The following is a 141,326-nucleotide window of genomic DNA, read 5'->3' as shown; positions in this document are numbered from 1 at the left end:
CTCATTTTCATAGCCTACATAATCCTGTCCAAAGGCATTATTTGTCACAGGCCTCTTGTTACCATGCATCACAGTTGACACACCAACCCATAGGCCTTGTCTACTGCTCCTGAAAGCTATTTGAACATTGTTTTATCCACAATGTGCCCATATTACAGTAATATCCCCCTTTCTGCACAGTCAGTTCTCAATTTAAAGGTTATTTTTGGCGATTTTGGAACTATATATAATTTGTCTCTTCCATACCTGTAGTACTTGGACCTGCAGACTATTGACTCCTGAGTCAGCTGTCGGTTGAAACGGCAAGCTCCCGCTGCTAGGCCGCTTGCCGCTAACAATAGATATAAGATAGATATCATTTTATTTATGTGTCACTCCTCAACATACAGGTCAAACAGAGCAACAAACACAGTACCTCAATAAAAAAGGAGGTTGAGGACCACTTATTTAGAGTTATGAGACACAGGCTAAAAACATACACACAAATATACACACACATAAGTACATACATTCATACAGATACATTGATACACATACACACACACGAAAAATAGAGGTCACATTACACAGACACAAACAAAGAATATAAAACAATCTTAGTATTGCATTATAAAATTTGGACACTCATGAATGAACGTCTTCTGTTAAGGATGAGGTGGCAAGCTTTGGCACATTCGTTGACACAATATTTACCAGCTAAAACTACACACAATTTATTTAAATCATCGTACTCATTGAAATTTGCAACATGGTTTGAAAGTTGAAAAAATAATTCAGAACGAATGTCTGTATAGAGTTCACAGTGTAAGAGCACATGGGCTTCTGATGGTTCAATAGAACCATTATTACATACAGAACCATCTATCGGCTGGAGTATTTGTGTACCTACAAGTTTCTACAGCTAAATGAGTCCAATCAGTTTGTCAAAATATCTCCAAAAAAGCCAGTCTGTGAATACAATATGGCGACCAACCAATGTATTTATTTCACAGCCCGGAAACCAGCAGCACCACACCATTTCCACTCAGTGGGTAGTCTTATCCCAAACTCTATCTGCAATTGTTTACAAGCTGACCTGACCGTCCACAAAAATAGATCATGCCACCAGTAATGCACTTTCATTCCACAACAGTCTATTCTGCAGCACAGAAAAACAGTGACCCTCAGCACTTTTATTGCACTTGTATTGCATCCTTTATTGTCAAAATCAAAATTAAAACAGTCTCCCTCTGGCCATGGTGACCTCCGCTTGGTACTGGGTTTGTCCTTGGGCCTCCAGGATTTTGATGGTAATCTGAAAAACAGTTAGCAAATGATCCAATCATTCCTTGTGCTGTCCTAGATTTTTTCCAGAGGGGTAAAAGATTGACCACACCAACCCTATAATAACAAAAGTTTCCCGGACAGTGATTAAGCCAGGTCCTACACTACAGATGGTTAGTTGTGTTAATTGGCTAACGTCAACTGCGTGCTACACTGCATGCGCTAGGCATTAGCCAGACTGAGCATCGGAGCAGCTAACCCATTAGCAAGCTAATGTAACGTGATTCAAACAGTTTGTACTCAACCGTACGGTATCCATTTTAAACTCAATAAACGCATTTACACAAATTGCTAACGTTAAATGCTTGGAGCCACTTGGCATTTTCAAAATTATTTTCACCATATCAGTATACCTACACTCACTGGACTCTTCGATATATTAAAGTTTGATAGACAACATTGAATAAAACCTTAGAAAAACCAACAGACTTTTTAAAATGTTTTAAAATTAACTTTTTAATAGACTAAAGTAAAGTCCTCCCGCTTTTTCTGCCACATGTGGACAACGCTTACTGTTGAGGTCGCGTGATTTCCTGTCAACTGTGGAGGTGCCTCTTGGGTTAGGTCCAAGATGTCTGCCTCCAGGTCCGCCATCTTGTCTGGTAAAACATTCACTTTTAATTGCTGTTAGTGTTGGAGCTGGCCTTTCCGAGCTCCAATGAAACCACATGAGACACTCAGGAACATCCAATTCTGAGCGGCAGTGTACTGGATAGTACACTGGAGGGAAATACTAGTGTCGCACAGGAAGTGATGCGTTTTACGTAACGTCCGGGTACATTGACACTAGACACTAACGCTAATGCTAACTACCGCGTTAGCCCAGAGGTTCTCGTTAGCCGCGTGAGTACTGTTCTACAACACCAGGCACCTTGTTTTGTCCCAGGCATCTTACAGTACTGTGAGTGTTCATGTGTACAGTGTTATCCCAAGCAGCCTACAGTGTCATGAGTGAGTCAATAAGTACACACTGCGAATTCTGACCAGAGCCGCTGACGTGCTGAAGTTATCACATAGAGCTTTAAAGGTGCTACGCGTATCATTTTAAGATCAATAAATCATTACCACATTCATCTTGAGACACTAGTATAATTGCTGTAAATAAACAAGACTATCGCTGAGAAGACTGGCAGCACAAAGCAAGAAGAGGGTGCTGTTTTTCCAGTGCAAACAGAGCTAAAGCTTAAAGTCCCACTGAAACGGAAGTTAGAGCGTCTTTAGCTTCTGTACTGTGACGTATTTCCCAGTGAAACGGAATATTTGAGTGGTGTACAGTTACAAGAGGGATTTAAATCAAATCTTTCGCATTTGATTGGACCGTTAAACAGTGGGCGGGGCTTAGAGTTTAGCGCGATATGGAGCTACAGCGGACTGTTGGCTCCACACACACCAAGTTGAAGAATGATTGATGGGTGGATGTCATGATATTATTGGTTGAAATTGGTTGGTTCATGCTTACGTAAGCACACAGCATATTTTGTTTTACAGGAAGAAAACATGATTGGATTTTGATATAAGAATACAAAGAAATTGATTTTTTGTATTTTTTTTGCCATATATTGTTAAATAGGTGCACAATATGACCAGGGATGTGATCTAAAAGGGTTAAAAATGCATTTTTCATTTCATCTCTCTCGACTTTAAGAGTTTCTGCACAACATTGTGTGTGCATGATATGAAAAAAAACGTGCACTGACGCTGCATAAACAATGTGTGAATAGATATAAAATGTGTGCATGTAATAAGTTAATATCTAGAGCCCATGTCTGAGTCAGGATGTTGTAGTGTTGACCAATACAAATCCTTTATAAAGTCTATAACATCCCTCCAAACTCTATCTGCAATTGTTTACAATCTGATCTGACGGTCCACAAAACTAGATCATGCCACCGGTAATGCACCGACAGCTGACTCGAGAGTCAATATTCTCTTTGGGCCCAAGTACAACATGTAAGAGACAAATGATACATAGGTCTAAAATCACCGAACGTATCCTTTAAATAAATAAACTAAACAAATCAATGCAACTTATTATGGCACGTGGGTGAAATCGAATTCAGTTAAATCGAATACAAGCTTTAAAAACATATACACATTTCATGAAATTGTGGGCACGTTAACTGGTGAAGGATATGTATCTTGTTTTGAACTGATCAACATGAAAGAACAATATGTATCTCAGTCTGTAGTGTTGTGGTGTTCAGCAACTATCCTGTTAAGTGTCCGTCTATCCCTGTCAATGAGCTTGCCACCGCTATTCCTCTTTACCAATGCAATTTGTCAATTTTTGGCATATGTTATGATTTTCGTCTTCTTTGTAACTCTGTTAGTTGCTTCATGTTGCTTTGAAAACTCATAAAAGTGGTGGTTGTCAAAGCTCTTTTAAAGCTGACACACTGTTAATTGACATTCAACTTAATATGACTGTGTAGCTGTATTAGAATTGTGATGTAATTACTTGACAGTTAAAGGCCATTTTTCATGTGCTGTTATTTTGTCTACCCCTTGCATATTTTAGCTGCACATATCAGTGGTCATATTGGCATATTGTAAGATGACAGTCCTGATATGTAGCAGTCCTGATATGTAGCAGTTATGTTCACTGACATGTTAGAAGCTTACAGATTTCAGATTTTAAAAAAAAAGACTAATCTCTGCAGTAATAAGCAGCCTGGCCATTTAGTCAAGACATTGCTTTTTATATCCTTATATTTCCTTAAGCCATGCTGAACCTCTGCAATATTTTAATATGTTTTAATTGTAAATGTTGTAATAATTGAAGTTAGTGGTTCAAACAAAGCATTTAAATTGTGTTTGGCTGAGAGTATCGCAAGGCTTTAGCCTCTCAACCAGCCTGTTTGAACATTTTGTTTGTATGCATGTCTGTGCATGTTTTCATATGAGCAAGTGTGTGTGTGTGTGTGTGTGTGTGTGTGTGTGTGTGTGTGTGTGTGTGTGTGTGTGTGTATGTCGTTGGACTGGGCGGAACAGGAAATGGCCCTGCTATATTGCATTATTCTGTTTGTGCCCTCACTCTCAGGCCACACACACACACACACACACACACACACATACTTAATCTTTCTCTCTCCGTCTTTCCAACATACCCTGCTTTCACACTCAATGATGTGTGAGTGCAGTGATTCAGATCAGCTTGCAGGCAGCTCAGCCTGTTAGGCAAGACCGCAGAGCTGAAAGCTGAGACTGTGATGAAGAAAATGATCCTTCCACTTAATACTCTCAACACACACACACACACACACACACACACACACACACACACGTGCATACTCACACACACACACACACACACACATGCAGACACAAATGCAGACACACACACACACAGTATTCATGGGTGTCTATCACAGATAGACAAACACTCCCATTCATACCTATGGGCAATTTAGAGTCTCCAACTCCACACAGAAAGGACCGGAAAGTTAACCTGGAATTTTCTCGTTGTGAGGACACACTGCTATCCACTGAGCAAACGTGATGCCCCAAATCGAAATAGTACCATGAAAAATATGATGCTCACTGCAACTAAAATTGATTGAAATTGATCACAGCTATCCAAAGCTTACCAGTGCTTTATAATCTTTATTTGAAACAGAAAATATATGGAAAACTATTAGGGTTGAGGATTTTTAATGAATTTTAGTGAGTTTGTGTTCACTGGCAGGACAGCCAGCAAGGTAATGTGACATTTAATCAGGACTACTGTAGTGGAGACCACTTGAAATTGTAGCTTTCTGCTGGCAGTTGAGGATTAGACAGACTTGGAAGGCCCCTGGAAGGCCCCTGGAAGGCCCCTGGAAGGCCCCTGGAAGGAAGGCCCCTAATTATAATCCATACCACTGGATCGCATCCATTTTGCAACAGTCACTCGTCTCAGCACCATTGCCTCTTATGGTACATCTCACTAATGCAGAGTTTAGGTGACTGTTTAGACTATTGTTTTACCAGGAACTAGCCAAAATGAATGCAGCTGTTAAGCTGTACACACAATTTACATAATTATACCAGAGAGCTGACATTACTCACAGACACACAAATCTGTCACAAAAAGCAATATACTAGAGATGCACCGATATTAAATTTCAGGGCCGATAACAATAACTGATAATTATCTGTTAGATAGATAGATAGATAGATGGAAGGGTGGATGCATGATAGAAAGATAAATATCTAAAATAGTAAATTGTAAAACAAGGTAAAAGTAAATAGAAAACTGCGGTGTAGCTGTAACTATACAAAATGTGCACTGTAAATATACTGCATCTATTTACATATATACACTATATTACCGTAGCCATAAATACAACAGTACACAGAATAAAACAGATCTACACACATGTCAACAAAATATGACTTACGATCAATTACCTGCACTCTTGCTGGACCTGTGCCACAGTGTTGTTCTCCATAAGAATCTCATCGTACATATCCAGCAAGGAATTATTATTCCGATCTGTCCTGGTCTTCTTTTCTGGTGGCTGCTCTTCTCTGTCACCTGCCAAGTGATTGCCATGATCGGCTGTCTTTTCCACCTGTTGCCGCAACATTTCTACTGCTTCCTCTTTTGTGCCTGGGTCAAAGTAGCAGTCTTTGTATCTCGGATCAAGGATAGTAGCAAAACAATATAGGGGCTCTGTATTAATATGACAGAATCGCCGGTTAACAGCCTATGGAGCCCCCCAAGAGTCACAGCGAGAATTTTTTTTGCGTTCCCTCGCAATATGTTTTGCGTTACCTTGTAATATTTTGCATTATTTCGTAATATGTTTTGTGTTACCTCACAATATTTTACAATATTCCTTCTGAGCCATATGTCTATTTCCGCTCAGCTGCTCCCAGCGCAACGCCGCAGTATGGATCAGCTCATTGAATTTTACTTTGAACTTTGAACTAAGTATGCTGAATAGTACTACTGCTCAATAGGCATGGTTACGTAATTAGTGAAAGTAAACTTAAACGAATTCTTAGATCAAGAGGTCTCCAGAAGAAAGAGTGAGATGAAAGATGAAGAAAGATGAAATGGCGATGTTGCATGGGAACGCAAAACTATTGCAAGGGAATGCAAAGGTATTGTGAGGTAACGCAAAAGTATTGCAAGAGAACGCAAAATTTATTGCGAGAGAACGCAAAACATATTGCGAGGGAATGCAAAATATTGCGAGGTAACGCAAAACATATTGCGAGGGAACGCAAAAAAAAAATCTCGTTGTGACCCTTGGGGGGGGGTCCGTAATGGCCTCTAGTAGAGTGTCCTTCTATGTTTTGACACCGTGGTCAGATTGAGCTTTCTTTTTTAACAGCCGTTTTAAAGCTTCTATAGAGGGGATCACATCAGCTGTTGTGACTGTAGATGTGCACATATCTCTGGTCAGTTGTTCAAATGGCTCCAGAAGTGTCACAATGTTTTCTATTAGTGTCCATTGATTCACGGTGAGAGATGCGGGTAACCCGTGATCAACTCCATATGCTGCTGCTTTGGCTAAATACACCCTTGTTCACAATCAGCTGTAAAGTATGAGCCATGCAGCCCAAGCTTGCAACCCCACACTCCTGCATAGCCTTTGCTACATTATGTGCATTATCCCGAACCACGTGCACATTCTCCTCAGTCAAGTTCCACTGTCCAAGCATGTTTTCAAATGCGACCGAGATCGCTGCTGCCGTGTGGGATCCGGGAAATTCCTGTGCGTGTAGAATAACCTGTTTCAACTCGAACTCTTCATCTAGCCACTGAGCAGTCAAGCTTACCATACTGGTTGGGCTAACTTCAGACGTCCATATGTCAGTTGTAAAGCTGATGTCTCTCGTGTTCATTGTTACCATGCTGTGAATATTGGCGAATAGTGGCGACGACATCATATAGAGCCGGGAAACAAACATCCGAAAAGTAGCGGCGGCTTGGGAGAGTGTAGCGGGGTTCCAATCCTCGGTCCTCCACTACTTCAAAGGGCTGATCATAAAGTGCCATGAACTCCATTATTACCTCCGCCAAGGAGGTTATGTTTTTGGTGCCGTTTGTTTGTTTGTTTGTCTGTTTGTCAGCAGGATTAAGGAAAAATTACTGGCCCGATTTTCATGAAACTTCGTGGAAGGGTGTAGCATGGGCCAAGGAAGAACCCATTAAATTTTGGAGCGGATCCGGATCCGACTCACGAACAAGCAATAATAGCACGAACCTTGGTGGTCGTCTGCGCTCTCCGAGTGCCCTTCTAGTCTTGTCATTGATTACTTTAGCTTTAAGACTGTCATTGGTAAATTTTCTGCCCTTCTCAAATGCCTCCTTGATAGGCATGGCTGCACTTGCTACTGCTTTGGATTTCTTGCTAATGCTAGCGGCTTCAATATTCTTTAAATACAATGCTGCTGTGACGTGTTTTTAAATGACTGATTAGATTAGTAGTATTGTAACTCTTTACATTATTTCCTCCTCATGGTACATTCATTGCAAATCGCATTTCTCTGTCCTCTCCTGAACTGTGAAAAACATCTTCTGCCGACATTTTCTCTGTCGCATTTCTCTATCCTCTCCTGAACTGTGAAAAACATCTTCTGCCGACATTTTCATTCTGCTCTGGGTTGCGCTTGCTCCCCCGGCCCTCGCCACCTTGGCGCGACCCGAATGAGGGACGTGCATGACGCACCTTACGCCATGCACGTTCTTCACGTAAGGCTCTGCATTATCGGATTTATTTAGCGGCTTAAATTCCATTATCGGAACAATAACAATACAATTTTCTCATTTATCGGAGGATAATATATCGGCTACCGATATATATCATGCATCCCTACAAGAAGCAAGAATCACAAGTTTTACACTCTGCTAGTGTGTACGTAATGTGTTCATGTACAGTGCTTGCAACCAAAAGACACGTCAGTGAACTAAAGGAAAATGACAACCAAATTATATTAATGAACTTAACCCAATCAGGGCCACCTCCAGATATATGGTATACAGTTGCTCACAAAGAGAGGCTATGCATCTGAGGGTGGTAGGAGATGACTGACATCTGTGGCATCAACAGGAAGTTTTGCAAGGAGAATCAACCTGGCAGGTTGTCTGGTATAGACTTTGTCCTTAATCCTTATGTCAGTAGATCTGATGAGAGCATTGGAGCTGGGATGGACCCTAATAATGCGCCCAATGGGCCAAAGCGCCCTGGGCAACTATGGATCCACGATCATCACCATTAGCCTTTTCTTAAGTATTGAGAGGGACTCTGCAGATCGAATGGAGTTTGGTAACTCGTTCCACCACTGGGGAACCACAGAAGAGAAGAGTCTGGCTAGAGACTTAGGGCCTTGCTGTGGTGGCAGCATCAGGCGCTGCTCCTTGGCAGAGCGTAGTGAGCGGGAGGGAGCGTAGACCTGAATGAGGGAGTTCAGGTAGGTTGGAGCCATTTTGGTTATTGTTTTGTAGGCGAGCATCAAGGACTTGAACTTGATGCGGGCAGCAACTGGGAGCCAGTGGAGGGATATGAATAGCAGAGTGACATGTGCTCTTTTGGGCTGGTTGAAGATCAGATGCGCCGCCGCGTTCTGGATCATCTGCAGAGGTTTGAACGTACATGCCGGGAGCCCTGCCAGTAAGGAGTTGCAGTAGTCAAGGCGTGATATTACAAGAGCCTGTACCAGGAGTTGTGCTGCATGCTCAGACAGGTAAGGTCTGATCTTCCTGATATTGTACAGAGCAAATCGGCATGACCGAGCAACAGAAGCCACATGCTCCTTGAAGGTTAGTTGGTCATCAATCATGACACCCAAGTTTCTGGCAGACTTTGTGGGCATGAGCTGAGTTGATTCGAGCTGGATACTGATCTGTTGTTGTACAGAGGGACTGGCTGGGATGACAAGGAGCTCAGTCTTTGACAAGTTAAGCTGAAGGTGGCGTTCCTTCATCCAAGCCGAGATATCGACGAGGCATGCCGATATCCGCGCCAAGACTGTGGGGTCGTCTGGCGGGAACGATAGGAGGAGCTGGGTATTGTCAGCATATGAATGGTATGAGAAGCCATGTGAGCGGATCACCGCAGGTGGTGTATATTGAAAAGAGAAGGGGTCCAAGCACTGACCCTTGAGATACCCCTGTGGACAAGCAGTGGGATTTAGACCCTTCCCCTCTCCAAGACACTCTAAAGGATCTCCCTGAGAGGTAGGACTCAAACCAGCAGAGAGCAGATCCTGAGAAGCCAAGCTCAGCGAGTGTGGAGAGGAGGATTTGGTGGTTAACCGTGTCAAAGGCGGCCGATAGGTCAAGTAGCAGTAGGACAGAGGACTGACCGGCAGCTCTAGCTGATCGCAGTGTTTCCACTACAGACAAGAGCGCAGTCTTGGTAGAGTGTCCACGTTTGAAGCCAGACTGGTTAGGATCATACAGGTTGTTCTCAGAAAGGAATTCAGAGACTTGATTAAAGACCACACGCTCAAGTGTTTTGGAAAGGAAGGTGAGTAGTGAAACCGGCCTGTAATTATCAACCTGAGATGGGCTGAGTGTAGGTTTCGTGAGAAGTTGAGCTGTGGTCCCATAGACATGAATGGAGATGGGTGGGATTTAGCCGACCCTAGCGGACGTTAGAGGAACTGCAGCTTTCAGACAGCTTTCAGACACTTCCTTATTGGCTTCAAAATTCACCCGTGGTTTTTGCCGCTTGGTAGAGATCCATCAGGCTGCCCCATCAGGAGAATATTGGGGGTCACAGGGTCCAGGTCACTTGAGGAAACAATGGTCTAGTGGCTTCGAGTTGAGGATCCCTTCCATTCCTATGAGCAGGGTCAGGAGAACCTCCTGAAGTTGATAGTTACTGGTGCAGGTCAACCCACAATGCAGCAAAGTCCTCACAGAGTTCCATCTCTCACCTATGAAAGTTTGTTCCCTGGTCCAAGAACAACTCAGTGGGCTTACCTCTATGGCTGAGAAATCGCTGAAGGTCCAAGTGCATAACCCTGGTGGTAAAGCACTTTAAATTATACAGATTATACCCCAGTTTGTTTTGGTATGCCAACCCACTTTGACCTCAAATGGCCCAAAGCAGTCCATCCCCGTAGAATGGAAGGTGCAGACGTGCTGGTGGGTGGTGTGTCATCTTGGAGACAGCCAGTCTGTCCTTCCAATGCTGGCAGTCAGTGCAGGTATGCTGGTATCAGCAGACAGCTGCAAGCCCTTGCAGGATCCAGAAGCTGTGCTATATCTCTGCAATAACTCTCTCCAGGCCAGAATGGCATAGATGGCTATCAAAATCCTGGATAGAGTCCTGGTAGATGTATGACTGGGATCTAAGAAGATCGGGTGCATGGTATTCTGCTCCAGATTTTCTGATTAGCTGAGTCCTCCACCTATGTGGATGAGCCCATCAGATTACCTGAGCTGAGGAGACGGGGGAATCAGCTGCTAGAGGGGACAGGCCTACCAGCTGTCAAGAGCAGTAGGGCTTTCTATCGGAGACAAATTTGATAACACAGTGCCATCTTGTGCACAAATGCTGCGTGCACAATAGGGGGTCAGATGTGTTGAAAATTTTCAACTTCTCCGCCGTCCCCGCTCCATCAAGGTCTGTCAAAAGTTGTGTTTCATGGGCTAAATGAATGTTACTGTAATATTTATTTATTTATTTATTTTTTTTCAATTTTATTTATATATTTTAACATATGCATTTTCATTCTTAAAGGTGTTATTTACTTCAGTAGTACTTTAGTACTTTAGATATATATATTGATATATTTTTTTTATCATTATTTAGAATTGGATTACATGAGAGTAGAATTCTTTTGCTTTTTTAACCAATGGGTACCAAAGGAGCAGGATTGGAAAGCTATTGCCAAGGAGTTCTGTGAGAGGTGGAACTTTCCGAATTGCCTAGGCACTATTGATGGCGATCACATTGTCATCCAAGCTCCACCTGCCACAGTAGTTTCCAGTACTTCAATTACAAGCGGACCTTCTCCATTGTTCTGCTTGTCGTAGCTGATGTCACCTACCTCTTCCATGTCGTTGATGTTGGTGGCTATGGCAAGCCATCATAGCCCAAAAAGAGCAAATTAAGTGGCATGAATGAATCCATATTCCTGTCTCAGGTCTATCTCCTCTAGATGTACACTTAAAACATGCATTTTTTTATGCTTCCGCGCCGGCGACAGGCATTATGTTTTCGGGTTGTCCGTCCGTCCCATTCTCGTGAACGTGATATCTCAGGAATGCCTTGAAGGAATTTTTTCAAATTTGGCAAAAACATCCACTGAACTCAAGGATGAACTGATTAGATTTTGGTGGTCAAAAGTCAAAGGTCAAGGTCACTGTGACCTCACATCCGTCCCATTCTCATGAACGCAATATCTCAGGAACGCCTGGAGGGAATTTCGTTACATCTGGCACAAACGTCCACTTGGACTCTAGGATGAACTGATTAGAAATCGGTGGTCAAAGGTCAAGGTCACTGTGACCTCACAAAAGATGTTTTTGGCCATAACTCAAGAATTCATATGTTAATTATGACAAAATTTCACACAAATGGCTAATAGGATGAAATGATGAAGTGATGACATTTTATATCCAAAAGTTCAAAGGTCAACTTCAGTGTGACATCATAATGTTTTGCTTACCACTGTAGCTGAGAAAACGATCTTGGGTCATTCTACAAAAACAGTGGAAGTGCTGTCACTTACTTTTGCAGACACCAAAATCCTTTAAGTTGACCTAATAATCACATTAATTATACAGTATATATTTGATACATAAAGACTGTCCTTGCTATGCTAAAACAAAGTTTATTGGCGGAGGCATACAACCGCGAGGCGGTTATTTCTAGTTTTCCATAAATTCAGTTCTTTGCTTAATTCAGTAATAGAGTTGACCTGGCCTAATAAATCCTCATTGAAAAGTGTTAATCAGTTTCCCATCAAAATAAATGAAACTCTTGAGATGTTCAAAAAATGAAAATAAAAATTAATTTGATAGTGTGTTCAGGCTGACACATGGGGATAAATAATGTGTATAATATGTGTAATATAATGTGATAAATCACATTAATTTCAGAATTGATTTTAAGACTCAAGAATAAATCGGTCTGTATCCATCGTATATTTGTGAACAATTGACCACGCTTAGGTCTTAAGACTAAAGGCTTTTGTCTGTCCCCTGGTTCAGTCTTATCTTAATCAAGAGGGCACTGTGCATTTGCCGTGGTGGCTATGGAACAGCCTCCCTGAAGAGCTGCTGACACAGTTGAGTGTTTTAAACAGCGTCTCAAAACTAATCCGTTCATTACTCGCTTTCCTGTGAAAATAACGTTTCTCCACCATGAACTGCAATACATTCTCCCACCACCTACTGAAATGCGTTCCTCCGCCACAAATTTAAATATGTTCCTCCGCCACAAATTGAATTACATTACATTCAGGTTGGCTAATTGTTACGTTTACAGAAGTAGAACCACTCCTTACATAAAAGCAAGGCTAAAAAGGTGAGCTTTAAGATTCCCCATAGGTAGGCTATTGTAAAGATTTTATTTTTGGCATTTTATGCTTTATTCGAGAGATATAGTGAGAGAGAGACAGGAAGGTATGGGAGAAAGAGCGAGGGGAGGACATGCCTCAAAGGACCATGGGTCGGAGTCGAACCCGGGTCGCTACGGGAAGGCCTGAGCCAAATGGTACGCGCCCTACTCGGTGAGCCACCAGGGCGCCCCGGTAGGCTATTGTAAGGACTGAGTAGTTACTATGAAACTACTGGAAATGGTTTGCTTTAGTATACGTTGCTCACCTGGTGAAGGTACATGGTAGTTACAGTGAAATAACTGAAAATGATTTGACGTTTGAAAAACCATATGTTAAAGTCGTACTATTCTTAGGTCATTGGCTACTTTACAGAGACAAGAGCTGTCTCTGTGCTAAGGTGCAAAATTAGCTGATTAAAAACAAATTTCTCTAAGATTTTGCCTAAAAAGGGGAGGTTTGAGATTGGGCTGAAGCTATTCAGTTTTTTTAAGAGCGGTTTGACAATAGCAGTTTTCAGAGCTGAGGGGAAAACACTAATAAATAAGGCATGGTTCACAATGGCTAAGATTTCTTCTTCCATACAATAAAACACTGGTTTAAAAAAGGCAGTAGGGAGAGGATCAAGCGGGCAAATAAGCATAAGGTGCTTTTCCTCTGCCCTGAGCATCTTATAGTCAATTAAAGCAAAGGTGTTCATTATGGATTCGGGCGGTAGCAGGGGACGTTGCACATTGGGCATACGTGGATCAATGGAACGATGATTGCTTATACCTAGTGTGATGGATGTTATCTTGAAGTAATTAGCAAACTCCTCACATTTTGAAGCTGAGATGAGTTCGGAGTGATTTTTAGGGGCTGGATTTATGAGACTGTCATTAGTAGAAAAAAGAGTTCTAGGGTTATTTTGATTTTAAGCAATTAACTGAGAGAAATGAGCCCGTCTAGAATTTCTAATTGCTTTGTTAAGAATGATGCTGTCTGTAGGTTTCATAGTGGAACGTTAGTCTTTCTCCAGATCCTTTCAGCTTTTCTACATTGTCTTTTGTAACATAAAATATACTCATTTTTCCAAGGTGGTTTGCATTTTGACTTAACCTGTTTGATCTTGGCTGGCGCTACAGCATCAATGGATGTTACAAGTTTGTTGTACAGACATCACAGGAGGAGGGTAATGTAGGTACAAGCAAATTATTAAAATGGTTCACAAACTTCATAGCTACTTCAGAGGTAAGATAACACTTTGTGACAAATTGCTCAGTTGTGCAGTGTGCTTTAGACCACAATCACAGATCACAATCACAGAGCAGAAACCACAGAAGTGATCAGAGAGGGTTAGACTCCAATTGTCAGGCCCTTAGTAATGACTAAGTGAAGTGTATGGCCATGATTGTGAGTAGGGCTATTAGTTTTAAGTCAATTGAGTTAAGAAGCTGCATGAGTTCCTTGCTGCTTTAGGATCTGTCTCTATGTCAGCATGTACATTAAAATCATCAACAATGATAATGTGATCCAATTTTGTGCAGGCAATTGATAAAAGTTCCAAAAAGTCCTCAATAAAAGAGGTCCATGATAGCTTTGGTGGTCTATATACAGTGATAGCAAGTAAAATTACAATTTACAATTACAATTTCACATTTGGCAGACGCTTTTATCCAAAGCGACTTACACATGAGATTTTCATACAACACAAGCAAGGTTCTAGTTAGGAGAGAGCAACGAGAGTAAGTGCTATAAAGCTAAGTTCTGGTCCAACAGGACATAGGTGCTACGAGGCAGTGCTACAAGGCAGTGCTATGAGGCAATGCATAGAGTGCATAGAAGCACATTTTTATTTTTATTTTTTATTTTTTTGTATGGTTACCCGGGCCAGGTAATCGCTAAAGAGCTGGGTCTTTAGCCTTTTCTTAAGTATTGAGAGGGACTCTGCGGATCGAATGGAGTTTGGTAACTCGTTCCACCACCGGGGAACCACAGAAGAGAAGAGTCTGGCTAGAGACTTAGGGCCTTGCTGTAGTGGCAGCATCAGGCGCCGCTCCTTGGCAGAGCGTAGTGAGCGGGAGGGAGCGTAGACCTGAATGAGGGAGTTCAGGTAGGTCGGAGCCATTTTGGTTATTGTTTTGTAGGCGAGCATCAAGGACTTGAACTTGATGCGGGCAGCAACTGGGAGCCAGTGGAGGGATATGAATAGCGGAGTGACATGTGCTCTTTTGGGCTGGTTGAAGACCAGATGCGCCGCCGCGTTCTGGATCATCTGCAGAGGTTTGAGTGTACATGCCGGGAGCCCTGCCAGTAAGGAGTTGCAGTAGTCAAGGCGTGATATTACAAGAGCCTGTACCAGGAGTTGTGCTGCATGCTCAGACAGGTAGGGTCTGATCTTCCTGATATTGTACAGAGCAAATCGGCATGACCGAGCAACAGAAGCCACATGCTCCTTGAAGGTTAGTTGGTCATCAATCATGACACCCAAGTTTCTGGCAGACTTTGTGGGCATGAGCTGAGTTGATTCGAGCTGGATACTGATCTGTTGTCGTACAGAGGGACTGGCTGGGATGACAAGGAGCTCAGTCTTTGACAAGTTAAGCTGAAGGTGGTGTTCCTTCATCCGCGCCGAGATATCGCCGAGACTGTCGGGTCGTCTGGCGGGAATGATAGGAGGAGCTGGGTATCGTCAGCATATGAATGGTATGAGAAGCCATGTGAGCGGATCACTGCACCCAGTGAGGTGGTGTATATTGAAAAGAGAAGGGATCCAAGCACTGACCCTTGAGGTACCCCTGTGGACAAGCAGTGGGATTTAGACACTTCCCCTCTCCAAGACACTCTAAAGGATCTCCCTGACCGGTAGGACTCAAACCAGCAGAGAGCAGATCCTGAGAAGCCAAGCTTAGCGAGTGTGGAGAGGAGGATTTGGTGGTTAACCGTGTCAAAGGAGGCCGATAGGTCAAGTAGCAGTAGGACAGAGGACTGACCGGCAGCTCTAGCTGATCGCAGTGTTTCCACTACAGACAAGAGCGCAGTCTCGGTAGAGTGTCCGCGTTTGAAGCCAGACTGGTTAGGATCATACAGGCGGTTCTCAGAAAGGAATTCAGAGACTTGATTAAAGACCGCACGCACAAGTGTTTTGGAAAGGAAGGTGAGTAGTGAAACCGGCCTGTAATTATCAACCTGAGATGGGCTGAGTGTAGATTAAGTAAAATTAATTCACATTTTAAAATAAAGGCATGATGTTCAAAAGAGCTAAAATCACTGTGATGAATAAGCCATTGAATAAGACATTGTATTGGATTCCACCCCTACAGTAAAAATGTATTGACTTATTCCCAAAATACCTCAAATGCTGAACACCAAATTTACAGATTATTCGATTCATATCAACGGATACCAATATAGGGGTATTTCTTTAACAGTAATGGAATGCTTTAAGTCTTGAACCTTTTTAGAGAACGCTTCATGAACGCATAGTTACATTACCTAATACTATACAAAAACAAGCACAGATCCATAGGCACGGGAAAGGGGGTGCTGAGGGTGCTGCAGCACCCCTGTTGGCTGAGAGTGAAACGCAGTGGAAATAATACTGTACCTTTTAAATAATGTCTGATATATTATTTGAAGGACTTGTGTGAGCATTATTCTCTTGGGGTCCAAGTATGAAAAAAATGGTTTAGACTTTACAATAAGGGTACATTAAGTAAGGGTTAGTTAATGCTTAATACGCATTAACTAACCCTTAATTAACAGTTAACTAATGTGTCTGGTAATCATTTACTAATGGTGTTCATGTTAACTACGGTATTAATTTATACATTATTTAATAGTCATCTTTATAAACTATTAAATAATGTATAAATTAATACCTTAGTTAACATGAACACCATTAGTAAATTACACATTAGTTAATTGTTAATTAAGGGTTAGTTATTAAGCATTACCTAACCCTTATTAAGCATTAACTAACCCATAATTTAGTGACCCTTATTGTTACCAAAAAATGGATAGGAAAATTGTGTGAATTGCATTCTACCTCAGTGTCTGGATATGACTGCGTCAAGCCATTACGATTCATAGAGTTTCTCAAGTGATTGGCCTACGATCTTTGAGCAGATTTTTATTTGGTGGAGCAGTTTTGACTTTAAAGTAGTGGACAAACACTTGTACCATGTATTATTACAATACTGTAGAACACTCATAATCACAGAAGTAAAAAACAAAAGAAGAAGTTCATCCAGTGCGGGAGCGGTCGGAGAGTGTCCGCCATCACCGACGGTGGAGACAGCGACTCAGACTGGATCTATCAAACTACTCACCTCTGGAATTGAAGAGCATGTCCGCCCAACACAAACTTTCCAGGAAGGAGATTTGGAACGGAAACTTTTGAACGATCATTTCAGCCAAGTTGGTTTTCAAATGTTCAATGTTTCAGATAGAGACTGTGTTTTTTGATTTGTCTGCTGCGAAGAGCGAGAGAAAGGTTTCCACCACATCGATGGAAAGACCAGTTCCTTCATTACTTGAGGATTTTGCAATTTCCGTAAGGCGACCAGGTTAGAGTGCTTTCATCTCTTAGCAACAAACCTATTATGCCTTGCTCTCTGAACAGGTTGAGAAAGATCAGAAAATTGCCAGGACAGTTTTGGAACAGATTTTTTTTGGCTGGACCGCAACAGCGGGACCAGCCCTACAAACGCGAATGTCTGTCACTGACTGACTGACTGACTGACTGACTGAGTGACTGAGTGATCAAGTTACACCATTGGTCGGCCGTGGCACGTGGCACAGAGCCAGAAATTTAAGTTTCGTTTTCTCCGCCGTCTAGTTTCTCCGCTGAGCTCAGGAGCCCGTTTCTCCCACACAGTAAGCAGGCTGACCAATATCATGCATGTAAGCTGAAGCTAAAGTAGAATCTGTACAATTATATCATATCACCGTTTATGTCGATGCATATGCGCGAGCTCAGTCCACCTGAAGCTCCTCTGTTCTGTCGGGGGAGAGAGAGACACAAACAAGCATGGAGGTTTCATCACGCCGAGGGCTTATTTCCGACCTTCCCGAAGTTTCCCGGGGCCACGGTTCCGGCCGGTGCCGCTAGCCGGGCGCCGATTTGTTCCCGATGATCCGGCCGAGATTTCGGCCAGGGTCCCGACGACGACGCGCCCCCGGTGTCCGGCAAACAGCGTTTTTGGCACCGACGGGTAACAGAGCGCCTGACGCTTGGATCGGCAGGATCGATGCGGGCCGTGGGCGCGGTGGAGACGACAGCGGTAGAGAGAGAGACGGGACGCGCTGGAACGATCAGTATGGATGTATGGACTTTTATTCTGTATTAGCAGTCTACAGCCAGGGGTTAAAGTGGGCCGGAACGATCCGGAACGGCGTTCCGGCACCTTCGATCAATAAGTAAATAAATCTGATTGGCAGTTTCATACATAATAATGACAAGCGAGTTCACAGGGCTGCCAACTCTCACGCATTGACCGAGAGACTCACGCAATTGACATTTTTCATAAGCGCTCACGCCACAAGTCTATTTTCTCACGCAGTGAAAAACAAATTCATAACTGATAACGTCGCGACGTGAAAAAAGGAAACTGACAGCAGGACAGACGAGACAGAGCAGCACAGCGCAGCAGAGAGTTATTCAAGACCATCTGAATAGCGAGACATATACACAAATTATTATATTATATTATTATATATATTATATTATTATTATGTAATTATTACATTGTAATTTATTCCCATGCATGCTGCTCAGAGTAATCTCAGTCAGCGGCTCTTCTGCGTCTCTCTCTCTCCTCTCGCGCCATGCGCAGGCTGGCAGGAGTGAGAGTGAGTTGCTATGGTTACGGGGACGCTCTGTGTCTGTCGCTCTGAAACTTTCTCATGATTCCCAATAAAAGGTTTTTTAGGTTAGTATGCCTATGCAAGATCATGAATGTAAGCACCTCAATGCTGAAATCTAGTAATATAACATAATCTTTACATTTTTGGTTAACATTATACAGGGTTGCTGTTTCTTGACTTAATCCAAGAGGTTAGGTGGTGTAGAAATGCAGGAAATTTGTTTTAAATTACTATTTTTTTCTGACCCCCCCCCCTCCGAAACAGGGTTCCCCCACCTGCCAAATCCCACTTTAACCCCTGTCAACAGCGGAGTTAGTTACACCATTGGTCGGCCGTGGCACGTGGCACACTCATACACGGTCCAGCCATATACTAGGTTTTGACCTAGTCTTGTTTTTTTTACAAAATCTCTTGGCCACGAGGGCCTTACACTGAGAGGCCATAGACACCGGGATGGAGTTTTATGGCAACTAATGATGAAGTGGCTTCAGCGAAGAGACAACCGGATGTCCGACACCATTCAAAATGAAATACTGGAAATCTTCGCACATGCAATTCAGAGAGATATAGTGTCTGAGGCGAGAGAACTGCTGATGGAACCACCGATCTAAATGCATCTGGACAGTTTTCCTGTAGCCTGCAGTATGTGGATTCAAGCTTAGCAGTAGTAAATGCTTTCCTCAGGTTCTACAATGCCCCTAATACCACCGCCTTGCTACATCAAAGATATCTTTATGCTTCTGAACTTGCCCATGGATCACCTTCAGGGATTTTGTTTTGATGGCGCAAGTTGTAACCAGACTACATTTTGTTCGCTCCATTACCCCGCAGTTGAATCTTGTGCATCAACGCATTGATACGGGGCAGCCGCGTCTCCTAATGCATGTACGTCTATGGAGGCAGGAGGTCTATCCACAATTAAAATCATCCTAACTCTAACTAATTTTCGACCAGTTTTCAAGCAGTTTGGTTTGTTAGAAATGCCAGACGTGGATTTATGATAGGACAATTGGTTAAATTAAAATGCAGGTTTTCATACCAAAATACTTTATCTTTTGTAGATGGTAACAGTAATATTTCTATAATATAATATTTAAGATTAACTTACCCTTCGTAATTAGGTTCTAAGTGTATTATTTTTTTCTTACTGCATGTAAAATGGCTGCCACTATGTAATTTTGTTTATAATTTTGGAAATAAATGAAGACTTAATTCATAAAAAAAGACAAACACTATGTTAAAATATTAAGTAAGTTTGTGGCAGGCTTCATAGCGTTCTGGACTTTTACACATTGACAGCAAAACATTAGAGATCTGCTTCTTCGGGAAAACTAAATCTAATTAGGCATATATTAGCTTTAGTTCAGTTAATGGGTGTTGCTTCTCTCCTACTACTGTAAATAACCTGCAGGCTGTGTGTGTGTGTGTGTGTCTATTTGTCAGCCAACCAGGTCAGTTAAAATGGCAGAGAAAAGAAAAACAGACATCTGATCATTTTTCAGTGCACTGAAACGCCTAGTAAGTAGAAAGACCCCAGTAATATCAAAGGCAATTTGATAAAATCTTCATAAGAACGGAATGAAGTGCTTATGGAAATGTTTCATAATGGTGTCATTAGGCAAAGGCAACACAGAGAACAGAGCTGGGCACAGAGAGGCAGGGACAGTCAGACAGAAGCATAGAGTCTCAGGTAAGTTTGTTGAGCTTTTGTTTATCAGTGTTATGAAATAAAGAGCCCTCTCTTATTTAGACTTGTAAAAAAGTAAAGACAATAGTCTTGCTGTTGTGTTGAATTGTGTTTTGGGCAGTTATGAGTATGGAAAACACCTTATTTCTATTCTAGGAGACAGACTGTTCAGAGTCAGTGAGAGTGGTGGAAGGGTCAGAGCCAGAGAGAGAGCCTGAGACTTCAAATGACAGCACAGGGGACAGGGGCACAGCAGATCATGAGGACCCTATTGCCAGCACCAGCACAGGGGACAGGGGCACAGCATGTTTTAGTTCTACTAGAGGTCTTCACGGGTCTACCCGGACCCTAGGATCCGAGACCCGACCCGGGACCCGTACGGGGTCGGGTCCACGTTTTATTATGGTCAATCGGGTCTGGGTCGGGTCCCATTCTATTACCGCAGGTCCCGGGTCTGTTTATCATTATGTGTAATACCCGAGTGGAACCAGCGAAGACCCGTGATCAGCGCTGATCACGTGATGAGAAATGGAGAAATGGAGAGACGAGAAACGCATGGAAGTGCTGTGTAACTTGCGTGATGATTAGGCTGACCACTAGGGTCAGATTACAAGAGCGAAAATAAGGTGAAAAAACGAGCAGCGCCAGCGAGTTGGAGCGGAGGAAGGCGCAAGATGGATACCTTCTTCACTGAGGTGAAAAATAAGCTAAAAGAAAATGTATATAAAGAGAAGCAGCACCTCTTCTGTTGTAAGCTATTGTAGCCTATTGTAGGCTACGTAGTTGCTGGATTCCATTATGGAGACTCACTGTCATCTACTGGACAAACTGTAGAATGGCACAACTTGGCAAGTCTTTCTGTTCTTTTGATCTCCTTTTATTAGGCTACCATATGTTGTATCCGACATGATAAATGTTTTTAGCAGTAGAACAGCATTTTTAGTAGCAATTTTAATTAGCGGGTTTGTCTGGTCCATAAAATAGACCCGAGACAGACGGGTCTCGGGTCTCTCTCCTCTCGGACATGCACCGGGTCGGGTCTGTAATATCTCGGGCAAAAACGGGTCGGTATATAGGTTTGTTTGTTTTTTTAATTATCTGGTCTAATCGGATCTTGGAACAAATTTCCCGGGTCCATTAGGATTCGGGTCTGTCATTTTGGACCTGTGAAGGCCTCTAGTTCAGATCTCAGTGACTGCACAAAGCCATACCAACCACATCCCCAACGTATAGAAACACAAACTCTTGCGAACAAGTCGTTGACATTCCAAGAGAAATGGTTTCGAGATTTTCCATGGCTACATTACAGTCCATCAGTGAAAGGAGTCTTGTGTTTTTACTGCAGCAAAGGATTTTCAAACCAATCCTCTTTTGGACAAAGAGCTGATGCTGCTTTCATTAGTGCAGGCTTCAGAAATTGGAAAAAAAGCCATTGACAAATTCACAGCACACCAAAACTCCCAAGCCCACCGCCACTACGTGACTGTGAGTGCACATCAGCCAAATCCAATCAGTGCCCAGTTATCCAGCGCATGGGGTAAACAGCAGGAGATGGCAAGGCATTGCTTAAGGAAAATTGTTAGTTCTGTGTGGCATGTGGCAAGACAGGGACAAGCCTTAAGAGGCCACACTGATGAAAGTGGTAATCGATATCAGCTCTTGAAACTTAGGGCAGAAGAGGATGATCCCATTTTACTGAAGTGGTTAACAGAGCGTACTATAATTTACACAAACCCCAAATCACAGAATGAAATTCTGAACATCATAGCCAATACAGTAATTCGAGGCATCGCAACTGAAATTAGGTCTCTTCCCATTGTTCAATTTTCCGTCATTGTTGATGGTACTCAGGAAGTTTCTGGTGCTGAACAGGAGAGTATCTGTCTGCGCTATGTGGACCATGACCTTGTCCCACACAAGGAGTTTGTTGGGCTATACAGGGTGTCTGAGACAACAGGCCAGGGCATTGTAAAGGTGGCAGCTGATGTGTTGTTGAGGCTCAATCTGCCCATATCTGGCTTACGTGGGCAGACTTATGACGGTGCCTCAATCATGGCAGGAAAGTACACAGGTGCACAGGCAATACTGAGGAGGCAGCAGCCATTAGCCCTCTATGTGCATTGTGGTGCACACTGCGTCAGTCTGATTATACAGGCTGGCTGCTGATCCGGGACTGCCTTTCTTGGGTCCACCAGTTAGGCATCCTCTTTCAGGAAAGTTTAAGAGCATGTTTGAAACCATTGCTACATCCGCAAATACACCTCTGACCACCCTGAAACCACTATGCCCAACAAGGTGGACTGTGCGGAATTCTGCTATAATAGCTGTGCTAGGGCAGTATGAGCGGGTACTCAGCAGCCTAGAGGAGATAGCAAAAAGCACATCTAAGACAGCTGCAACTGCCAGTGGCTTATTTGAGCACTTCAGCAAAGGTAAGACTGTGTTGGGCCTCATACTTGCCTCTGCTGTTGTTGGAGAGCTCGAATGCTTGCCTGATATCAGACAGAATTGTCAACTGGTTACACTCCAGTCCATTTCCATCTTCAGTCTGACATTGCCTCCACTCTAACCGATTTCCGTGGGGGAGGGGGATTCGATTTTCCCTAACCAATCACTAGAGATCAACATATCCGCCTGAATGTAACGTCATTTTAAGTCGACACTGATGCGTAGCCATGACAACACCAGAGATGGTTCAGAAAGTATAGAGCATCTTTGACAACACAGAGCGAAGTAAAAAAGTATTTCGGATTTCAAAGTAATTGGTACTTTTAATCGATTTAGAACAGCCTCGATAGCAGCATCTATCTTGTCTATGGCAGTCGCCATTGTTGTTATTACTCCTACTTGGTTCCGGTGCACAGCTTGACAACACTTGACAACAGCTTGACAACGGCGTTAGTCCCGCCCGTGGCACTGATTGGCTAATCGTTAGTCCCCCCCAGTGCTCATTGGACCAATCATTTTTCAACCGAGAAACTGTTTCATGTCACGTTTCATGTCACGATGCCAGACCAGAATCAGTCAACTCGGTGGAGTGGGCGGATTCAAAGGTCTGGACCCAGGCAACTCGAATGCCTAAACATTTCACTGCAGAAGAAAACTCAGACTGTCTCTGGAATGCAGGCTGCAGTTGATTGTGTGCGGTCTTCTCTTCAGGGAAAGAGAAATGACAAGAGCTACCTTGCACTGTATGAGAAAGCTACAACATTGGTTGACTCCATTGAATCCATTGACTCCATTGAGATGACACATTCAAGGCGCCTTGCTGGCAAAGCAGTGGATCACTACAGGGCAGAGTTCTTCTAAGTGTTGGATAGTGTGGAGGTTCAGTTTGGTGACCGCTTTGACCAGGAGAGTCTAAAGGTTCTGCAAAAGTTAGAGAGTACGCTCCTCACTGGGGAGTTAGATGATTCTCTAGATCAGTACCCTTAGCTGCACAGAGGTTCTCTGTCCATGCAGTTGCCCCACTTTCGCAACAAATACCCCTGTAGCAGCAGTGGAGAGGCAGCAGAGGTCCTCAGGGGGCTGCCAGTGGAGGTGCGGGGGGTTGTTTGACCAAGTTGAGGTTCTCATCAGAATTTTGTTGGTGGTGCCAGTGTCTTCATGTGAAGCTGAGAGGAGTTTTAGAGCACTACGCAGGTTAAAGACTTGGCTACAGGCTAGTATGGCCCAAGACAGACTGAACAATATAATCGTCGGTAATGTACATACAGAGATCATCGGTAATGTACATACAGAGAGGCTGGACAGGCTGAACATGAAAATTATCTGCCAGGAATTTGTTGGATCCAGTGACACCCGAAGAAATACGTTTGGTTCTTTTGTTTAGTAACTCAGTGGTGCCTCCTCCTCCTATGAGGCAGAGAAAAGTTTTAGTGTGCTAGACATTGTGCTTTAGGTTTAGTGTGCTACACAGCTATAATAATAGAAGTTTTATTACACAATACAGTGCAGTTAATGTACAGTTAATTTATTTTTATTTATTTTATTTTATTTATACAGTTACAATTTATAATTTACATTTATAAAGTATTGCGCATATTTAAGTTGCCCTACGTTTGGTGGCATAATTGTCCATAGCTTGTTTTGAGAGACACTACAATAAATAAATATTTTTTAAGAATATTTTGTTTGATTTAGTTGGGTTATTCATTGAAGTATTTCTTCTGCTTTTAGAACTGTACTTATTTTGAGCTTTATGTTCTTGTAAAGCTACTGTAGCGGACTCAGATTAGACCAGTGACACATATTTAATGACTACATAAATGTATCAGAAAAATATGATTACAAGGCAAATTCACACTGAAACCATCTTCATGATGGTTCTCAATGGAGATTCTGTTAGATGAGATCACACCATACGTATTGTAATTAGGAAAACTACACCCATATATGGTGTACCATTGCCACCTACTGGCCATTCTTGGTATTGCTGGTTGAACATACAAAAACCTGTACATATAGGCTACTGGACTGATAAGGAACACTGCTATAACTATTATTATTATTGTTACTATTAATATAATTATTTAAAACATTTAAACATGCTGGTACAACCCTTAAGTTATTTACCTATCAATTATCCAGTATACTGTGTATAGTAGTAATAAGGGTTTCCTCTATATACATTTAATACAACAGTACTTTTGGTGGGAAGTGAGAGTCAATGGAGAATTTTTGGGCAAACCTCTAACCACAAGACACTGTAGTTATTGTCCAGTTGTTGGACTGTTGTACTGTTATTGCACTCATCACTGCACTACCACTGTGCCGTCAGTGTTGACTACTTATATCATATTACCACTTACCATATATCACTTATCATTTAGCATTTATATTATTCATAACACTCATGTTTGTTTTCGGGTTGTCTGTCCGTACGTCCGTACGTCCGTACGTCCGTCCGTACATCCGTACATCCCATTCTCGTGAACGCGATATCTCAGGAACACCTTGAGGGAATTTCTTCAAATTTGGCACAAATGTCCACTTGGATTCAAGGATTAACTGATTTGAATTTGGTGGTCAATGGTCAAAGGTCAAGGTCACTGTGCCCTCACAAAAGACGTTTTTGGCCATAACTCAAGAATCCATACGCTAATTATGACAAAAATAGGATAAAGTGATGACATTTTATATCCAAAAGTTCAAAGGTCAACTTCACTGTGACATCATAATGTTTTGCTTACCACTGTGGCTGAGAAAACTGGGTCATTCTACAAAAAATTCTACAACCCAGTGCCTAAGCCTATTTATCGAGATGGCATGATCAGTTGTATCAAAGTCAGCATGCATGTCATTCAGCACTCTCAGAAGAGCAGTCTCAGTGCTTTGCTGCTGCCGAAAACCAGACTGGAACTCCTCAAAAATGTTATTTGCTTCTAATACATCTCAGAGTTGAACTGAGACTACTTTTTTAAGATCTTTGAAATAAAAGGCAATTTAGAGATGGGTCTGAAATTATTACAATTTGTTGGATCAAGCCCTGTTTTTTAAGTAGAAGAGGGAACTCTGTTGACAAGGCAATCAATAGTGGAGAATAAAAACCTTGGATTTTGCTTATTGGCAGTAATTAGTTAATTAAAATAAGCAGCTCTCGCAACCTTGATCGTAGCATTAAAAGAACTTAACAAATCGTTCATGTGCAGGTGAACCTGCAGTCTGGACTGTTTCCACCTGCGCTCAGCCCTCCTACATTCTCTTTTTATTTGGAGAATTGACTCTTATCCAAGGGGAGGGATTTACAGAAGTTTTAGACCTGATCTTAAAAGGAGCAATATTGTCCAAAGTGGCTGAACATCAATTGTTAAAGCAGCTTGCCAAATCATTTACATGAGTATGCTGAGTCAAGCTTACACTCAGGCCAGAAAAGACAGATGAGAATTTGGCCGCTGAGTCGTTATTAAAAATGCAAGTGCATAGTTTGGGGGTTTAGAACAGCTTGGAGAACAGTGACAAAAATAATAAAAAATCAAATTTGTGGTCTGAAACAAAAGATGTCCTCTGCACACAGAGAATTAAGGCTTAGACCCAGGTAAAAACCCAAGTAAAAACTAAATCCAGAGTATGACCGCAGTTGTGTGTAGGCCCAGACACATGTTGTATAAAATTTAGAGACTCAGTGGAGCTTAAAAAGTCAGAAGTAACGGCATTTTTTGCCACCAAAGCACAGCTTGAACTGATACTGGCAGGCTCCATTATTGCAGCAAGACTTGTTTTGTGTAACTGGAAGAACGCAAGCAAGCCAGAAATCACTGAATGGATTAAGCTCATGATTGAAACTGCCTCCTTTGAATACTTAATAGCTAGAATGAACAATATGAAAGGGAAATTTAAGCAGGTCTGGGAGCATTACCTCCTGTACATTGAGGTGACTATATTAAAGGGTTATGAAAAAATTATAGGCTAGATATCATTACGGTTGGAACTGTTCTGTGTATTAATATAGTTGCTGTTCTAAATGACTGTATTTCAGTTACTGTTGTTTTTTGTTTTGTTTCATTATGAAATGTCTTATTGTATAATGTTTGCAACGTCATATTTACAAGTCATGCGTGTGTGTAATGTTAGAAAGAAAAATTAATAAATACTTAAATGACAAAAAAAAAGAAGTAACAGCATTTGACACATCATCAACCTGGATATTAAAATCACCCAACACACACACACGAAAGGGAAACAAAATCATTATCGGCAGGGTTTCCGGTTTTCTTGATTTAAAAAAAAAAAAGATAGAAATCTATTATTGAGATTATATAGACTTCTTATTCGACCAATAAGGCAAAAGCAAAGATGGGAAACTACTGTGTTTCACTTTCTCAGGAGTTGAGAAGTAAGAGGCGCCAGAGAAGAAAAAGAAGATCTGAAAGAAGAGCAGCAGTGGGAAAAAGTGAAGCATAAGGTACAATGATAATGTTCCTTTATTTTTGCTATAGACTCATCTATAGTATGATATACGTAGATTTCACATCAAAAGATGAAAATGTGGCAATAGAGCACACTGTCCGTTTTTGATGACGTCCCTATAGTCTCTGTTGACCTCCACCTGAAACAATTTTGCAACACCAGCAAAAAAGACAGCAACTCACTGACCCAGTAGCTATACTTTTGGCTACATATCTAACTGTAAGGGTCTTGATGAGCCATGTGGGCATCGACATACAGACAATTCTTATTTTGAGAAAGTATATGCCAGTCCCTCCAGGATCTCACAGTTATTTTGCGATTACTGTGACCAAAGCTGCTTCTAGGTGTACAATCAGTAAAACTGGGGAATTGGTAAAAATAGTTGTTGATTTATTTATTTATTTTTACAAACAGTACAAACTGCATTACAGTTCTCTACATTGTTTAGAGTTAACAACTATGTGTAACTGTTTGGAACCAGCTTTTATGAAATCTATGAAATGTTCTAAAAATGAATGACTTCTTGGACCCTTGGTAGCATCATGCTCTATAATTGTGAATGCATCTGTTGTGCACAGCCCAGTGGTACTAGCTTACTATATAGGCTTCACCTATAAATGGGTATATGGTCATTGTAAAATGATGTGTGTGTGTGTCTGTCTGTGTATGTGTGTGTGTGTGTGTGTGTGTGTCAGAGGTGGAAAGTAACTAAGTACATTTACTCTAATGCTGTACTTAAGTACAATTTTGAGGTACTTGTACTTTACTTGAGTATTACCATTTGATGCTACTTTATACTTCCACTCCACTACATTTCAGAGGGAAATATTGTACTTTTTACTCCACTACCTTTATTTGATAAGTTAAGTTACTAGTTACTTTGCAGATTCAGATTATTAATACAAAATATAATCAACTAATAAATTGTGATGTATTATTATAGATTACTGTAAGCTACCCACCAGTATATACAGTAGTGGAAATCAGCCCCACCTTTTCCAGCTGCAACATTAAAGTGATGCTTACACATTAATGCATCAATAATTATAATTCAATAATATAATATATATTGTATTATTCTGAAATGGGCCATTCTGCATAATCAGTACTTTTACTTTTGTTGCTTTAAGTACATTTTGATGCTAATACTTTTGTACTTTTACTTAAGTAACATTTTGAATGCAGGACTTTTACTTGTAACAGAGTATTTTTCTACTGTGGTATTTCTACTTTTACTTAAGCAAAAGATCTGAGTACTTCTTCCACCACTGGTGTGTGTGTGTGTGTGTGTGTGTGTGTGTGTGTGTGTGTGTGTGTGTGTGTGTGTGTGTGTGTGTGAAATGTTCCTCTCAGGAAATGACAACTACAAGAGACCTCTGTAGCCAGAAGGAAGTAAAGCAATACATGAGCTCAGAGTTTGTGGTTTTACGAGCGAGCGACAGAGAGATATGACAGAGAGATTATGTGATGGGAAACAGTGAGCATTAACAGAGCGTGTTTTGGTTGAGAGTATGCAGGAGAAAATGTTAAAACATCTACCATGATGTAGACGTGCCTTAAAAATAACATTTATGGGAGGAGATCATGCGGAGGAGGAGAAAGGCAGTAGTAGAAAAAACAATGGTAAGGAGTAGGAGGTGAGTGGGAGGGAGAGCTTGGCTTTTAGCTTTGACTATAACAGCATGTGTGTGTGGGTGTTTTGGGACAACAGATTTCAGTTATGTAAAACACTCATATCCTTGGAACATGTGGAGTGACACTTCACCGCTGAGGATGAACAGTAGAATTCACTGCAAAAAATCTCCGTATAAAGCATCATTGACTCTTAAAATCTCTTAAAATCTTTGTTCTGGTAATAATTTTGTGCAATAATTCAACTGTTACACTGTTGTATATATTGTAGTATGATGCACATATTTGTACATAATTCTTATTTCTCTTATTTCTATATTATTGTTTTATATTGTAGTATAATGCACATATTTTACATATTTCTTATTTTCTTATGTCTATTTTTCTTATAATTTCTCTATGCTTATATATATTTCTCTTCTAGAATGTGAACAACTGCAACGTAACACAATTTCAGCTCGGGGATCAATAAAGTATTTCTGATTCTGATTCTGATTATTTAACTGAAAACAAGTGAAAAAATCTGGCAATGGGTGAAATAATTCCACTTGTTCCCACGACAAGACATGGCAGGCGGCAATATCTTATATAAAAAAAACAGTCTGCCGTATTTCAAGTTCCTGTCATGTGGACACAGTTAGCAGCAGTGGAAACAAGTGATTCAAAATTCAATTCATCTCTGACAGCTGTGCCAAGACCATCTGTAAAAAATACAAATAAGCAGGCAGCAAAGAACATCGCAAAGGGCAAAAAAATACAAATGGGAGGACATCAAGCCTAATGATGTTGTATGTAATAAGTTGGGCTGTTGCTGTCCATGGCCATCCTGAAACTGCCAAAAATTCCTCAGGGCAAGGTCTCTCATATGAATCTGTCATGGCACTCATGAATAAAGACTATCTGGGGTCAGGCTACTACCTCTACTGTGGCAACTTCTACACCAATCCTAAGCTATTCAAGGACTTACACAGCAGTTTGGTGCGTGTGGCACTTACAGAGACCCTGGGAAACAAGTCAAGTCAAGTAGAACTTTATTTGTCCCCAGAGGGGCAATTGGTTGTGCAGCAGTAAAAACAATAATAACACACAATATCACAATACACACTCAATATCACACAATATCAAAAAGAAAAGTAAAAAACAGACTTTAATTTTAGAACTACTAAAATGAAAGCAATATTTACCAAGCGTGGTTGGGTGGTCGAGCTGATATTACTTTTTACTATTGGAGTTTAGCAGTGAAATGGCTGAGGGTATGAAAGAGTGTTTGTATCTGTTGGATTTGGCTAGTGGGTATTTTGAAGCAGGAACCCGAAGGCAAGGTGTGAAACTCTAGGTGCAGGGGGTGGGTGCTGTCAGACAAGATGGATTCTGCTTTCTTTAACAACTGTTTGTTATATAAATCAGACAGACTTTTCTGTTGAGTACCTGTGATACTGCTACAGACCTTGATCACCTTAGTTAATGCATTTTTCTGTTTAAGATTGTGAGAAGCATACCAACAGATAAAAGAAAAAAGAAAAATCGACTCAATAAAGGATCTGTAGAACAAAATCATCAGGGACCTATCAACACCAAACTTCGCCAGCTTCCTCAGACAAAAAAGGTGCTGCTGGCTTTTTTTTAACTCAACATATTGGTGTTACAATCAAAGCTCGTACATCCTGACTATTAATTTTAGTGTTGACAGGATTGGAGCGATGACGTCTAAAATCAATACACATATCCTTGGTCTTTGTCACATTTAATTCCAAAAAAGGCTTCTTGACACCTGAAACATGCTCCAACCACACGTGACAATGCTCTTACCAAGAAGAGCACCGGGGGCTCTTTTAGGTGGATACGCTGTTTGTGAAGTGGATGGATACAAGGGAGATATCAGTGAGTTCCACCATTCACGCTGCATACACTGGGGACAAAATGGCCAGAAATGGACAATGGCAAACCCAGTCAATCCCCAAAATGGCGCGATCTGTTCCGCAAGCAGCTAGAAAATTTGTAAACCCCGGCCGATTTTGCGCACTCCTCCGCAACTTCCCACATCATCTGGTCAGATCTGCGCTGAACCAAGCGGCGAGCAGCACAGCGCGCCTCTTGAAAAGTCCATGATTGAGTACACACTCTGCCAGAAGACCACAAGGTGGTACAGAAACATCCTGTACCACTTCATTGACTGCGTTTACATGAACAGCAATAATCAATCAATAATCAATAGTCAGCAATAATCCAACTCTCAAGACAATATTCCAATTAAGCTGTTTACATGGGTTGCTTATAGCAGTGGTTCTCAACCTTTTTCATATCAAAGACCCCGAATTTAGTCCACAGTAGTTGTCCCTCAGACCCAAATCTGAGAATATTTTTATTGTTAGATATGATTTTGTCCAGAACTCCATGACTATCTGTATTGTAGGGAGAGAGATAACAGTGAAACTATGATCAAAATAGTCAGTCTCCTACATTCTATAATTGTTCTTGTAAATGAAATAATGAAGTTTAACGATTCATCAATTTGCTGGGGACCCCCTGGGATGCCCTGGGATGACCCCTGGTAGTCCCCGGACCCCACGTTGAGAACCACTGGTTTATAGAACTATTCCATTCATATTCCCGTTTACATGCTACAGATTATTGTTGTTCATGTAAACGGAGTCACAGCCAACAGCTACATTCTATACCAGGAGCTCTGTCAGCAAAGGCAGGAAGAACCAATGACACACCTTGATTTCATGGAAAAGCTCACAGCTTGGCTATGTGCCACACCTCCAGAAGCCAAAAACCCAGAGACTCACTGTCAACCTCGGCCAATTAGGCCTCCCACTGACACCACTGACAGGTCCAAAATGGCAACTGAAGGACGGAGAAAGTGTCACTTGTGCAAGAACAACATGCCATGGATGTGTAGACACTGTCAATATGCCTTGAAACCCTTCACAGTAGGGCTGGGCGATATGGTTGAAATCAATATCATGATAATCATAAGGATTTTTCTCGATATCAATATATATCACGATATGGTTCATGTATGCAAAATCAGGTTAAATAAATAAATTAATGTTCATCTCAATGAACCGAATGGTAATGTTGATGTTGTGATGTCAAACAAAACAGAAATATTCAAATAATATTCCTACCATACCTCATTCTATGAGAGTTTTTAAGTAAAATTTGGTTGTCATCATCGACATGATTCCAATGAAAGACGATAAACGATAATATTGAATTTCACAGTGAGATGCCCTCTGCCAGGGAGGCAAAATGTTGATAAAAAGTGTTGCACTTCTTATGTTTGCACCATATGTAAATAGTTACTTGTTTGCAATTATTACTGCCTGTTTGCACTTCTTTTCAAATATGCAAATAGACAATGACTATATAATGACTATATATATATGTAAATAGTTGCCTACTTGCAATTATCACTGTTCCTATACTTCATTTTTTATGTGTGCAATAAATTAAGCATATAATTTCAGAAGTTGTATGGCTGTTTCTCTCTCATTTATAGCATAATAACAACCATGCAATGCATATGGCTAAGGCCAGATAATTATGGGGTGAAAATATACCACACGTGAAAAACTAGGAGCAGTTGGGTCTAGTAGCATGGGGTGATATGTATGAGTGTTGAAAATTTCTCAAAATTCATTGTCCCCTAAAAAATGCTCAGGAACAGAGGCAAAATAAATGGCCATCCTGGAAAACACCTGTATTCTGCATTGTCAAAAAATGAATCCCCAGGTTGACTTTGGCTTCATCCAACTAAACACACTGTTCTAGCATATTAGTTCCCTTGCTATGCAGTGTAATAACAGCAGCTTCGTTTAGCTAAATAGCAAAACATTCAATCACTGAATTTAATCAAATTTTCTATGACAGTCACAGTAGTAACAAAAATAGATGTGAATTTGAGATGGTCTTGCAAGACTGGTATGAGCATTAGAGGCTTGCTAGCTACAGTACTAATCAATTGTGAGAGAGTACCCTATGTGAAGATTTCATTGAGACATAATGATATAAACTAATATCCACACAGCAGCTGTGTTGCTGTTTTCACCTCTTTTCTAAAGCTTGTTGTCAAATTCCGCTCCAGAACGAAGCTTCTCCTGGGCCATTCAGCAGCTTTTCATTTTTTTAAGACTAGCTTGGCACCTCTCTCACTGTTTAAAAGCAGCACTCACAGCGGCCATCAGGAACAGATGTCAGTCATCATACGGATTGTGGATCTGGATCCAGAGCCAGAGATAAAAGAATATTTCCTAGGATTTATTGTTGTGGGGGAAACAACAGGTCAATATTCGTGATCCTAGACAAGCTACAAGAGCTCCACATAGATTTCCAAGATTGTAGGGGTCAATCATATGACAACAGAGCAAACATAAAGGGGATAAGGCAAGGTGTGCAGGCACGACCGCTTGAAATCCAAGAGCTGTCTATGTCCCCTGGTTTCGGCAGAGGCTGCAAAGGCATCAAGGGATGCTGTTGGATTCTACCAAAATTGTACAACTTGAACTCAGTCAAATCATGGAGCAGTACAGGGCCTCAGGTGTACCTGCTGCTCAGACAACAGCAAAGGATCTATGCGAGGAAATTAATATTGAGGCCATTCTAGTGCAGAAAAGGCTTTGTAGTTCCATTTTTCAATGTCATGGCTAATGTTGCACTTCACTGGGGATGTAGGCAACTTTTTAAACCTAACCCAGCTAACTTGCTCTACAGCAGGGGTGCCCAAACTGTGGCCCCCGTTCTTAAATCACCCCACTGGCTCCCGGTCAGTTTTAGAATTGATTACAAGATCCTCCTCCTGGTTTACAAGGCTCTCAATGGCCTGGCACCAAATTATATTTCCAACATGCTTGTCAGCTTTGAGCCAGTCAGGTCTCTCAGGTCCTCTGGCACTGGCCTTTTAGAGATTCCAAGAGTAAATACTTAAGCTGACGAAGCAGCCTTCTGTTTTTATGCTCCCATGTGTTGGAACAGCCTCCCAGTCGATCTGAGACATGCCTCCACAATTTCTTCTTTTAAAAGCAGGCTTAAAACTTTTTTATTTGGTATAGCATATTCCTAAATCCCCATACTCCTAGCCCCCATACCTTTGGCCTGCCAGTTTATATGTGAATGTGTGGGTATGTGTATATGTACGTGTATGCATGTATATATGCGTGTGTGTGTACTTGTGTTTAGTATGCATGCCTGTTTTTGATTGTTAAGACAATTTTGGAGTTCTATTGAACTTCAAAAATGTCACGGCAATGTCAAGACACTTTGAAGATCCTGCAGAGGATAGTGAGAACAGCAGAAAAAAAATCATGAGGCGCCCCCTCCCTTCCATCAAAGACATCTGCCATGGAATGGAATGGATCAATATTTCTCCAAAAATAGTGCACAAACAAGCCAGGTGATTCATATCATAATTCAATATTAATGTTAACAATAATTTTTGCATCACCTCACATCACCCATGCTATTATCATGCATCGTGGCACTTCCCAGGCTAGCCAACATTACCCTTGAATTATGACATTACATTATTATGACATTATTATCACATGACCTCTGTGTTTGGCGAAATATGGTAGGTAATTTGTGGTGGAATGTTTACTTTACAAATTACGAACATGGCAGATTTGCACGGGATTAAGATCACAGACGACCTCCGCAATTATTACAAATTACTAGAGGCCCCCAGGTAATACTAGTCCTGTGTGAAAAGGGCTATAGTCACACACAAGCTTCTGAGCAACAAGTGTGTCCTCCTGCATATTACCGGTTTCCACTTCCTTGTTAATGGAGAAGCCCCTCTCAACAGTTGCCTGACCATGAGAGAGGAGGAGAAGCCTCCTACAGAAGGCCCAGAGCTCTGGGTAGGGCTGGCTGAGGAGTCCATGCAAGAAGACGTCTAGACGTGTCTTCATGGGTTGGAAGGCAAAGCAGAGCTCACTTCCAGTGGCATGTGCAGGCCATTTTGACTGGGGTGGCCGAGGTGGGGCACAGACTCGGCATTTAGGAAGGATGTAGGCAGGTCCCAGGTCAGAATTCTGAATTCCGAGTCAGAATTCTGACTTTAAACTCAGAATTCTGACTTTATTCTCAGAAATCTGAGATTAATCTCAGAATTTAAATACATTTTTCACATGTGGCCCTAATCCTCTTCCATACAAGGCCCAGGTTGAAAACAACCAGAATTATCAGGCATCACTGTCAACTGTATGCATGTAAAAAAAATGTATGCTACTAACATTACTTCTTGGTCTTTATCTTCAGGTGCGTGCTGCATTCCGTTTGGTCAGACATAGTGTTTTTTTCACATTGATCCCTAATTTGGTCTTCTCTTTGCTCCCCTTGGCGTGTTTCTTGGAACTCAAGGAGCGTAGTTTTGGAAAAATAAATTAACTGGCTTGATGGTCCTGCCTCTAACATGGCCATCAGCCAGTCATAACTCAAGATTTTGGGGTGGCACTTGGGGTGGCCAATCAGATTTCAGGGGTGGTCAGTGCCACCCCTGGCCACCCCCTAGACACTCCCCTGCTCACTTCTGCTCTCCATGGACAGGAATGACTGAAATTGCTGGACAATCATATCACCTATATACGGCAGCGTATTGATGCCACAGTGGAAAAAAAAAATCGGCTCAGTATCTCGTTATAACGAGAAACTTTTCTCGTTATAACGAGATCTTTTTCTCGTTATAACAAGATATTTTCACGTTATAAAGACATCTTTTCTCGTTATTACAACATACCAACTTATCTCATTATAACGAGAAACGTTTCTCGTTATAATGACATATCAACATATCTCGTTATAACGAGAAACTTTTCTCGTTATAACGAGATATTGATTGTGTCTGAGTCAGGATAAGTTGAGTTGACTGTATTAGCCAGTTGGCTGTAGTGCTGAGCATTGTGAAATGTTTGTGCAGTTTATTGTTGATGCAGTGTGGAGCTTGTACCATCCAGCATCCCATTATATGTTGTTGACGTAACACCATACTGATTTCTTATGTGACTGTGTGTGTAAGAGTTTATTGTGTGCGTGTGTGTGTGTGTGTGCGCGCGCGTACGTGTGCGTGTGCGTGCGTGCTCATATGTGTTTATGGTATGGATCCATGTAACATGAAGACCAGACCCCCTGTCTGATTGTTGCTGAGTTGTCTCATTCCATGAGTCTAGTCAACTTGATTAAATCGTGTAAACGAGCCATTCTCAATTTCCTTGATGTCCATAGGCTGTTTTCTCAATTGGCTATATATTTTTTTCTCATTATAACAGCATTTGAAAGTTTCTTGGTATCTCGTTATAACGAGAAAAGTTTCTCGTTATAACGAGATAAGTTGGTATGTCATAATAACGAGAAAAGTTTCTCGTTATAACGAGATAAGTTGGTATGTCATAATAACGAGAAAAGATGTCATTATAACGTGAAAATATCTTGTTATAACGAGAAAAAGATCTCGTTATAACGAGATACTGAGCCGATTTTTTTTTTCCCACTGTGGCATCAATACGCTGCCGTACCTATATCACAAATAGATGAAGAAAAACATATAGGGAGAAAAAATGCCGTAATATATCAATACATTTCATCAGACTGTCATAACAATGAAAAAAGAAAAATTGGGTTGATTGCATTGTGATGTACTTAGATTTTAGGGTTTATGATCAGGGTTTTTTCTAGCTTAAAAATGGGTTTTGGGTGTGTGCCCCTAAACACACACCCATTGATATCAATATTGAGTAGGAACATGGACAGCCAAAACTGCAGGCTGTTGCTATTTTTTTATGAACCCTCGGCTACCTAGAGTGCCATATTGCACCATAAGTTCAATATTCAAAGTGAAGTGGTCCTTCCATCATATTAACAATTTCTTCATTTGCATTATACGACTGGTGTTTCATTACAGTGTTCAAAGTCCACAGCACCTCTGCTTTTAGTCTTGTTTATTTGTATAGCCCCTTATCACAAGCATGTCTCAAAGGGCTTTACATAGCATCATATACACTATATGTCATATACATACTGCATCAAATATATATCAACACGCATCATATAGGTCAGTGGTTCTCAACCTTTTTCATATCAAGGACCCCTAATTTAGTCCACATTAGGGCCATGGACCCCCATTAGATGCGATTTTGTCTCTCGGACCCAAATCTGAGAATATTTTTATTGTCAGATATGATTTTGTCCAGAATTCCATGACTATCTGTACTGTAGGCAGAGAGATAACAGTGAAACTATGATCAAAATAGTCATTCTAAAATGACTAAATAATACAATACAATACCTTGAGCTTAAATGCTGCACACATATAACTGCCTCCATAGTAGTTTTACAATTCCATTAAGTTTAAGTTAGTTTTATAATTCCATGAAGTTTAACAATTCATCAATTTGTTGGACCCCTGGTGGTCCCCGGACCCCACGTTGAGAACCACTGATATAGGTTACATACTTCACATCATTTCACTAGATTATATACGACACTACACAAACACAGCATGTCTTTGGACTGTGGGAGGAAACCGGAGGACCCGGAGGAAACAAACACGGGGAGAACATGCAAACTCCACACAGAAAGGACCGGGGTAGAGATTTGAACCCTCAACCTTCTTGCTGTGGGGCAACAGAACCAACCTCTGAGCCACCGTGCCGCTGGCTTTTAGTGTACTCGTAGACCCAAGCGTTGTGCGGAGGTCACTTGTTGGCCGCGGTCTTGTCGGTGATGAGGACGCAGGTGCGCTAGGTAAACTAGGTAGTGGCTCTGGATGTTGTTACGATCTGGCTCCGGTGGCCATAACAAAAGGGAGACACGCCATGATAAACGTTTAACAAAAGAAATATTTATTACACAAATTAAACCGAATGTCATCAACTAAACCAAATTAAACCAATTGAACCAAATTACAGAATGGGTTAAATGTCTTAAATTGTCTTAAATCCATTTTAGTTGGTCTTAAAAAATGACTAGATGATGGCGAGACATTAATTGCCTGAAATTCCGAGTGCCTCGCCATGAGTTAGTAAAAGAATCCAAAAACAATTAAGAATAAAATGCGTTTGTTTTTAAATCAAATTTATGCTTTTGCTTAGGCCTATTTAATTGATCCTTGCGTATAAGATGCGATCGGTGTCTGTCTGGCTCAACTAAGCAAACACAATGACAGTGATCGATTAATTAAGCCTTCCAGTGGGTTCACCAGAACAGGAAGTTGCGACATCGGGATTACGACATTACGATAAGGATCCACAGCCACAGTCAGTCAGGTGGAAATGTGAGCAGCTAACATCACATTCCCATTGTTTTGAAAATCCCGAGACACCTTGGGGAAATGCAAATTCAACAAGCAAATAGTAAACATGTTGTCCCCCACCAGTGATGTAGTTCCATCCTTGTGAGTCAGTGATTGCTGAGTGTACTTGAAATATGAGTGAAATTGTATAAGCATTTTCGTATTGGGACAATGAAAGGACAGATTGACCATATATTTCTGTTGCCTACTTTCCTCAGAATTAGGCTTACAAGTTATATCTTGAAATGTAGTAACTGTAATTGTCCTGTTTTTACTCAATACAGTACAAAATATAAGAACTACAAAACACAATAAATACAATCTGTTCATTACACAATGTACACTACAATATAATTTATAATACAATATACAATATAACATACAACACCAGGAGCGTGAGTGTTATGAATAATATAAATGCTAAATGATAAGTGATATATGGTATTGCACAGTAGGTAAGTGGTAATATGATATAAGTAGTCAACACTGACGGCACAGTGGTAGTGCAGTGATGATGCAATAACAGTACAACAGTCCAACAACTGTACAATAACTACAGTGTCTTGTGGTTAGAGGTTTGCCCAAAAATTCTCCATTGACTCTCACTTCAACACATCAACCCAGTCTGATGTCTCCAAGTGTGTAGCGTGTGTAGACTATTATGTTACCTATGATAACTTTAACTGTGTTGCTTTACCACTGAGTCCCCATTCATTGTCCCCCACATTGTATGATAACTTTAACTGCATGACCTGCTTTACCACTGAGTCCCCATTCATTGTAGCGGCACAAAGTCAACATTACAGTGTGACTAACAAACTAACCAACAAACTAACGGACAGAGGCCGATCCATAGTGCCCCCTTTGGTGGGGGACAACGAGACATGGATGGACAATGCAGTGTTCAAAAATTGGTTGAAGCCAGTGGAGGGAAACCAGCATGAAGCCTGATGCTGTGTTTGCAAGGAAAATGTTCACATAGGCACAATGGGGGTAAAGGCTTTGGAATCTCACATGAAATCTGAGAAACATAAAGCAGCAGAGAAAAGCCGCCAACAATCGACGACAATCTTCGGCTATTTTTCCATCGTCGCTGCATCGGCTACACATTGTGATGGCCCCTGTGGGGTTATCTGGGAGTTTGTATCTGTGTTTAATCTGTGTACCTCCCCTGCAGGTGACCAATTGCAGTAACTCAGTGCACTTGGGCCCAGGGTCCTGAAGTTACTTAAGCCACGGCTGTAGTCATTCACTCTCTCTCTGCCCTACAGGCACCCGTTCCAGCTTGGTTCTGTTATGCTGCCTTAGTTTCTTTGCTTTTACGCACCTTCCAACACCCATACACACACATCCACCCATCATTTAGCACTTACACATCCTACTGATACCACTGACGTTCACACTTCATACTTTAATTACTTAAAGGCCTTAAATTAAGATAATTAAATTCAAGACTTTTTAAGGCCCACGGAAACCCTGTCTTTGGAGCACAAGATTGTGATTTCAAGTCCCTGACATGTTGTGATCCTTTTGAAGTTTCATGAATGGTAAATCAGCACATAAAACTCAAAGCAGGTGTTTGACATCATCTGTCATAGATGACATCACTGATTGGGGTGTGGCCAGAAGTTTCAACCCAGAGAGAGCAGTGCTGCACCATTTATTCGTTAATGGAGAGCACTACAATGTTCTATAAAGTGGTTAATAAATCTGCTTGACTTGACTTGAAAACTCACTGTGCAGCTATTGAGAAGATGCTGAGTAAGACTGGAGAGTCTGACATCTGTGCAGCTGAGATGGCAGAGGAGATCCTGAACCTAGGCTACCATGTGTTCCACCTAAGATCACAGCCCTGCAGCTACTGAGAATACTCCATGAAAAGTAGATACAGGAGTTCTACCCCAACATGTCGATTGCTCTTAGACTGTCTGCGGAGAAGTTTTTATGGGTAGAAATATGTGTCACTAGAAACTGAAATTGAATTATTTATATTTGAATTTGAATTCACAGAACTCCTTTCCGGCCAATCAGCACCTACTGTATGTTTTTGACCATTTCCTTCACTCCCATTGATCCATGGACTTGATACACATTGAAGAACATTTCTTTCGATCATGGATGAGGCTGGGACTGATGGCGTTCAGCTCGGAGTGTCATGTCCAGAGAACTGAAGGGATTTGGAATTTTCGGGCCAAAAACATGAAAAGGAGTTCTGTGAATCTGCACTCGATTGCTCTTCCTCAACAACCAGGATGTGTGTCTCAGTAAACTGAAATTGAATTGCAAGAACTGAATTTCAATTACAAGAACTGAATTTGAATTGTGAGAACTGAATACAGTTTCAGAGCAAATTAATTCAATTCATAATATGACATTCAGTTTCAAGTTTATTGGAATTCAGTTTCAAACTGATAAATTCAATTTCAAATTATGCTATTCAGATTCAGTTTTTCAATGCAATTATTCAAGTTAAACAATACAAATTCAAATTATGTGATTCAAATTCAGTTTTTTAATGCAATTATTCAAGTTAAGAAACACATATTTCTGCCCAGTTTTTCCAAAAAGTTTTTTTTTTTTTTCAAACTTCAGCTTCTGAAAACCTACCTGTGCTCCACAGTGGTACAGGAACGTTTGAGTGGTGTTGCTCTAACAAGCATAAACAGAGAGCTCTCCCAGCAGATATCAAATGAAGCCATCATTGATGACCTTGCTTCCAAAAAAAAGCAGGAGGGTACTTCTGAAGTAAAACAAATGGTAAAGGCACTGATAAAAATGTTTCTTTTTTTATTTTTTAGATCGGTGACTAAAACTCACCATATTTAGCCATAATTCTAATTTACAGCCTGTATAACTTTCATAGAGCATAGAATTGGTTTTGCAATGCCAGGAAAGTGCCAGTATTAGCCAACAGAAGTGACATTAATGTTCTGTGTCCCCAGTTCTTCAGCCAAGAGGACCATTTTTCACAGGGAAAAACAGGGACATCAACAGCAGATGTCCCTGTTTTTTGTTTCCATCGTTTCCTCAGGTTGGTCAGTGAAATTTGCCATGTTCAGTCATGTTTCTAATTCATAGCACACATAACTTTCATACTCAACATTGTTTGGGGGATTTTGTCCAGGGCCTCCAGCAGTTTAGAGCTGGCCCTGTTGATGTGTAAAAATAAAATACGATGACAAAAGATCTTCACTAACACCAGCAAAATGAAAAACATCCATCTTTTTTCAGAACACTATGTCAAGTTTACAGTTCAGTCTTATGATACCTTTAAGGCCAAAGTCAAGGAGTGGATGATGAGCATCCCTTCCAATTAAAAGCTTTGGCTGGACATTAGAACAGGTAGTCAGGGAAGAGGGAACTATTTTTTAGATTGTTATTATTATTATAACTTTTTTTGTCTGCAGTGCATGTCTGCTCAATGTTTGCTTAATGTAGTGTTGTGTGTTGGCCATACTGCTTCTTGCCTTCTAATTTATTGTGTTTTTTAATGTGCTGTATAGTTAGTATGCTATGTGTTATTCAGTGTTGGGCAGTAGTAACCAATATTTTCCATGTGGGCTGACTATATAAACCAATATTTTCCTTGTCATAACATTATTTGTGTGTATATTCTTCTTTATCTTTCTTGTCTTATGAACACTCTAAGCCATATTACATGAGTGTCTACTCTTAGTCTGTTAATGATAGTGTTTGTGTATACTTGCATGTATTATGAATGAGTATTCTTGGTGTGTGTGTGTGTGTGTGTGTGTGTGTGTAATATGCTGCCTGGAGAATGCCACTGATATCTTGAAAACTGAGTATACAGTAGATGGAAATGTGCAGCTGCAAATAGTTTGATAAATTGACAGTGTGATATGTTCAAGATAGTTTGATCAATCTTCATCAAACTAAAGACAAATTATGTCTGGACTGTCAAGATGATGTCTGTAAAGCCATGTGTAAATTGATCAGTGAATACAGTTATAATATTCTTTCTGAGGCTTTCAATATGGGTTGGACTATCACCTATGTGGTTAAGCTCAGGTCTTTGGATCACAAGGTTGTGAGTTCAAGTCCCTGATGAACTGTGACCATTTTGAAGTTTCATGAAGTAAATCAACACTAAATCACACAGTGCAGAAAACTCAAAGCAGGTGTTTGACATCATCTCAATGGCAAAATACCTGAATGGCATCAATGATTGGTACGGAGCCCGGGAGTGACCATCGGGAGAAAAATTATTTATGTTGTGGCCACGATTTACTGTAACGTGCGCACGATATACAATTCGTTCCCTCGATCTGGTTAAATTGAGCCCTCGTTATGGTTTATTTGTGCACACGAGATATAATTGATTGAAGTGATAGCGCGCTCTTGATATATAATCCATGCGCTCTTCATGAGCTTATAAAGAGTCAGTGCACATATTGGTTATTATGTTTAAATGTGGCGCTGTCCTCTGTGTGTTGCTGATTGTGTTTACATGGCCTGAAGGTTAAGTGGCTAAATATGTTGCAATATTTGGGGGATATGCCTATTCAGTGTAAACAGACACTGGATATTAACATACCAAATCCTTACTAGGCCTATCTGCAATACCTAAAAGGTTCCTTTTACATTGCATTTTTTCCTAAACTGCACAGTTTAATGAAATCGAGGGAACAAATCATATCTCGTGCGCACGAATGGACTAAAACGTGCGCACGTTACAGTAAATCGTGGACTCGATATAACTTTTTTTCTCTCTCAAAGGCCACTCCTGTGCTCCGTAGATTGGGGTGTGGCCAGACCTTTCAACCCATAGAGAGCAGTGCAGTAGCGGCTTTCTGGCCCATATACTTACTATTGTTTTATTTGTTAATGGAGAGCACTACAATGTTCTATAAAGTGATTAGCACTGTCAATCTCTCAATCATAGGCTGCAGTATCACAATACTTATCCCTTTAGTTTCCTCAGCAAACCTTTAACAGGGGTTTGGCTCAGTCAGTAAAGCATCAGCCTTTTATGTGGAAGGCTGTGGGTTCAAAATCCAGTCTTGTCGTTAGTCGTCAATAGGCTAAAACTAGAGAACATCTCAATATCTGTAAAATTGATCCCCCGGCAGTTTACGGTCTGGTCTGTATGGAATGCAGAGGTGGGGGACTCGAGTCGCAAATTTGAGGACTTGACACTTGCTTGACTAACATTGATAAAAGACTCGACTTGACTTTGACTTGGTATTCATGAATTGAGACTTGACTTAGACTTGAGACAGATGACTCGAACGGACTTTCTTTTTTTTTATTAAATATTTGCATTTTTATAGATATTGATATTGAGAAGTTACTATTACCTGGCTGAAGGGGAGCCAGGGCAGGAGGCTTAACATTGTGATGTAAATTTTTTGTTTCGTACTTCTGTTTTCACTTTAGAGCCCTTTAGAGCTATAGGGCTATTATATATATTAGAATTTTAGAGCCCCACTCTCCATTGTTGTTCATTTAGGAGGCTTGTTATTGATTGCCACAAAATGTCAAATATCAGTAAGATTTATAAGATGTAGCTGGCTGCAACAGTTTTCGTTGAAAATAAAACTCAACTTTTCATGACCACTGTCTTGTAACTGATTTAAATGTGGAAAATGGGGTTGATTATCAGAATTTCGTATGACTTGACTTATGACTTGCTTGACCTGAGCAATGACTTGACTTACAGCAGGGACTCAACTTGACTTGCTTGATTCTTATCTCATCACGGTTGAGACTTCCTTGTGACTTGCACATGTGTGACTTACTCCCACCTCTGATGGAATGTAAGCTGCTGTCTAGTTTAAATGTACCATTTAAATGCCAATAAAGAAAATAAACTTGGTCACATTGTATGGATTGTAATCCACTTACACCCACTTCATATTACCATGTAAATACATATGAATTACTATTGAATTCTAGAAAATAGACCCGCTTCATTTTACAGGTCCGTTACCATGTAAATACATATGAATGCAAATATGTTGTTGTATGATCATTCTATACATTGTTAGTAATTAACAGTGCAATAACTAAATGGTAATTTAGTCCAGTTAGACTTTAATATTATTTAAGATCAAATAACACAGCCGTGTAGCAGTGTAAAAGTTTTTTTTTTGTTAATGTCTAAGTAGGAATAGTTCATATGTTGTTAGGGACCTGTAAAATGAAGGATTACCAAATCTTCTCTCTATGACAAATGTTTCAGAAGTTATTGGTGAAGTTGCTTATTATAACGCCACCATGTACAGCTATAGAGGAGTGATATAGTTTGATAGTGTACAGCTATAGAGGAGTGATGTAGTTTGATAGTGAAGATGGCCATGGCACTGTGGCAATAGCACTGTGGTAACAAGAGTTATTTCAATACACCAACAGTTATCATAAGCTAATGCTGCCAGGCAACAAACAAAAGTAAGCAGAGTTATGGTTAATATTGCTTGGTGACAAAATCTAAAAACTGAGTCACCGGAGGTTCAAAATACTTCTCGACCCCTTCCTGCTGAAACACATACAATTATTTGGCTCAAACCACAAGACAAGCCATAATACCAAAGGAGGAATAGCTCACAGCATGGTGCAGGACACACACGCACACACACACACACACACATACACACACACAGACACAGTAGTCCCTCCCTAGTGACCACACAGGACAGCTAAAACAGGAACTAACACCGAGAGAACAGATGGTGTCATTCAGGATCCTCAAACCATTTCCTGTTACACAGAGGGCTTTTTGGAGCAATTTGGTTCTTTTTCAGCTTCCACTCTTAAAAAAAAAGGGGCCATTTTCAATGCCTTGCATCAACAACAATTTGTGTTACTTTACTGCTTATGTCAACAGCACACCCTGTGTTGACATAAGTTTCCAGCAATATGCACATCTGTTTGTCAAACAGAATTGGAAAATTCTGATACATTAGTTAATCTGAGGTAGAATGTTCATTTTGATCACGAGATCCTGCCATGCAATGGTAGGTGTAGAGAGGACCATTCAGCTAGGTTGTTTTTCACTTTGCCCAGAGAGGTGTGATAGTTGTCACTATGTGTAGAGTTTAAGCTAGAATGGATCCTAACACCTAAATACGTGAACCCAGTGGAGTACGCAGACCCACAGCGTGTGTTCAATTCTATGCACTGAAGCACTGTGACACGGTTCAATGATCTAATTCCACTAACGTTACTGAAATATCACAAGGTAATAACGTTACCTACTGATAAAGTTTGTAGGGCAGCAGAAGACGAGTTACTGTTTACAAATCCGTTACTAACACAGGCCAGTTTGGAGCAAATTGTGGAATGTTAAGTTTCACTTTTGTTCTCACACTCTGTGGATTGACTACAATGCTGCTGGTCTGCGCATTTCCACATGACAGACATGATGTGATGGGAGATTGATCAGAGATTGATTTAGATCAATTTCTATACACTGACCAACTTGATTCTGTGCCTCTGTATGGGAAACACTGCATCTCACAGTCAAATACGCCCTCTAGAGGCCATCTGACAAAGTGCCTCATCTCACTAAGCACCCTGACTGAGTGACTGACTGACTGACTGCCTGACCTGAATGTGATGCCCGAGGGGGCGCCGTGGGAAAAGGGAAAGCAAACAGGGATGCAGAGTGGAGCAGACTGATGGAAAAGTATGCAAGTATATGCTATGCTTCCAAATATTTAGGCACACTGCACTTTCAATTATTTATTTTGCATATTTAGATAATGGTTACATCTTTGCCTAGCATTTAGAAACTGCACGTGCATGGAACACTGTCACCTCATGGAAACAAACTTGTGTGAGATTTGAGTGAGTGGTGGAGGCTTCCCCAAACTAAAGACGGAGGATTCATTTCGAGATAATTTAAGCATGAGAAAATAGGATCTAGATCTGCAGAAGCTCCCCATTGGATCTGTAGTCACCCAGACAAGCAAAGTAACCAAACACATCCACTTCACGTGAACTTGCATGGATAACCTTATGTCAATGTAAAGGTGTTAGATCATTACTTATGTGTCTACACATTTGATTGACTCCAATTCCTTGCAAAGTCATTGCAATTTTCAAACCATGGGAGGAACATAAGATAAGATACGAAAAAAGAAAACTATGGGATGTTAAAATAACTGTATGTGGCCCAGACCAAATGATTTTTCAGTGTTTAGCAGTCTGTTAGCAAGATATCTCAAAAAGTTATCAGCTTATGATGAGATTTCCAGAGGACCTTGTTAAAATTCCTCTCCCATCCATCTCTCTCCTCACTTCGCTGCTGCTCTTCCTGTTTGTCTCTCCGGCTCTGGGATGTCGATGCTCACAACTTCCACTATGCTTTATCCAGTTTAAGCTGTTTGAAGGTTGAATGACTGATGGACGGGAGGGACGTAGGGGAGGTTGTCATAGCAACACTGTGCGTCTCATGGCAGAGCGCTGCGATGGCCTAGGAGCTTTAAATACTGTTTACATGGAATAGAACTGACAGTTTGGCCAGCTTGGACTATTTGCACCTTCTTCAGAACTAATTATAGTACTGGCTGCAAATATGTTACAAAGCCCACCATAGCACACATAACATAAAATCACAAATTACACAGCCATGCATCCAGATTGTGGAGTTAATATAGATGACACTGAAATTGGCTGAATTCTAGCTACTCTAGCTAGAACTCCAGTTCTGGCTGAACTCGCACTAGGTGCTGAATTACATTGTATACTGTGAAACAATATGTGAACAATTAATTATGTTCTTAATTCTTAATTTTCCACTTCTTCCCTGTCCTAGTGTTGACATGTAGTGGAAGTGGAAAAGAACGGCAGCTTATTTTTCTTATTTATCATAATTTCAGTAAACAAAATAGAGGATACATGAACCTACCCCACTTAAATAAATGTTGGCGATGAGGTTATCTATGGATAGCCGCTGAGAAGCCTTCTATTTGGCTACAGTATGCCTACACTCACACACAAAAAATATATGCAGGACTAATGAAAGGTAAAGATTTAGTTGAGTTACAGACATTATTAGTTATGTACAGGGCAAAATGCAGAGTATTACCAGAAAATTTACAAAAGTTGTTTGTTTTTAGTTCAGAGGACGAGGACTATAGAAGGAAATTAAATTTTAAGCATCAGTATGCACGGACCACTTTAAAGCAGATGTGTATTTCAATTGTTGGCGTCAAACTGTGGAATTCTCTACAGAATGATTTAAAGGGTTGTATAAATATCTGTCAGTTCAAGAAAATGTATGAAGAAAGAATAATTAGACTATATGAAGTTGTCAGGTAATGGGTTTCCTTAGTTGATGATGAATTATTGTGTATGGCTTTTGATTCTTTTTTATTTCTCATGTTACTGTAAGTACTGGTTGTTAAGTAACTGTAATTGACAGACCATCTATTTCTATTGTTTATTTATTTTTTGAGTAAGGGGCAAAATAAGATTTTCTTCTCCCTGCTCCTTTTCGGTCATGGAATGTGTAAAAAATAAAAAAATAAAAAAAAAATATAAAAATAAGCAAAACTAGATAATTGTGTTCACTTACACATAGGTAAAATGTAGATAGGCGCAACACAAACAGCAGACTGCAGCAGAACAAGAATGGACCTGGTGCAGTGGCCGGAAAAAATATATTTTGTTGTACAAAGTATTTTCTCATACATCCAACCTGCTATTCTGTGTGCATATGTAAAATGTGCGCTAGAGTTGCATTAGATATACATGTATATATATATATATATATATATATGTATATACAGTATACATACACTCACCTTGCACTTTATTAGGAACACCTGTACACCTACTTATTCATGCCATTATCCAATCAGCCAATCATGTGGCAGCAGTGCAATGCATAAGATCATGCAGATACAGGTCAGCAGCTTCAGTTCATGTTCACATCAAACATCAGAACGGGGAGAAAATGTGATCTCAGTGACTTTGACCGTGGCGTGGCTGTTGGTGCCAGACGGGCTGGTTTGAGTATTTCTGATCTCCTGTGGTTTTCACACACAACAGTCTCTAGAGTTTACACAGAATGGTGCGAAGCCGCGGCTCTGCGGACGGAAACGCCTTGTTGATGAGAGAGGTCAGAGGGGAACGGCCAGACTGATAGCTTCTTTACAACTGTAATATTGCGCCTGTACATTTCCTGAATGTCAAAATAAATGTTCCTCCTTTTTATACTGACTCCTGCCCGTGTCCTGCCTGTGAGTGAAATCGGTTTGAAACAGTCTAGAGCAAACGTGCACATTTTATTCACTTGTGGGCATGTGTCAATTCATTTATTCACACAAATTATGAAATTGTGTGCACAAAATAATGAAAATGAAGGTACGAATTAATCAACATGAGGGAACGATATGTGACTCATGGCCTCAAATTTTATTTTTTTTTCTCCTATGGCCACTCCCGGGCTCTTTATACAGAAACTTTAGCAATCCCCATCAAAATTCTGTCAGTCATCTACATTCATCTCTGTGAAGCTGACATAACATACTGGACACCTACCATCACCTCCTTCATTTCTGGTGATCTAGTGCAGTGATTCTCAACCTTTTTCATATCAAGGACTCCACATTAGAGACACAGACCCCCGTTTGATGAGATTTTGTCTCTCTGACCCAAATCTGAGAATATTTTTTATTGTTAGATATGATTTTGTCCAGAATTCCAAGACTGTACTGTAGGTAAAGAGATAACATGTGATAAAAACAGTCTTTCTTCTACATTCTCTAATTGTGTCAGCTTCTTGTAAATGAAATAATGCTGAAGTTTAACAATTCATCAACTTGCTGGGGACCCCCTGGAGCTCCTTCAAGGACCCCCTAGTGGTCCCTGGACCCCAAGTTAGGAACCACTGATCTAATGGGTCGCTCCATAAAGAAATGTAATGTATGGCCATATATGTTACAATATCTTAAAGAGGTTTACATATGTTACATACATGTTCATATATCTGGATATAGACATACATATACAAAATCAGCAAATGTAACTTACAGAGACATACTGCATATCCATATCTGTTTCCATATATGTCCATATATCAGATTCCCGAATGGTGATTATTTGACCTCTAAGATGCTGTGGTTGCTCATCCTGCTGGGTTGGAGGTGCGAAACTTTCACCTTACAACTTCATTTCAAAGGTGCTGACAGAAGATTGGGGGGGGGGTCAAAGGTCTGAGGTCAGACAGTGGTGAAAGTGAAGCGGGTGACATGTCGGTATTCCTCACCGGGACGCAGCAGAGAGTCAGGAAACGAGGCCTGAAAATACATAGAAAGACAGACACACACACACACACACACACAAACGAGGGAGAGGAGATGAAGGTCACAACAACAGAAATGTTTAGTAAACTTTTTACTACTATCAATGTGTGCCATTATTTTACATCCATTTTCACAGAAATCCCACATATTAAAGGAATACCAAGTTTTTAGGAGATTGTCTACTTGTCTGGGTGGATGTTATGAAAGCCTGTGTTTTCATTTCACGCACCATATCTCTATATATATATTTCTATTTATTTGAGCATTCGAAATAATGCCTTCTGCCTCTAAAAATGCTTCATCTGACTCGAGGCAAGATATCGTGAGCATGAGAGAGAAGGTAAGGCACCACAATAGACAATATCTATTTCTCATCACAAGCAAATACTGATCCATGTAGAAATCGTGAGTGATAACGATGAAGCATGAACTAATGGGAAGCTTCCTTAAATAAATATTTCAAAACAAGGATTACAATGTTCACAGAACAAAAGGAGCAGCAACAATGCAAAGGAAACTAAATGGAAATAAAGAAAAACGCCTGTCCTCTGAAACACACTGGCATCATCTATTGGACCTCACTTTAGTATTTCAGTTTAGAGATCTAGATGTGAACAAGGAATTACAGTAATCAAGATGGGAGGAAATAAAAGCATAAAAGCATATGCTGTACTTTAGCAATATGTCGCAGTTGGAAAAAAAATGGATATCATTGGCTCTGGTGCGCCATGCTAACACTTTAGCATACACTATGCTGAGTGATAGTATGCTAAAGGGTTAACATGGAGATAGCCTACCACTCAATAGTGTATGCTAAAATGTTAGCATAGAACTTATCACTTAACTTAGTGTGTGCTAAAGTGTTAGCATGGAACCTACTACCACTCAAGTGTATGTTAAAATATTAGCATAGAACCCACTATCATTCAACTGCACTCAACTTAGTGTATGCTAATATGTTAGCATGGAACCTACTATCGCTCAACATAGTGTATGCTAAAGTGTTAGCATGGAGCCTACTATCGCTCAACTTAATATGCTAAAGTGTTAGCATGGAGCCTACTATCGCTCAACTTAATATGCTAAAGTGTTAGCATGGAGCCTACTATCGCTCAACTTAGTGTATGCTAAAGTGTTAGCATATGGCACACTGAAACCAACCATTTACCAGGGACTTCAGGAATTTAAACTAGGGCTGGGCGATAATTCAATATTATCGTTTATCGTCTTTCAGTGGAATCATATCGTGATGATATGAAGATATTTTGATATTGTGACACATTTCTGCTGTCTAAATTGATGATGACAAGCAAATTTTACTTAAAAACTATCATAAAATGGTATGGTAGGAATAAGATTTGAATATTTCTGTTTTGTTTGACATCACACCTAACATTACCATTCGGTTCAATGAGATGAACATTTTGCATAACCGTATCGTGATATATATTGATATCGAGAAAAATCCTTATGATTATCGTGATATTGATTTCAACCATATCGCCCAGCCCTAGTATAAACTTTTATTTATCCAGGCAAAGTTGACAGAGCTCCATGCTCCTTTCTAGCAATGCCCTGGATCACATTCATACTGTTCCACACATTAACACTAGGAGTTGTCTAAAACAACCACAGCTCTGTTGGCTACTGGGAACAACCACATCTTCTGCTGTTAGCTACTGGGAGCTGTCCAGTTCAACCACAGTCTTCTGCTGGCCACTGAGCAGCTCTACTGGAGCGGTCGTCGAGGGAGGGAAGAGTGTTACTCATTTTTTTCACCCACCCACATTTTCACAGCCAGTCCTGGGATTTCAACCAACACATTTTCAGCCACCCGTAGACCACTGCTGCTAAACGGGAAGGCAATTTCAGGTTCTGTGGTGTCAAGGTGAGATTTTGGTTGGTTGCTAAGGAGGTGGTTGCTAGGGGTGAAAAAGGTTGCTTTGACTGGACCCCCACTAGTCACATCACAGTTGCAACACTCTCTCTCTCTCTCTCTCTCTCTCTCTCACACACACACACACACCCAGTGCATGTTATACATAGCGCATGCTTTCTCTAACGTGATACAGTGTGTGGTCTCCCCCTCTCTTTCCTCCTCTTTGTACACTCCCCCACTGCAGTGCTCTCCTGCTTTAACACCAAAATGATCTCACACACACCCCCACACACACACACACACACACACACCACAGGTTCGCTATGTATGTAAATGTGCACATCTGACTGTTGCAGCTCAATCTGTCATTTGCCTGTGCTCTCTGCTCTGCAATTCCATGCAAATGACAGCCCTCCTTCACTCGCTCTGTATGCCACCCACACTCACACAGAAAGGGTGGATTTAGGGAGAGCTGGTTGCTGATGCCATAATCCAGTGACTGGCATTGAGTACTTCTCTCTCTCTCTTTTTCTTTCTCTATCTCTCTCAATTCCTTCAGTTAAATTAGCTCTCTTTAGCTCACTTTTTGCTCTGTCCTTTCTCTTTTCTCTTTCTCTCTCTCCCCATCCGAGTAGATTAAAAGGAAATGTGACTTAGTCTAACCTTCTCATCGCTCTAGTCATTTCCATTTTTTTCCCTACTGTTTCTCTCGCTTATTTCTGCCTTTGTCCTCATTGATCGCCTCTGCTCTGTCTTTTTCAGAGTAATTTTTTATCTTGGCCAGATATGTTCAATTCAGTGACGATGATGACCAAACACTTGTTCTCCCCCCACACCAAAGATGTGCCGCTCACACCATGAACTTAATATCCACCAAGGACGTGGATAAATGGCTGTCATCAAACCCAGGTGAGTCTGTTAGTGGGCTATATAGGCTGTAATGTAGTTTTTTTTTAGTTTGCCTGTTCAGGTTAAAACTGTGCCAACAGAAAAATTGATATATGAAGAACTAGAAATAACCGCCTTGTGGTTGTATGCCTCCGCCAATAAACCAAGGACAGTCTTTATTTATTGAAGTGTCTGCAAAAGTAAGTGACAGCACTTCCACCGTTTTTGTAGAATGACCCAAGATCTCTTCTCAGCTACAGTGGTAAGCTGTAGCTGATGTTTTTTTTTTTTGTACGTGGTCGTCACCCTTGGACCACTGCTGTTAAACGGGAAGGCAATTTCAGGTTCTGTGCTATCAAGACATTACGGGAGAAGAAGGTGAGATTTTGGTTGGTTGCTAAGGAGTGGTCGTTGTTTAAAAAGCGGCTTTAAAAATTATTTTGCCTACACACAATGTGGCGTAATTTTTCAAAAGCTCACTGTGAGCTTGTAGGCATTAAGGCCCATTCACATCTAGAACGATAACTATAAAGATAACGGTAACACTTTACAATAAGGGTCACTAAGTTAAGGGTTAGTTAATGCTTAATAAGCATTAACTAACCCTTAATTAACTTTACAATAAGGGTCACTAAGTTAATTTAACAGTTAAGAATGTGTGATTTACTAATGGTGTTCATGTTAACTAAGGTTAACATGTTAATTTAGGTTAATTTATACATTTTTAATAGTAATTTTTATTAACTATTAAATAATGTATAAATTAATACCTTAGTTAACATGAACACCATTAGTAAATTACACATTCTTAACTGTTAAATTAACTTAGTGACCCTTATTGTAAAGTGTTACCGAATGTCTGTGTTCACACTATAACTGTAACTATAAAAACATCCAAAACGACAACTATAACTACATTCTTGGTTCCATCTCAGAGCGATTTTTCTGGCGGTAGAGATAACGATAAAACATTTTCAACCAATCAAACTAAAGTTCTACAAAGGACGGGGTGGGAGAGTTCGGTAGTTCACTGCAGTGACGGAGCTGCTGCTGAGGAACTGATGACAGAAGTCCAGAGGAACCCGAAACGTGACATACCGGTCGGGATCGGAACAGCTCTTGGGATTAGCGGTAAGGCAGTTTACTGACCTGGAAGCTAGTTAAATTGCCACCTTTTGCTAGCATGATGCTACGAAAATAGCATAATCTCCAAGCCAACCTTGCCGCAAATGCGCTATTATCCTATGTTTATAATATGACCGAGAGGGAACAACAGAGCCCTCCAGTATCCTGTTGAAACCCGTTTAGCCACGGTGACGTTCAGGTGTTTCTCTCAACATGGGCTACAGGAGACTTTACTCTTTGATCCACAGTAGATGTGGCGTGCAGAGTCTCCTACTGGTAAAGAAATGAATAGCTTCACTTGGTGACCATTAGTACCATTAGCTCTCATATAAAAAAAAAAAAGCACAATAATGTCATGAAAGCGCCATAAAAGAGTATTATTATCTGCCATCTCCTCTCTCTTTTGCGGCAATGCATAAAGTCATCATGCTCCATTTTTTCTCTAAATATTTGGCGCTGATATTGTAGTGTGAACGCTTGAGCAACAGCATATCGTTATAGTTTATAGTTATCTTTATAGTTGTCGCTCTAAGTATGAATGGGCCTTTATACTACTTAATCTCCACTATGGCACATTATTTTATTTACTTATTTATTTTTTGTTAACATTTGCTGCTAATAAGTTCTTAATTAGGAGCGAAGAGGTTGTTATATCTCTTTAAAGAGTTAAGACATTTTGTGCCTGTGTCCAAGGATGGATAGGCAGACAGTCAGATTTATTTTTTTTCTATTAACTATATTGATCATTATCTGATCATCATCTGTTCTATTCTATAAGACGTGTTGAAGTGCTGAATGCGGGATGTTATTTTTTTTCTTAAGTGGTGGTCAGCAAGTAATCCCCATTTAGGCACTTTATTTTATTTACTTATTTCTTTTTTGTTAGTATTTGCTGCTAATCAGAAACTTTTACGAGTGAAAAAGAGGCTGTTTATCTCTTTAAACAAAGAGTTAAAAGACATTATTTTGTGCCTGTGTCCGATTTTCAGTACTCTACCACCGGTTGGACTTATCAGCATAATCATGGCCGTAGCCTGCTATGAGGTCACAGAGGTCCGGACCTCGGTAATTATTTCCTAAAACAAGACTAGGTCAAAACTGAGTATGAAACCGTGTATGAAACGCTACAAGGCTTTTAATTTGAAACGACGGATACAGGAAGTGGCGACACGTTGCGACACCCGGCCAAGGTGAGTGTCTCTCCCCAATCTGTGCATCGACCAATTCTGTAATTAATATTTTTTACATTGATAAAATTATTTTGCTTAAGAAGTGCCTGTCCTTTCACATTTTCAAATGCACAGATTTAAAAACGAATCTTACAACTATAGAAATTAAAAGCACAGAAAATAAAAAACTAAAAACCATCTAAGTACTCAGATTATTTAAAATGTTATACGCCAGCTAGCAGCTTCCAAAAGGTAATGCATGTTGTGAAGATTAGTATACCAATATTTCCCTGTCGCATTTGCACTAACTGATCATAACTTATGTCTGTCTGTATCTGTCTTTCTTATTTTATGTAATTTCAGTGAGCCAAGAAGTGAAGAACTGGAGGGAAAGACCATGATGTATGCAGGAAATCACCACAAGGGAGGCTAGTGAACGGCCTGTAGTTAGTGTGTTCTTCAACCAATCACACACACACACACACACACACACAGAAGAGTGAGAGTAAATTGTGACAAATTGTGCAGCTTTAATAAAAGTATTTTTGCCAACAAGTCCCTCTGTATGTATTTAATTATAGATAATGAGTTAGTGTGTAGTGTATAGCTTGGGTTGTGTTTGTAGGTGTCATTTTGGTATGAATTTTGCTCGTCCAGAAATGCAGTAAATAAGCTCCATTAAAAGAAAAAATTCTGGACCACTAATTTCTAAACCCTGGCTACAGCCCTGAGCATAACTGCCTTGAGTGAAAGTAGTGAAGTAATATAACTAGTAATATAACTAGTTACCATATATAGAAAGTAATAAAGTAATGTAATCACACTACTTTTAATAAGGAGTAATAAGTAATAAATAATATATTACATTTTGAATGTAACTTCCCCAACACTGCTTACCGGGCACATGTTTTTAATCAATTTAAATAGCAGTCCAAATGCAATGTTCCAACGAATGCATTTTATTAACAGTGGATTCAACAGAAAGGAAATTTTGTCTTGATGCCTTCATGCGCTACTTGTAAGCTCATACTTCCAAGTATGAAAGTCATTGTGTATTCACTTCTATTTTTAGTCAGAAATAACAAAACAGACCCTGAAACAAAAGTAGCTTTTTTGGTGACTATTTTTTACACATACCTATACTGCCTGTTGGTAATCAAATAACCAAATATCCACATACACAACAACCCTAATCGTTCCTAGGATGAATGCTTTCCAAATGGAGCTATTGAAACTAAGAGCTGCATATATCTGGTGAAATTCTGTAACTCATGTTTTTTAATATCGCAATATATATCACAAAAAACAAAAATATTGCAATGTTAATTTTTTCCAATATCATTCAGGCCAAGTACTGACTACTACCCCAAGCTGAGGGAGGCCCCAAAAGTGTATGGACTAAAATGCCTTTTGTGGTCCTCAAGTCTATATTTATAGTTTTATTTCACACTACTCTGAGTTTGAATGCAATAATAGTTGGGTTTTAATAAGAGATCAGATTATTATGAAATAGAAGTTGAGGCATTAGTGCAGTAACTGTTTTTTTCCCAGTACCGTACCTGGTTAACGGCGTCAGGCCAGTTCTGCGTCTCCAGACAGAAGGAGCTGTGCTTCCTGTATACAGTCCCATCCTTTCCTGCGACAGAGCCATCCAGGAAGTTGGCTGTGTAGAACTGGACTCCTGGCTGGCTGGTTGAAACCTCCAGGACACGCCCACTGGCCGGGTGACACACCCTATGATGACAGAAGATGGAGATGGTGAAAGGGCAAATGTCAACTCTTCCTGTCAATTCCAGTTATTTTCAACCTGGGACTTTATTTTCCTAGTTTTGACATGACGATTGCTTGCAACAGGATCTGCCTACACCCCATATTGTGATTATCCATTGCCTGAAATTTGCATACATTGCAGTATTAGATATGTTATTTTAACTAGCATGAGCTGGTTGGCAAGTAGACCACACAAGTACTCTGATGCTGCGTTCAAATCATATCGGATGTTCTGTAAAACCTGATCACATCAACATCCTAGTGGTAATTACAAGTAGGATTTGTGGGATTTTTTGCCGGCTACGTTATCTCCCACCTGGCATCACAAATAGCACAACAAAAGTAGTAAGCATAGCAGGGAATCCACCAATATTGGCAGTCCAAGGTACTAAAAATCTAAATTATCAGTTACATATATCAACACTAATACAATAAACCGTATTTATGAAAAGTGAGTTCATTTATGTTTGATTTTAAATTTCCAATGAGTAAAACAAGAAAAGAACGCTTTCAAGCTGAATCAACCAAATCCTGATATGACATGAACGCAATGCAAAAAAAGTATCAAATAACTGCAGTGTGAGTGTTACTGTATTGAAAAGATGTGTTTTAATTGCTTTTTGGGTTCAACAGTTGGAGCTTGCATGGCCCTTGAGTGTGTATTGGAGAGCAGCACTACCAGCAAGCATTCATTTTTTAAAACATTTCAATCGTCATGATGGCAAAAACTAGGAAAACAAGACCCAGGTTGAAAATAGCTGCAATTATCCTTTATAAAAAAGGACTGAAATCTTATGTGTTTTGTGTCTGTCGCTGTGTGTATATGTGAGTGAGTGTGTATGTGTGTGTTTGTGTGTGTGTGAATATATGTATGTGTGAGACAGAGAGTTTAGCAGGAGTAATTGAAGTTCTCTGCTAAAGCCAGGCATAGAATGACACAAATATTTTTCACTCACTCACACACTCACACACACACACACACACACACACACACACACACACACACACACACACACACACACCTGGCAGCGTGCCTCTCTGCCCAGGGGTCTCCAGGTGAAGCCAGACAGAAGTTGTGGTCGAACCCTGGCCCCGGAACTTCCTTCAGCCGAGGGCCAATCAGAACTGGGTTCCTGAGGTCAAAGGGCGTACCTTCCACTGAGCTGACCTCTGCTGTAGACAGAGACAGGATGATTTGTTTATTGACTGGTCATTGTGCATCACTGAAACTAAGTTAGAATGTTGGCACACAGTAGGTTTACCATGGACCCTTCTCAACAGGAGACTATAGTCGCGTCACAAATCTCGTCAGCCATGTCTGGCTCCATCATGGAAGTCCTTTGGAGAATTAGCTGTACACAAATGTATAAATATATAACAACCAGGCTAGAAAAAAAAGAGAGATACCTGAGAAAGCAAACCAGCACAAGAAGCACAAGACAAGAAAGATGTCCAGTGGAAGTTATTTGATATGTGAAGGCACAGCTAGATTTAGTTCTTTGGGAAATGGATTAGTGTCGACCTCATCATCTTCATCAAAATCATCACTGCCTTGGTGGCTCGGTCGGCTAAAGTGCATCCCATGTACCCAGAACGTTGTGGGTTGTCATAGCCCCCCCCCACCCTGTCTCGATCTACTGTAGACTATGTCAATAAACATGACAAAAGAATATTCTTTAAAAATCATCATTAGAGAAAGACTTCAGCTCTCCCTCTATATCTAGACCACCAGCACAGCCACACACACACACACACACACACACACCACCCAAACCTCTCTTGCAGTTTCCTAGTCCAGACTGATCACCTTAACATCCGTCTCACAATCCTCCTCCTCATCCCTCCACTGCCATCACACAGGCTCAGGTAGCACACAGGAAGTCAGACAGGAAATTAAAGCAGAGATGATACAACACAAAGATCGTGGTCTTCACTATATGAAAAAACAAATACAAAGACAACTGTCTAGATAAAATTCTTCTTGAGTCCTCTCTCTCCGTCTCTGTGTGAAGGGTCAAACAAGCAAACAGTAAACATGTTGTCCCCCACCAGTGATGTAGTTCCACCCTTGGGTCAGTCAGTGATTGCTGAGTGTACTTGAAATATGAGTGAAATTGTATAAGCATTTTCGTATGGGACAATGAAAGGACAGATTGACCATATATTTCTGTTGCCTACTCTCCTCAGAATTAGGCTTACAAGTTATATCTTGAAATGCAGTAACTGTAATTGTCCTGTTTTTACTCAATACAGTACAAAATATAAGAACTACAACACGCAATAAATACAATCCGTACATTACACAATGTACACTACAATACAATTTATAATACAATATACAATATAAAATACAACACCAGGAGCGTGAGTGTTACGAATAATATAAATGCTAAATGATAAGTGATATATGGTATTGCACAGTAGGTAAGTGGTAATATGATATAAGTAGTCAACACTGAGGCACAGTGGTAGTGCAGTGATGATGCAATAACAGAACAACAGTCCAACAACTGGACAATAACTACAGTGTCTTGTGGTTAGAGGTTTGCCCAAAAATTCTCCATTGACTCTCACTTCAACACATCAACCCAGTCTGATGTCTCCAAGTGTGTAGCGTGTGTAGACTATTATGTTACCTATGATAACTTTAACTGTATTGCTTTACCACTGAGTCCCCATTCATTGTCCCCAACAGTGTATGATAACTTTAACTGTATGACCTGCTTTACCACTGAGTCCCCATTCATTGTCAATGCTGCCCCCTACGGACAGAGACCGATCCATAGTCCCCCCTTTGGTGGGGGACAAATATAGCCACACGCGGTAATGAACGGGGTCCAAGCACAATGTGCTAAATTGTCCAAAGATGAAAAACCTTACTATTCATGCGAGCTTGCAGAGAATAGTGCCCTCATGTGACCAAGTGTCTCAAGACTTGGCAAGTCTCCTATCCTTGGATCTTTGAACTCATGACCCTTACCGCCGAAGGCAGCTGACATACACACTGAGCCACTGAGTCAGTGACACTGTTGTTTTGTTTCTCACAATGTGACTTTTGGAGTGCTTGGTTTTAAAGCTGATGCATTTTAGAGAACTTTGATGGTCTTAATGTCCAAGAAAATATTTATCATGGAATCTGCTTGAACAAAGGAGGCAGTGGAAAAACTTAACAATTATATTTAACTAATTTTGTCAAAATGGTAGCTTGCAATATAATTTACTACCAACTCATTTGCATCTTCAAACATAGGGAGAAAATAAATGCAGGTTCTACACAGAAAGGGCTAGGGCAGAGACTCCAACCCAGAACCTTGTCAGTGTGAGAGGACTGTGCTGATAACAGGAGTTTAACTCACAATCTTGTGCACTGTAGACCTGTGCCTTAACCACTAGGCCACTGGTGTTGGTATTGCACAGTGGGGAAACAAAACAAAGGGACACCAATGTTGAAATTCAACTGAATGAGACTAAGCCTGTGTGTTGTGGCCATTTAAAGCGTCAACTATAGGTACAATACCACCAAATTTTGCATGCTACCTCAGAGCTGACCCGTGCACATATGTACCAAATTTGTTTAAGGTAGGCCAACAGCTTCCTGACTTATGGCAATTTTTGTATATTAGGCCTCGCCTACAAAATTTAAAAGCCAATTGTAGCAAAATGGTATGGAATATCAAAAATCTTTTGACAACATTTGTGCAGGACAGTCCAGACGTGCTATGAAAAATGTGTTTTGGACAAAATTCAAAATGGCAGGAGACCTTGTGGGCTGAAATGGGAGTGCCCTGTATGGATAGATGCGGCTTGACCCAAGGAATCCAGCAATCAAGAATTTGGTTTCTATGATCTACAGTCACAGAGTTATGGCCATTTAAAATTTGAAATGATGCTAAAGTGCCCCTTATAGCCGAAATTACACCAATTTTTGCATATTGGCTCATGTGTACCACATTTGGTTGAGAGAGCACAATGTGTTCCTGAGTTGTCAAAAATCTTTTGACAAATTTGGTGAAGATTGGACAAGATTTGCAGGAGGAGAAGGGAAAAAACTGTTTTGGACAAAATTCAAATTGTCGGAAAATCTACTCAGACGGACATGGGCGTGACCTATATGGATAGATGCTAGGAGGAGTTTTACAGGTCCTTGAATGTGTCCCAGGACACATCAATAAGTGATGTGTGAGTGTAAGTAGAACTGAGAAAAATGTCTTTAAAGTTGTTTTGTTGTCCAGCCAAATGAATTGTATGCAGAATATTGGAAATGTGGCAATTCTTAGTTTTTTTAATGAAGTTATTTATCTACATAAAAATCTTGAGCTCAAACTTGACCTTTGACCCTTATTCAGAAGTTAATGTACTCTGCCTTTGCATTGTCTGCAAAATAGTAAGGGGTCATGCCAAGGCAAAAGGCATTAACTTCCATTTGATCGCTCACTTGGTTGGATTTAACTTCTCAGAGGACATTGCAATGGATTTTTATCAGGTTACAAGAAAGGTAGACTATTTAATTGTGAATTGTTATACTGCTGAGCTTGTGTGTGTGTGATTAGGCTACTTAGGAGGTGTGTCGTGTGTCTATGCGAGCCCTAACCCACTCGCTCTTTTTCCTTGGCTGTCAGTGTCGGGCTGTCACAGGCTGGAACTGACTAGCCTGCATGACACGAAAAAAGCATTCACTGCGTATGATTTCCAATTACTTATAGCTGGCAAGCCATCTAGTTATTGTTTGTCTCCAATGCTTTGTTTGCATTCTGATCACATATGGGAGCAGTTTGGTTTTGTTTGTCAAGTAGTTAGCCTAAGCTAGCTAACGCTAGCTCACGCTAGCTAGCTAACAAGTAACGTTAGTAAAAACAACCACTGCAACACCATTTGCTTTACACTTTATTCAAGCTACTGTGTGTGCATCAGAAATGCTTCGATGACAGATATTAATACATAGGCATAACACCGTAACTATATATAACCTAAGTAAGACCTAAGCAGTGCGGTAAACAGTAACTTCACTTTGATGCGCAGCAAAACAAAGGCAGAGTGCCTTAACTCCTACCTTAACTCAATTTGAGCGTTCCAGAGTACAGCGAAACAAAGACAAAGAACCGTAACTGATGTTACGGGATTCTGCCTTGGCTTCTCTAGGGATTTTGGAAGTTACGATAAAGACAACCCACTATTTTCTCTAAAAAACAAAATTGACTCAAGATATTTGTCCACACGATAAAGCAGATCTTTAATGTTCCAAAAATGACAATAACTCATTTTTGACCAAAATTGAAGTTAAGGCCTTTTGCCTTTCCTTTGGGCTGATTTGCATTCAAACTGGGACCTACAGTATACAGTGTGTCTGTTATAATGTTACCTGGGGCAGTGCCGTCCTATCTCACCCCCTCAAACCACCCTCTGAAACCACAGTATCAGAGAGACTGGGACACTCCCCTGGACTAGCTAGTCAACACTTGCAAGTAGCCCTGCACTTGTAACTCCAATACAGGATACATTTCTTACTGTCAAGTCTTGAATAAAGTGCTGCTCTAATCTTCAGTCCTTGGGGCGGATTTCCATTCTAACTAACACAGATTCAGTGCTATAAATAAACAGTCATTAGCTTCTCTGTCTCTACTGAGGCCAGACCTCCGCCGGGAAAACCAAGGCTAATTGGAGAGTAATGAGAATGTTTGTCTGACAGAGCATGAGGGGGCGCAGACACACACACACACACACACACACAAACAACCAAAAGTACAAATGCGCATGCACCCACACAATGCCTAGTCGACGGCATGAAGGCACGCGTGCACACAAACAAATGTTAACACAAATGAAAGCTTGTACTGTACACACTGCACATGCACAAACACCCAAACTTGAAGTAGAGATGGACACACACACACACATTGGTAAGTTAATGATGACTACACTAACAATTATCTCTAACCACAACACAGACAGTAATACCTGACCTCTGAAAAAAAGAGGGACGCAGAGACAGACAGAAAGAGAGAGGTAAAGATAGAAAAGGAGTATTTTCTTGTGGAGAAGAGAGGTAGAGGAAGGAGGGAGAAAATTGGTAGAGGAGAGACAAAGAGGATGTTGAAATAAAAAAACTGTAACTGTAACTGTAAAAATATTGCACCCGCTTTATTACCCTATAATTTGTGGTCCCCTCTTCTATTCCATTGTTATGAAAGGTGCTCCATATATTTGTGCTCGTGTCACAAAGACTCTCCCAGCATCGCTCCATTTGTTGTAAATAAGAACAAGAAGGATAAGAGCCGATAACAGCTTTGATAGCAGCCAATATGTATTCATACCAGGTAACATCAAGTTGAAACTATGCAGTTATAATAGTGGAATTGGAATAAAGTTGTGGATTACTAGTAAAGTGCTTTGTGCCATAAATCACCATCCCATACAGCTGATTTTTCACCAAATCTGCCCCAGTATTCTGTTGTTGTTGAGGAAGGCGGGACATTTTGATGTAATAAAAACTTTATTTTAGATAAAGGATTTATCCTAGGTTTAGGATTTATGGAATACAGCAGGAAGATTTTCAAATATGAAATAGGATCAAAGATGTTTTTCTATAAATTCAAAATTACTATGCCATACTGTAATAATTTAAACCTGTACTGTAAATATTGTCATTATTTATCTTAATTTATTGTCATATTGATTGATTGTTATTATAATGTATCACTGGGTGACACACCTACTCACGTCATTTATGTATGTAATAAAAAAAAAAATCATCACTGCTATATAACATGGGTAAGATGTACAAAATGATATGATGACAATAAAAAAGTCTTGCATAAACTACCTTGCAACAAGGACGGTCCTCACTCTGATGGTTAAAAACTATTCCCTTAAAAACTTTTTCTTAGTCTTGACTGTTTCAGATAATATGGTGATAATAAGGGTAAGAGCGGCATCTGGTGTCCAAAATGAGAATTTTTGTGTTCCTAACACAAATGTTGGTCCTCACTTTGCTGGTTCATTTACTCGGACCTCACTATGTGGCAAGTACAAGGTTGTGTGTGTGTGTGTGAGTGAGAGAGAGAGTGTGTTGTGCTGTATATCTTTTACCTGTAGGAATTGATGTGTCATCCACAGGCAGGTAGGTCTGTGCACTGATGGACACTTCGTGGTCGTAGATATCTGCTGCACCCTACACACACACACACACACACACACACACACACAGCACAAAGATAAAAGTTCAGGACCATTGTGCCTAGAGCTCCTTAATCGCATACACTGTGCAGTTGGAGTTGAGAGATGACATCTCATATGCAGATATCTGTTTTCAGAGATTAGCCGTAATGTCGTCTGGACCTAAAACACATACAAAAAGTATCAATGTTTGTGTATTGTGTGGAGAAACGTTCGACTCTCGCGTCTCAAGTTGCTAATCGGACCGTAAACAATGACCGGCGCACGGAAGAGGAAGTCTTGGCCCGGATGTCCGCTGGCTACACCGGAAACCCTGAAATATTGGCCATCGCCCCCAGAGTCTAATCGTCGTCAGACCGATAGACGATGGGTTCCGAGATTGGTAACAGTCAATGTGTGAGGCCTACTGATCATGATGGAGTTAATGTAAAGAATTCCACTATCACTATGCTCATTAAAGCTGGCAGTGCTTAAAGCTGCAATATGTTATTTTTCTGACCACTAGAGGGCGACAGAAACTGCAACACATTTGTAAACTAGAGGGGCACTCGGAGAGCACAGACCTCCGCCAAGGTTTGTGCTATTATTGCTTGTTCATGAGTCAGATCCGGATCCGCTCCAATTTAATTTGGGTTTAATGGGTTCTTCCTTGGCCCATGCTACACGCTTCCACGAAGTTTCATGAAAATCAACCCAGTAGTTTTTCCGTAATCCTGCTAACACACAAACAGACAGACAGACAAACAAACAAACAGCACCGAAAACATAACCTCCTTGGCGGAGGTAATAACACAGAGCAAAGCCACTGCACTACGGAGGCCTATAAAGGACAAATGGAAGGATAAATGCTAACAGCCAAGCTAAACATACCTGCTGAGAAGTCTCACTGGTTACATGTCCCACAATGACAAGTGAAGAGGTAGGTAGCAAGTTTACTAGTTTAACAAGTTAACTCACTCGCTTCATCGATTCCGCCATTACGAGAATTCTTTTCAGGAATGGGAAGGAGTGAGCGCCGCTTTTAAACAGCGAGGGAGGAGACAAGCTAGTTTTAAAAAAATGAACTACAGAATGGAGCGGAATTTGACAACATGCTGGCCCGCATGTGTGGATATTGGTTTATATCATTATGTCTCAAGGAAATCTCCACATAGCACACATTCGTTTCAGGATTGGTTATAAGGTCTGAAATCAAGTTTAGTGTTGTCATAAGCACAAATAAACTGGACTATATTATGCTTACTACTTATTAGGAAAGGAGGGGGGTAGCTGCTCTGTATGCAGATAAACTTATCTATAGGACCAACCTTTGAATATCTAGCTGTGATTCTGAAATGTACGGTGTCCAGATTTACTGCTTACTGTGTATCACCAACCAAAGCTCAAGAGCAGTTTCTTGGATAAATTTGTTGAGCTGCTTTCTAAAATGTCCATAGATTTGACTGCATTTTAATTTCTGGTGACTTCGGCATCCATACTGACAATTCATTAATTCAGATGCAAAACTATGTATCAGTCTGCTTGGAACTCTTGAATTCTCACAGCATGTCTCAGGGCCCATACAAAATACCATACATGGTTATCTCCAAAGGCCTTAATATCACAGTAACTGCTCTTCGGATCTGTGCCGGATCTGACCTTCCTCTCCCACCTTATCATCAGTGTACCTCGGGTGGTATAGTGGCTCAAGTCATCCACCTGTTCTCCCCATTTTCCCCAGTTCTTTTATGTCTGCCATGATCAAACCTCTGCTAAAAAGGAGCAGCCTGGATGCACCTATAATTAGCAATTACAGGCTTGACTTGAGTGCGGCCTTTGATACCATGGATCACAACATTCTACTTACAAGGCTTGAAAATTGGGTTGGCCTAGCTGGCCCTGTTCTTAATTAGTTTGCCTCATACTTAAAAGGCAGAACATTCTCTGTCTCTCTTGGGGATGTCTGATAAAGTTGACAATGTGTGGAATCTCCTATTAGTCCGTTGTTATTCAATCTCTATATGCTCCCTCTTGGTTCCATCATCCAGAAACAAACATATGCACACGATACAGACTTTTACATCTCCTTATCCTCTGATAATTGAAGTCCTGTTAAAACACTGATTAAAGAGAAACTAATCCCCACCTAAATCTGTGGTGAAGCCTGACACCTAATGGTGAAAAGTAGGGTACTGAACTGGTCATCTGCTACTGGCTGGTCTCTGTGCCCTGTGATGTCACCCTCTATAGAGTACAACAGGTGGTGACATCACCTGGCACAAAGACAAGCCAATAGCAGATGACAATTGTGACTTGAGTCCAAGTCATGTGACTTGAGTCCCCACCTCTGGTTAGAAGTTTCTTGTCACAGTTGGACTTTTAACAAACTGGTACATGCACTCATTTCTAGTAGGTCAGATTACTGCAATGCCCTTTTCACTTGACTTCCCAAAAGACTGTGGGGCGGCAGCAGCTCATTCCAAAAGCTGCAGCCAGAGCTCTGACTAGGACATGAAAAATAGAACACAATACACCAGTTCTCAGATCACTGCATTGGCTCCCAGTAAGCTTCAGAATTCTGCTGCTTAAAGCTTAAATGGTCTCACTCCACAACACCTCTCAGACCTGCTCACTGGTTATGAGCCAAACAGGTTTCTCAGGTCCTCTGGCACTGGCCTCCTTACAGTTTGGCCCGACACATTTTTTTTTTTTTCAAACATGTTTGATTTTGTCTGGCCAAGTCTGCTCGGGCTCATCTAGCGTGAAGTGGTACAAGACTCACCAAGACTGAAGTCTGAGTGACACTGGCAGCAGCCAATGGGAGTTTAGATACAGGGGGGAAGAAAAAGAAAATGAGGTGGAAGAGAAGTCACGTAACAACAACAACGCCCACTCATGTAGATAGTTTATATTAGCAAGATTTTCACAGTTCGTTTTAGCTAAAGTGACTCAATTGATGGCAGGGGGATTCCGATAATTTTGGATGATTTATTAACAAAGCGCTGTAGTTTTTTGTAGGTGTGACTGTCCCAGCTGTTGTTCCATACCATTATGGATGAGGTGAGGATGCTTTCAATAATAGCCGTGTAGAAACGGATCATATATAAAAAGAGGAACATCTGAATTCCTATAATAGGGTCTGTTTAATTATTTTATTTGGAAGATACTTTTTTTTTTTTTTTTTTTAAGTTTACCAGACAAAAAGTTAATTTTGTTGTCCCAGGAATAGCAGAGAAAAGAGATTATACTGCCAGCATTGAAAATTCTTGAAGGTAAATATTGATAATTAGCAGAGCATGCAAGCCTTTCCTTCTGCTCTCTCTCCTCTCCTGTTCCTCACTCCTTCTATTCTTTCCCCTTGCTCCGTCTCACCCCTCCACCCTACAATTTACCCTACAATCAACAAGATAATATCATAATGAATGGTTAAATAAGCGATGGGCCTTTTTCCCCCATTTCTCTTTCCTCCTGCACTCCTTCCATCTTTTTTCTACAGTAAACACAATAAGAACACATTGCGATTCATTAGATAATCATGTCTCCTTACCTGTCCAGCCAGGTTGAAGTAGGAGTGGTTGGTGAGGTTGATGGGGGTGGTTTTGGTAGACCGAGCCTTGTACTCAGCAGTCAGTGTTTCCCCCTGCACAGCATACAAGAGCTCATTTTACATTTTATATTCCTCTTATTCAGCATATTCAACAACAGATCCCGCTTTTAAGACAATAAAGCAGTAACCGGTCCATTGTAATTTTGCATTTCTACTCTTGGTTTACACTAAAATTTGCTTTTAAAAATAAAAGTAGATCCGGTCTCCCAAACAGGAACGGTCTCTTCTAAATGGTATCCCTCTGCTATGGTCTCTTCTATCAATAAAAACGCTATTTGGAACTGGACTGCAGATGATGCTCTGAGGTAGTCTACTGTGTCTTCTTTAAAGTGAGACAAAATAAAAAGGAAATTTTATTTTTTATTGTTTGATAAATAATATGGATTTTCTCCTATGTATATTGTTCGGATATATAAAACTCTACAAAAAGTGTAACCCCTTGTAAAGGAAACTGTCAATCTATGTTGAAATATTTTTGATGTAAAAGGGGATGTGAGAAATAACCAAATAAAAAATAAGTTTAATAAAAAAAAACACTATTTGGCGAAATTATGTTCTAAAACTTTAAGTAAGTAAAAATCTGAACACTATAAACTCGTCCAGCTGCATCTGATCTTGGTGAGTAGTTTATATTCTGAGTTTCATGGCAGTCAAGAGCCAAATAACCCCCATGTTAAAACTAAGCAGAATATTGCTTTAAAATGGACTGAATGCAGCATTTTGTACTCAATGCATGTACTCCTGTATATAAGTTATACTTCTACTTCAGACTGAATGCTGTTTTCTGCAATTCAGCCATGACCTTTCATAATTATAATGCTACCTATTTTTATACCATCATGTTGTCCTGGTGTCGTCAGTCTGTCTGTCTGTCTGTCTGTGTGTGTGTTGACACATTCTTGTGAATACAATAACTCAAGAATAATACGCAAAACTTCATAGTAGGTCTGATTCAATTTTGAAGCACCTTGTTGCATACATTTTTATATGAATGAGGATTAGGAAAAACTGATTTTCTTGAAATTACTATAAATTGACATTTTGACATATTTGCTAATTAATGCATTATTTATTCAATGAATTACCTCATTAGCATAACTGGTTATGTTTAATATTTCATGCTGATTATCGACCCACTAATTGAGACGCCGTATGTTCACCCTATTTGTCCAAATTCTAGTGTCAGTATGGTCGCTGGTGGGACGAAACAAAACTAAAGAATCAGTTACTGAAAAAGAAAAATAATCCCACACACTGTCCACACTTGCATGGTGCTTTATTACAACGTTTCAGAGACCTTCACTCATTGGTCTGTAACTCTTTACTCTTTTGTGGTTGTTTCATCTTTACCTGATGAAGGTCCTATGACCGAAAGATTATAAGCGTAGACAGAGTGTGGGATTATGTTTCTTTTTCAGTAACTGCCTCTTTGGTTTTTCCCATGGCGCAGCCGAGGGCATCACGAGGCAAATTCAGGTCAGGCAGTCAGTCAGTCAGTCACTCAGTCACTCAGTCAGTCAGGTAACGCTTGGTGAGATGATGCGCTTCGTCAGATGGCCTCTAGAGGGCGTTTTTGACTGTCAGATGCAGTGTTTCCCATAGGCAGAGGCACAAAATCAGAAGCTGGTCAGTGTATAGAAATGGATCTAAATCGATCTCTAATGCACCTGATGTCGCATCACATCATGTCTGTAATTTGGAGATGTACAGACAGCAGACCAGCAGCATTGAACTCAATCCACAGAGTCTCCCGGTGTGAAAACTGAAGTGAAACTTAACATTCCACAGTCAGTAACGGGGACTTGTAGACAGTAACTCGTCTTCGCTGCCCTACAGACTTTAACGGTAGGTGCCTTTAACGTTACCTTGTGGTATTTAAGTAACGTTAGTGGAATTAGGTCATTTAACCGCGTCGCAGTGCTTCAGTGCATAGAACTGAACACGCGTCGTGGGTCTGTACAGGATCTGTGCTTGTTGTCCTACGCATCTGTCACTAAAAGACTTTTAAGCCGCGGCCACATTGATCCGTCAGAAAACGGACAGAATTATTGATGTATAGAGTTCTGTCCGTTGGGCTGTTTTGGAATGTCAACGTGTTCGCTGATTTAAAAAAACAGTAGGAACGTTTCGTATTTGCTAAACGGACGGTGACGAATCCATCCGTCCAGAAAAAGTTCCACTGGGTTGAACTTTCTGTCCGTCAAAACGGACGGAAATCTGACGGAGACGGACGCGTCATCAGCACTGCCCGGACAACAGACAGCTCTCATTGAAAATTAATTGAAATGAACGGAGACGGACAGACACAACGGATCAGTGTGGCCATGGCCTTAGGTGTGCTAAAGTTATTTTTTTCCAAATCCAAAAGTGTCTCTTCAACAGCAGCGAGCGAGCGCTCTATCCAGAGAAAGCTGGACTCACCAACCATGGCTGAACTTCTTCACCACCAAGGTGTCACGACCAAAAGCAAATCTATGTAATGGACTATGATCAGGGGATGATCAGCTATAGAGCGCTGGATTGATGAATCAGGTGTGGTTACCTGTAGAGTGTAGGAGACAGAGACCTGCAGCTCTCCAGGATAGCCCTGGTCTCCATCTGGACTAGTGTGACTGAAACGTACACCGCCTTCCACCGCCTCAGCAACCCAGATGGCCTGCAGAGACAAACAAAAGTGTATGTGTGTGTGTGTGCTTTTTACTGCCAGGCACATATTGCCATCAACACTCTTTCAGGGCATCATGTCACCTTGACAACAAAAGGAAATGTTATAACACGTTACGGGCTGGGCGCATCCTCTTCTAAATAGTCAGAAGACCAGAGAGAGAATAATCACTGGTTATGTTTCCATGCGGAGTAACCTGGCTACTGGTCATACTGGTTAAAATTAAACTGTTCCCAACCTTTGATACCCAGGGATTAAGCCTCCCTGTTGCTGAGCCTCCATGTTTTTTGCTGACATCAAAATGTACCCATAATGCTGTGCGAGCCTGAGTTTGACAGAACGTGAAAACCAAACGTGAAAGCAGTGAGATGTTTCCACGCCACAGTAACCTGTTTAATATCTTAATCACATTTCTCATAAAATCAAACGTGAAAGCAGTAAGATGTTTCCATCTTAGGAGTAAGATACTGCCTTCCTCCATTCGCCAGTTCACAGCTGGAATCTTATGGGCAGAAATATGTGTCACTAGAAACTGAAATTGAATTATTTATATTTTAATTAATTTGAATTGCTCAACTTGAATAATTGCATTAAAAAACTGAATTTGAATCACATAATTTGAATTTGTATTGTTGAAAAACTGAATCTGAATAGCATAATTTGAAATTGAATTTATTAGTTTGAAACTGAATTCCAATAAACTTGAAACTGAATGTAATATTATGAAATTGAATTCATTTGCTCTGAAATTGTATTCAGTTCTCACAATTCAAATTCAGTTCTTGTAGCCTAATTCAAATTCAGTTGAATTGTGTGATTCAAATTCAGTTTTTCAAATTCAAATATAAATAATTCAATTTCAGTTTCTAGTGACACATATTTCTGCTCATGGAATCTGCCCTCCTGTCAACAGGGAGGGAAGGTGTCAACTTACACCTTACCGACCATCTGTTGGTTGCTTTCAAAGAAAAAATAAATACATCACCATTCCATTAGCCACAGGAGGATTTTAATAACTGATTATAAATTAGTAACAGCTTGAACTTTTATATATCAGACAAATTGCGACACTAAAGCACATCAGCTATGAATGACATGAAACAACTTTTTTTGCAAAGGCACAACACTGTCAAGTCAAGTTTATTTATATAGCCCTTCATCACAAGCATGTTTCCAAGGATTTCACAGAGAACGAACCTACCTAGATCTAACTAATTAACAATCAATCACAAAACAACAGATACATGTGCAAGAGAACTAGAGCCACAGCAATTCCTACTGTGCTGAAGGCAACTATGGCAGTGACATCATCAGCATGGGCTTTGTAGTCTGTCTCAAAGAAAAAAATATAGTATTGCATTTTAATGCCGCCGGATTGTGTGAAACACTGAGACAACGCTAAATTTTACAGGTAGCAGCAGTGGAGTCACACCTCATGTTGTTGTTGAATGCAAACAGCAGGGGGCGACATGATGGCTTACCTGCCCTATACTGAGAAGGAATGAACCAGCAGTTTAACTGTGGCTGTGTTAAAGGAATAGTTCACCCAAAAATGAAAATTCTGTCATCATCTCCTCACCCTCATGCCAGTTGAAACACAGGTGAAGTTTGTCCATATAACACACAGGGAGGTTGCCAGCACAACTCCATAGCAGCCTTCTCCAAAACAACTGAAGTCAGTGGGGACCAGTTCTTCAGAGTTCCAAAAAGACCTACAGTATATTTACACCATCATTTAGTGCAAATCTTAACTACAGCTGATTGATTTGCAACAAATAATGGTGTATAGGTCTTTCTATTCACAGTGTGATTGTTTGGCTGTTTTTGTTTTGGAACTCTAAAGAACTGGTCCCCATTGACTTCAGTTGTTTTGGAGAAGGCTGCTACCAAGTTGTGCTGGCAACCTCCCCGTGTGTTATATGGACTAACAAATTTCACCTGTGTTTCATTTGGCATGAGGGTGAGTAGATGATGTGTCTCACTGCTCTGCAAACCAATGAATCGTCAATGACTGTCTGCTACTGACCAGAGTGGTTTGAGGGTGTGCGGTTAATGGATTTGCTTCGTTAGATAACCCGGAGACGGGCAGCGAGAAAAGACGAGAGAGAGAAAAGGCCTCGATACAAACCCGCAGCATTGTGACAGAAACTGCGCAGTGAGCATTCAATAGGCAGGATGCATTTTCAAAAACCAGCCTCACCAGCAGCATGGAAGAAGAGGGATATTGAAGAGATATTGGAGGACTTTTATCTCTATGTCTGTCTCTCTCCCTCTTTCCGCTTTATTTGCCAGCATCTGCTTAAAACATTATCGCATGTTTGATGTAGCCTGAGTCACCCCCAGGCAGTGCAGTCAGAAAGAAGAACCCGAGTGTGTTTTACCCTGTCGGTGTCGACATCAAAGGTAATGACAGTCTGTGTAAAAGCGGCGACAGCTTGATGAGAATGGGCTCACAAACTAACAGCCTCAGTATGCAGTAACCACTGGACTTTAACATCTGTCACACACACACAAACATACACGTACACACACACACAGTCCTCCCACTCTACTAGTTGTAGTGTCTTTATGGAGTTGTTAACACATAATGTGCTGAGAGCTGCTCCATCTGAAGAGCCATTAAGGGAGAGAGGGAATCTGTGGTGTTTGTGTGTGTGTGTGTGTGTGTGTGTGTGTGTGTGTATGTGTGTGTTTGTAGTAGTTGATGGAGCAGCTAATTGAATTATCTGTAATTAGCCAGTGCTGAGCACATTTCAGCCCTCAGGCCTGATGGGCAGACTGTTGCTGTTAAAACAAAACCAATACAAACGAATAGCCTCCCCAAAGCCTTAATATAATATAAACATTTTATTCATTTATGTACTGATGTATTCTGTTTTTACTGTTTCCTTGTCAGCTTGTGCAGCTGGAACCTCTGATGAGTATTCAACTATGGTTGAGCTTGATGCAGAATTACAATAATTGGCATGTTTGGAGCAGTTTATTTGAACTCTGGAGTGTTTCATCTTTTAGTTTGGTTTATGTGGCCAGGTGAGAACAATGCCGTTTGAACTCGGGTGGCACCAAATATATGGGCAGAAATATGTGTCACTAGAAACTGAAATTGAATTATTTATATTTGAATTAGAATTGCTCAACTTGAATCATTGCATTAAAAAACTGAATTTGAATCACATAATTTGAATTTGTATTGTTTAACTTGAATAATCGCATTGAAAAACTGAATCTGAATAGCATAATTTGAATTTGATAATTTGATCAATGAGAGTGAAGGAAATGGTCAAAAACATACAGTGGGTGCTGATTGGCTGAAAAGGAGTTCTGTGAATCTGCACTTGATTGCTCTTCCTCAACGACCAGGATGTGTGTCTCAGTAAACTGAATTTGAATTGTGAGAACTGAATAGAGTTTCAGAGCAAATGAATTCAATTTCATAATATTACATTCAGTTTCAAGTTTATTGGAATTCAGTTTCAAACTAATAAATTCAATTTCAAATTATGCTATTCAGATTCAGTTTTTCAATACAATTATTCAAGTTAAACAATACAAATTCAAATTGTGTGATTCAAATTCAGTTTTTTAATGCAGTTATTCAAATTGAGTATTCAGTATTCAGTTTCTAGTGACACATATTTCTGCCCATACAAATAACTGCACTGAGACGCCTGGAAATGCAAGTCTTTGTCCTCTTCCAAGAGAACTGCAGTGCGGTTCGTTAGCAGTGTGAACATAATCCAAACCAACAGCAGGAAATGACCCCAAAACAAAAGATTTTATGGGAGTAAGGAGACGGATGTTGACATGTGACAGCCAGTGGTTCCTCATGCTTGGAAAGCCTAGCATAACAAAATGAAGCAAGGGTAAATTTCTACATGTTTTTTTATGGTATTTCTGCTTTATTGGACAGTACAGTGTGAGAGAAACAGGGAAGGGAGGAGAGCGGGGGATACGCCTTAGACCACCAAGCCATCAGGACGTCCCCCCTTCATGTGTTTTTAACTGGTAGGAACACCAGAGAAGGAAAATTACAGCAAAGAGCCCCATCACGCTGAGATAAATGTAATTCCTACACATTTTCAATTAAAAAATTCCATATTTTTTCCAGACCTTGATTTGTTGAAGATTTTGTCTGGTGTACTAGGTCATATCACTGTATAGATGAAGATTGCTCTTCACAGCGACAAATATCAGAATATGTGAGATGATTGGCAGGGTTCCTACACGGTTTCCATTTTAAAATTCCATATTTTTCCCAGACCCTATGTTCTTGACCGGATTTGATTTTGGTGGGTATTTGATATAATGCATGCTGACAGCGGCTGGGTAATAAGAGCGTCCCTCTATCTGAACATTATTCTTCACATCAACAAAAACTGTGGACTCAAAGTGACTCTACAACAACATAAAAGCTAGAATTATGTGTGTATCGGACCTGAACCGCAACATTTCCCATACTTTTCCAGACATTTTTTCAAATATTCAAGACCTGGAAATGATCAAATTCATTTTTAATACTTTTCCAGACTTTCCAGACCTGCGTAGGAACCCTGAAAAATGCAACACAGTCAGTTTTCTACTCTGGCTCGGACCAGCCAGCAATCACACCCTTACTGGCAATCTATTTCTACCTCAAATGACTGTAGGCTGTCCGCAAACTGAATGAAATGAATGAATGTGCTACCTTATTGAAGCCTTTCAGTCCTCCATGTAGTGCGTTAGGTCCATTGTTAATATCCAGTTGGTACTCAGTTTCCTCCACTGTGAACCTTCCCCCTGCGATCCTGTTGGCCACGCGCCCCACCAGCGCCCCGAAGTACCGCCGGTCTGACACATAACCTGACAACACAAGACAACACAACACACCACAGATTCAGCTACAACTTGGATCACCATTTTGACCTTTCCACATATGGAACTGGCATATCTTGCCAAGTGTATGGCATTGGCAGAGGTATGCTCTCTATTGAGTGCCATCTAGTATTTAGACAGCGTATTAGGGCTGGGCGATATTGACAAAATCAAATATCACAATATTTTAGACCGAATACCTCGATAGCGATAATGTGACGATATTTTGGGGGTGATTATTCCTGCTTTCATAAGATTTACACACAAGAAAATATTGAAAATTAGTGATGATCATTAATAATCAGTAATGTGTCATCGGTAATAAGTAGGGCTGAACAATTCATCAAAATTTTATCGAAATCGCAATATGGCCTACTGCAATTTTCAAATCGCAGGAGGCGCAATATTTGTTAAAGGCGAAATGTGTGTCAAAATACCATATTAAATGAAATATTGTGGTGCTGCAGAGATGTCCTGGCCTACACATCATATTCTACAGACTTAAGAAAACATCTTTGTTTGGTACAGATCCCCGCAAAAATCACACCATAATCATTTTAATACGTTTTTCAATGAAAATGAGCATAATGATGTAAAAATAACCATTCCCTCTAATGTCGCAAATCATATCGCAATTGCAATATCAGTCAAAATAATCGCAATTAGATATTTTTTCAAAATCGTTCAGCCCTAGTAATAAGTAATGTGGATAATGAGCAGGTAAAGGCAGATTTGAACACATCACCCCAATCTTAGCCTCCTTTCATTGGCTACCCATTAGTTTTAGAATTGATTTTAAGATTTTATTGATTACTTTAAAAGCACTGCTCGGTCTAGCTCCCTCTTACATCACAGACCTTTTAACCCCTTACGATCCAGAGCGCAGCCTGAGATCCTCAGGCAAGGCCCTTCTGACTCTTGGTGATCGTGCTTTACTAGCAGGGCCCCTTCCCTTTGGAACAGCCTAAAATCAGCAGAATCCCGCACACTGTCTTCACTTAACAAGAATTTATTAAATGACACTCCTCCTCTCTGCCACCTAGAGGTGGGGATCATGATCTGTTGCTAAAAAGGAGAGAGGCCTTTTGGATCTTTACTCTACAGACTCTATCTCCAAAAGGCCTAAATGACGATTTATTACTGAATGGCATGCTTTAATTCCCCTTTTTTCTCCAGTTGGAGAATAGGGTTATATTTCTATATTAATTAGATTTCCTATATTTATTATATGTTTACTTATTGTTGACATTTTCTATTTATACTAGCCAATTTATGGTACCCCTTGTTTTTAATTAGGGTGTTCTTTCTCATACTTATTCTAATGTTTTGGCACCCCTCTTGCTATTATGTATGCTTTGTATTACGATCTGAGCATCTACCAATGTTCTCACATGGTCCACTTGACCAAAGATTATCCTAACCTACTATACGGCTTGGATCTGCCTATCTCCCATTGGGATTTGACTCCTATGTAGCTACATCTTTAGGTATGATTCAGTTGTGATTGACTCTCCTCCTTTTATATAAACCCACATTTCTGTGGTCTTTACTCCTTTTTGATATATGTTGTTTGTAGTCGTGATATTGGATGCTATTTATAGATGTAAAAAAAACTTTTCTGATTGTTTATTAATTTTTTGATTGCCATACCTTGCCACCTGGTTGGACCCTTGTACCTCACTAGGCACTGATTTGTATCAGGAGGTTCCCTGATTAACTTGGCCCTATGACTGGACCATCTTATTTCCTGTCCCCCTATATAAACAGGCCCCATTGTATTGTTTATTCAGATACCTGATGAAGGTCGCTTGGCCGAAACGTTGTGTCATTTAATAAATTCTTGTTAAAGACAGTGTGCGGGAGTCTACTGATTTTAATTTGTCCTGCTCCTCCGACGCACCTGGTGCATACGGTAGTGCAAAGATCATCTTTTTGTTTAACTGACACCCTTTGGAACAGCCTGCCAGAGGATATCAGGTGGGCAAACTCAGTGGCCTCCGTCTAATCCCTTCTCAAAACTCACTTTTTTAGACTTGCTTTTAATATACTTGCTTTAATATTCATGCGTCAAAAATGAAGCATGGAAGGGGCGTCCTGCAGGCTCAACTGGTAGAGCGAAGAGAATGAAGCATGGAAGTGTCCATTAGGGCATGGACCTACCCTTTACATCAGGTACACAGGTACAAAAAAAAAAAAAGGGCCATACACATGTAACAATGCATTATGTAATAACACCACATTATGTAATAACACGACAAAATGTAATAAATTTTCACTTCATTATGTAATAACACCCGCATTTTGTAATACACAGCCTGAACGCAAGTTAAAACTGAACTGTTTGTATTAGAAATCCACTGCAAATCAGTGTGTTGTTAGGCTATATGCTGTGGATTTTCTTGGTTAAAGCAACAAGTGTTTGTAGTTTAGATGTAGTTTAGTAGTTTCCAGATAGTGTATTGTTAGGCTATATGTGTCTAAAATGTAAGCTATGGCCTGTTTTAAGTGAAGGACATGTTGGACACTCAGTGTCGTGCAGTTTCTCTGACTCTATGAACCCTCAAGTACTACAGTAATACAGTGACGCTTAATGTAGGTTTGACCAATGAAAGATACTAATCTACTGAACTAATAGTATCTTTTTAAAATGAATTTTGAGTCAGTATGATTCATGCTAGAATGCATAAAATAAACATTGTTGTTATAATGTTATAACGATTTTTATGAATGAAGACATCCATTTTGGTTGGTTATTACATAATGCACCATATTATTACATTTTCATCAAAATAAAGTGCAACTCCCGTATTTTGTAATAACCACTGCAATATGTAATAATTTACTACAAAATGCGGGGAAATTTATTACATATTGCGTTCAGGCTGTGTATCACAAAATGCGGCACACTATTACAAAATGTGGGTGTTATTACATAATGAAGTGAAAATTTATTACATTTTGTCATGTTATTACATAATGCGGTGTTATTACATAATGCGTTGTTACAGGGCACATTGGCACTCACAGCAAAAAGGGCGGGGGAGGTTTTCAGGCTATTTTCGTGGCCTCATTCAAATGAATGGGAAGCAAAAGTCTGAACGCTACAATCTTGTCCAGCTGCAGCTGATCTTGGTGAGTCGTTTATATTCTGGTTTTCATGGCGGTCAAGTGCTAAATAACCCCCACGCTGAAACTAAGTGGAATATTGCTTTAAGTAGCATTAACTCTCTTTTCCCTTCCTGATATGTTGGAAGCCAAATAACCTGCACGTGATCTTCCACTCCTACCTTCCAGCTGATCGTAGCCCTGGACCACGTCCTCCAGCTGCCCGTCCTTCCCCTTGATGCAGACCGACCTGATGATAGCGCCCAGGGTCAGGACCTCCACCCGGACCTGGGCGGACTGGAGGACCCACTGGTCCACGCTGCCCAGTCCTGGAACCTCCCCCCACTGCTGCTGGCTCACTTCAGTCATCCTCCAGACCGCAGTGACTGTCTACAGTAGAGCTGATAGTACAGTGCAGTACAATACCTGACAATACAGTACAACACATGTATATCTGACAGTACAGTACAGTATATGTGACAGGACAGTCATCACCTATAGATAACATGGTTTCCCATACATAGACAACAAATATCAGCACTGACCACCACAATTGTGTTCCTTTTTTCACTATTTGATTGTAGAACTGCGTGTAGCGCAGTGATTCACTCAGCCCCTGCTCTCTCTCTCTCTCTCTCTCTCTCTCTCTCTCTCTCTCTCTCTCTCTCTCTCTCTCTCTCTCTCTCTCTCTCTCTCTCTCTCTCTCTCTCTCTCTCTCTCTCTCTCAACGGAACCATCTGTGCACGTCCCATTGCACAAGCGGGCGTTAATGTAGAACCTCCTTGGGGCGAGGGATATTTTTTTTTTTTCCAAGAAGACGGCCGGCTGAATTCCCGAAAAGAAGAACTAACAGTTATTAACGTTATTCGGAATACAGCTGCGTTTCCGAGATTAGCACGCTGTATAAAGCTGCTAGCCAGTATCCACTGACTGGACTGATAACGTTAATATTAACTTTGACTGAATGTTTGCTCCCTCTATCTAGATTATTCTTTTTTATTTTATTTAACCTTTATTTAACCAGGAAAGTCCCATTGAGATTAAGAATCTCTTTTTCAAGGGAGACCTGGCCAACACAGGCAGCAGCATAAATAAAAACACATAATTATAGACAGAAAACACAAAAGGAGACAAAATTAAAAAGAACTAACCAGGTAAATTAAAAACATTGACATCTTAAGGAATCTGCCGTGAATTCTTTCATTTTGGATTTAAAAGCATGTAATGAGATTAATTCATTGAGTTTCAAGTCATTCTGCAACGTAGCCTATTCCATGCCGAGGGTGCAGAATACATAAATGCCCTTTTTCCAATTTCCGTATGGGCATTTGGGACAGAAAGCATAAAGAAGTTCTGAGAACGCAAAGAGTATGTCCGGCACTTTTCTGCATCATAAAGACACATAGGTAGTATGTAGACACATAGGTAGTTAATACTAATAATATTTTCACAGAAGGAAACGGACTCGTCCTGAGGAGGAGCAGGAACAGTCTGGACCAGAGGAGCTGCTGAGCAGTAAAACTGAGTAGATAATGTAACAATGTCAAAGGCTGTAATGTAACGATGTAAAGATACAGGTGAGACTGACAGCACAGAGAGATGTAGCAGGGCGGAGGGGCAGAAAAGCAGATTTCCAGTGGTGGAAAGTAACTAAGTACATTTACTCAAGTACTGTACTTAAGTACAATTTTGAGGTACTTGTACTTTACTTGAGTATTTCCATTTTATGCTACTTTGTACTTTGAAATATTGTACTTTTTCCTCCATTACATTTATTTCACAGCTATAGTTACTAGTTACTTTTAAGATCAATATTTTATATTTAAAACATAGGGCTGGGCGATATGGACCAAAAATCATATCTCGGTATTTTTAGGCTGAATGGCGATACACGATATATATCTCGGTATTTTCTACGAAGTGGGCTAAATGTTCAGTTGTAAGTAGGGCTGGGCGATATGGACAAAATCAAATATCACAATATTTTTGACCAAATACCTCGATATCGATATTGCGACAATATTGTAGGGATGACTATTGGTGCTTTCACAAAATATTTACACAATGAGATTTTTGATAAATAATCATCAGTAATGTGGATATAATGACTACGTGGGTAAAGGCAAATAATAGAACAGCTAGAACAGTCTGGTAAGTTCAGAAAAATTACATCATTTTACTGTAATGCAGCCTTTAAAACCAGGAACAGGCAACACTTATGCCATATCACGATATTACGATATCCAAAATCTAAGACGATATCTAGTCTCATATCACGATATTTAAACATTTGATCATCTTTATAAAATAACTATAAAATAGCATTGTTATAGATTAGACTACCCAAACATATAGCTAAATTGTTAAGATTAGCTTCACGTTGACAACTTTAAAATGCTGCTTACATGTACATGTATGTCAATAAATCAGTATTAATATTCCAATAATTTATGAAAAATATAACTCTCTAAATGGGGACAGTTTGCATAATGAGTATGTTTACTTTGATACTCTAAGTACATTTTGCTGCCAGTACTTATGTACTTTTACTTAAGTAAGATTTTGAATGCAGGATTTTTACTTGTAATGGAGTATCTTTACATTGTTGTATTGCTACTTTTACTTAAGTAAAAGATCTCAGTACTTCTTCCACCACTGCTGATTTCTCATGTCTATTCTTCTGTACCTTGTAGACAGGACAAAAGCAAACAACAAAGAGAACAGTGTAGCACTGTTTATATTTTTAAGTTATGTTATCTTTTTTCTTCTTTTGTCATGTCTTTGTGTTTTCTATATGCTTGTACAGCACCTTGCTTGACACCTGTTGTTTTTAAGTGTGCTTTACTGAGCGAACTTGAACTTGAACTAGAAAATTCCTCAACCCTCCTGTTCGCAACCCCACAGAAAATATAGGAACAATTTGACCCAAAACCATCGGGACCACATTTTGTAATCAATGGGTACAGTATATGTAACAGTAGAGTAACATCTGGTAGTATAGGCCAGTATACGTGAGTTCTCCACAGCCTGCTACCTAACTTCCGACATTTTTACACTACAATAAGGCGCCAGTTACAGATAGAATAATAACAGGTGAGCAGCAAAACAACTCTGGCTCACTAAATGAACTTGGTCTCACCTCAGAAGTCACTTGCGCAGTTTGCGGAACAGTCCAACAAGTCACAGGACTTTGGATTTCGACATGTTTACATCTGAGGTCCGAGGATGATGACGCGTTCCTAAACGTCATCAGAGCGGGCCGTAATATTTTTGTAGTTTTTGTTTTTTTTTAACCTCCCGGAGCACTAATGAAGCAATTACGGTTGTTCATGAAGTGAACAGTCTCGCCATCTGTTTAAATATAATAACTGCTAAATGGAAAATTACCTAATTAACCGCTGTTTGATTACGACTGACACTGCTTATCATTCCCCAGCGCCCAGCTGGCGTTAGTGTTCGTGTCTGAGTCTGCACGAGCGATCTCGCGAGTTGTATGGGAGTTAATGTGTGTGCGCGCGCTACACACGATGTAATCTCATGGTCCCGTGCCCAACTCTATACCTTATTACCAGTGGTGGAATGTACAAGTACATTTACTCAAGTACAGTACTTTAGAGGTACTTGTACTTTACTTGAGTATTTCCATTTTATGCTACTTTATACTTCTACTCCACTACATTTCACAGGGAAATATTGTAGTTTTTACTCCAATACATTTATTTGACAGCTTTAGTTACTAGTTACTTTGCAGATGTAGATTATTAATACAAATTATAAATTAACTAATAAATTATGATATATTTGTATAGGTTAAGCTACCCAGCAGTATATAAAGTAATTAAAATTAGCTCCACCTTTACCAGCTGCAACATTAAAGTGATGAACACATTCATGCATCAATAATTACAGTCCAATAACATGATATATATGATTCTGAAATGGGCCATTCTGCATAATGATTACTTTTACTTTTGGTACTTTAAGTATATTTTGATGCTAATACTTTTGTACTTTGACTTAAGTAACATTTTGAATGCAGGACTTTTACTTGTAACAAAGTATTTTTACACTGTGGTATTGCTACTTTTACTTAAGTCAAAGATCTGAATACTTCTTCCACCCCTGCTTATTACTGAGAGAGAGGGATAGGGGCAAAGGTAAAGAGATATCCTTTAAAATGCTTCACAGGTTTTATCCAACTAATTATTTGCAGAAACTTAAGAAAGACATTGATGTAAGTTGTACCTTTTGTGGGGAGCTCAGAGAAACACTGGTATATTTATTCTGGTCTTGTCCGCACACAAAACAACTGTGGAGTAAATTGTCACGATTTATTGCTGATCATATCTATCCTCACTTTACATTACTTTGGAAAAATGTATTGTTTGGATTCACTGAATATGACAGGAATCTCTGCTTGCAGTTCTATTTAATCAATTTGCTTATTATTTTGACCAAATTTTATATTCACAGATCCAAATTCTTAAGCAAAACGCCAAACTTTCCAGAGCTGACTGCATATATCAAACAATACATTTCTTCAATATCCAAATGTACAAACAAAAAAGCTGTTAAAACGTACAACCACTTTAAGCTTTACAAGATATTTATTTAACTATTTTTTGTCTTTTTGTCTTTATTATTAACCTTTAGTCCACCTGGTATGTTTGTAATGGTGTGATTGTGATCAAGTTGTATACACAAAGTGTTGAGAACTTGTTGATACTGTTGTTGTATGTATACTTGTTGTAAAATAGTAAATACAAATAAATAAATAAATACATGGGGGGGAAAAAAGAGGGGGATGGGGGGCATAGAAGTGAAGAAAGGGAAAGGGAGGAGAGAGTGTGAGAGAGAGGAAATGAAAGTGAGAACGTATAACGTGCTCACTTTCATTTCCTAAAATGACGTTGCAGCAACGTTCCAGCAACACCTCTGTGTTGGTAGGGAGAGCAGGTAGAGCAGCATCAGTCCTCATCAACCAGACTTGACATTTTGACTTAAATTTCCATACCAACACTTCCATTACTGCAGGCCAGCTACTTTACCTGCAATTAAAAATGCATCAGTCTTACATACATCTGTGTTATCGGGGTCACTCTGGGAAATATTTATATGTCATTGAAAAAGGGAAGGAAATGAAGAAAAAGAGCACAGAGGACAAGACGGTTGACCTGTGATTGGCAAGCTCCTTCCTAAAGGTCCCATCACCAACTAACAGTGTTGGGGAGTAGTGAACTAGCCTACATGTAATTTTTGCATTTTGCAGTAGCTTGCTGTTAGTTCAACTACATTCATATTTGCATAGTGATTCAAGTAGTTAAATTACTTTTTTGCCACTTTTTGTGTAGTTACAAACTACAAACAATTTTGGGCCATAAAAGGAAAGGAATGATTTTTTCTTTTTCTTTTACCATTACTGTAATTGAACCCTCTTTGACCAGCCCCGCCCCCTTTTAGAATTTATACTGCGGGTGCGAATGGGGAGTAAGCATTCCATTGGCAATAAATGATTATTGCTATTTATTAACAAATGTTCAGAGAAGTTGTTGCATGCTATTTTAGAAGTTACCTGGCTAACTGAGTAATCCTGCTTGCTGCAATCCCCCCCCACCTGGACTCTAGTTTCTGGAAGGCAGGTGATGGACATTGTATACAAAACCAAAGCTGACATTCCATGCACTTTCCCATCAATAGTGGGGTATTTTATTTTTTGGTTTATGTATGACCTGTGAACAAGTGGGCACTTTTTGCAATAAACTCAATTGAGTGGCATTTTTTGCTGGCATGTGACTTTTTTGCATTATATTTCGTTATAATTTCGTATCACATGTACATTGTCAATTTGATCATTTTTTTTACAAAGTAGTTTGAACTACTTTTTCTAAGTAGCTGTAGTTAACCAAACTAGATTTCTCCCTAGGGTAGCTTTGCTGTAGTTCAACTACTTCCAGTGTGAAGTAATTGGTAGCTTGCAAAGCTATGCTTTCAAAATAGCTTCCCCAACACTGCCAACTAAGCAACCTTATTGCATGATCACAATATCAAACCGGGACTTTCAGGCCTATATACAGTACAGTGGGCCATAATAGCCATTATGCACCGCTTGGCATACATATAGTGAGCCATTATAGTCAGTAGGAACCTAGGCCTATATAATGTGAACCATAAGAGCCCATTGATTGATCACACGAGTAGGTCTAATTTACGATCCGAAGTGCATTTTTCTTACTGCCAAATTACCAGAGGTGGTAGAAGTACACAAATTCCTTACTCAAGTAAAAGTGCAAATACTCATCTCAAAATATAGTCTGGTAGAAGTTGAAGTACCGTTTCAAATCCTTTACTCAAGTCAAAATATAAAGTAAAGTATATGGTCTTAAATTTACTTAAAGTATTAAAGTAAAAGTCGTTCTCCAAAATTCATTTCTAATGTTCTAAACTGGTTTTATGTTGAGCTTTCCTCTGAATCCCAGATGAGAAAGATTCTGCAGCTCAAATCACAAACGTTAATTCTAGCAGCTGAATTCACGAACGTTAATTCTCTCTCTTGTTGCTTCTCTCTTCTTCATGTTGCTTCACTCTGTCCCTTTCCTTCCTTTTTAGTGTCGCTTTGCTGAACAAGCAGCCAGTCACATCTGGCTCTTGATCAGCTGCTTCCGGGATGGAAGCTGTCTGATGTGGAAAATAAAAAAAAAATTGAAAATCAGTTGATGATTTCCCAAGAGTAACGAGTCTGTTTTGAAAATGTAGTGAGTAGAAAGTACAGATTTTTCTTTTGAAATGTAGTGAGTAAAAGTAAAAAGTCTTCAGTGAAAGAAAACTTGAGTAAAGTACAGATGCTTGAAAATCCTACTTAAGTACAGTAATGAAGTATTTTTACTTTGTTACATCCCACCTCTGCAAATTACTGTATGATTTGATGACAATATGAGCCCTATTTACTCACTATGAATCATGGTGTAGAAAAAGCATGTTAACACATACATCTATAAATGTTATATGCAACTCTTTGGGCCACTGTGGCGTGCTGAAATAAAGCCACAGTGTTTGGCTCCCCAGCAAGCTTAAGTGGCTTATTGTTTTTATCAATCTGCTGTAACACAGTATTATATATAGGCTATATATAAAATAAGTAGATGTTCAAAAGATCTTTCATTTTTTACTCAATAAAATTCAAATGTTATTTTTGTTGTTTTTGTCAATCTGCTGTAACACACTATTACATATAGGTTATATATAAAGGAAGTAAATGTTCAAAAGATCTTTCATTTTTTAGTCAATAAAATGTAACTTTTATTTTTCCACCGAGCAATATACTGTATTTCTTGAACAGAAATGAAACAATGACACTATGAGACACTATTGGTATGAGTGGGGATTTGGGTTAGCGCAGTAATATTTAAATGAACTGTTATGAGATCACAGGTGTGTGTGTAATTGATATTTTACAATGGCAACGGCTTCAAATTAGAGCTGAGGAGCAGGATAATCCGTTTACAGCATAGATTTCAGGTAAAGCAAGAGATAAAACAAGCTGCATATAAACCAGAGGAGTGAAAAGCTGAAACATAGATGATCTTTGGCAGCGGTTTCCTTTAGGTCCACTGGGACATGGACCACCATTAACTGTATTAATCCCAAAACCTCATAGAGAAAACAAGTTACCATCCTACCATTTTATATCTGAACATAAAGGTATGTCCTATTGAATATTTTGCCTGTTTCTTAAATTGATTATTTGATTGACGTCACCTGGAGCACTGGTTCCCAACCTGGAGGTCCCAACCCCCACTAGGGGTCGCCAAAGCTTCACGGGGGATCGCAAGGCCTTCTTGGTTTTAAGGGGTGTAAGAAAACCTAAAAAAAATATATATATACAGTATATCTCAACATTTCATTAATTTCTGTGAAGAAAAGAACTAAATGTAGTTGTTATTTTTAAAGTTTAGATGTTTTTCTAAGATATAAACAAAGATAAGGGAGCGGTGAAGACATGAACAAAAGCGATATTCACTCTCTGCTAAACAGCCTCGTCGGCCGACCGTCAGGGAGAAGTATGTATGATAGTTAAAAATAAATAATACAGAGAATTGTACAAAACGTTCCTAAAATATCAGGAAAACTAATCTCTGATGCAATATTCACATAATCTGCTCAATATTCATCCAAATTGCTCGTTTTACACAAACTTCCTGCAGTTATTGCGTTCACTATTTGGGTTAATTGTACAGTTATCAGTTGTTCTGTGCTGTTATTGTTATGCATTGAATATAATATGAAATATCCATAAAATATGTCACTTCGCCAGGGGTCGTCTGTTTACTCAGTGATAGAATAGGGGTCCCTTAAGGAAAAAGGTTGGGAAGCACTGACCTGGAGTTCCCTTAGTGCCGTTGGGCAGGACATGTCCACTCCAACAGTGACACCTGCTGGACTGGAAAACTGCTTGGTTTAGAAGCCATTAAAGCAGTTTTTCAACAGACTTGATGGTACTAGGCTATTGTATGGCAACTTGAAGAAATGTGGCAAATTCATACCTAAAGTAAATATAAAATTAGCACAAGTTTTTATCTTTGGAACAAGAGTGAAAATAGTGTCTGAGTTTGAGAAAAGAACATCTGATAGGTGGGATTAAAATGCCAATTAAATAAAACAGTATTTGTTACATCTGTTTGGCTTAAATTGCATTTATGGTATTGTATTTATTTACCCATTAACACAATTAAGAATTGTCTTACATTTTCACCATTTATATCCTATTTGTGGTACAATGTGAAATTGCTGAGTTTGAGAAAGTGGACAAACATTTGTATCTAGCTGGGTCATCACACCTCTTCGAGGACTCAAGCCTTTCTATTGCTCACCACAGCTGGAAGCATCCATGATGCTGAACCTTGGACCGACCTCTGATTGGCACATTCACAACAAATGCAAAAAAGTGAGATATTTATTACTAACAGCAGGAGTATCTCCAGGCTTCATTTGGCTGTACTTTTGTGTCTGGATGGAAAAATTGGCAAAGCAATTTATAGCTAGAATGTACCATCTGGTGGTAAAGTTCACTCTGTTTAAATAAAGGAATTAACTCTCCCTTATTGAAAAAATGTAAAATAATCTAACGGTAACACTTTACAATAAGAGTCACTAAGTTAAGGGTTAGGTAATGCTTAATAAGCATTAACTAACCCTTAATTAACAGTTAACTAATGTTACTGTAAAGTGTTACCAATCTAACAAAATTTGTATATGTTCTGCCTTTCATATGTCAAGCTATGTTTCTTTTATGCAAATGGCCCCTTTCATACCAAGTAACTTGTAAGCCACCCATATACTGTCAGTGAGACAAAAATCTACGATAAAACTTGTATGAGTAGTCTTGTATAAGTTATATAGGGCTTATAAGTTTTATAGTATAAAAGCGGCCACTTCCATACTATTAAACTTATGGTATCATGTAATTGCAAAACATATACAAATCATAGAGGGCAGACTTTACATGACTCTTGTAAAACCTTTTTGTATGGGCTACCAAAGGATGTTGGGTGCAATTCCCAGTCCTTTCTGTGTGGAGTTTGCGGGTTCTCGCTGTGTTCCTGTGTGCTCTGTTTCCTCCTATCCATATCTATTCGTCTATGTTAGCCCTGTGATGGACTGTCCAGTGTATCTCCCCTCCACCCAATGCATGCTGGCATTGGCTCCATCCCCCCACTACCTTGGAAAGGAATAAGTGGGTAGAGAAAATGAATGCCCTCTAAAGTAAGAAGTAAAATGTCTGGCCTTAAAGTGATCCAGTAGAGCTGGATTGAATGCATTTATTGTTGATGTTGCTGACCCAACGTGTGTGTGTGTGTGTGTGTGTGTGTGTGTGTGTGTGTGTGTGTGTGTGTGTGTGTGTGTGTGTGTGTGTGCATTAGGGCCACGGACCCCCATCTGATGAGATTTTGTCTCTCGGACCCAAATCTGATAATATCTTTATTGTTTGATATGATATTGTACAGAAATCCATGACTATCTGTATTGTAGGTAGAGAGATAACAGTGAAACTATGATCAATACAATCATTCTTCTACATTCTCTAACTGTTTTAACTTCTTGTAAATGAAATAATGCTGAAATTTAACAGTTCATCAATTTGCGTTGAGAACCACTGGACTGAAATGTCTCGGAGCGGCACTTTTGCGATTGCTTTTTTAATTGATGAGAAAAACGCATGAAGTAGAGGCCTTTTCTGGGAAGACATCACATCATTTTATTCTGCTTAATCTAGAACACAGCTCTGGAATGTCCAAAAATACCTTCCATCAATAATAAACAAATAGACAGATTTGTTCACAAATGTTAAGCAATATCTAACTTGTATACATAGGTCGATACAGAGATCACATTAAACCATAACAGGGATATAGTTCCTTTATATCAAATGCTGCAAGGGACAGATTATTCACTCTAAATTGCATAACATCTCTCTTTTCAACACACACACACACACTGACCCTTGTCCCTATGGTTAGCCAACTAAAATGCACATTGAATTGCTTTGTATAGAGCACCTATTGTACACCTGTTAGTATCATTATATACATACACATGTTTGATGATAGCCAGTTTACTATTTTGTGCATGTGGCCTCTTCACATTGTGCTTCTATAGGATACCACTCTGTCAGATGGAGGACTTGCATTGTTAACGTTTACTATTACATTTGCCATGTACCATAAAATAGGAAGCCTCCCTCAGAGAGGAGCGCTAGCCAAGGATATCGCTCTTAGTTTCCCCACTCTGCCATTCTGAATGACGATGATGAACAAGAGACTGGACGATCTGGTTTAAACTGGTTCGATGCTGGTTGATGAGCCGATCATGTGGTTAAGATTCTGGCGGTGGCACTTGTCTTTGGTCATCTTGACCAGGTTTCAGCTTCTCAAAAATATCTCAGTCTTAAGATCATCCTTTCCCCATTGATTTGTAACAGGGATAACAGATATATTTTAGAGGAAAGATACTTCTGAGAAAGCAGGCCCACAACAGTGCACCTCAAAAATGGTTATATTAACAAGCTTAGGTTTGTATTTGTATTTAAACTCATCAAGATTCATTCAAAATATTTCAAGTCAAATTATCTTGCTGTACAAAACCGTAATGTTGCCGATTTCACAATTTCGCACGTTTGCGCTGAAGTTTGCTAGCTTGTTAGCATTTAGCGACTTTCAGATACCGTATTTCCTCTAATATTGGCCCAGGCCTTTATTTACCTCAACTGCAGAGGGTACCAGGCCTTTATTGGAAGCAGGCTTATACTAGAGACAGGCCTTAATTTCTAATTCCCTCTATTTGATAAGTATATTTGCTCATATTTTAGCACGAAGCCTCCTTGTTTTCTGATCTGCTTCTGTTGGGGTTCGTTAGGTAGCCGTTTTTTTGTTACTGCAATGCATTACTGATAATTACAGTAATCGACGATGGCATGCTCTAGAGACTTCCGCCGGCCGAGCCATCTTGTGGCATACTGCCATCTTGGGGCACGTTACTACAAACTACAGTTACATTATATAACAGGCACCAGGAGTTTACCGGTATCCACCGTTGTTTTTTCCTTTGTTTTTTTCCCCGGCCTGTATTTGGGGCCGGCCTTTATTTGTTTGTGTCGATCACGCCCCCGGCCATTATCGGAGACCCGGCTTTTAATTGACTACCGGCCACTATTAGAGGAAATACGGTAATTCAATTATAATGGTCATGCAGTTGTTTGACAGAAGGCTATGGGAGATTAACAACACCCCATACATTTCACATAAATTATTAGAACACAGAAAATGCAACCACAGAAAATGTCAAAAAAAATGTGCCCAGAGAAATTGAATAGGGTTTCGCACTTGTACCGCACCTTGTAGGCGTGGCCCATTTGAAATGTCTTATCTTATCTATATCAGCATTGAGAGGGTAACAATAACTTTTAAGTGTTAAACAAGTGACTCTACTGAGCAAGAAATCTTGCACACTGTCTCACTTGCAGTCAGGTTCCAACGTTTCGGTCCTCAGACCTTCATCAGGTAGAACTGAGTAAAGACAGCAATACAGCACTATATAAAAGTGTAACCTCTGTGGGATTCTTTTTCCTACGCACCGGCCATAAGAATCGTCAAGTGTGCAAGAGCCTTTCATTTCAACTGTTAAGCAAGTTCAAATTTCAATGTATACCAAAATCACAAAAATTGGCTTCGATCCCCGAGGGATCCCAGTTGTTTAAAATGATCTACCTACGCAGTAAGATAATTTGACTTAAAATATGTCACTGAATGAGCTGGATAAATCTGAATAGAAGATGAAATCCTTTGCCCAGCCTGTCAGGTTGTTGCAGTGTGCTGGTCTAGCTGCTGTCACCGAGCATGGCCAGTACGGAGCTAGCCTGCGACGCCAGCTTACTGTTGCCGTGATCTGTCAGTTTATTGAGGCTATCCCTCATATTCAAAGAGTCCATCTCCTCCTTCATCACACCTAGAGCAGAGAGGGGTGGAGGGAGGAAGGGAGGGAGGGAGAGAGAGACAAGTGTGAGAAGGATTGTGGTCAGAAACAAAGAGTGGAAAGGAGAAAGAAAGAAAGAAAAGTGATCAGAAGGATGCATGAAAAGAGAAGATGAGGATAAAAGGTATGCTGCTGTTCCTGAGTTCTCTTTGAACATCATGTCTGTCTGTCTGTCTGTCTGTATGTTCCAAATAATACTTTTGTAACACTGTTCAGTCTCTTAAAGGAAGGAACAACGTGTGAGATGAGCTGCTGGTTCTGTAAAATGGAAACTGTAGAAACTTAGAAGATGCACAAGCCTGTTAGCACTGCTCCATCCATTGGACCATCATTGGACCAGGTCATTCAGGGGTCTGGTCACCTCTGGGACAATCTCGGAACCCATCGTCTATCGATCTGACGACGATTAGACTCTGGGGGCCACGGCCAATATTTGCGCACAGAAGAGGAAGTCTTGGCCCGGATGTCCGCTGGCTATACCGGAGTCTAATCATCGTTGATAGACGATGGTTTCCAAGATTGCCTCTGGAAAGGCTGGTATAAACCACCAGCCCCAAAATCTGCCTCTCCTCGTTTATGGCCCACATTCCAAGTGGTACCCCAGGCACCATACCTCCCTCACATTTCTTTGGGTTGGCTGAAGGTGTGTTTTCACAGGATCGTCATTTCACGCAAAGGATTGCGCTGCTTCCCAATATTGGACGCTTGATGGGCATGCCATAAGCAGGGTTCCTACACATTTTCAATTAAAAAATTCCATACTTTTTCCAGATCTTGATTTGTTTTGAAGATTTTGTCTGGTGTTCAATATGATTTACACAGATAGACATCTTGCCCCTGCTAACTAGGTCATATCACTGTATAGATGAAGATTGTTCTTCACAGCGACAAATATCAGAATATGTGAGATGATTGTCAGGGTTCCTACACGGTTTCCATTTTAAAATTCCATATTTTTCCCAGACCCTGTGTTCTTGACTGGATTTGATTTTGGTCGGTATTTGATATAATGCATGCTGACAGCGGCTGGGTAATAAGAGCATCCCTCTATCTGAACATTATTCTTCACATCAACAAAAACTGTGGACTCAAAGTGGGTCTACAACAACATAAAAGCTAGAATTATGTGTGTATCTGACCTGAACCACAACATTTTCCATACTTTTCCAGACATTTTTTCAAATTCCCAAAATATTCAAGACCTGGAAATGATCAAATTCATTTTTAATACTTTTCCAGACTTTCCAGACCTGCGTAGGAACCCTGCATAAGTTTCTCCTCCATGACTACAGCCCAACAAATACTTCCTGGAACACTTTCACTCATTGGGCTATCTGCCACCTGGATTTCAAACTGGAAAAACATAGCGGTTCGTTTGGAAACTTTCTCTTATATTACTTATAGTTCACCGAAATGTGTTTCTGAAAACATTTGAGGTGAGAAATAAGTCGTGCAGCTGGTGAGTCTGTATTCATTTTAGATCGACAACGGCTAGTTTAAAAGTTTGGACACGAGTTTCGGACTCGAGCGGAGTCGACTTGGTCACACCTCTGTACAGACACTGTTGATGTTCTTCGGCCTGGAGCAAATTCTCCTGTCCAAACTGACCCAGGGAATGGAGTTTTGCTGACAGTCCAAAATGTACTGAATTTCGTTCTTTCCGGTGTTGAGACCATCCTACCAGTTTTCTTCAATTGCTGTAGATCAAATACACTCCTGATTTTTTGGCCACACAGCAGCTCAAAAGGGGAAAACTGTCAATACCTGTGGTATCTCCTGCACTGCAAATAACAGAGGACCCAAATACAATAAAAAACCTACTCATTTCAGCATGAATGTCTGGCCAGCAGAAATAATCCTGAACTATCTGGGAGTGTGTTCTCTCTATCCCTCTCAATATGCACAGTGCTGCCCATGCAAAGTGATAAGGCATAGTATCTCTGTATGTGTATGGTGTAAAATATAAAACATACTGGAGTTGGCCAGGCTGCAGATGAGGCCTAAAGCGCTGAACTTGACCTCCACCGCCCCTGCAGGATCCTCCAACATCTTCTGCAGCGTGGGCAACAGTTCAGCCTCTCGGAACGGATCTTGCATAGGCTCTGCAGTGTTCACCCACACACACATACATACACGCACACACAAGTATGCATGATTGAATGCATTTATACATTTGAATGATTGCAGTTCATACCATATTCATTCTACATCTATCCGAAGTTGTTGCTTAGGCCTACATTATACACCTTGACTGATTTGTCAGTTGTGGAAACGGCTATGAAACTTGTCTAACTAGTTCTGCAATACATTAGTGCTGCACATTTATCTGACTGCGATAGTATGTTATTTCTAGCCAATCTAATCTATGTGGAGGAAGACTAGTGTGCTATGGAGTGAGTTCAGGGTTTAGTCTGTGGATGCTACTATCCCGAGCGGTAGCTGCCTTTATCTCCTGGTCCGCTAGCTTAGTCGAGCTGGCTAACTCGTTGTGTAACAGTGTGTGCGTCGTTAAGAATGTAAGTTCAAAATGTAAATAGATACAGTATTGGGATGCTATCGTACATTAATCCTACCGTTCTGAATGTTATAGTAGTTCCCTCCGTTCCCTGTAACAGTCAGATTGTCCTTTATTCCATAATATACGTTATAATAGTGGAGCATTTTAATACTCAGTGCATGCTGTTATTGGACTGTGTGTATATTCAAACTTTATATGCCTGTTTAACTATATTAGCATTTATAATAATAAATGATAATATCCACATCCATTTTCTTTCCTTTACTGTTGAACATAGCTCGTACGCCATTAAGACCCACAGAGGCAATTGTGGTAAAGACTGCCACCATGTGGGCGTAAGCCGTAACTACATAGTAATTTTATTGATGGAAAGCGGCTTGTTGCAATTGTTGACTTTAATGTCTCATTGTGTTATTCTGTAGTTATTGTGTGGTATTCAGTTGAATTATCTTGAAACCACATGCTCATTCACATACCAGTTGTTAATAAACCAGTGGAACAAAAACAGTGATTGCAGATTCTCTCTCTAACAGGAGTGCATAGCCAGTTGGATACACCCAGTTATTCAGCATACGCACACTAAATAGCACAATTCCTGTTTTGAAATAAAGAGAACATGAGAGTCGACAGCAATTTGCTGGCACGGAATCATGCCTTAAAGAGACAGTACTTTTTTACTGCAGCTGAGAGTTAACAAGAGCGCTAGTGTTTCATATGTGCTTGGACCAGAGATTGAAACTCGAGTCACATGACTTGGACTCGAGTCAGGCTCAAGTCACATTTTTAATTACTTGAGACTTGACTTGAAGCATAAAGAGAATATTTGAGACTTGGTGACTTGGGTCTTGACTTTGACTTGTACTTTGATGACTTGAAAAGGTTTCTAAAGTCTTGACAAAAGATCTAGTGTTTGTGTAAAAGACTTAGATTGAAAATGATGAGATTTGTTCCACCAGACGACTGAATTTAAATTCTGTTTTTGTATGGAATTATTGAATTTATTGAAATTGAAACTGATTATAGAAATCATGTGGGTTCATATCCAGGCTTGTCCTTTCCGGCATTTTTGCCTTTGGTAAAAAGAGACAGGAAATATTGGGAGAGAGTGAGGGAGGACATGCTACACAGGTCCTGAGTTTCCCCCCAAACCAGGACTCCCTGGAAGAAGAGATCCTGTATCTCAATGGAACCTTCCTGGCTAAATAAAAAAAAATAAAAATAAAAACAAATGGCAACAGAATTGCTGTGGAATGTTTCTCTGTTTCTCTGCTCTGGGCTGCTCTGCATATCTCGCTTGATTGCACAATTCTAATCTGTTTCCAGATACTTTTCTGTACATATGTCACTTCCATCTGTAAACTGAAAATAGGAACAGCTTACACATTTATATCTGGACACATTCCTACATATGTTCTTCTTTTTGTAAATCTGACAGCGAACAATGCACATTTGTACATCTGCTCTGTAAATGTAATAATGTGGAGAGCTAAAGAGTCACATTTGCACATACTGCATGTATGCTGTAAACTCATAGATCTGTAAACTGCCATTGCTTTGCTAACCTGTACATCTGTCAATACAGCTGTATCTTTATTTATTTGTTATTAATTTGTTTTTGTATGTTCGCTGTTCAATATTCATTATTAATCCTTGAAGGGAAATACGACAGCAAAGACTAGGATATAGAAAGAAATACATCAAATAAAAAATAATGAAGAGTAAAGATACAACTTCCTCCTCTTGCTAATATTGAGTTCCTATTGGCTAAAGAATTCTCACGATGTTGAACGTTGAGAGATTACAGTGTAAGAGCATAATACGTAAAATGCATTGTTCACATGGCACAGCTAGCTGGATGGAACTGTGTTGTCAGGAGAACTTTTGATTTTAGAGAGTCGAAACAGCTTTACCGATGCCAATGGCAGATGCTATCGCCAGGGCAACCAGGGCTTCGTTCTGCATGATGACATGTTCACTGGTTGCCATGGAGATGAGGTGCCGCACCCCATCTGCTTTGGTTACAGCATGGATAACTTCCTGTCAGAGGGAGGAAATAAGTTCATTAAGTCTTTGTGTGTGCATGTGTGTAAATGAGTGCCAAAAACAGACTGAAAAAGAATCGAATTGTCAGAATGTGCACCTTTAAAAATGAATCTAAGTCATGTGTGCGATGATGATGGCATGTATGTGTGTGTGCGTGCATGTGTGTGACTGACAGGGTTGTGGCTGTGTCGGATCAGGGCGGCCAGCAGGCGGTTGGCCTCTCCTCGGACTCCTGCGTGGTCTTTGGCTTCACACCACTCCATGACCCGAGCCAACAACACAGCATCCTTCCCCAGCACCGAGGCTGCCTCCTCTGACAGACACAACAGCAATGGAGAGGAGAGGAGCGGTGGTGGGATGGAGAGGGTAGAAAGAGAGAGAAAGGTAGCAAGCAAAAAGAGTGTCGGGAGAGAAAGAAGAGTATTTGAGTGCATAAAGAATGAGATGGTGAAAGAACAGGGAGAAAATTAGTAAATGCATAGGAGAAAAATGGAAGAGGAACTGTTAAGGTAGTAAGAGAAAAGAAGACATTGATGGTGTGAAATTAAGAACAACGGACAGTTCAAAGACATGTTTAAATATAACTGTTTTATCTCTTTCAACCAACTGTCAGAGAAATATGACTTACCCAAAACACATTTCTTTCGATATTTACAGGTCAGACACTATGTGCGCTCTATCCTACTGTGCTTTCCTGTTGACACATTTCTTTCGTTTGACCCACTATCTAAAGGTGCATTGTCAACGTTGTACAGAAAAATTTCCATGCTGACATGTCCACCTCTGGACAGGATTAAAACAGCTTGGGAACATGATTTGGGGCATACACTATCTGCTGACCAATGGGATTCCATCTTCACATCAATACACAAATCCTCACTCTGTGCAAGACACTGTCTAGTGCAAATTAAGGTAGTTCATAGGGCCCAAGGTTAAATTGTCTAGCATCTACCCTGATATCACCCCCACTTGTGACAAATGCAAAAACAATGATGCTACTCTTATCCACATGTACTGGCTGTGCCCTCAATTACAAAAATTCTGGAAAACTTCCGGACCCTCTGGTAGCTCTGTTTGGCATTACTGATAAAGACAGTCCTCATCTGACATTTGCAGAGCGCCGCATGGTTGCCTTTGCCTCACTCTTGGCTAGACACGCAGTCTTACTCAAATGGAAAGATGCTGCCCCGCCCACAATTAGTCAGTGGCTTTGAGACATAATGTCCTGCCTTAAATTGGAGATGATACGCTTCTCAATCAGTCGGGGGGGGGTCACTATTGTCACTGTTTTTATTTTTATATGATACTACGTTGGTGTATATTTTGTAACAATGAGGAATATGCCTGCCCAACCCTGGGAACTTTTGTTGAAAATTTCAATAAAAAGATTTTGAAAAGAAAAGAAAGAACAACGGACAGGAAACTGAATGGAGGGAGAGAAAGGCATACTTCACAGCAGTCATTCGACAGAAGATAAAGAGCAGAATTTGCTTGCTTCAATGGACAATTCTCTTCAAATAACCGCTATTTTAAATTCTTTGTCGGGGCAAATAGTCTAATAGTCTACAAGATGGGGCAGTTAGGCAATCACATGTTTGTTCAGCTGAATGGACAGTGAATGGTAGATGTGAAGTGTCCAATCACCAAGAAACGCACTGTTTTCATTGGGAAAAGGTACAAAAGTAAAAATTTAAAAAAAAGCTGCACGGTGCGAAATAAACTTTTCTGATCCATTAGCCACTGTCTGGTAGGTTCCTAAATTCTACCAGCCAGTTTTTAAAATCACTGTTAAAGGATAAATATGATAACGGAACTGTGTCCAATTCAGGTCACACTTCAATGTGTTTTTTTTCTATGACTTCCCTACCAAGAGGCAACTGACGTAAATTCATACACAGGCCTATTTGGGAAGCTAAATATCAAATTTCACAAATATGTATAGACATTTAGAGATCCAAAAACAATCAGTTATAAACTTAGGCATTGACCCTTGGATTACATTTTGGGCTATGGTGTCTTCATGTAGAGGATATAATACGATAAAATAATAATAAAAAATAATTGCCTTGAGTACCTAGTTTACAATTCATACAGCTATATGTAACATTGTGAAGGTAAAGAAAGGGTTAATATCAAAGCCAACACAATTGGCAGAGCCACACCCCAACTCCTCTTCCTGCCTAACCTAACCCTAACGCCTACCTGCTGTTTGTTCTCATTCTTCTCTTTGATATGCTCTCTGTAGCATTGTGCTGGATTCTTACCAAGAGCCACAAGATTCCCTATTTCGTTCATCTTCTTGACGATTTCCTCGTCATATCTCCTCCCTCATCGCCTCCAGCCCATGGACTAGTGATGCTAACTTCCGTCTGATCTGAGCGTCCCCTGTCCACAGGGAAAACAGAGGGTCCCTCCACCTCAGTCAAAATCCTCGTGCTAACCCTCGGCACAGAATTATTCCAAGCTTCACTGCGAAAAACCAAAACGTAAAACTGAAACATCTTACTGCTCTCCAAATTCCTCTTTACACCGCGCTGCACCAAGCGTCAACTCCTCTCACTCCTCAGTCACCTCAACTTTACGTTGCATATCATCCCCTAACGGTACTCCCACCTGTTAGCTACACTGCAATTAGATTATTGAACCAGAGATCAAAAAGGGGAGCAAACATAAAGAGACAGACAAATTGCCCACACCCAAACACAAGACAGAGGGTGAGACTGATAGTATCTGCTCCTAGAAACACAGAACAACTGAACATGTGCCCAAGCAAACCGGCTTTTTAAGAGCTAAGTTCAGATGTAGGCAATGGCACCTAACGAGGGAACCCCGCCTACCAGCAGACGGAGACACTGGGTCAAACTAAAGCTGGTGATAGATACAGGTTTTTCAAGCCTGATTTGGCAACCATTTGAGATCGGGCAGAGTCTGCGGTAGTTCTGGGTAGTTCAGGGTAGTTCGGGGTAGTCCAGGATAGTCCAGGGTAGTTCAGGTAGTTCAGAGTAGTTCAGGTAGTTCAGAGTAGTTCAGGGTAGTCCAGGGTAGTCCAGGATAGTCCAGGGTAGTTCAGGTAGTCCAGGGCAGTCCAGGGTAGTCCAGGATACTCCAGGGTAGTTCAGGTAGTTCAGAGTAGCTCAGGTAGTTCAGGGTAGTTCAGGGTAGTCCAGGGTAGTCCAGGGTAGTCTAGGAAAGTCCAGGGTAGTTCAGGTAGTTCAGAGTAGTTCAGGTAGTTCAGGGTAGTTCAGGGTAGTCCAGGGTAGTTCAGGTAGTTCAGAGTAGTTCAGGTAGTTCAGGGTAGTTCGGGGTAGTCCAGGGTAGTCCAGGGTAGTTCAGGTAGTTTGGAGTAGTTCAGGTAGTCCAGGGCAGTCCAGGGTAGTCCAGGATACTCCAGAGTAGTTCAGGTAGTTCAGAGTAGTTCAGGTAGTCCAGGGTAGTCCAGGGTAGCCCAGGGTAGTCCAGGGTAGTTCAGGTAGTTCAGAGTAGTTCAGGTAGTCCAGGGCAGTCCAGGGTAGTCCAGGGTAGTCCAGGGTAGTCCAGGATAGTTCAGGTAGTTCAGAGTAGTTCAGGTAGTCCAGGGTAGTCCAGAGTCGAGCTGTATAGTCACAGCTGTAATCGTTATGTGTGTGGGAATAAAAGACTCAAATCTCTCTCCTATGATCCCAATCGGCAACGTCAAGATTAAATCAAACATGTTTAATTTTATCGGGGCTAGTCTTTGCGTAATCCTGTGGTGTGCGCTCTTCAAAGACTCAAATCTTAACAGGAATCTTTAATAGCCAATGAAAATTGAATTTGCGACCGACCAAGGAAGAGGGGAAAAAGACGGAAGTGTAAACAAAAGAGCTAACATGTGCAATGGCTGCGGCAAGAAAGAAAAAGAAACCTGAATGTCTTCTCAATCTTTTTTCCATGAAAATCCCAGCACAAACCACAGCTGCTGCAAGCCATATGGGCTGCATGTTTGATTTGTTAGCAAAATATTGCTGAAAAATACATTCTCGCGAGTGCAGGTGTACCATGAAAAATCACATTCTCCACATAGTCCACTTATTCTCAGTCTTTTGTATACGGTCTGTGGTCTTTAGATTTGTGCTCCTTAAAGACAGCCGCCATTATGTATGTGCGTCACAAGAAACTGAAAGAAATCTGCAAATTTCAGTTGTTAAATGTGCGCTGCTCAAAATTTTTCATTGTTGCATGATTGGAAAAATCTTGTGTCCCCATCTTAAGAAGCAAACTTATCTCAAATGAACTTGAAGTACATGTAGAACAAGGGTAATTATAAAACAAATCCATAACACTATAAAAAGATTTAATCAATCCATAATGATATAATAATAATATAATAGAATGTCTACAACAACAGTAACTATAAAAACATCCAGAACAGTGACTATAATATATTCCGGCATGAGAATCCATGCAGTGACTGTCCTGAAATTCCAAGAGCGGGTACACACGTGTTGTCCCCCACCTCACACACACACACACACACCTTGTCCATCCACCATCATGCGTAGTGTACCCAGCAGTTTGAACTGAACCGGCGGCATGTCGGAGCGCAGGAGCGTCTTAATCCTCTCCGTCACCCCGTCCTCCAGCATCCGCACTTTATTGGTGGCTGGAAGACAGAGAAGTCAATCTGACAGAGGTCACAAGTGTCTTATTATAGGTGGATTGTGTGTGTGTGCGCGCGCATATGTGTATGTGTTTCTTGGTGCGTGCATTTATGTGTCTATGTGTCCGTGCGTTTCAATCCAGTAATCCCACGTCTACATTGTCCTTCAAAAGGAAATGTTACAATATATTTTTCAGTATGTAATTATGGAATGTGATTGCTTTTCTTTTATGCGTACTCTTTTATGCTTACTTTTCTTTTAGCATGTAATTTACATTCCTTTCAAATGGAGATTTCTGCACTTCCTGCTTTTTGTTTGTTGATGGAATCTCTGTAGTTTGCTTTGTATCAGTACCGGGAATGGCCAGGTTTCGGAGCGCGCTCAGTCCGGCATGCTGAACAGACACATCTCCCTCATCGACATGCTGCTCCAGCAGGGTCAGGATGTGAGGAACCACGCCCAGATCCAGCATCTTTACACAGTTGCTGTCTAACAGAAACACAGACATCAGGCCATCTTCATTCAGGGCTAGCAAGCTCACTTTCAATTACCATTCCAAAGTTGTAATCAAATGCCATGCTCAAACTCAGTAGTACTATCTGATTACATGTAATATCTGAAAAAGTAACTATGTATTTATTTCCAAAAACCATTTTCAAAACATCTGTATCTGATTAGTGTTAATTCAGTAACTATAAGAGATTATAATTATTATTTTTCATTTTGCATGTAATCTCTTACACTGCATTTTTTGTCCCAAATTAAATCAATATTTCAGATAGTAAAAAACAATCACAATTTAGCATCCATATCCCCGTATGACTTAATGTTCTCACAAGAGTGTAATGTCCCTTTAAAGAGAATGATAGTTTATAATGTCTGTATGAAACAAAGTTGGAGGACTAAAAGCGGAAAATTGTGCAATGGTCAGTGTAAAAAATATATGAAGAACAAAGGATTGAGATTTGACAGAGTTAAAAGGAAGACAGACAGAGGAGGTGAGTAAATTTTATCCTATAAAGATAAAAAAAAAGTGGCTACAAAAAAATAGTGAGAATGTATGGAGTATGGGGCTACAAATGTAATCTGTTTAAAATGCCATAAACCATGTGTGTGTTTGTTCTGCCAAACGTCTCACCATTCCTGGCAAAGTTGGCAATGGCCAGAGCTCCAGACAGTTGGAGCTGGGTGTTGGAGCTCTGCAGCCAGGAGAGAACATCTTGGTACACCAGGCCTGATCCCTCACCAAAACACTTCTGCATGGACTCATCTGACACACACACATACCCACACACACTCAAATTATTGGAAATCATTATAAAACATAAAAAACGGCACATATTGTAATCAGTCAGGTGGCGTTAGTTGATTAAATCCACTATAAACTTGTACAATGAGCCAATGAGCAGCATGGCATTACCCTCCTTGTGACTGCTTTAAAATAGAAGCTTGAAGCATCAAGGGTGGAGACAAAGGTCAGTGGACAGGACTGAGGAACTGTGGCTCAAGACAGAAAATAGGAGACGACTACACCTTAAACCGATTAGGACAGTTGGCGAATGGGAGGTAACGCCTTTATATAAGTGTATGTTAGCAGTAACATTAGTTGTCGTAGTGACGTGTTGTGATTTTATTTTATTTTTCAATGGTATTTTCATTTGCCAAGACATTCACAGCTGTCAAGCATGTAGCTAGTACTAAGCTAGCTTTAACTTGTTAAAGGCATACTGAGTAAGATTTTGCTGCTTGTGGCTTGTAAACACAACTTTCAAAGTTGAGCCCTCCCCCTGTGGTTGCCAGAATGGTAAAAACCTGTAAAAAAAAAAAAAAAAGCGAGGAAAAAGCAGACAAGGTTCTTCCAAAACAAGAGTGAATCTGTTGGCTTTCATTCGTTGGAGAGTATTGAAGGAGAGGATGGGGATGAAGAGCGACGTGGAGCTGGCCTGTTTTTCTGTTGGAAAGGCAGGTGCCGGTTAGCTTAACTATCAGCTTTTCTACTACAACGAAGCTACGCTAATGGTAGCTAGCTGCCAGCTCACGATACACACTAGCTCTGACCAGTTGCTCTATTTAGCAGTGGTTTTGGTTGCAGCCGGACACACCTGCTGCCAAAATGCTGACGCCCAGAAACGTACAGAAGCGTAATGCATTCACTTGAGAAAAAAAAATGTGCCCTGTTTTTCTGAATTAACGAGATAATTATCTCAGAATTCTGAGAAAAGTTTTCATGGAAAAAAAATAATTCTGCTCTGTTTTTCTGAATTAACGAGATAATTATCTCAGAATTCTGAGAAAAGTTTTAATGGAAAAAAAAATAATTCTGCTCTGTTTTTCTGAATTAATGAGATACCTCAAAATCCCAAGAGAAGCTCTCATTCCTACTTGAGAGCTCGATTTCATGGAAGCAAACATGTCCCGCCTGTTTAGTTTAATCCAGTTTTATTTTGCTTTTGGTTCGAAACATTGGGAGATACTCGTGTCTTTAAGTAATATAGATGGTATTGCAACCGTAGGCTACTCCATGCAGGTGAGAGCTTCTCGCAGGATTTTGAGGTATCTCGTTAATGAGCAGATTTTTTTTTTTCATGAAAACTTTTCCCAGAATTCTGAGATAATTATCTGCTTAATTCAGAAAAACAGGGCAATTTTTTTCTTTCTCAAGTGAATGCATTACGCTTCCGTAGAAACGTCCCGAACATTCCGAAATTTGAAAATCCAGGCAGAAGGCATGGGGTCTCTGCAAACACACACACACTGTCACAGACTACCAATGGGCCATATAAGTCATGATTTAGTAGGATAATCTTTGGATGAGTTTATGTTATTTCAAGGGGGAAAATGCGGTTCAGTATGCCTTTAAACAAGAAATACATGTGTCTGGATAGCACTAACTCATGGACAAAACTCTTGGTATGGAGGGACTTTGGTTGCTAGTGTAATGGGGCGTAATTTGCCTGCAACTTTAAAAGCATTTTCATTCAGTAAATACAAAGAAAGAAACAACAAACAAGCCACATTTGGACAGTATCTATACACCTGCTTCAGGTAACAGAAAAGGTACTCTCCCACCCAGTTTAAGGTTGAGTTGTTGTTGCTGGACACTATAGTTTAGAGATGCCACACAAGGTCACGTTTGCATCACTCACCTCCTAAAAGCAAGGACACTATCAGGGTGGAGGCGATCTTGATGCTGCAGAGGTCGTGGGGGTCTGAACCACCCTGCAGCCCCCGAATCATCTCTGATAAAGCCTCTGGTACTCCAGACTCCGCAAACTGCAGCTTCAGTGTATCTGGTGGTACAGCATGACCATGTCAGCTTGATTGTCTAATATCTCCAATCTTGCCATTTTTTTTTACTATGATCAGCCAACATTGGGTTCCAAATGTAGAAAATGTTTAATCACCAGAGAACCAAAGTAAAAAGAAACAGGTATTGATAGTTGACTTTTATGAGATACTGACATTACTCCATGTCCTTTACAAATGACCTTTTATCTCTAGTTTTACATTCCTCCTTTGTCGATACAACCATCTGCTTGACCTTCTGCTTGACCCTCGACTCATATGAGAATGAACCTTAAAGCTGAACTAGTCCAGATTTTTATGTAAAAATTCAATTGCCGGGGGCGTCCTGTGGCTCAGTGTCCAGTGTTCTAAAGCGCGAACCATGTAAGCGAAACGTTCGAATCCGGCCCAGAACCTTTGTCGCATGTTATTCTTCTCTCATCCCAATCCTTCCTGTCTCCCCACTGTCTAATAAAGGCAAAAATGCCCAAAAAATTATCTTACAAAAACAACCGCTGCTGTATCAGCCTGAATCCCAAACAGGGCTTACAACAGAAAAGAATACAAGATGATGTGTATTTATGTGTATTTTATGTGTATTTTATACAGCAGGCACTGTTGTGTCCAAGACAACTTTCCTTTGGGACAATAAAGTCTATCTAATCTAATTGTATCTAATCCCCACTAATTGAGATGCATTAGATTCACTGTATTTGTCCAAATTAACTTCTGGTGTCGGTATGGTCACTGGTGGGAAATCTTCTCCACACAGGAAGGTATGAATCCAAACTTACAAGTAAATCGGAGTCATTCCTATGTTCCCAGGGTCCTATGTTCCCAGGGTCCTAGGTTCCCAAGGTCCTATGTTCCCAGGGTCCTATGTTCCCAAGGTCCTATGTTCCCAGGGTCCTATTATCCCCAGTTCTACATATGTGCTCTCCCAGGGTCCTATGTTCCCAGGGTTCTATGTTCCCAAGGTCCTATGTTCCCAGGGTCCTATGTTCCCAAGGTCCTATGTTCCCAAGGTCCTATGTTCCCAGGGTCCTATGTTCCCCAGTTCTATGTGCTCTCGCAGGGTCCTATGTTCCCAGGGTTCTATGTTCCCAAGGTCCTATGTTCCCCAGTTCTACATATGTGCTCTCCCAGGGTCCTATGTTCCCAGGGTCCTATGTTCCCAAGGTCCTATGTTCCCAGGGTCCTATGTTCCCAGGGTCCTATGTTCCCCAGTTCTACATATGTGCTCTCCCAGGGTCCTATGTTCCCAGGGTCCTATGTTACCAGGGTCCTATGTTCCCCAACTCTATAGCACATAAGATGTTCCCCTAAGAATTTTATCCACAGAACCACCCAGACTCTTTAATATTCTCTGCCAGGTCAGATTTGACTCGGAACACCACAGATGTAACAATTTTTTTTAGAGACCTTCCAAATCAAATAAAATGATAACCATTGGTTTTGTTGTGTTTATATAGCTGTTTTGAAGCCTTGTTCCAACAGAAAAAAATTGATAATATTTATGAAATATTTTAACTTGAAATGGGTCAAATTTGACCCGAACACAGTAGGAGGGTTAGTGTGTGTTAACAGAATATTGAACTGGGGAACATAGGACCCTGGGAACATAGATACGCTCCCCACTAAGAACAAGACATTTCGTTTACTGACGTTTCCTCATTACCCGGATTTCCAGGTAATGAATTCAAACAGCTGCCTCCTGCTGCCATTTGGGGGCGCCGGCGTGTGAAATTGCCTAGTGCAGCTTTAAGTTCTGTAAAGTTCTATAATCTGTCTGTTCACATCTGTGTGTATTCATTTCTATTGGTTTAACTCCTGGGTAAGTAATTATGAAGGTTGCACACTTCTTTCCATACGAAAATATTTATTTTAGATCACCAACATGTTTCGGCATTATGCCTTCTTCAGGGTGTCATGAAAATGAAAGTTCACCTGGACCTTATATAGAAACAGGTGTCTATTATTAGTGACGTCGCATGCCCAGCCCCCAAAGCTCCTTGATAACAAATATTAGGTTACTTGGTAACACTTTACAATAAGGGTACATTAATTAAGGGTTAACTAATGTGTCTGGTAATCATTTACTAATGGTGTTCATGTTAACTAAGGTATTAATTTATACATTATTTAATAGTCATCTTTATAAACTATTAAATAATGTATAAATTAATACCTTAGTTAACATGAACACCATTAGTAAATTACACATTAGTTAACTGTTAATTAAGAGTTAGTTAGTGCTTATTAAGCATTAATGCTTATTAAGCATTAACTAACCCTTAACTTAGTGTACCCTTATTGTAAAGTGTTACCGGTTACTTATTTCATGACAGTCAGTAATATAAAATACATTGTAAAATATACTAAATCTTCACATTACTTGACCCAAAATATATACCGTATTTCCTCTAATATTGGCCCAGGCCTTTATTTACCTCATCTGCAGAGGGTATCAGGCCTTTATTGGAAGCAGGCTTATATTAGAGACAGGCCTTTATTTCTAATTCCCTCTGTTTGATAAGTATATTTGCTCATATTTTAGTACGAAGCCTCCTTGTTTTCTGATCTGCTTCTGTTGGGGTTCGTTAGGTAGCTGTTTTTTTGTAACTGCTATGCATTACCGATAATTACGGTAATCGACGACGGCACGCTCCAGAGACTTCCGCCGGCCGAGCCATCTTGTGGCATACTGCCATCTTGTGGCATACTGCCATCTTGTGGCACTTCACTGCTGTTGTTTATTCCTTTGTTTTTTTCCGCGGCCTGTATTTGGGCCCCGGCCATTATCAGAGACCCGACTTTTAATTGACTATTAGAGGAAATACGGTATATAAAATATGTGCTACATCTTTTTCAAGATGCTATAACTTCATTCAATATAGGTAAAAATTATCAAGATTGCAACAGGTGCCTAGTCAGTGACGTCAACAACAATAAATGTTCCTTGGTAACAAATATTTCATAGTAATCACAAAACATGACAGTTTAAGAAAATACAATGTAAGGAAATATTAGATCTTCATATGACTCCTGGTCTTACCACTCTCGCCCAGTGATCCCAGTACTTCCAGGATAACATGTCGCCGTTCGGCATCAGGCGCCCGTTTCAGCTGGAACGTCAGCACCTCTGCCACGCTCAGGTCTGCCAGGGCCTCCCTTGCCGAGTCTGCAAAGATATGGGCCTATAACTATAGACAGTGTAGGAGGTAACTTATTACCATAACGATAAGGTAAACTACAAGTTAAACAGTAACTAAACCAAACAAAAAAGGTTTAGTTACTCTTTAAATTGGGTAGCAGCACTGCAGCTGCTTTTTTTTAAATTTATTTATTTTTTTTAATCTCTTCTTGATAGGAGTTTCCATTTTATAACAGTGACAGGCCCGGCAAATTTAGATTTTAGTCCCAACTGTCCCTGTTTTGGTTCCAGGTTTGGTTCTACTTTATTATAGTAAGAGCACTACGTAAAACACTGGCTCAGTTTTTTTTGTCCTCCATGATGAAATCTGGTGGGGGGTGCTATAGATGGGTCTTTGTTCATTCATCTGTTCATTTGGATTTAATCCAGGTCAAAGCAAGGTGACATATTTAGTGATTACTGATTGGCCAAGAGGGGGACTGCAACATTGTTGGGGCGATGGCATATTTACTGTTGCAATGTTTATTTCATATTTTCTCTAGCAGTGGTTCTCACAATACTGACCCACCACTGCAGAATGAATATAGGAGAAATCACATTAATTCATTTTCTGTATGTGCTTGTTCGTTTTCAGGGTGGCGGTGGGCTAGAGCCTATCCCAGCATACATTGGGTGGAAGGCATCACGGGGCTAACACAGAAAGAGTGACACTCACATTCATACCTATGAAAGGACCGGGAATCAAACCGACAGTGTTGTGGCTAAATATTGAGACTCTGTGATGCCCCAGAGATATCACTTAGTGCAGTGATTCCCAAAGTGTGGGCCGCGACTAGTGAGCTGTGAGGGTACTGCAGGTGGGCCGCGAGAGGTCATTTACAATAAATAAATAAAAAGTTTTTAATTTTCAACTTTGTAATTAAGTTTGAAATAATCAAATAAATTAAATATTTGCATTAAAAAAAGTAATCAGAACTAATAAAACAAAGCCATGGGATTTAAATTACGTGTTATTCTTAATTTATCTGACCTATTTTTGGCGTCATTGGCGGGAAATTGTAATTGAGGGAATACCTCATCATTGGCGGGGGAAGAGTAAAAATGGAGCGGTGGCTATCAGGTTGCAAAAGGAAAGCTGTTAATGGAGAATCAACCTCCACAAGCGAATCATCAGAAGATCAAAATAAATCAGTGAAAACAAAAAGAAGGACTCATAGAAAGTACTCAAGTGAGTACCTATCGCTATCGCTAATATTACACGGCAATGAGCACAGCTGTGATGGATTGTAATAAGTGCATCAGAAATTATACTTTCTGTCTGTTTTTTCTTCATGTTGATATTGGGTTGGATATTGTGAAATTTTATGTATAAGCATTTTTTGCATTTCATTTCTTACATTTGTTGCTTTACAAATTGTTACGTGTATGTGGATGGATTATGAAGTTGCACTGCATTGCCGTATGCCCACGTTCACATGTTCTGTTTATGAAATAAAAAATATATATGGAAATACTTCATCTTAGTCTCGTGTGTTGATCAGAGTTGTGATTAAAGGGTTGGGTGGGCCGCAGAAGATTTTCAGATTTCAAATTGGGCCGCAGCATTCTTAAGTTTGGGAATGGCTGACTTAGTGTAATACTTTTCATGTTGTTAATAATCACCCATGTCAGCCAGGTTACACAGGGCCAGCAAGCAGACGTTGACCAGAGGGTCATTCTCAGGATACTCCCTCATGATGGACACCAGTCTGGGGATCACACCACTCTGGACCAACTGGTCCTGCTGGGCCGCTGTAGGGGGAGGGGGTCAAAGCAAAAGTAGGGCCCAGAAACAATGACTAAGAGTTAAAAGCACAAATGAAAAAAATGACAGAGAATCCAACACAAATCAAGTAAAAGCAAGACTAAAAGTGTTTGTTTTTTTAAGTGATTTAAAAGAGGACACTGATCTCCTCAGGCAGGGCATTCTACAGTTTAGGGACCCGGATGGAAAAAGCTGTACCCTTTGTTATCAACTTAGACTGAAGAACAACCAGCAGACCCCTGCCCGAGGATCTCAGGTTACATTTGGGCTTATATGGGGTTACAAGCTCAGCACTATATGAGGGAACCAGCCTTAGGCACGCCTTAAAAGTCTAACTAGGACTAAGAAAACCACATCACACCAGTACTGAGATCACTGCATTGGCTTCCTGTGTGCCAGAGAATTAAGTTTAAAATTCTGGGATCACCATTTCAAATTCTACATATTGAGGTAATTATAACAAGGTTTCACAATTAATACGACAATGATATACTGATGATTAAAAATCATATACATATCACCTTTAATTAAACCCGAACCATGAGCTTACTGTCTGTCATTCTGTTCCATCTTTAAGCCTGTTTCATCTTTAAGTCTGCTGTCCTAGGTCCTGGGTTTACGTCTGCCTGGGGCCTTAGGGGTTGAGCTCCATACCTTAGGGCCTATTCTCTGCCTCCACATAAGCAAACTGTTCATCATCATTAAATCCAGTGGCAGTGTTGAGCTTCCCAGCTGCTGTCAGACCAACTCACAGTTATCAAAGCAGATGCGTCCGATGGCCCTGCCAGTGTTCAGCAGCATCTCCTGGTTATCGCTCTTCAGATGAGGAACCAGCGCCGTCACCAAGCCTGCCTCGATGCATGGGTCCCTCACCGCGGCTAAAACATACACAGAAATGAGATTTAAAGCACTTACTGCAAGGCAATAACACAATAGACACATGGGGGGTGTCCAGGTAACTCAGTGTCATCTCCTCCATCTGTCTAACAAAGCACAGATTCCATGAAATTATATTTAAAAGTGCAATGAGTAAGACTTTTACTGTTGAGGGAGAGTAATTATATGCACATCACGTGGGTGCAAGGCTATCAGAAAACTGTGTCAATGAAAGAAGGAGTAACGCCTGCACACTTGCTCCATGCCACAAAAGTTTAATAGTGACAATGTTTTGATCCTACCTGGATCTTCGTCAGGTCAAAATGTTTGAAAAATGGAAACCACACCCATATTTATACATCATGCACACCGAGGCTGACAAGCTCTATGATGGCAGGTGTGGTTAACCATCCAAACCGCCCAGGGCGATAAACCTCCAAAAATAATTAACAATTCAATAAAGTACATAGAAAACAGATACATAGAGAAAAAAACAGTAGTACTTCAAAAATATCAAACATACATGTATATCTTATATATAAGCATAAACATAATATCAGATACAACATCCCATATATCAAAATCTACATCACCTACGTTCAAAAATATTGTATTAAGTTAGAGGAAAAGAAGAAATCTTAAATTCATGTAAGAAATTGGGTCTTAACACCCTTACTACGACTTTTACTGTCTCATATCACAAAATGACTGTAATATATCTGCAGGGGCTTCCTCTGGATGGAGCACATATTCGCTGCTGTTTACAAGACATTTTTGATTTTGCGCTTAAATTTTGATTCATCACAGAACAGAAAGAACAGCAAATGTAAACACTTTCATGAAATGGAGCATCGTGTTAGTTCAGACAGGACACAGAAGTCACACGTGGTCAGCTGATGTCAGGTGATTGCTACGCACACCCATCACAATCCATTCTCATAACAAGGCAGTCTATTTAAATGACCTCCTCTTACACTGATTCTTGCTACAGCCTATGGTGGCTTTTAACGCCTGGATTCCACTGGGGGCGACGCAGCATTGTTCCGTCCTCTGCGCGGCTTCATACCACACCGGGAGCGTTTCAGAAGCGGAGCGTTTTGTCTGGCCGTTTTGTTTGACTTGCTGATTTGGTCACTTTTCCTTGATTTTTGTGCTTCTACCAGTAGGCTACGTAGTTAAATGGTTTCTTTTTTTGTCTGTTTTAATTGTGTTTATTGTTGTTATTTCCTACTTTGTTGTGCTGTAGCCTACAGACAAAGTTAATACAGTTAAGTCCAGTTATGAACGACATGGATCAAAGATTTGTGGCTGTTTTAGTTGTTAAAAATACATTCATCCTCATAATTATCTCGTATCTATATTTCACATACAGTGCCTGTTAGCAGGAGGAGAACACTTGCATTTCTTCTCCTTTTCTCCTCGGTTATAACGTTGATGATGTGATATACGATCAGGAGTCTGCACAGGGTGTTTTATTTAGAAAATTGACCGGATGCTCTACCGTTCCTGTGTCTGACTTCCTGCCCAGCTCGATCTGCTCTGTGCAGCTTGATGCTGGGTAAGCAGGGAGCAGCTTAGTGTAGAGCCATAAACACCAAACATAACTGTATTACCATTAGTTGCTATAAATGTTTCAATCCTGAATGTAGAGGTAAAAACACTTGCAAAGATACTCCAAATCCATATCCGAGAAGAAGATGTTATCTACAGCCAAACGCTTAATCACTGAATAAACATTCAAATCGCATTCTGTTGATGGTGTGGTCCTTGCTCATTTCAAAGATTTCATACCATTATCCATACTCCATCCTCTCCTGTGAAACCAGAAGTGGTAAATTTCTCTTGACGCAGAGAAAGCCTTTAAACAGAGTGGAGTGGATATGCTTGCTTTATACCTCAATTCAGGCATATGTGCATACAAACACTCATTCTTCAAAGTCCTTCCCCTTAGCACGTCACACATCAGGGGTGCCCAATCTCCCCCCTATTCTTTGGCCTCACCATTGAACTGTTATCAGTAGTGTGACGGCCTTCAGGCCATGGCCCTGCCTGTTTGTGTCTCTGGCTGAATCAAAATGTCCGGACTTCGGCGGACTTGCAGACTTGCGGACTTTACAGCACGCTCCGGTATTGTATGGATATTGTATGGGGTATTGTATGGGGAACGGTAAGTGCTTTTCATACATTGTACTGTTGTGGGGAGGATTGTAGCTGGATAGTCTGCTGTTTAGGCTGTTTGGCTGGAGCATCTGTTCATTTTCCCCAGGCAGGAGGAAGCAACAGTTCCTTGTTAGCAGGGACTGTTGGGTGTTTTTTGTTTTGATAGTGGTTTGTTGTTTTTGTGTGTGATACATGCGGCTAGTAGCAGTTGTCTCAGGAGCACCCCTGAAACATTGGCTGGGGCAATTAGCCTCGGGAAGGCTCAGGAGGTTTATTCTGCCCTTAGTCCTGTTGAGAGTATGGATTATGCAAAGGTTAAGATGGCTGTATTGAAAGCATATGAACTGGTTCCGGAAGCTTACAGGCAGAAGTTCAGGAATTGGCAGCAAGGTGAAAAGCAAACTCATGCAGAATTTGCACGTGACATTGCAGGCCACTGCAGGGTATGGTGACCCTAATAGAGTTTGCCATTCATGTAAGAACAAAGGCCATTGTCCACTTGCTAAGGGGATTGAAATTCTGCTTCCACTGCTGATAGTGTATATGTGAAACCTTGTGCACTGGTAGCTCCTGCGCTGCCCGAATTGAGTTCTGCAGTCCCGGAAAGGCAGTCTGGCCTAGACTCGGGTTATCAAATGGACAATGATTTCACCCCATTCATTACATCTGGGTTTGTGTCCTTGGCAAGTCATGCTGAGAAGATGGCAGTTAATGTCTTAAGGGATCCTGGGGGTTTTCACAGTTTCATTCGGGAGGGTGTGTTGCCTTTTTCCTCCAGCACTAGGGCTGGGTATCGGTACTCGATACCTTTAAGGTATCGACCGAAATAACCCAGTACCAAATAGTATCGAAACTTCTCCAGTCAAACAATACCTGCATTCGATATTTTTTGTACACAGATCTAGAAAAAAATGACTATTTGTATGGTTTTGCTCGTAGCCAATCACCGCAAGCGTTCTTCAATTTAATGCAACGTGTGATTGGCCACTACTGCAGCAGCTACAACCCATACAGTTTGTGGTGGTGAAGTCGAGCGCGGTGTATGTGAGGGAGTTGGCAGTTCAGAGTGCTGAGATGCCACCAAAACATAAAAAAAAGGTATCAAATGAAGTACTCTATTAATATCGGTATCACTTTAAGGGTACTGGTATTGGTACTGGTATCGTAATTTTTTAAACGATACCCAGCCCTATCCAGCACTGACACAGATGATGTTGCATGGGTCAGAGGGATTGGCTTAATTCCTTTGAGTGTACCCTTGCATAGATTTACTTTGTTTTTGGACCTGGTGCAAGGGGAAGTGGCCATGGCAGTACGTCCTGACTTGTTTATTGGAGGGGTAGATATCATCCTGGGTAATGATTTAGATGGCCATAATCTGTGGTTTTGGTATGTTTAACACACGCAGTTATATTGTATGCTTTGCAGGGTTAGGGAGACACGGTCTCTTTAAGAAAGTCTGGCTTTTCCGAGCAACGTCAGCTCGACGTAGGTTTGTTGTGTTTTTGGGCAGCGCTATGTAAATTAGCTAGGAGTTGGTGGAAAATAAATGACACACGAGTTGGTGTAGTCAACGAGAGAAGTTGTCCGTCTCTACATTCCTGCCACTTCCACACTGGTGACCCCGACATTTGTCTGCTGGACGTTTCCAGTGACAGCTCTTCACGAACATGGCGACTAATGCTGTTTCCCTCAAGCTGCCCAAGAGCTCTGGAAGATTCCCAAGAGTTCTGGGAATCGTCGGCCTCAGCCTGGTTCGCCCAGACGGAGGCGCACCGCGCCGGAGAGATCACCGCGGACGCCACAAAAAACTATTATGTGGTGTCGGCCCTCGGGAGTTCAACTGCATCCCGAGTGGTGAGCCTCCTCAAAATTCCCCCGCAGCAAGATAAATATGAAACACTCAAAGCCCATCTGTTGAAAGCATTTGAACTTTCTGACGCTGAGCGGGCTAGCCGGCTCTTCTCTCTACAAGGCCTCGGCGACAGCAAACCGTCTGAGCTCATGGACAGGATGCTGGATCTCCTGGGTGGGCACAATCCCAATTTCCTCTTCGTCCAACTGTTCCTGCGACAGCTGCCTTCCCAGATACGGGCTGCTCTGGCCAACACCGCCATCACTGACTGCCGTGCTCTAGCTGAGGAGGCTGATAAATTTTTCCTGGCTGGTCAACAACACTGCGTGGCCGCGCTGTTTCCTGCCCAAGCTCTGCCACTGCCTGGAGACACAACAGTCTCTGCCATAGCAACGGCTCCGTGTCTGCGGCGGGACCCCGGCCTGTGTTTTTACCACGCAAAGTTTGGGCCCAAAGCCAAGTGGTGCCGATCGCCATGCAGCTTCAGCGCGGTGGGAAATGCCGGGGCCGGCGCTCAGTAGTGGCCCTGAGCATCGGCCGAGCAGGCAGGCTGCTGTTCATCCAAGACACCATCTCCGGACGGCGTCTCCTGTGCGACACGGGCGCACAGAGGAGTTTCCTGCCCGCATCGAGAGTGGACATCCTGGCCGGCGGGCACGCCCCCCCCCCCCCCCGCTAACGGCAGCCCATCCGCACCTACCGCACGAGGTACGTGGAGCTGTGTTTCGGCGGACAGCGGTTCGGCTGGGACTTTGTCACGGCAAAAGATGGATGTCCCCAAAACGGCGGTGATCACCCCATTCGGATTGTTCGAATTTCTGCGCATGCCAAATGCCCCGGCCCGTCGTTCCCTCTGGGTGGAGGCGGCATGTGTTCGATGCCGTACATGACCTCTCCCACCCGGGAAAGAAGCCATCTCTAAGGCTAGTGGCGGCCAGGTTCGTCTGGCACAGGCTCAAAAAAGATGTGAGAGACTGGGCTGGCACCTGCGTGGCGTGCCAGTGCTCTAAAGTGCACCGCCACACCAAAGCCCCCCTGGCACAGTTCCCGGTGCCCGAAAGGAGGTCACATCAGGTCCACGTCAACGTGGACCTGGTGGGCCCCCTCCCCCCTCCCACGGTTTCACTTACCTCCTCACCATGGTGGACAGGTCCACTCGATGGCCGGAAGCCGTCCCGCTGTCGTCAACAACGTCCACCGAAGTGGCCCGGGACGTTCATCGGGTCGCCCGGTTTGGTACCCCTTCTGACCTCTCCTCTGACCGAGGCCCACAGTTTACGTCCGAGCTCTGGAACGCAGTCGCAGAGGGCCTGGGGGTGAAGCTCCACCGCACCACCGCATACTACCCACAAGCCAACGGGTTGTGTGAGCGGTTTCATCGCTCCATGAAGGCCACTCTTTGGGCCAGCCTCAAGGACAGCGGTCGATAGGCTCCCGTGGGTCATGCTGGGCCTCAGGACCGCCCCTAAAGAAGACCTCCAGTCCTCATCTGCCGAACTGATATACGGCCAGCCGCTGTGGGTTCCAGGGGATTTCGTCCCTAACTTCACAGCTCCCTGGTCTGCGGCCCACCAACGGACCACGCTCCGGGATACCGCCGGTGTTTTCGCACTGGTCCCCACTTCGCATCATGGCCTCCCACGGTCTCACGTCCCCACCAGTCTGCAGTCTGCAGGGTACGTTTTCTTCTGCCATGATGCCCACCATGGGCCCCTGCAACCTCCCTACGATGGCCTGTTCTGCGTCCTGGAGACCGGGGACAAGCACTTTGTGGTGGACGTCGGCGGTAAGCCGGAGCACGTTTCTGTGGACCGCCTCAAGCCAGCTCACCTGGACCTGGACAGACCCGTCAGTCTGGCCCAACCCCTGCGGCGGAGGCGCCCCCCTACCCTGCTTCCACCCCCCACCCTACCCTCACGCCGCCACAGAGTCCCCAAGGCTCCTCCTGCGGGCCCCCTGGCCCCTGCTCCCGTGCTGCGGCCAAGCCATCCGTCCCCCTCCGCGTTGACTTTTTCTGTTATGGTGAATTCTGGGGGGACGTATGTAGCGGACTCTATGGACATTATTCACCATAATCTGGGTATGGACATTACTCACCATAATCTGTGGTTTTGGTATGTTTAACACACGCAGTTATATTGTATGCTTTACAGGGTTAGGGAGACACGGCCTCTTTAAGAAAGTCTGGTTTTTCTGAGCAACGTCAGCTCGACGTAGGTTTGTTGTGTTTTTGGGCAGCGCTATGTAAATTAGCTAGGAGTTGGTGGAAAATAAATGACACACGAGTTGGTGTAGTCAACGAGAGAAGTTGTCCGTCTCTACATTCCTGCCACTTCCACACTTTTATATATTTTTTTATATATATTATATATATTTATATATTTATATATAGCATATATATTTCATATGTTTTGTATATTTTCATATTGTCTATATTCCAAATTTATTGCTACTATTTTGCACAGCCTCATAATGCTGCAATCCATACATTTCCCCATACTTCCCATTCAAACATTCTACTTAACATGTTCTGGTGTTGAAAATATAGGTTGCATATGCTTATATAACCATAATTTGCTATATAACTGTTTATGCTCTATTTTTATTTTTGTACTGTATTCTTTCCCTGCTGTATCCTATTATAATTTGCTTCTGCAATGACCTGATTTCCCCACAGGGATCAATAAAGTTCCATCTTATTTTATATTATCTGAGGACAGTTATTACTTTTCAGCAACACACTGCTACACACAAATTTATTTTAACATAAGAGGATATAGTGATAAAAGCTACCTACCTTCCCGTGCCATCTCTGCCACCACCAGTGCCACCTGGCAGGTCAGGCTGCTTCTACTCCGTAAGGCCTGGGCCAACGTGGGCAGAATCCCACTTCTGGCAATCTCCACAGCAGCACCCTTCTCTATGGATACACACAAACACACACACACACACACACACACCAAATACCCAGTTATTCAGTATGAAAACAATGGAGTGATTTCAAATTATATACTAGAAAAATTTGTTTTGGCTCATTTAAAAAACATTGCAAACAAAGGAGGGTAGGTAAATATTGTTAACCAGAACACAGAACAATAGTCTTCTTATTTATTATGGGCAAAAAACGAACGTGTTTCAGCTAGAAGCCATCATCAGTGTAATCAAAACAGCAGAAAAGGCAATTTATATAGACAGGTGAGGTTCAAACACCAACCAGAAATGAGAATACATAATTGCATAATAGGATCCATCAGTGAATGAACCGCCCAGATACGGCCTCTCCTAATGAAGGAGGTGTGTCCACAATAATCAGAAAAAACAATGACTGGTGTCACAAGCTGAAAAGTAATGAATATAAAACTGAATGCCCAAGACCGGAAACATATAGCAAGAGACTATATAAAAAGAGCTATACAAACCAGATTAATAAATGAAGATGCACACAAATAAAAAAAAATTACAGACTAATGAATGCTCTATGTAAATAGAGGGCTCAAAACTACTCAGTTAATAGAAAAACCTCTGAAACATCTCTGAAACAGAATATATCTATATATAATGGGGACACATAGCCTGTAAAAGGAAATAAATTAAGAGCTATATGACCCTGTTAGCCCAAATAGTTTGAATTTTTCAAGAGAGCATCAAAAACATTATAAAGAAATAACCTTCATAATGTACATACATTCACATTGTATATGGCCTCGATAGAGGAAAAATAGTAATCCACAAAATACATATAAAGAATCCAAATAAAGCAAGGACAAATAGCATGTAAAATTTTAAGTAAGAGCTATATGCCCCCGTTACATAGTTTGAACCCTTTCAAGAGTAGCCTATATAGAAAAAAATGGAAAAAATGTCAAGACAAAATACATCTACAAAATATAGTAAAGATAAATAACAAGTAAAAGGAAACTAATTAGAAGCTATAAGACCCTGTCAACTAGCATGAATCCTTTCAAGAGAGCACAGTAAAATATCGTAGACACAATGTCAAGAATAAATGACAAGAATAAATACATCTACAAAATCTAAATATGGAATCCTAATATGGTAGGGACCCCGATAGATTATATGAAGCAACCCAAGAGTAGGATGTACCATTTCTATACCTTGAAATTCCCTTAAATTTCAAGGTATAGAACTGGTACATCCTTTTAAAAGGGGTGGTGATAAGGACAGATTTCTGTTACAGAGGGAAGCATATTGGATTCACACATTACAAACTGAGAGCCCAAAGGGTTTGAACAAAGATCCTTGCCACAACCGTGCACCCAATACAGTGTTTAAGATTTTTTCACTAAATATTATTAACCCACCACACACAGAAAACAGCCTCACTATAAGTGACAAATGTTTCCTGGCATAATGTTCATTTCAATTTCCGTTTTGGGGAGAGACTTCGCTGCTACTACAGCTTAGAAGATGTCGAAAACAGGACACTGAATCAGCACACTAAATGTCCCGTTGTTGGCTGTAAGGCTGAAAACAAATCTCTACATTCCCTCCTAGTATCGCAAGATAAAAAGAAAGAGTGGTTGAAATATATTTTTGACAATAACATTGTGGCCAAGCACACGTCGCATTAAATTGAAGAACGGTGATTGGCTACGAGCAAAACCATACAAATAGTCATTTTTTTCTAGATCTGTGTACAAAAAGTATCGAATGCAGGTATCGTTTGACTGGAGAAGTTTCGATACTATTTGGTAGCCCAAATAGTTTAGGAGGGAATGTAGAGATTTGTTTTCAGCCTTACAGCCAACAACGGGACATTTAGTGTGCTGATTCAGTGTCTTGCTTTCGACATCTTCTAAGCTGTAGTAGCAGCGAAGTCTCTCCCCAAAACGGAAATTGAAATGAACATTATGCCAGGAAACATTTGTCACTTATAGTGAGGCTGTTTTCTGTGTGTGGTGGGTTAATAATATTTAGTGAAAAAATCTTAAACACTGTATTCCGACTATAGTTAACTTAGTTTGTATGTTTGTGCTAACGTCTAAGCAGGATTTGAATCAAAACTGCTCCTGAAAGATGGATCTATCCCAGCTGGACGTGACCCAACAGCAAACGTGCAATCGGTAAGTATCGCCAGTAGCTCCAGTCCTGATGAGGCGACAGCACTATCACTGCACCACCGTGACACATTTACTGTGGAACCAGGTAACTGAAAGCACCTTGATGTTTTCTTTAGACAACGGTAGATTGTTACTTAAAGCTGTGTCCCAGACGTGATGATTAGTGATGATTTCTGTACAAGAGTGATGACATCAGCAGAAGACGTATTTTAAAGGCATGATTATACATTGGTAATGTGAAAGTACTCTAACACGTTACTTTTAATAAAGAATAACTTAGTAACGTAACTAGTTACTATTTAGGGCAAGTAACGAAGTAAAGTAACTAGTTAGTGTCAAAAGTAACTTTCACTGTTCATAACAAAGTATAAACTATAGTATAAAATAATCTATAAATCAAAATTGCACATTTTGCTACTTTGCTACTTTGAACAGATATCTCCGCTTTTGAACAGTTCTATGCTGCTAATATGCTAATTAAAACATATTTTTGTGGCTGAATGTTTACGTTACAACTAGATTAAAGCAGAAGGGTGTTTTGTGTGCAAGATGTTGAACTTTGGCCGGCGATCTCTTTTCCATATAAACGGAAGCTAGCTCTGCTCTCTCTCTCTCTCTCTCTCTCTCTCTCTCTCTCTCCATCTATCTATCTCTCTCTGTCTCGGTGTCTCTTACTCTTTGTCTGTCTCTCTCACGCTGGGGCCCAAGAGCTCGAGGGGGCACCTAAGCCAGAGCCTGATACATGATGATGCTGTCACTGACTTTACATTTACTGCCCTGCAGTCAAAGGGCTTAGTCATTTATATCAACACCAAAGCCTATAATAACCTACACATTTGTTTTGAAGGTGTCAACATGGCACTGTCACAGTGAGTGACTGTCACAGTGAGTGTTACCGTCATTATCTATAGCGCTTTAGCAGTGAAGTGTGCATTTTTAGTCCAAATCTGTCAGAATAGGGCCCACTGACCCATATACCATGCAGCTACTGTGTGGCCATACAGTAGATTTTGCACTTTAAAATATGTTTTTTAGGCCTAGAATAATGTGTTTGCACCTTGTAATTCCATTGTAATTGTGTAGTTTCCTCTCCCATAAGTGCAATAACAAAAAGTAGTAGGTATCTGTGCCCAGGGGCCCTTTGTCTCATAATCCGCCTATGGTCTTCATTGTTTTGAGAGCTTGATTGCATTTTGTGCATGGAATAAAAAAAAAATACAGTGTGTAAGATACACACACAGCTCTGCATCTCTCTATTTGGCTCTCTGTGACCTACTGCCAGTGATAGTGCTACTACTACTACTACTACTACTGCTGCTACTACTACTATTACCACTGCTTCTACTACCACTACTACTACTACTGCTGCTGCTACTACTACTACTACTGCTGCTTCTACTACCACTACTGCTGCTGCTACTACTACTACTACTACCACCACTACTACTGCTGCTACTACTACTACTGATGCTACTACTACTATTACTACTGTTTCTACTACCACTACTGCTACTGCTGCTACTACTACTACCACCACTACTACTGCTGCTACTACTACTACTATTACTACTACTTCTACTACCACTACTACTGCTGCTACTACTACTATTACTACTGCTTCTACTACCACTACTGCTGCTGCTACTACTACAACTACTACTACCACCACTACTACAACTACTACTACTACTGCTGCTACTACGACTACTACTACTACTGCTACTGCTACTGCTGCTACTACTATTACTACTGCTACTGCTGCTACTACTGCTACTACTATTACTACTATTGCTACTAATACTGCTACTTCAACTCTACTAAAGCTACTGCTACTAACATCCTAGCAATTGTTAGCAAAACACTGGCCACCGCTAGCAACACTTGCGAACGCCGGGTCTAAGGGAATGTTGCAAGGGCAGCAAGTACACTTACATTTTCTTTAGAAAATTTTGCCTTCTCTAGTTCAAACTCCTCTCCTCTGTGGTGGAATCTAAAGCTACAATCCAGAATTTATTTTACCATTAATATATTGCATATATAAAAATACTGTATGTTCCTGTAGCATTTAACTAAGAAAAAAGTATGCGTTAAGCTTCCCTTGACCCATCACATGCATTTTAGCACCCATAGTTACAACCATTACAAACGTACTGTAACCTTGACAAAATAACTCCAAAACCAGAAAGCACTTGGAGAGTTCAAACCTCTGCCAACGCTGAACAGTTCTCCAACTTGCTGTCATGCATCTTTGCTATCACTTCAATTATAGGATAGATTTCTTAGGATTTGGAATCAAGTCTCTATCTCCATTAGTTTCATAATTATGGCTAAAAAACAATAATCGTGTTGACCATGCAAACATATCCTTAGGATTTGGAATAAAGTCTCTATCTCTAGTAGTTTCACCATTATGGCTAAAGACAATAATGGTGTAATGGTGGACTTCCCAGATGTAGATCACCACCAAAATCTAATCAGTTGTTCCTTGGGCCAAGGCTCATCTATCCACCAAATTTCATGGAAATCTGCTCTTAAGTTTCGGATATAGCCTGCTGACAGACGGACAGACAAAAAAACGGGCAAAAACATAATCCCTTAGCGGAAGTAATACGTTACATGTGAATCTATCTGTCACATACTGTCAGTATCTCTAACAAAAGGATGGATAATACATTCCAGAGAGAAAAAAACTGCCTTCAGAAAAATAGAGGGCTTTCTGGTGACATAACACACCCTCTGGCAGCCATATTGGAGATCTTCAGCTCTTTAGCTGTGAACTACTGACTGTACTTGTAAACTTAGGACTTGGCTGTAAAAGCTCATAGTGCAATTTTGAGAAACCAACACATCGTTAATCATTAACTCAATGAATATACAGTAGATGTTTGTCAATTTCAAATTACTATTGTTAGTTATCATCTCCATAACTTATAATGATGACTTCAGGAGATGTGACTTAAAATTATGAGCTGATATACCATCTTAAAGCATTACTAAACTGATTGCATAATAGTTTAATAATAAGAATTTTTAGCATACTTCCCAGCATGTATTGCATTTGCATTAATTCTCCAAAAAACCCTTTGTGGTGGACGCAGCCTGTCATCATACAGGAGATATTCCCATTGCATCCTGTCTGTGATCTCTCTCCTGAAAAACACAAAACTGTGGGATCTTAAAGACAGTGCACTGACCTGAAGGTAAATCATCCCATTTCCAGTCCTAATGACGGTAACATGGAACAGACTTGTCAAACAGCCATATAACACCAATACGCATCCCTGTTTCTGGCAATCCTTGAGGCGCCAGAATGTCTGAGATGAGACACATTGGAGTGTGCCCAAAATCATAAGAAATCTTTGATACAGATTCATGGGACCTTGGGACATTGTGTTGGACTCTAATGTACTGTACATCTCTTGTATATGTAACTGTGATGTTTAATAGTTTTTCGCATTATTCAATTTCTTCATCTTTTCATGGGGCTTAGGTAATCATGTTGGATACCAAAATGCTCAGGCATTTAGTAGTGCCAGTGTTACTATGGTCAACTATATTGTGTAGATCTGGAAGCCAAAATTCATGTTTTATGCATTTGTAATAAGCTCTCCCGCTGTCTAGACCAGTGGTTCTCAACCTTTTTCATATCAAGGACCCCTAATTTAGTCCACATTAGGGCCACGGACCCCCATTTGATGCGATTTTGTCCCTCGGACCCAAATCTGAGAATATTTTTATTGTTAGATATGATTTTGTCCAGAACTCCATGACTATCTGTATTGTAGGGAGAGAGATAACAGATAAACTATGATCAAAATAATCAGTCTCCTACATTCTATAATTGTTCTTGTAAATGAAATAATGAAGTTTAACGCTTCATCAATTTGCTGGGGACCCCCTGGAATGCCCTCAAGGACCCCTGGTGGTCCCCGGACCCCACGTTGAGAACCACTTGTCTAGACGTACCAGGCCACATTCACACACCTATTTGATCACAACAAAACCACATGCAACCTTGCCCGAAGTGGTCACTGACATTTCTATTATTCAATAATAATTTCTATATTCATAATTCAGTGTTACTACATACTTCGATAGTTATTATATAGCTCCTTTATTACTCATTCCTTAGCTGATTCATATAGTCCATCATTCAACTTCTGTAATTGCGTTAAACATTGATCTAATTATCAATCATAAATCTACCTATTATATGCTTTATGTTTACTTGTTTCACCTGATTATTGAGTGTGCTTTAGTACTAAATATATTCCTTTGCAAAAAGTCATCTCCTGTGTTCACTGTATGGGTTTAGATTAAAGAAAGCTCAGAATTCAGTCCTTTAGATGAGACCGGTTGATGCCTGTATCTGGTGCCCCGTTGAAGCTAACTCTAAATTGTATTGATATCAGACACCATCACAATACACCTTTGTTTTTATTGTTAGTTGTTATTTAGTTAGGATTGAGACTTGTTAGAAATGTATGTTAGGTAAATCATAGGTCTATTTCTGATAAAAACAAAAAAAGAAAATAATGATAACCATGATGAAAATTAGTATCCAGTTCAAGACATACCCCCAATACTCAGAAATGCTACAGATTTCAGAAATGCTATGAGGTGGAGTAGCCATCCTCTGTTGGTTAGACCTGGCAAATAGTGTCCACCTCTACGGTTCACATTAGTACAGTCAGCTGCTCACTTTTTTCTAGCAAAATATTGACACTGAAACCATAAAAATTGCCATGTCCACTTATTAAATTGCCATGTCCAGACATGTATGTTAGGGCTAATATTGTCAGTGCCCCTGACCAAGGCACTGGCAAAAGAACTGGAGTTGGTCCCAGGGCGCTGTACTGCGGCTGTCCACTGCTCCTAGTGTGTGTATAGGATGGGTCAAATGCAGAGGACAAATTTCCCCACGGGGATAATAAAGTATACAAATATTCTAAACGACTTTGGGGTCAGAAAGTTGCATGAAAATATTGGCAGTTGTGGGTTGCGTTTTTGTTTTTGTTTTTTTTCATTTCTTTTGTCCGTCTAATGCAATGTGACCCCTTTAAAACAAAGCGATGCCTACTTGCAAACCCCGTCATAAGCATGCATATGCAGAGTGGTGAAGAGTTCAACCAAAAAACGATATTCCCTTTTCAGGTTGTTTCTTTTTAATCAAATCTTTTTAAATTTTGAATCCTTGGTAATTCGTGGGGACTGGACCAAGGAGGTTTCATAGTATCGACTGGACCTGTCCTCTGTGGTGGGAAATTCAGACTGGGTCAATCCGAATTGGATGGTCGCTATAGTGGTGATGCCATTATAGTGCACAAGGTAGAGAGCCACATGGCTGGAATCAGTGGAGATCATGTAGATGCCACTATAGAAGCCATCTTGAAAGTCTTTCTTTGGTCCGAAAAGAGCATGCATGCTTTGCAGTGTGCCCTCTACCAGACATTTTGGCTAGATGTCAAAGTCTGAGCAGCTATAGTTTGTTTACCCCACAGGCGGACGCCATGACTGCTACAGCATTGTGAACATATTACATCAAACTTCTTTGCTACTGTGATTGGTTTAGCACAAACCAATCGGTTAAGGCATACAATGACATTAGTAAATCACTCTCAGAGGACGGCATTGGCATGGCATAAATCGCCATTGCTGCAATTGCAATTCATGGGGTCTGGCTCCAGGCTATAGGAATGTAGTAATATTGGTATAAAATTTCTTATGTGGTAAATAAGCATATTAAGAACAATAATCAACTATTTTCCATTGCTAATTCACTATTATAACTTTTATCAACACAGTCATTGACAAATTTGCAAAGATGAAATCTAGAAAAAATTATTTGTAGGTGTGACAAATAGCTCAGGGAGAGGTACAATACCAGCGGGGAAATGACTCTCAGACACAGTTTTGCAGGTGCCAAAATTATGTAGTTCTTTATTTTACAAGCGTGGTGCGGGTTGGATGCTGGAACTCCAGTGTGGCTTCTCCCAGTCTGATAGTGGTGGCTGACCTTGGGAGGAGGAGGGAACTCTGGCCTGGAAACACTAACTGGTCTGTGGGGGAGACAGTTTATAATGCCGTTCGTCCGTAGTCCAAATCTCATCGTCAGGTCCGTTCCTACTGGGTTGTTCAGCCGGGGCACACACACTCTTGTTGGTGAGGAAACAAGCACAGTCAGCACAGTCAACACAACACAAGTCCGTTTATCCAGATCCGTCAATCGTTAATCCTATGACACAAGCCAAGTTTTGTTTCCGTGTTTGGTAGTCCTTCTTACCACCTTGGAATCGGTTTGCGCTCCGGTTTGCTCTCCTGTGTGGGAGAGAGCGCTGTCGGTGGTGCTGAAGTCCCACTGAGTCATCATTCTGGGCTGACACCCCACATATCCCCCCCCCCAGCTCCGTGCTGATGCAAGGAGCTGCAGTCCAGAGACATTCATTCCTCCTGGAGAGGGCATTGGTGTTCTTGTGGTTCTTCCCTGCTCTGTGTTCAATCTTAAAAAAGAAAGCTTGCAATTCCAGAAACCACCTAGTCACTCTGGCATTTTTCTCCTTATTCACACACATCCACTTGAGGGGAGCATGGTCAGTAACAAGAGTAAACTGCCGTCCTAACAATAACGGAGCATTTTATTGCTAAACACTCTTTTTCAACAATAGCGTAGTTTTTCTCATGCTTCAGCAACTTATGGCTTATGTATGTGATGGGGTGCTCCTCGCCATCAACCACCTGGGAAAGCACAGCTCCCAGTCCTGATTCAGAGGCATTGGTCTAGCAAAAATGGGAGGCGGAAATTTGAAGTGGCAAGGATTGGCTCCTCACAGACCTTCCCGCAGCGTTTTGAAGGCAGCCTCTGCCTCCTCAGTCCACTTCACATGATGTGGCTGTCGATTCTGGGTGAGAGCATGTAATGGAGGAGCCACAGAAGCAAAACCAGGAACAAATGCCCGATAATATCCCACAAGTCCCAGGAATGTTTTTACCTGCCTCTTGATTGTAGGTGATGGGGTTATGCTGTCTATCTTCATCTGTTGAGGCTTTACTGTCCCTCTGCCAATGGTGTGTCCAAGGTAGTTGGCTTCCTCTAAGCCCAACCGACATTTCTTCGGATTCGCCACCAACCCGGCTTGTCTCAGAGCTTCCAGAGATGCCTTTATTGGTCTCAAGTGGCTGGTTCAGTCGGCGCTATGGATGACAATGTCGTCCAGGTATGCAGCTGCATATTTCTGGTGAGGCCGTAGAATCTCATCCATCATTCGCTGGAAGGTGGCTGGGGCACCATGGACACCAAAGGGAAGGACCCGGTACTGGTATAAGCCATCTGGAGTCGAGAAGGCGTTTTTTTCCCTGGCTTGGTCTGTAATGGGTACTTGCCAGTATCCTTTGGTCAGGTACAGGGTGCTGATGAATCTTGCGGGACTCAACCACTCTATTAGGTCGTCCAGTCGAGGCATTGGATATGCATCAAACTTTGAGATTTCATTGACCTTGCGGAAGTCGCTGCCCATCTGGCCTTGGGGATCCTGTATGGGCGCTGGCGTACAATCTTCCCTGGTTCTGTCACAATGTCATGCTTGATCACGTTTGTGCGTTCTGGTTGATCGGAGAATACATCTCGGAAGTGCTCCATCACCTCTGAGATCTCGTACCTGGTGTGGGGCCAACTGTTCCCCGACTGGGACCGGGTCTGGCTTTGGGAGTGGAGCAGTGGTCATCAATGCCAGGACTGGCAGCTGTTCAGCTTCATAATATTTTTTCAGGTTGACATGGTATATTTGCTGGCTTTTCCGTCGGCCTGGTTGTCTCACCTTGTAGTGTACAGGCCCGGTCTTGTCCACCACTTCGTAGGGTAGTTGTAGACTCGGGCCTGGGCGTCTTGAGCCTTCTGCATGTGTTCCCGGACGATGGGCCACACTTTGGTCATACGCTGGTGCATCTGCTCCATATGTTCTATGACCTGTGGGGCGACGGTTGCTGTTCCCAGGTCTCCTTGGCTAGGTCCAAGATGCCTCTAGGTCTGTGGCTATAAAGCAGCTCGAATGGAGAGAAGCCTGTAGAGCTCTGGGGCACCTCCCTGATAGAAAACAGAACATAGGGTAACAACTGATCCCAATTTTTCCCATCCTCATCTACCAACTTCCTAAGCATACTTTTAAGGGTAGCATTAAACCTTTCCACCAATACATCAGTCTGGGGATGGTACACTGAGGTACCCAATTGCTTCACCTGGAGTCTCTGGCACATCTCCTTCATCACCTTAGACATAAAGCAAGTTCCTTGGTCAGTTAGAATTTCTTTAGTTATGCCAACCCTTGAAAACAGAAATACCTCCTGGGACACTGCCCTGGCGTTGGCTGTGCATAGTGGAATGGCCTCTGGGTATCGTGTAGCATAATCCATTAGCACCAGCATGTAGCGATGGTCCCAGCCGGATTTTGGGAGTGGACCCCCAATATCTATGGCTATGCGGCTGAAAGGACTCTCAATTATGTGAAGAGGTACCAAAGGGCTCCATTGATGCGTTTTGGGAGCAGTGACCTGACATTTAGCACAGTGACGGCAGTACTCCTCGACAGCCCTTGATGCCAGGCCAGTAGAACCGTGTCTGGATCCTCTCATATGTTTTTTCTCCTCCCAGATGCGCTCCTAGAAGATGGGTGTGAGCTAGGTACAGTACTTTAGATACATATGCTTTTGGTATCAACAATTGATTAATCACTTCTTCACCCACTTCAACCACTCTATACAGCAACCCATTTTGCACTGGAGTCCGCATCCCCTTCTTCCTCCTGAGGAAACTCTGTGAAAACATCAGTGTCAATTTCTTCCAGCGCAGTCGGGGCCTGGCCAGCTCCCTCAGAAGTCTGATTCGGTGGACTCTTCCTGTGGCCCTGGCTCACCTGTCTCCTCTGTATGCGGCTGTTCTCCCTCAGTCATCTCAGGTCGTGTGGCAGCATAAACCGGCTTTAGTGGGGTTGTTTTACCTTAGCTCCATTGTCTTCTGGCAGCGCTGCGTCAGGGATGTTGCGGACACAAGCAGCATTCCAGTATTGTGCAAATAAAATGCAATCTCTGCCAATTAAGACTGGTACTGAAAGACTGTCTACCACACCGACTCTAAGCGTCACAGTTCCTCGAGGGGTTTGCAGACAGATGATGGTGGTTGGATAGGTCTTGGTGTCACCATGGACGCAGGTAACCTGTGCAGGAGGAGCCCCTGACTTGGTAACATATTCTGGCTGGACAAGGGTCACCTTACTACTGGAGTACAGGAGAGCTTCTGTATCCTGTCCTGCCACCCGTACTGGCACATATCAGGGCACTTCTACTTTCTCGTGTGCCCAGCAGAGGTGACATGCAGGCAGGAGGAGGACGTAGAGTCAGCCGACGGGATGGACAGTTCCAGGCAATGTGACCCTTCTGGCCACATGTATAACACCACCGGCTGTCCTGGTTGATGAGGGGTTGCCTGGCCCTAGGAGACCGTAGGCGATCTAGGGGAACATTCTGTGGTACCGTGGACTCCCCTTGTCCCTTCTGGCTACATCAGCTCTGAGGGCTACTCTTCTGGGATGCTTCTCGCGTCTGGGGGAACATTTCTTGGCTGACCTGGTGATTCTTCAGCAAGCTAATGAGCCCCTCTACAGTGTTTGGACAGGTCTGGCACGCATACTTGATAGCATCAGGGGAAAGGGCCCGTATGCATCGGTCGAGGAAAATCGGTCAAGGAAAATCCTGTCCACTACTCTACAGTAGTAATTATTGATAATTAATCACCATATTAGTCTAGAATATTTGATGCGACACCCACCGCTCTCATAGCTGGCTAGCTGACGAAGCCGGAAAACCAACAGTTTGTTCAGGTTAACTGACTCACTCAGAGTGTTTTAGTTGTAGTCGAGTAGTATTCGACTAAGGCTAAAGATAAGACAGTTTACTGTGTCACAATAACCTAAATTGGGAAACAAATCTACCTAATCAGACTATTTACTTTTACATAGAAGGATTCTTCTAGGATCTACAGCCATGCTACAACACGCTTTTTCAACTAGCTTTCTTTTTCTAGCCTACTTTTTGACATAATTTACACACAGCTACTTCTAAGATAGACCATTATGGCACGAGCTGTGGTTGGTAGATTTGTGATGTAACTGAAAAGCCTCTAAATCATGTAAACGAAGCCGGTGGCGTCTTATGAATGTTTATGATTATCAGATGTTAGGCGGACAACTTTTAATCTCAATAAGACAACCTCTGAACTCATCATAAGAAACTTGTATAATACTCCAAATAAGATTACCGTATATAATAACCATATATAATTTATAATTTATTACAAGTTATATCTATAATGTTTTATGAATGCTGATATACTGTACCAATAAGCATTAAGTGGCATTACGAGTACATTATAATTCCCTCATAATGCACTATATACTGTATATGGTAGTCATAGAAAGTGTTGCTGAGAACTACAATAGAATTGTCTATTTGATCTTGCAAGGAAAGGAGGAGGTGTGTGTGTATGTGGGTGAAGGGTGTAGTTCTGGCATTGGAGTATAGGACAGATAGGAAAGCTAGTATTTAGCGGATGTTGATGGGAATGCCACAATAACCGGGGAGGCGGGGGTGCTAGTGGTGCTAGAGGTGGGGGTGGGGGGTGGGCTGCGTTGCCATGACAACCCCCCACCCCCACTGAGGTTGAGAGGCGAACCATTTTCAGCCTCAGCAACCTCAGATAGACTGGATATCTACTGGAGGAGAATGGAAAGAGGAGGCAGGCAGGAGAGAGGACAGGAGGGAATGTTTGAGTGTGTGTGTGTGTGGTGAGAGAGAGGTTGAGAGAGACAGAAAAGGAAAGAAGGTGAAGGGAAAAGGCAACAGAGAGGTGGAAGGAGAGAGAGAAGGAGTGATTGAGAGAGAGACAGAGAGAGAGAGGGAGACAGACAGACAAAGGGAGAAAAACAGACAGACAGACAGACAAACAGTCAGAGAGAGAGACAGACAGACACAGACAGACAGAAAGAGCTTTTAGCCTACTAATCTGTTGCGGCTCACCTCTCCTCCTTTCTCTCTGATATAAATGAAGATTAGCATCCCTCCCTCTTGCATTCTTAATCCACTTGAGAGTTGGTGTTGCCAAAGTAAGACTGCCTTCAGCCACCAACACAGACACAGACACACGCATGCACGCACACACATACACACACACACACACACACACACACCCCTATGCGCTTCACTCAAGCAGCTGTTTGCTGTTATAGAGGTGAGGCAGTGGCGTTCTGGTCTAAAATTCCAGCCCTCTCCTCCAGAGCTTTTTATAGCTCTCAGATTTGGGCCAAGGCTGCACTGCATGGTATCTGGCATAACTAATACTCAATATGTCTTATTAATAAATATTACTAATACTTAATATGTCTCATTAATAAATTTTGGTGGAAATAGCATCCTATCTCCCCAGTAGGAATAAGACAGTACTATCTTGGTAGTATTTTTTTTTTTTATATCTGATATCTAATAGTGTTGACTGAGTAACAATCTGCCACAGTATTGCCTCTTTTTTTTTTAACTCTTTATACTCATTTATACGCAATAGAAATGGTCAGCCAGAGCTTACACTGGTATTTTTGCTTACTGTGATGTCATTTTTTTGAGTATCTTCAAATGTTTCATATCCCTAAAATCTGCACAATCCAAGCTAAAAAGGCTATGTAAATCAATAAACCATAATAACTGGAACAAATATTGAAATTGTGTCATAAATTAAAAATCAGACAAAATTGGACATGTGTTTTGACTAAAATTTGCTAAATACACACACTAAACATATTTAGCCACATAAATTGTAAATGTAAGGAACATTAACAAAATATTTATCTTTATTTGAACTATGTACATCTTTTAGTTTTTGAGATATGCTCATTTTTGTGAGCAGAATGCAAAGGTGTTTTTGTTAGTTTTGGCCCTCCCACCCCAGCAAAGAGGGAAACCGATGTCTGGAACACACCTGCCCGCTCTCTGTTTCCTCTCTACCCAAGAGAGAAACATTAGCATTTGGCTAGCCAATGTTAGCAGTTTGCTAGGCAATATTAGCAGCTGACTAGCCATTATTAGCAGTTGCTCCTCAGTCAAACACCCGGCACATTAGCGCCCTAAACAGCCGGGTGTGCCAGACCTTTTCACCAGCAGACACAGGGGTGGTACAACGTGATGACGTCAACATTAGATCTCTAGAACATACCTAATCCGTAACTCAATAGATTTTACGTCTCATAACTTGACATACAACTTTACAACTTTACGCAGTTCGTTTAGAGTGAAAAAAAACATGCTACAGGGGTTGCATGAGCAGGGGTTGCAGTGAAGACAGAAGTCTTAACTTTCAGATGCAAAAAGAATTATGATGCTAACTGTTATGGTTTCGATTTTAGAGCCATCTAAACAGCATGATGCAAATGAGGCCGCAGGCGGCCGATCCAAGTTTAAAGGGTAAGGACACGGGTCTTGAAATAGAGGAATATTTTGGCCAAACTGTGAGAGAAAATGCTATTAGGCCAAGCTTAAAGGTTCAGAGCAGACAGAATATGAAACCAAGAATTACAGTTTTTCTCAATGAATTGGTTGCTAACAAAACATCCCAAACCATTACAGTAGCCACCAAAAGAAAGACTCACACAAATTGCAGATTTGTTGAAGCTTTTTCGTGAAACCCTACACACGTCCCTTCTTAAAGCACAGGTGACCTTGTGTTTTCATGTAGAAAGCACTGAATAAAATGAGCTACAGATGAGTTGAGATGCTTTAGAACAATGGACTCCAACTCTTATTTTAGTTGAATACTTTGGAAATATATTGACTTTGATTTTTAAATGAATTTTACTTTTTTTTTCCCCCTACTTTCTCTGTGTGCTGGCAAATTCAGTTGAAATTCAAAAAATAAAAATTAGAATTTTGATATTGTGTTTCACATGTTGCACAATTACATAAAATGTTTAGAGGTCAGTTGCTCTGTAAAAGCTACTGATTCATTATTGAGCATTTTTCACGAGGCAAATTCAGGTCAGGCAGTCAGTCAGTCATCTGTCGTTTCATGACATGATACGTTTCGTGAAATGGCCTCTAGAGGGCATCTTTGTCACAGGCACAAAATCAAAATTGGTCAATGTATATAGATTGATCTAAATGGATCTCTAATGCGCCTGATGTCGCATCACGTCATGTCTGTCGTTGAGATGCACAGACAGCATACCAGCAGCATTGTATTCAATCCAACAGAGCCTCCCGATGTGAAAACTAAAGTGAAATTTAACATTCCAGAATTTGCTCCAAACTCGCCTAATTTGTAATTTGGATTTGTAAACAGTAACCTGATAACTCGTCTTCTGCTGCCCTACAAGCTTTAATGGTAGGTAACATTTTTACCTTGTGGTATTTAACGTTTGTGGAATTTGGTCATTTAGTTCTCCAGTGCATAGAATTGAATTGATTGACCGCACCATGGGTCTGTACAGGATCTGTGCTTGTTAATTTATTTATTTCAGTGTATAATGTGTATTCAGTGGTGTTGAAATGAAATTATAAAAATAGATGTGATGAAAATGGGAAAACAGGTTTTGACTCAGTGTTGTGTGTTTCATTTTGTGTTAGCAGTGTGACATTTGGCCACTGTGGCTTTTTAGTTTTGTCTTTCTAGTTTTGGGAAAATCGAGTATCATACAAGAAATGTGTATTAGCAGTTGTGAGCAACTGTACCACCATACGGTGCTGAAAGAACAGGGTAGCTGTCGGATATTGCAAGATGAATGCGAGTACCGTCAATAGAACTTACAGAAGTTACCTGGTGCATTAGTCGGAGTTAGACAGTAGTTACAGTTACATCACCAAGGAGGTATCATCCAGTTTCTTTTATTATTATCAGTACCGACCTTATAATTATATCACCGAAATGAGTTTCGGGGATATTATGGATTCACCCCACCCGTCGCCGCGTGAAGAACCTCAGAGGTAATCAGAGTTGTAGCTACGCCTAACATAAGTTATCATGTAGTTATCAGTACCTACCCAGTCCTTGCAGGAGATTAATGAGTTTTAAGAGAAGAAGCCGTGTGTCAGCAGCAGCTTCAGTCGGCTTCGGCGTCAACGGATTTCGAAGACATCAGAAAATAGGAAGAGAGAAAATCTGCTCTTTTGGTATTCTTCTTTTTATCCATAAGTTGTCTAACTTCAATGACTTGTAGCAAGTTGCGTGACACATGTTCTAGGTAAGAAATTTGTGTTTTTCCTTGGAAAATTTCACATTGTCCACGTTACTTGTAGACTATTTTTCATTTTATGGTTTATCTGATTTGGTATTTATTTTTTAGCTATTTTGTTAGAATATGAACCGTGTCCTCATTATTTTTTCATGTTTTAAGTAAAAAATAATAGAACTGAACCTAACACTGTGCAAACTTTACCATTATTCCATGTTTATTCATTTAAACTTAAGTGTTGAAAATGTGTGGGCTAAACGTTGTTTTAACTTGGAAATATGCCGAACGACAAAGGCCGAAATGACTGTACAATGTCTGGTAAACTGCTTGCAAGAGTCCATCACCACAACATGGATCCTACGCGGGGCTTTTTCCACAGGACATGGTAAGTTATCGGTTATAGGCATGACGTTACTGTGAAACTACTGGGAATGGTTTGCTTTAGTATACGGTGCTCGCCTGGTGAATTTACATGGTAGCTACAGTGAAATAACAGAAAATGATTTGACATTTTGAAAAAGAGCCACATGGATTCTTCTCTTAAAACTTATTAATCTCCTGTAAGGACCGGGTAGGTACTGATAACTACATGATAACTTCTGATAGGCGTAGCTATAACTCTGATTACCTCTGAGGTTCTTCACTGGGAAATTATCCAAATGTCCTGTAAGGACCGGGGAGCAGTTGATAATTATAAGGTCGGTACTAGGGCTGAACGATTTTGAAAAAATATCTAATTGCGATTATTTTGACTGATATTGCAATTGCCATATGATTTGCGATATTAGAGGGAATGATAATTTTTACATTATTATTCTCATTTTCATTGAAAAATGTATTAAAATGATTATGGTGTGATTTTTGCGGGGATCTGTACCAAACAAAGATGTTTTCTTAAGTCTGTAGAATATGATGTGTAGGCCAGGACATCTCTGCAGCACCACAATATTTCATTTAAAATGGTATTTTGACACACATTTCGCCTTTAACAAATATTGCGCCTCCTGCGATTTGAAAATTGCACTAGGCCATATTGCGATTTCGATAAAATTTTGATTAATTGTTCAGCCCTAGTCGGTACTGATAATAATAAAAGAAACTGGATGATACCTCCTGGGAGATGTAACTGTAACTGTCTAACTCTGACTAATGTGCACTAACCACCAGGTAACTTCCACAAGTTCTATTGACGGTACTCGCATTCGTCTTGCAATATCCGACAGCTACCCTGTCTTTCAGCACCATGTGTTAAAGTCGTACCGTACCACCTCCCCCAGTTACATCTTCCAGAGCAGAAACGACTGTCACTTCACATCACAGTAAATCCTACAGTGACTTTGGGGGACACAATCAATCAGTCAAACAACAACATTGCTAGTACTTTCTGAAGACGCTAGCCTAGTATCCTTGAGATAGAGCTGTGCTTACTTCACTGTGAGATAGATGGATGTGACTCAGTTGTGATATGGGCCTTGCATCCCCTAAGCTAGCTAACTGTACACTGCTAAACTGTGGGTGAAAACAAAAGACAGGCTTAGAGATACAGTACAGCAGCCTGGATGGATGATACTGCAGTTACTGCAAGTGCATATTCAAATATTTGCACTACTTCAGCTGCACTCAATGTTGTCAAGTGTATTGTACCACTTGCAAGTTAGTTTTCCTGAATTGTTTACACAAATTGTCTGAAATTATAGCTCATTTTCTTATTTTTCTTCATCAAATCAAAAATCACAGACACAAAAATGCAAAACTCCACACATTGGTAACCCTTCCTTTTATGGACACCCTAAATCAACATCCACCGTGTCTTCTATTGAATCAGATTTTGCCAGCCCCAGTTCACAGCTAGTCTAGTGCCATCTGGGCATAGTCACTTTTAATTCATTCACTCTGGTCTCCCTTGAAACTCTGTTTATCACCTACGTAATATAGCAGGATGCTGAAAATGAATGTCTTTAATTCACTCATGTCTGGCTGCACAAATGCTCTCATCAACAAGTTACAACTGATTCAAAACTCAGCTGCTAGAATCCTGACCAGGACTCCAAATCAGCACACATGACCCCCATTTTAGCATCACTTCCTGTTAAATACAGAGCTGATTTTTAGGTTTTTTACTCACCCACAAGGCAATATTTATGTATTTTTCTAGATCACACTCCCAGCTTGTTGTTCCCTCAACCCTTGATGGGAAGTTTCATCTTGAAAAAATACCTTGGAGTCTGGCTTGATGCAAAGCTTACTTTTAAGACACACATAGACAACCTTGTTAAAAAACTCAAGATTAAACTGGGCTTCTATTTTAGAAACAAGACATGTTTTAATTTTGCTACAAGGAAAGACTTGTCATAGCTACATTTCTCCCTATGATTGATTATGGTGATATTCTTTATATGCATGCCTCTGCTACCTCACTTCAGGCTATAGACAGTTTATCATGGAGCTTTACGTTTCATTCTGAATGCTAAATCACTCACTCATCGTTGTCACTTGTATGAAAGGGCAGGTCTGACCTCATTATATTACCGCAGATGGCTTCATTGGCACATTTTTATCTACAAAGCCATCATAGGGCAACTCCCTGGCTATTTAAATCGCCTTTTCAATCGTATCACAAGTTCTTACAACTTGCGCTCTAAGAATGTACTACTTCTCACTGTCCCTCGCCCTTCCACAGAATTTGAGAAGATGGCTTTTAGTTATTATGCTCCATGGTCCTGGAATCAGCTCCAGAAAGATGCAAACCTGGATCACTTCATCCCTCTGGGTGATTTTAAGTCTGTTGCAGTCTTTAAAAACTGAAGTTTGTAGCTGTTTTACTTGAGATTGTATACTGTGTAATTTGTATATTTGTATGTATTCCTTGTAATTTTATATTGTGGTTTTGTGTTGTATTTTTGTAACATCTGTTTGCTGCTCTCTTGGCCAGGGCTGCCTTGCAAAAGAGATGAACATCTCAATGGGACTCACCTGGTTAAATAAAGGAGAAATAAAATAAAAAATAAAAATGAATGGACTATGGAATAGCTCCATCATACCTCTCTGCATTGCTCAAGCCCTACACACCTACCCGTCCGTCAGCTCTGGGCTTCATCTCATTCCCACTGTAGTGTAAGTAGTTATTGATGGTGTCTGATATCAACACAAATTAGAGTTAGCTTCAACGGGGCACCAGATATAGACATCATCAACAGGTCTCATCTGAAGGACTGAATTCTGAGCTAAACCCATTTAAACCCATACAGTAATACACAGATAGATGAGCATATAATAATGATAATTTTATCAATATATGCAATTACAGAAGTTGAACTTTGGAAGATATGAGCTAAGAGATGGGCAATAAAGGAGTGACAATATAACTATCTAAGAACACTTAATTATGAACTTTGAATAACAGAAACGTCAATGACTGTGTGTGGACTTGCAAAGTGCTGAGTCACTAACTACAGGGAGCCGTAATAATGTGTATGGTGTGTTGTATGAAGTGTCATGTAGTGGAATCACTGTGTGATGCATGAATCACCGACCCAGAGGAGCCGATGATTATTCAGAGTTGAGCTCTGTTGTAGCAGATAGGGGACACAGACACACTGAACTGGCGTGTGTGTGTGTGTGTGTGTGTGTGTGTATGTGTGTGTGTGTGTTCGTCAGGCAGGTGCAGCACTTCACTAGTTTCAAGATGAAGCAGGTTCTCTGTTTGGCTTCTCAGAGACAAAGTTGTGCAGACTCACTGGAATCTGTTCATGACCATGTAGGTGTGAAGTCTGCATTGGCCAAGGTTGCAATGTGGTTTTGTTGTGATCAACTAGGCGTATGAATGGGGGCTGGTACTTATGGAGGACCACAAGTGTCACGGAAATAGAATGGGCAATAAAAAGAGGAATTATAAAAAGAATTTACAAATGAAATATTAATCCATCAATAAATAGTTCAAATTAAAAAGGGATTTACAAAAACAACCATAAAACAGTCAATAAGTACATTATTTAAAAATACATTAATGAATTCATAAATTAGTAATGGAATTTAAAAATCTATTTGAAAATGCAGTTTAAAAAGATAAATAAATAACTGGATTCACAAATTGAATTAAGAATACAGATTTTAATCAGGCATTTAAAAGGGCAATTTCCTTTCCCATTTGCATTTCCATTTCACTGCTGCTTTTCCTTTTCCTATTAGCTATTTGATTTTCTTAGTCATTTAGCTTCTCCATTTAGCCTCTTCATTTAGCCTTTCTGTGACACTTTGGGCCTTGTGCTGGTAAAACGAGGTAAAACAATGCAAATTAGCCATGGGATGTAACAAGCTCTCTGATTGGCTATCACCTGGCATGTCACATCCATGTCATACGTCTGCATATGACATGCCAGATGATAGCCAACGCAATAGCCAGTGCAAGGCCCAAAGTGTCATGAAAAGGCTAAATGGTGACACTTGTGGTCCTCCATAGATACTGTCTAGCATTACATAGTTAGGGTGACGGTAAAAGGAAGAGTTACCGAAAACATTCAAAACCAAAAATTGAATTTTGCCTTCAAATGTTACACGCATGGCATCAAATGAATAGATCTTTCTAAGAACGAATTGCACACTATTCAAAGGAGTGTTCAAAGGAAAACACTACAATGAATGCCTTTACTTATCAGCAGGCCTATGCCTTTTTCATTTTTTACTACTTACTTACTGCTTGCTTGTAATAGATTATCATGTCACAAGCCAAACACAGAAATACAGGAACAAAATACTGTATTGATTTCAGCAAACACAATTAGGTCTGGCTGTAGGACACGGTCCAGTGTCGATAAGCTCAACCCTTTCAGTATTGTGAAACATGGGCTGGTCTGCAATGATTTGACTATGGATTTCCTAATGGTATTGCTTGCCAGTACCAGGTTAATCTAAGTTTCCTGGTCAGGTCTCTACCACCATGACCTGGAAGTCTCTCATATCTGTAAAATGTACAGATAATGTAAAATACTGTGATACTACAGTAACAGTAAAAATACTATGTAGTAAACATAAATTTCTATTGACAAGTTTGGAATCCCCAGCCTCCTAATTTCATACATGGGGTATACTTGCTGTTTACAGTATGGTCCACTTGCAATAGTGCATCCTGTAGTACAATAATCACTGACTACCGTATGTATATACCATATGTATATGTAGTACTACAGTAAAAAAAAAAGTATCACAATTTAGCAACTGTTATTTGTGCCTGTGAGTAGTCAATGTGGCCTATTGATACGTTCAGTTTAGCATTTTGAAAGGCAGTGCTTTCCATATGAATACAAGATTATTTATGAAGATTGTGCCAATGTACAGAATTGTGTGTCGCGTTTTAGAAAAAATGTGATTTAGAATTGTGATCTAAGTGAAACACAGAAAATGTGCTTGTATTTTTGGTGGTTTAAGAGATTTGGTACATGAGTGTGATTTCTGTCACTGTGTCTTGTGTAAACAGTTAAGATAAACTGGAAGATAAATGAAGCGTTCGTGTTTTTTTGTTCAGATTATTGAGAATGAATGCAAATATATATACAGAGTTTAGTATGGTGTCTAGGCTCTGATCCTGTCACTCCCAGCGAGCGTGCACCATAGCTAGCCTAAGAGAGCAGGGAGTGACAATTAGGGATGTAGGGATGGAGGGTTACCTATCGTGACAGCCAGGGGAAAAAATGAAACATCACACTTCAAGTTGCTAGCAATATTGAATTACAACAGTGAACTTTGTAATTTAATATACATTATTAAACTGCACTAGATTACAAGACTGTTGTGTGTATTTTCCATCTTTAATGCAAAATAAACTATCCGATGTTGCACTGTAGGGCGCTAGAACATTAACGTTATCTCACTACTCACGCAGCAGTCAATAAAAAACGATTCATTCAAGTAGACTGAAGACCTTTCCCCACATTTAGTTGCTAAAACGGCAGAAACAATAAGAGTTTTACAAAAAAAAAAAAAACGTCATTGCAAACGTAATCCAACGTCTTGTTTAAGCGGATAGTGTTGTGACATAGTATGTTTAATTAAAAGGGGGGGGAAAAAATAATACCGTGAAATACCGTATACCGTGGTATTTTGGTAGATACCGTACCGTACTGTGAAATTTCATACCGTTACGTCCCTAGTGAGACCTAACAGGAGACCTAGAATCAGAGCCTACAAGTGGATGCTGGGGTGGAGGTGGGGATGATGAGTTGTATGAGTAGTGTGTGTATCACGTGACTGCAGTGCGACTCGAGCTGTCTGCCTGAACTAGCTTCGCAGGCTTCACTTCATTTAGAAAAGAAAAACCAACACATGCTCTCATTCGGACAGATGTGTGTGTGTGTGTGTGTGTGTGTGTGTGTGTGTGTGTAGGCATACATGACTTACTCTTCTCCAGCAGTGCAGACAGCACTGCATCCAAATGAGGCTTCAGCTCCTCCTCAATCAGCTCTGTACTAACAGTGATGGCCTTCAGCGCCTCGCTCAGAGAGTCTGCAACACACACACACACACACACACACACACACACAAACCAATAGTTAAGAATATGCCACTTTAACATAGTCTTGCTTTCCGCCTCTCTCACGCACACATACATGCACACTATTAGTTCTGGCAAAATGTACATGAATCATTCAGATTTACCAACACTGCTATACAGATACAACTATTACAGTAAATTAGTATGCATGTAAGTTAGTATAGTTGAAACTGCAGGTTATGATCCATGACAAATGTCCGCACTCACATGTTTATATTTATTCCAGTGTTTTATTTGCACAGCAGCCACAATAACGTACGCCTTGGCCTTCCTCAGCGTTTCTAATTCCCTAGTGGGAGTGACCCATATTTATAAACAACTAGGGTTTTCAATTATCAATCAAGCAATAACTGTGCATAGAACATAATAAACATAAGAAACGACACAAAATATATTTACATATATGCAGTCATCAATATGAAAAAACACTAGGCACAAAAAAAAACACTAGGAATCCCAAAGGCTTGAATGAGGAGTTAACATTGTCCTGCTTCTTATGAAGCTGATTGATGGGAATATGTCCATAAAATGTGACTGTTTTTACTGTTTATCTGACTGTTTTTTCATATTGATGACTGTATAATATGTAAATATGTTTTGTTTTATATAAATATGGGTCACTCCCACTAGGGAAATAGAATCGCTGAGGAAGGCCAAGGGCTGAAACCCATACGTTACTGTGGCTGCTGTGCAAATAAAAGACTGGCATAAATATATACATGTGAGTGCGGACATTTTTCTATATAGCTATATATATGTTTCTTGAGTCTGCACCCGAAGAAGTTGAAGTTTTGAGCACGCCTATTCTCTTTGTTTTATGATCCATGACAATCAGACATATGGAAACAGCAAAGTTCTCAGTTTTATTAAAACTGTGTTTCTTTGCGCAATATCATTGAATTGTCTATTACATAGTGATCTGAACAGTTTAGGATGTTTTCCTCAGTTTTCAGTATTCCTTCCATCTAAACATAGATGGAGACATTTTTTGAGTCCCATCATGGTCAGGTCAGCAGATATGAAGTGAAGCCAGTTCAAGTAGACAACTCGAGTGCCAATGCACACCGGATCAGCTGATGTGTCAGCTAAGCTTGCGTATTTCCATCACTGGCTGGACGGTCTGTTGAAGCTGTCAAACTGACTCTCATTCTCTGCCGCTGCTCACCCTGCTGCTGCTGCTGGTTCCCCATGGGGGGGGGGGGGGGTTGCAACTTGCAATTGATCTCTCCCTGCTCTCACTTTTGGCTGGCTCTAAAATTACGCGTCGCAGAGAGTGAGCCTTGACGCCAAAATAAAATCTATATTTTCATTTATTCTCAATAAAAATGTTCCTTTTCAGTACAGGAGTTGTCTGACTGACGGAAACACATTTGCTGGTAACAGAGGAAAGAAAAATTACACAGCTTTTTGGTTTCCTTTTTGTGACCACTCCAATTCTGAAAATGGCCAGGGCATCAAACTGTACAATGTAAACCAATTTACTGTACATGGATACCAATTTACTGTAGGCCTACATGTAGACAAGTTTACTCTATGTAGATCAATTTACGTTTTCCAATTTTGATGCTTTTACACAAATCTGAATAATTTATCTTATTTCAGGCCTATATTTACAGTAAGCATATATGTCATATATGCATTTAATGTTAGCAAAGGAGATGATTGGGGAAATTTTACTTCTCCTTTCCTGCAAATCCCAGAGATGGGCAAACTGGGTTCTTGCAAGTTCCAGCTAACTAGCTAGTGTGGCTACAAGTCTCTCTTTATGTCTGTTAGCATTAGCCTACACACACAGTTATCTTTGTCTTCCCATGTTACAGTCTGTTAACAGCTGAGACAGGAAAATATGTAAAGGTCTGCATTCCTAACATCTTCACATTCTAACAAAAATACAACATAGATGTTTAGATTTGCTTCTAGACGTGTATCCTCTGTATTCATTGTTTAAAAGGAAAAAATTACATGGTTTTGAGTAGGGCTGGGTGATATGGACAAAATCAAATATCACAATATTTTTGACCAAATACCTTGATATCAATATTGCGACAATATTGTAGGGATGACTATTGGTGCTTTCACAAAATATTTACACAATGAGATTTTTATAAATAATTATCAGGAATGTGGATATAATGACTAAGTGGGTAAAGGCAAATAATAGAACAGCCTGGTAAGTTCAGAAAATTCCATCACTTTACTGTAATGCAGCCTTTAGAACCAGGAAAAGACAACACTTATGCCATATACGATATCCAAAATCTAAGACAATATCTAGTCTCATATCACGATATCGATATAATATCAATATATTGCCCAGCTCTAGTTTTGAGTTAACAAGGGGGTTGCCTACTGCATTACAGTAACACCAGTGTTGGGGAAGTTGCTTTAAGAAAAAGTAATCCATTACCAATTACACTCTCTAAATTGTAATGAGATGACATGACTCCCTGAGGAAAGTAATCACATTACTCATTGCTTTACTTTTCCTAATCCTCTAATCCTTCCTACAATGGAGAGTAGGCATTGACAGACAAAAAGCTTACTTTGCAAAAACTTGCTTAATAAAGCAAATTTTTGCAAAGTAAGTGAACAAAGTAAGTGAACACTAAGGCGTTACTGCCTTTGGACACAACAAGCCCATAAGAAAAGAAGCCTATTAAGCCATTTTTTTATATACATCCCTCGAAAGCTGCTTCTAAGTAAAATATTTCAATGAGAGAAATTATTAATGATAACACAGGCTATGGATATGGATGACAAATTCAATATTTGCCTGTTTAGGAGGGGTTGAGGCATTCTCACCATCATCTGTCGGGGGGACAGCAGCTGTTGCAGTCTGTGCAAGCATGTGTTTATCAGCGGAAAGGGGCAAGCCAAAGGCAAAACTATTTTTGTTCAATACTGACGCAATTTTTACCAGGC

General features: G+C 40.6%; 2 protein-coding genes across 3 annotated transcripts; both read right to left on the bottom strand.

Annotated features, from left to right (window-relative positions):
* Nucleotides 1-48,426: 48,426 nt before the first annotated feature.
* Nucleotides 48,427-80,896, bottom strand: galm (galactose mutarotase). Of its 2 annotated transcripts, none has more exons than XM_071543837.1 (9): nt 80,816-80,896; nt 77,859-78,077; nt 74,405-74,559; nt 69,598-69,711; nt 66,996-67,088; nt 63,383-63,464; nt 57,319-57,469; nt 56,086-56,260; nt 48,427-49,459 (listed from the first exon to the last, which is right to left on the bottom strand). In XM_071543837.1, exons 2-9 carry the CDS (start codon nt 78,043-78,045, stop codon nt 49,382-49,384), a joined length of 1,035 nt encoding a protein of 344 aa, XP_071399938.1. In that variant the 5' UTR covers nt 78,046-78,077; nt 80,816-80,896; the 3' UTR covers nt 48,427-49,381. The 2 variants fall into 2 exon arrangements, with proteins under 2 accessions (XP_071399938.1, XP_071399937.1); XM_071543836.1 differs by having other exon boundaries at nt 77,859-78,102; nt 80,816-80,893.
* A 9,150-nt stretch (nt 80,897-90,046) lies between these two features.
* Nucleotides 90,047-138,425, bottom strand: LOC139664856 (rap1 GTPase-GDP dissociation stimulator 1). Its single transcript, XM_071543832.1, has 13 exons — nt 138,251-138,425; nt 115,313-115,435; nt 108,377-108,502; nt 107,483-107,611; nt 105,722-105,847; nt 102,528-102,671; nt 100,520-100,651; nt 99,736-99,870; nt 99,258-99,383; nt 94,936-95,075; nt 94,630-94,756; nt 92,175-92,303; nt 90,047-90,174 (listed from the first exon to the last, which is right to left on the bottom strand). The coding sequence occupies exons 1-13, from the start codon at nt 138,423-138,425 to the stop codon at nt 90,047-90,049; spliced, it is 1,740 nt and encodes a 579-aa protein (XP_071399933.1).
* Between the last annotated feature and the right edge of the window lie 2,901 nt (nt 138,426-141,326).

This window comes from Centroberyx affinis, unplaced genomic scaffold (genome assembly GCF_046629955.1).
Source record: "Centroberyx affinis isolate AG114_WGS23_722 - 3 ecotype Tasmania unplaced genomic scaffold, CSIRO-AGI_Caff_v1 ptg004383l_1, whole genome shotgun sequence".
Taxonomy (NCBI): Eukaryota; Metazoa; Chordata; class Actinopteri; order Beryciformes; family Berycidae; genus Centroberyx; species Centroberyx affinis.
Note: the sequence above shows the minus strand (reverse complement) of the source record. Positions and strands in the feature narration are given on the sequence as shown.

Excerpts from the sequence above, each read along its gene's own strand:
- galm (XM_071543837.1), bottom strand. The coding sequence starts at position 78,045 with ATGACTGAAGTGAGCCAGCAGCAGTGGGGGGAGGTTCCAGGACTGGGC. Across the intron at positions 63,465-66,995 it reads ACTTCAACCTGGCTGGACAG|GGTGCAGCAGATATCTACGA; the intron begins GTAAGGAGACAT and ends GTGTGTGTGTAG. Across the intron at positions 49,460-56,085 it reads GGCCTGACGCCGTTAACCAG|GCCTCGTTTCCTGACTCTCT; the intron begins GTACGGTACTGG and ends ATGTATTTTCAG.
- LOC139664856 (XM_071543832.1), bottom strand. The coding sequence starts at position 138,425 with ATGTTAAAGTGGCATATTCTTAACTATTGGTTTGTGTGTGTGTGTGTG. Across the intron at positions 105,848-107,482 it reads GTGTAACCTGGCTGACATGG|ACTCGGCAAGGGAGGCCCTG; the intron begins GTGATTATTAAC and ends ATATCTTTGCAG. Across the intron at positions 94,757-94,935 it reads TCCGACACAGCCACAACCCT|GAAGTTATCCATGCTGTAAC; the intron begins GTCAGTCACACA and ends TCCCTCTGACAG.